This window comes from Pezoporus wallicus, unplaced genomic scaffold (genome assembly GCF_028554395.1).
Source record: "Pezoporus wallicus isolate ANWC-B61680 ecotype Strahan unplaced genomic scaffold, APGP_CSIRO_Pwel_v1 contig_8476, whole genome shotgun sequence".
Taxonomy (NCBI): Eukaryota; Metazoa; Chordata; class Aves; order Psittaciformes; family Psittacidae; genus Pezoporus; species Pezoporus wallicus.
Window position 1 is genome coordinate 568,984 of NW_026641139.1, and position 113,919 is coordinate 682,902.

A 113,919-nucleotide genomic window follows, 5' to 3' on the forward strand; every position below is an offset into this window, starting at 1 on the left:
ACAAGCAGAGATCTGCTCGCAAACGTAAGACCCAGCATTGACCAATTCATTAATCTCTTGGCCTCTGTATTTCCTCTGACTGTTGGTAGTCTAAGCTCTGAAATTCAGATGACTTTTTCTACGTTTGTTTGTTAAAGAACTAAGTACCCAGAGCTGACAATAGATGTCAGCAGCACCTCCAGCAACCAAACGCCGGCTGTGCCAGAGCCAGAGCAACAATCTGCCTTCAAGTCTATTTTTTAGGTAAGGTGGGAATATAGAAGCACATGGATGAGGGGCTGAAACTGTTGCCATGTCCTGAGGCTCAGTGTTACCTCACCAGGTGTCCCCAGGAAAACAGCATCAGCACCATCAGCTGCTGTGTCACCAGCTGAATTGCTGTGGCTTGCTCAAAGCCAGTGCCAGAGGGGCAGTGAGGGGAACCTGCTCCTCACAATGCATGAAAGGTCCAGGAGCAGCTTCTGACCCGGGCTGGGGGCACCTGTACCTTTCCTGGGGGATGCTGGATGAACCGACACGGTGTCATTCATTGCTGGTCCCAGCTCCTTCAAGCCAACCCAGGCCAGCAGAAGCAAGGCTTCTCTGCTGGGAAAAGAGCTGGTTCCCCATGGAATGTCCAAAACGCCTCTTGTCCCTCGGTGCTGCCGCTTGGACTGAGCTGCTGTCAGACAGGCAGAAATGTTGGGGTAGGAAGGGTGAAAAGGGGAAGGGATGGCTTGGGGGCAAAGCTCGCAAGGGGGACATGGGGGGGGGGGGGGAAGTGCGGGGTCTTAACTGCTGGCACAACTGGATTTGTGTTTCCACAGGCATTCTTGGGTGCTCCAAAAGCAACTGCAGAGTGAGCACAAACGGGGTGTTTAGGAGGGGAGATCATGTGTTTAGAAAATAAGAAATCCTAAGGGTATAATATAGATTCATAGAATCCCAGACTGTTTTGGGTTGAAGGGACTTTAAAGCTCATCCAGTTCCAACTGCTGCCACGGGCAGGGACACCTTCCACTAGAGCAGCTTGCTCCAAGCCCCTGTGTCCAACCTGGCTTGAACACTGCCAGGGATGGGGCAGCCACAGCTTCTCTGGGCACCCTGTGCCAGCGCCTCAGCACCCTCCCAGGGAAGAGCTTCTGCCTAAGAGCTCATCTCAGTCTCCCCTCTGGCAGGTTAAAGCCATTCCCCTTGGCCTGTCCCTACATCCCTTGTCCCAAGCCCCTCTCCAGGTTTCCTGGAGCCCCTTCAGGCACTGGAGCTGCTCTAAAGTCTCCCCTTCAGGAGCCTTCTCTTCTCCAGGCTGCCCCAGCCCAGCTCTCTCAGCCTGGCTCCAGAGCAGAGCTGCTCCAGCCCTCGCAGCATCTCCATGGCCTCCTCTGGACTTGCTCCAACAGCTCCATGTCCTTCTTGTGCTGTGACACCCAGGGCAGGGCACACTGCTCCAGGTGGAGCCTCAGGAGAGTGGAGCAGAGGAGGAGACTATGTTGAATTTTGAGTCTTAGGGGGCAGAATTATCTTTGAGCAAGAGGAAGTGATGGGACAGATCTTTTCCCACCCGCAGCGTCTGAAGCTTTTCCCTCTTCCAGTAATATGGAGTAATCACAAGCTGCTGCTGCTCCAGAGCATGTTCAAGCTTTTCCCAGCAGAGCCCTTCTCCCCTTGTGCCTGAAGCCAGGCAGACTGCACATTCCTGGGGGATCTCTCTGGGCTGGGTGGAAGGATCTCCTCCTGCTCCCGCCCCAGGGCCGTGCAGGGGGCAGATATCCCTGTGTGGGGACGCAAGACGGAGCGGTGGGAAAGGGTTGGGAGCTGCCGGGCTGCTGCCCTCTCAGCCCACAGAGGGAAATCCAGCGCGAGACCTCGGGGACCTCCTCACTGCACGTGCTGTGTCCAGTTACCATCACTGGCTCTTTCAGTTCCCACTCCTTGAAATGAAGTCTCCCTGCTTTGGATGATGCAATTTTAAGTTCAGGTACTGTGTGCTGATGTTAAGAGAGGTGCACAGGATGCCCTCTTGCACAGTTAATTTTGATGAATGCCAAGTGTGCCCATGTATATTCATGCTCTGGGGTGAATGATTAACAGGAGGTATTTCCATCAAGATCCTGACACCTTCTCATTCTATGTGGTTGCTCCTCTGCTTTCACTCTCCTACCAAAAAATGCTCTTTTAATTATGTTTTTCTCTGTGACTTTGTGGTTTTTTTTATCTCTTTGCATACTCACAGCATCACCCCAGAGGACACAAGGCCTCTTTGCGCTTGTGTCCTGCAGGATCCCTCCTGCCCATGCTGCTTGTGTCAGGGTTGTGCCGCCCTGTGCCTGATCCTGAACAGGAGCCTCATTGTCCTTCCCGATGTCCCGGACAAAGCGGTATTGTCCTTCCCACAGCTCCAGCCCGGCACCCTGCGGCATCGAGCCGGTTCATCCCAACAGGAGACGCCGCAGGGCTTTCAGGAATGATAGCAGGACATTTCCCCTCTGTTCATAACTCAGGAATCGGTCCAGCTCCCACCTGGCTTACTTGAGGATGAGGAGGTGAGCATCGGCTGGGAAAACCTCCCGTGGGACCGGCCCAACCTAACTGAAAGGTTTTTAGGTCATCTGCGTGCTCCTTTTGCTCCATACGTCTTTCAACATGGGGGCCTGTCTTGTGGTAGACTCCCAAGGGATTATCACAGGGCTAACGAGAATCTGCATGTTTAATATGACTGACCTAAAGAATGGCTTGGACTGAAATTCATAGAACCACAGAATCCCAGCCTGGTTTGTGCTAGAAAAGACCTTAAAGCTCATCCAGTCCCAACCCCTGCCACAGGCAGGGACCCCTTCCACTAGAGCAGCTTGCTCCAAGCCCCTGTGTCCAGCCTGGCCTTGAACACTGCCAGCGATGGGGCAGCCACAGCTTCTCTGGGCACCCTGTGCCAGCGCCTCAGCACCCTCACAGGGAAGAAATGTTTGATGATAAACAGTTTTTCAGGATTAAGATTTCTTGGGAGCTCCCAGATGGTTCAGAGCAGAAACTGGGAAAATTCAGGTGGCAGTGGGGTTTCTACTGAAGGACACAGCATATTTCAAACCACAAAGAGGGACATGGCTGCCCTGAGCCCTCTGCATCCTGCTTCAGAGTAACACCACAAGCTGCTTCCATGAATTTGTACCATTTTCTCCTTATGGCACTTAAAAAATGGGGGCTCTGAGTCTGAGTGTTGCAAAAGCACTTCTTCCCTCTTCCTTTTCATCCATGGTGAGGTCATGCTAATAGTGTTCTTCCTCTTTCCATGACTAAGATCCCAAAGAAACAAGAAGGGCAAAACAAGCTCATCCCAGAGGAGAGCTTGGGATCACAGAATCAGCCAGGTTGGAAAAACCCTTTAAGCTCATCCAGTCCACCTGTTCCCCAGCACTGCCAAGACCACCCCTAACCCATGGCATTGAGGCCTCATCTCCGCAGTGTGTGAACATTTGCAGGGACAGGGACTCCACCATCAGGGTGGGCTTTGAGGTGGCTGAATTAAGACAGTCTACTTTAGATATCAATAGGGAGTTCAAAGGTGCAATGTGGTACCTGAGCCGGCAGACTGCCCAGGTGTGGTAAAAGGAGAGTACACAAAAAAAAATACGGGGAAGTTTTACTAAAACTGAGCTTTTTTCCCCCACTCAATTACTGCACCAGGGGAAATTTTACAAGCCTGCCTCGGGAATTTGGGATACTGAGGAAAAGCGATCATTTGAACATGTACACTGTGGATCCAAGCAAGAGGTCCCGGTGGCTTTCCAGAAGTAACCCGTGAATCGTTTGTGGTCGGGGCAACGTGAGACACGTTTCCAGCTCCCGAGGGGGGGACACCTCAGGTGTTTGTGACCAGGGAATATCGCTCTTGTTTTCCCACCCAACACGCCCCTTTACAGACACCTCCCGCGGGTGCTGCGGGCGGAGGCGAGCGGGAGCCGCGCTTCCTCCATCGCTGGGGTTGATGTTTGTGGTTTATCGCCCCCCTCTGGGTGTTTAATCCCCTTTCACAGCCCGTTTTTCCCCTCTCACGGATGCGGCGCCTTTGCGCGGGAGGCCGAGCGCCAGCAGCGGCCCCGCTCCGCTCCCCCGGCCCCGCTCCGCTCCCCGCAGCCGCCGCGCTACTTCCGCCTAGCAACGCAACGCGGTTGCTAGGGCGAACCTGCCGCCGCGGCGCCCCGGAAGCGGTTGTGGGCGGCGCGGGCGCGCTGCTTCCATAGGGCGGTGCTCGGCGAAGGGCGGGGTAAGGGGTTGAGCGCTTCCGGGTCGGGGCCCTCCCCGTCGAGCGCGGCGGAGGGAGGAGCCGCGGCGGGGCGCGGGGAGAGCAGCGGCGGGGCCCAGCCCGGCCCGGCCCGGCCCGCCTCGCCTGCCGAGCCCAGCGCCGCCCAGCCCAGCGCCGCCGGACACAGGTACGGGCGCGGGGGGCCCCGGGGCCGCTGCTGCAGCTGGGCCTGGGTGGTGGCGGGGCGGTCGCTGCGCCCCGCGGCCGGGCCGCTTGTAGGGGCCGCGCCGCCCGCGGTGGCGGGGGAGGCTCCGCTGAGCTCGGAGCCGCGGGGCGGCCGCGGGTCTCCTGGGGCTCTCTCGGCTCCAGCCGGGCGGAGGCCGGGCACGGAGCGGCCGGGGGGCCGCAGGGGATTCCGTAGCTCTCCTGAGGAGCGCTGAGGGGGTCCGGCCGTTGGTGGAGCTGAGCTCCGGGGGTCCCTGTTCGTGTGTAAGGGAACCGGCCCGGTGAGAGGTGCAGTGACCTCACAATGGTTGCTCACGGGCGGCTTTCCCCGGGTGTTGTGGGCTGTGAGCTCGGTCACAAAGGGGGGACGTGGAAGGGGTGGCCTGGACACCCGCCCGCCGCGGGCTGTGGGTCAGTCCGCAGCTGGAGCAGGGCACTGCCAAGGAGGGGGCTGGAGGCAGCCTGGGGACTTTTCTTCTGAAGCTGATCGTGTTCTCAGGTGCGAGGGAAACAAAGCACTCCCTGGGAGTGTATTTATAGCTTCTTTGTGTGAAGAAGTTGTACATCCCCCCTGTATATGAAAAACGTGTGAGTGCTGTTTGGTGTTGTATGAAACTTTAAGGGTTGGGCTTCATCGCCTTGTCCAAGCTGCTTGTGAGGCTTCATCTTCCTTCCATGTACTGTGCTGATGCTGGCCATCCTTTTCAGCCTCTCAGCAGTGACTTTTCAGTTGGTAGGAAGCGTTGTGTACTGCGGCCGAGCTCATGGTCAATCTTCAGTCCACGCTGCCTCCTGTTCCCGGATTCATGGCAGGTTTTCCCTTCCCTGTTACGGTGTGTCGCTGTGTTCAGGTCCCACTGTCCTAGGTGTGATCTCAGACCTGGTTATTTTTTTTTTATCAGTGAGCTAATGCTTGTGTGTAACCGGCCTGTGCTGCCACTCCCCATGCACTCAGGACTTGCCTTTGCCTCCTCTCAGCTCCCTCCCCCTGGCTTGATTTACCTCAATAAACCATCTCAACCCCTAGTCTAGTGCTCTGGGGGTAACTTGGTGCCTGTCAGCCTGCCGGGAGAGGATGATGGGTGAACTGGGAAGCAGGAGCCTTGTTGCTGTTGAGAAGCTATTCCCAAATATCAGCAGCACTTTCACAGGTGTATTCCAAAAAGTACAAAGAGCACCTTTGAGCCCCGAGTCTGGGGAAGTTGCTCTCTTAATGCTGCAGGAGCCACGGAGGATTCCTCACTGCTTGCCAGTTGTTGAAGTTTTGGAAGTGTTGCCCAAGTGAAACGTTACTGATAGGAGAATTTGAAGTTTATCATGTTGCTGTTGTAGTGAGATGCATGGAGTGGTTGTCTCCATGTGAAGCCGGGCTGACACTGCAGCTCTTTGAGCCAGGGATGAGCTGGAGATGCTGCCAGTCCGTGTGTAGGGAATGTGAGCGCTGGTGGGGGGGTGACCAGATCAGAAAGTAATTTCAGTCTCATGGTGTGTAGAAAAAACAGTAATTCCTAGTGAAAGCCCCCAATGTACTTTGAGAGCATGGAGGGTGGTGGTGCAGACTGGCCAGGCAGTCTGTTCTCACACTGCAGGTCCTGCTGGCGGTGCGCTGCTTCAGCTGCAACTGCAGCCTTTGGGCAAAAATGCTGCCGACTCCAGTGAAACTGCAGACTGTCCCCTTGCTAAAACCAGGCTTTACGCTTACACTGTGCAGAAGTACGTAGGTGCAAGTCTTTCTTCAAACATCGTCTGCCCTGAAATTGTTTTTTCTGGACACAGCCAAGTGTCCTTCTGGCTCCGCCTTTGTTTCTTAAGAGCTGTTGGGCTGTGGGGAAGGCAAGGTGCAGCTCTCTGCTTTACCCTGCTGCGCTGTAGCAGCTTATTTGCACAGAATCATTAGTGTTGGAAGGGCACCCTGGAGATCATCTGGTCCAACGCCCTGCCAAGGCAGGGCCACACAGACCAGGTCACACAGGAGCATGTCCAGGTGGGTTTGGGATGTCTCCAGAGATAGAGACTGCACAGCCCCCCTGGGCAGCCTGTGCCAGGGCTCTGCCACTCCGTGACGGAAAGAAGTTCTTTCTTGTGTGGAGGTGAAACTTGTTTGTGTTTTAGTTCATGGCCATTGCTACTAGTCCTGTCACTGGGCACCCCTGGAAAGTGTCTGGCATCATCCTCCTGGCACCTGCGTTTGAGGTATTGATCTGCATTGATGAGATCCTCTCTTAGTCTGCTCTTCTCTAGACTAACCAGGCCCAGCTCTGGCAATCTGTCCTCCTGCTCTTGCTGGCATAGGCCAATTTGGGCTTCTTGTTGTCTTCTGCTATACTCCGGCCACAGTGGTGGACTGTACATACCTCTCTGTGTTTGTGTCTCTCCTTCGGTGCTTTCAGAAAGCACTCACCCTACAGCTTCTTATTTTCAGACCACACACACCAGCCTTGGCAGTTGCTCTTTTCCAAGTTCTCTGTTGATCTCTTCTGCACATGTGTTTGCTTAAAGCTAACCTGATTCCCACTGACCAAAGCAGGGAACAGAATGGCAGGGGAGGGCTTTCTGTGCTGCAGGTAATGTCTTTGTGCTGGGCTCCTTCACGTCTGAGGGAGCTTGGTGGCCCACGGGCCACAGCAACAAGCTAAAACCCAGTGTCTCACTTGGATTAAAGAGCCTTCCAGTTTGTAGTACTGTTTCTTGCGAAGTCTGAAGCCCACAACCTTGCCTCAGTCCAGTCCATCTATCTGGCTGTTCCGCAGGAGTTTTTATGCTGCTCCAGTTTTCTGTATTGACAACAGTTTGACTTCCTACAGCAAAGCTGCTGATGGAAAATGTTCTGGTGGGAGCGCTCGAGCAGGGAGGTTCACAGAACACCGTTGCGAGGGGAGCTGGGTGAGATCGAGTGCAGCCTTGTCCATGGACACTTCCTACCTTCCTTACACCCAGATTTGCTCCTTTTTGTGTTTTTTAAACTAATTTCCAGCTCTTCAGAAGCAATTGGCTGCTGTGTCTTTCAGGTTAACAGATTAAATTCTGTATAATGCCCTAAAAAGTGCTACCAGATGAGACCAGGAATCCACCTGACCCTGATCCTGCTTGCTAGGAGCTGCAGCAGATGTCTGAGTAGGGGAGTACACAAATACAGCAGATCTGATCAGGGGAAATGATGCTTTCTTCTTCTCTCTCCTATAGTTTATGCCCCCTCCTGAGCTGGGTGTTTGAATTTAGCAACCTTCACGCTTCTTTTCCATGGGTTTGTCCTCTCGCTTGGAGCCATCTTGATGTTCATTGCCTTGTAGAGAGAGACACAAAGCTGGCCACTGAGTGTGTAGGCTACATATTGCATGGCCTGCACGTGAGGGAGAGACAGAAAAGAATGGGGGTGTCCAAAAAAAGCCCAGAAAGAAATAAATGACTTCTTTGCTTTCTCCGTAACATTCACAGTTTTAGCAAACTATATTTTTCTGGTGGTCTTTTGGCTGGGATGAATTGGCCTTGTCTGTTGAGACTTCCCTTTCCAGATCTCTTTTCCTTGCTCTTTGTGTCACTGCCAGCTCTGCTCCACCTCCTCGAGATGGGTGTTAGCAGGACGGGTGGCACACATGGCTGGCGGCAGAGGTGCTGCTCAGATCAGAAGGGGATGTTTATGGTGTTGTGCCTCTTCAGAAAACACTGGGAGCTGTGGATTTGTGTTTTATTTATGTTATTGTCTCTGATTACAGACGTTCTGCCCATTCCATAGTGATCAAAGCACCATGGAGCTCATTTTTTTGTGGAATACTCTGCTGCAGCCCTGGTGTCCTGTTTCCCAGTGCTGGCTCGAGATCAGTCTGTCATATTTTTTGTCAAGTTGAAGTTAGGGTGGTTGTTCCTGATGTGCTGTGCTTTGAATTGTGTCACCCACTCATATCACGAGATTTTACTGCAATTTCTTAGAGTCATTGCTCTTACTTACTGATCATGTTGAATTATTCACAGTAACAAATGTTGGCATCTTCGTACTGCCTTCTCTTGCACAGCTTGGTGTAGCAGAGCAGAGTCCTTTGGCCAGTCCCCTCCACTACAAAATTGACCAGTGGTGCTTTTCTTCCTCTTCCTTTACCCTTTTTTAACCAGTTATTTTATATATGTGAGGGATTTTTCTTTTTATCCTAGAGTTTTGTTCTCCAAAGAGCTTTGAAGTATCTTGTCATGCAGTATATTTGTTTGGGTTTTATTTTCAGTTAACTGTCTGCTGCCTTTTCCTTATTCACACACTGTCTCCTGCAAAAGAAGGAAGGAAAAAAAATAGACAACAACCTCTAACTGACTCCTGAGACATGACTTCATTTTGTAAAATATAATTAGCCCTGCATCCATTTAGATGGTTCTTTAGGACAGTTTTGATGTGCCCGGCCTGGCTGCCTGGTTTGTGGTTGCTCAGATGGCCCTGAATGGTTCCAGTGAAAGCTGGAAGAAAGGGTCTTTCAGGTACCCTCGTGCAGCTTCAACCAAGAAACTCTGCAGAGATCTCCCCATCTTCCTCCTGTGTGATTCTGTATGGCAGGGGAAGTCGTTGCTGGCACCTTGTCTTCTGAGTGGTCCTCTGCCTCCCAAAGCCTTATTCGCTGGGCTTCCCTTCCTGGAGGCAAGGAGGGAGAGTGGAGATGGCCAAGCTCAGCACAGTGTGTGTCAAAACCAGTTTTAACTGCTGGGAGACATTGTCTTGATTATTGAACCCAGTAAGAAATCATGTGACTTTTTAATATCTCTTTTTTATTTTTTTATATATATATATATATAAAAGAGTCTTACAAAATTTTATTTCATTTCCTTCTTGGACACTCAGCCTCACTGTGTTGACTGGGTTGGATTCTTGGCTTCTATAACTTTTATGGCATGGTGAGATCGCATGGTGGGGGCTCATCTCAATACTCCATCCTCCATTCAAGATAAAGGCAAGAACTGCTGCTTCCAGTGCCTAAAGGGGCTGCAGGAAACCTGGAGAGGGGCTTTGGACAAGGGCCTGTAGGACAGGCCAAGGGGAATGGCTTTAACCTGCCAGAGGGGAGACTGAGATGAGCTCTTAGGCAGAAGCTCTTCCCTGGGAGGGTGCTGAGGCGCTGGCACAGGGTGCCCAGAGAAGCTGTGGCTGCCCCATCGCTGGCAGTGTTCAAGGCCAGGTTGGACACAGGGGCTTGGAGCAAGCTGCTCTAGTGGAAGGTGTCCCTGCCCGTGGCTGGGATTCGGAACTGTACCAGTCTGGGATTCTATGTAGAGGTGAAATGTCAGACTTACATGCTGACTTCACCACTATATTCCTTACTAAATCACCTTAGACTTTTGTGGGGTTTTTTGTGTTTTTTTTTGTTGTTGTTGTTTTTTTTGTTGTTTTTTTTTGTTGTTTTTTTTAGTACTGTGAAGAGGCATTATTTGAACTTGTAAAATACAATTTATTTCTTTTGAAATTTTGTTTTTCCTTTTTTCTCCCCCTTTTTTTTTCATCTCCTGAGGCACTGCCTGCCTTTTTAAAGACCACTTATTTCTAGAAGTTGGTAAAACCACTGGTGAAACACAATCAGTGTGGGAGTACCACCATTTTCTCATGGCTTTTCATACATTATTCCTTCTTTTAAGATCTGTTTAGAGCACCTCATCTTCCAAACGTATAGGTGCCGCTTACCAAAGCAGAAGATTCCGACAGGTTTGCTTGTCTGTGAGCAAATCTCTTCTGGGTAACAATTTAATAGCTTGAGGAGTTGACAGCAGTTCCACCCTGAAGATTAGCCTGACAGTTTCTGCTTTGTGCAAAACAATTGAATACCTTGGATTTACTCCTTCTGGCATTTAATATGGCAATTGGGGATCCTCGGTGGTGAGATGGGAAAACCGTTCTCCTGTCTGCCTCTGCTCTCCTCCATTATTTAATTTTCTTTTCTACCTTATGCTTATGTTCCAGTATTCCTTTAGGCTTGGAACAGTGTGGCTGTTTACTAAGAAGTGAGAGTTTCATTGCAGTCCTGAATCTGCTGTGGTTTCCTCTTCCCAAAGCAGTTGTGTTTCTGTAGGCTTCCAGGAGGAGCTGGCCATATTGCACATGGTGCTTTAGATGAGGCCACATCATTTATTCAGTATCCTGAGTGGTAGCTTTTCTATATACGTGTCCTAATGTCTGTTGGTACAGCATTGTGAGTTCATGCATTCCATGATGATGCTGAGAGAGCTCTGGAGTACTGGCTTCCTTTAGAGGTGTTTCCAACGTGCAAGCAACCACTGTACTTCAGTGCTGAAGTTAGTGAATTTCTAGAAGAACCCTGATTGAACTCTGAAGACAACCAGTCTGGAGTGTGTGTGTCTTCAAGGTACTTGTTTTACATTGCAAAATATGGTCGCTTCCATCTTGGCCTTTGCTCGGTAGCTCAGTTAATGATTGAGCTCCTCTAATGTAGCAGAAAATCTCGGGTGCTGGTGAGGTTGGAACCTGCATCTATGCATTTGATTTTCTTTGTTGCACCTGTAGTGAGGGCAATATCATGCTTGTAGAAATAACATGCCAAACTCAGTGTTCCTTTGCCAGCTGTAGCATGTTCATTTGTGGGGTTTAAGTCAGAGGATGGATTTGGACACATTCATTTTGCTTCCTTCACATTAATAGAGAGCACTCTACATGAAAAAACATGAAGGAAATCTGTCTGCATCTGTCTAGTATTCATATCAAAGAGGGGCATTGAAACTGAGTTACTCTTTATCTTGGATAAAGTTCTTTAGGTGGGTTTCTGAAGAGTAGCAATTTTAAGCATCTCAAACTTTCTGGGTCTTCAAGGTTTCATCACTTGTGACTCAAAATTCTGTGTAGCTCTGACTTCTTAAAAGTCTGTTAAACAAATGAGAGGAATCCTTGTAAAATACAGCTTGTAATATTGTTCCCTCAACGGTGCCAGTTCTGATTGGAGCAAGTCCAGAAGAGGCCATGGAGATGCTGCGAGGGCTGGAGCAGCTCTGCTCTGGAGCCAGGCTGAGAGAGCTGGGCTGGGGCAGCCTGGAGAAGAGAAGGCTCCTGAAGGGGAGACCCGAAAGCAGCTCCAGTGCCTAAAGGGGCTGCAGGAAAGCTGGAGAGAGGCTTGGGACAAGGGCCTGTAACGACAGGCCAAGGGGAATGGCTTTAAGCTGCCCGAAGGGAGACTGAGATGAGCTCTTAGGCAGAAGCTCTTCCCTGTGAGGGTGCTGAGGCGCTGGCACAGGGTGCCCAGAGAAGCTGTGGCTGCCCCATCGCTGGCAGTGTTCAAGGCCAGGTTGGACACAGGAGCTGGGAGCAAGCTGCTCTAGTGGAAGGGGTCCCTGCCTGTGGCAGGGGTTGGGACTGGAGGAGTTTTAAGGTCCCTTCAACCCAAAGCATGCTATGATTCTATGATTATTCACCTCTTCTCAAGTTTGGTACAAGCTGCTTAATTGGAAGTCTTGTAGAAACCCTGTTTTCTGGCTGTCCTTAGGTATCTTGTAACTGTCTTCCTCTGTAATGTCCAAGTCTGGTTTCTACAATGTGTTTTTATTTCCTAGATTTCAACAGAACAAGTCTCAACGAACAAATTAAACCTAAGAACCTGCAACATCTTATTCTAATGAAGCAGAGACCACATACTTTGTAGTTGTCTCATTTAGAGTCCAAGTTAGACTTCAAAGGTCTCACCTTTAGGAGGTTCATGAAGACTTGTTCTTGCTGTTGCTTTTTGGCAGGGCTGCAGTAGCAGGTAACAACGCTCTTGTTTGCCCTGGGAGGGAGGGCTGGGGGCAGCATGTGCTTTAAGTAGCTTCTTAGGTAGAAATAAACCCTTCCACAATACCTGCTCTGTGTGTATCCACTGAGTAGTGAGGTTCTTCCTCATCCTGAAAAACGTTCTCCCTGTGTTGGCAGTTCTGTCTTGCTTGCCATGGACTTCATCAGTTGGCGGAGCATCAGTGCCAGGTTAGGTGATTTGGAGGCCTTGGAGTTCACTCTGCAGCTGAGATCAGGCCCATAGCCACTTCACCATCTGATATTGCTTCCCAGCTGTCCTCTGTTTGGAAAGGTTTTGGCAGGTTTCTAGTTCTGAAAAAGCTCAGTGAGGTGTTGGCAGCACTCAGGCTTCAGTTTTACTGGTGATAGATGCAACACCACTGATGGTAAATCAGAGTTAGGTTGTGCTCTGCTTCTGTGAGAAGAATCTCTCCACCAAGATTGATGTTATTCAGTGGTTAAGATCCAAAATTGGTATTAGGCTCCAAACCAACACGCAGACCTTTGGTTTTGTCGGGATTTACTGGATACAGCTCTGGTACTTGTGTTTTTGTCAGTCCTAAATGTTAGTAGTCACTGTGCATGCCAGAGTTGCCTTCACTTGTCAGGATCTAGGATGGGGAGCTGGTGTTTTGGAGCCTCTTGTTCTTTCTGGTTTCTACAGAAAACAGAGTGCTTCAGCGTTAAGGAGACAACAGGATTGAAGGCAGGGGGTTGGGTGTAACTTGTTGGCTGCTGTGGGGATGCTCAGGGTTTTGGCTTGGAGGATCCAGGCTGGGGGGGCTCAAGGGTCTCGTCATCCTCCAGCTGGAGATGCTGCTGGACAGGTCTGGATGAAAGAGCAGCTGCATCTGACCATCAACTGTTCAGGCAGCCCTTTGTGTTACCATCCATTTGCAGAGGCTTGAGGGGATGGAGCATGGCTTCCATCTGTCTTGTGGGGCCATGTGCTCAATATCTAGTTTAAGAATCTTTCTGCTTCTCTGGATGTGGTGCAGTCTTCTTGGTAATCCTGGTTTTGGTGGTGTGATTGAACTACCATTCTTGTTTGGGTTTTTCGCACCAAACCAGGTTCTTCAGCGTCTCTGAGGGCAAGCAGGGCTGAGGCAGAGAGTGGAGATATTCCCCAGCAGTGTCTTGAAACCAGATTCTTTAACTTTTGTTTTTCTGTGGGTGGATTCTGTTGAACACTTGCAGCTATCCCAGATGTGAAGCCACAGTCTAGCGCTGTGGTCCTATGGGCTCATAGCTGACACTGATCCTAACACCCAACCCAGCTCAAGAACCTGAGTCATCACTGTCTTTTTAGGTTGGCAAATTATTAAACGCTTTACAAAGCTGTTCCCTGTGACATCTTTTGGTAACCCAGGGCTTGTCTTCACAAACTGTTCAATCAGCCTCTGCTAACATTTACAAGAGCTTGCAGTAATTCCCTCTGTTCTCGTTGATCCGCTCTTCTGTGGCGTGTTAGGACTGTAGTGTGAGGCGTGTTAGAGTAGGAAATATGCTTGCTAAGGAGGTGTTCTAAAATACATTTGTGCTGAAACCCCATCTGTTAAATCTTCTTGAGCTTCTCTTAATGCTGCTGACGTTGAGCGTAGTAATAGTTTATACCTCTCCAGTAGCCTTACAACGGTATCGCAGGGTCCTGGTTCTAGTGTTGGCTGGTATTCACATACATATCCTCTTTGAGGAATTGAGATCATGCTCCCCATTAATAGCTTTGAGATCATTTGCAATTAAATGGAGTCAAGTCTTCCAAGGGATTTACTCTTGGAACCAGTGCTCAGCACCAGTATCGGAGCTACCCATAACTAACACACTTGCCTGAGGCACAGGTGGCTAAATTTAGTCTTCTAGCAAGCTTGCTCTGACCTTGTGTTACAAGGACTTCTCCTTGTGCCTATAGCAAAACGTAAAGGCTGCTTTTCTGTGGTTGACAGAGCTCTGAGGCTTGGTGACGCCAGAAAGCTTTTTGTGTTGGATCATTGGCTGCCGCTTCCAGTGCCGCTGCCGGCAGTGCTTAACTCTATGCCTGAATGCAGTTCAAAAGGCCTACAAAGCCATCCTCACTGGGAGCTGTTACAGCTTCAAAGACAACAGATGTGACTTGGTGCGCAGAGCAGTTTACTTGGTAATGAACATTTCTAATTGACAGCTACACTGAAGATTAAGGATTGAAGGTGGAAGTCGAATCGAAGTGGCTTTGTTACAGATGCAGTTTCCTAACTGTGAATGGTAATGTCTGCCTTTGAGGCAGCATTAAGTTTATCTGTGCAAAATAGCACTTTATTCCAGCTTCTGGAAGAAGTTTTTGGTGTGTGTGAGGTGGTGCACAGAGGTAGATGGTTCTGGCATCTGCTTTATTGCATGTGTTTGCTTCCTTGTGTGAAGTGAGACTTGTCCTCCGTGTTCAACTGTAGCAGCTTTTTGTTAAGGCTGCTGCTAATTAAATACATAATTCACCCTATGAGTGTAATGAAGGTGCCTTCCATGTGTAATCAGACTTCTGGAGCTCTTCTGCCACCCTCAAAAAGTGCCCAACTTCTCTGAAGTTGGTAGCACGCTGCCGGCTGGGTTGGAGAAGTTGTTGCTGGGAAGTCAAACAGGATTTTCAAGGGTCTAGTGTGCTTGCTGATGTTCAGGATGCAGTGGGGGCTTGTGAAAGAAACTCTTGCAGGTGAGTGGGCAAACCCTGTATTGTTTGCCATGGAAATGGCTTGGGACTGTCGGGATTTGTCTCCCTTTGGCATTGACTTAGTTGTCATTAGCACGCTGGTTTCTTGGTTGCTACAGGTAGTAGGCGTTGTTTTATTTTTTGGAGGGCTGAAGTATGAATTTAATTAAGGACCAGGGTCACTGGGTAATATGCAGAGTGAACTTCAGTGGGGGTGTGTGTGACTGTATCTGTTGCGTTGTGTGCTTCTGGTGGTGGCATCTTCAGCACAGCAGAGTTGGAAGCATGCAGAGCAGGCAGCTGAGTTCAAAGCAGGAGAGCAGTTGCCCATGCTGGGGGGAGTAAAATGTCCGGGACTGTCAGGATTGGAAGGGTTTCTCTAAAAAGTAGGCAGCAAACTTCTGGATTATGTTGTTCTAGGAGTTTGTGGAAGCTGATGGCTTAGATGCGTTCAAAATCCTGGCTCAGCATGTCTGGAAAATGAACGCTGGTAGGACTGGGCAGTTGTGTCCATGCCAACATCTACAATCCAGTACAGCATACTGCGGCTCATGTGCTTCAAGGTGGGATGGATATCTGAAACCATGCAGGTAATAAAATTAGAAATAAGGGATAAACAAAGTAATTGAACATGAAGTTCTTGGTCCCTTTAAAAGGGAAAAATTCTTGAAATTCCACCTTTTTTGTGCAGGAAGTGGGAGGAGGTGATCATAATGCTTCCCTTCAGCTTTCCTAGTGTGGGCTCGTGACCAGCAGGCAGCCAGGCGTTCCTTGCTGGCAGTGATGGGCTGTTGACCCAGAACGGGGCAGGGACACGATGAGGGAAGCATGCATCTATTAATGTCCTACTCTGCCTTGTACTAACTACATGGAGTACATACAACGATGACTGCAGCGCTTTGCTGCTACTGTTTTGCTTGTGTTCATGTCATGGCTCACCAATTTGGATTGCTTTTTAGTTTCTTAGCTTGCTGATCTGTGCCTGCTAAAATCTAGTTTTAATCAGCAATTGGACTGTTAAACCAGTAGCCTTTTAGTATGGTTGAGGAGCTGTTCATGTAGTTTTGTACCTAGACATGAAACCTGGTGTCTCAATACCTTTCCTGGTATTGAAACCTTCTGTTGTGGAGCATTAAAAGCTTGTGAGGCTGTGGTGGTAACTGCTGTGCCCGAAAGGGGAGGTTTTGGTTCTGCCTTTCCCATACACTGCTGCTGGTGCTCGTCAAACCTGTTCCTGAGCTGCCTTAGCTCTCCAACCTGGCACAAAGCTCTCCAAGGATCACTGGGTTGGTTTTCTTGTGTTGCTATAATGAGTTAGACTTGTTCACAAATGGGTCCGATAAGCACATGCAGGGGAGAAACAAGCAGAAAATCTTGCTGGGGGTTGCTGCAGCTCTTTGGTTGCCCCATCTCATGGAGAACATGCTTGGGTTTTCCTTCAAAGATCCTGTTTCATCCTGGTACCAGTTCTAGACTGCAAATGTCTTCCCAGCTTTTGGGCCACATGTGGGTTGTTGATCTGTCCTAAATGGGGTTTGCACCTGGAAGAGGAGAGTCAGAAGGGATAACCAGGAGCTGCAAAGAACCTGAAGCCTACAAAAACTCTTGAGGAGCAGCAGAGGCCTTGATGAATGGAGGTTAGTAGACTTTTCTCTGGAAGAGTCACCTCCTCTTTGGAGGGCCAGTGGTGTCACCTGAGTGCATGAGAAGCTTCCTGAACCTGTCAGGTGAGGGTCTCAGATATCTGCATTTGGCTTCCTAGCTTGTGCTTAAGCTTGAGGAGGAGCATCAGCTGAGCAGGCTGTTCTAAAGAGCATTACATTACAAGTCTGTTAATGATTCAGTAAACCAGTGTAGTAAGTGGGGGAACGTAGAGCAAATCGTCCTTGTTGCAGCAGGTGGGAGAGGCAAGTGCTGTAGCAGATCTTGTGACTCTCTTCTTCAAAAGCATATGAAGAGCCAACAGCAGCTCATCCTCAGCTGTGAATCAAAAGGATCTGCAAGAAAACTCCTTGGACTAAATAGGATTTCTCTATTTATTTTTTTTTAAATATGGTTGTATGAAGGTGCATGTTGGGATTCACACTGGGAATGTGGACTCTGCCGTGTCGAAGAAGATAAATGCCATTTGGGACAACTTCTTTTACTCTTAGGGCTTTTTTTCCCCAGAGGGACTGGGAGTGGAAACATTTCTTGTGCAGACGCTAGAAGAATGTCAACTGTGTGACTCATGGAACCCAGAAAGGGAACCTGAGAAAAGAAGAGGCAGAAAAAATGCAAACTATGAGCCCAGTGCACTGTGATAATAGTAATCATGCAGCGTGTGAACCAGGTAGTGTGTGTGTTAGAGGAAGATGTAAAGTGAGAGAGTGTGTAGGGGCACTTAAGACAGATTGCAATCAGAGTGTTCCTTAAAGCCTCTTTCGATAAGATAGAGTTCAAAATCCCACTTTTAAATATTTATGGTACCTCAGTGTTTGATGGAGGTGGATGCTCCCTTTCCGTGGTCCTCTCTCAACTCACAGCAGCCAGGCTGGTACTTGGTGCTCTCTTGTTGGGTAACCCCCGCTCTTGTTTCAGGTGGAGCCAAATAGGAAGGAAACTCTCTTCCTTTGCTGTGAGGAAAAACTAAGAGCAAAAAGCAGATGTTTCATGTGAAGATGGGTGGTGGTTTTCCCAGAGCCACACACTACCTTTCTTCAGGCTGCTGCTTTCTTGCACCGTGTCTGCAGCTGCTGGGGGAGAAGAATGTTAAATCATCTGGAATTGCAAAGTAAAATACTCCCAGGGTGGGCTTTCCCAGTTTGAGTTTCAAGCTTTGGAGGCTGTATCCAACAGATCAGGGTTTCAGGAGTGGAGGTGAGCACTGGAAGGATGAAATATAGTTACCTTCATGAGCATCCTCAACACGGCCATGACATCTCTGTGTGCTCAGGCTGAGATGTTGTTCATGTAATAATGAATGATTCTTTGCTTCTGGAAACACGTAGTCTAGTTCCATGTTGGGATTATCACAACTGGGTATAACATAAGTAACCTTATATAATGATATATAATTTAGAGTAAGCAGGTCTCTGTTCCTGATGAGCCAAAGGATTTAAAGAATTTCACGTTGTGATACATGTGTCATGAGTAGACTCTTACCTGAACTTGCCCGCATGCGTTCCCTAAATTCTGTAGTCTCCTTGTCTTATTTGAGGCACTGTCCTGGTCCCTTTCATCACAAAAACCAGTTCTGAAGGCGTCAGTGGTCTGCTGATAACGAAAGGTGGGCTTCCTGTTCCTCATTAGAAGTGGATTTCAGCAGCTCTTTGGGAATGTGCAACACACACACACCGAGATCAGAGTCAGGCATCCCACTGGATAACTCAAGAAATATTTGCTGCCTTCTTTTTGTAAAGGCAGGACTGAGAGCTAGACCTTCTTGCAGCAGTCCCTTGCTATGTTTGAAATGTGTGAGCTACTCATGAGTCAAAGGAGCTGAGTGAGAGATATCAAATGGGTTTTTCAAGCAGCAGTATTTTTAGGTTTTGGGTTTTTTTACCTGGGTGTCAGACAATAACTACTGTTCTGAGCAGTGCCCAATACAGTGCTACAGTAAAAGCTGTCTCTCTAGTTGAGCACAATGAATGTAGAAGTCAGCTTTGGGGTGTATTCAGGGAGGAATTCACAAATTACTGAGTTCAAGGAGGAGCTTTGTTTCAAGGCTGCACTTGTGAAGGCATTTAGCTTTGTGTCCAGCTCGCTGCCAGGCATTGAGCAGACTTAGTTTTGATGAAAGGACAGCAAAATCTACCCAACAAGGTATGATTTTTCCTGGTTCGACACTGATGCTTTCCCTGTTTTGAGGGCAAGCAGCCTTAATGTGGAGTTTGGGACCTTTCTGCTTTGCTGCTGCTCTGCTGTCACTAGACATAGGTTTCAATATCTATTGGTAATTGGGAAATAGTATTAAAGAATATATATTCCAGCTAGTCAGCACATAATGATGCTTGTTTAGTCTGTTAGCCTCTTGCTCTTTCCCTTCTGACAAGAAGGCTTGTTCGGCCTGGAGAAGAGAAGGCTCCTGAAGGGGAGCCCTTAGAGCAGCTCCAGTGCCTAAAGGGGCTGCAGGAAACCTGAAGAGGGGCTTGGGACAAGGGCCTGTAGGAACAGGCCAAGGGGAATGGCTTTAACCTGCCCGAGGGGAGACTGAGCTGAGCTCTTAGGCAGAAGCTCTTCCCTGGGAGGGTGCTGAGGCGCTGACACAGGGTGCCCAGAGAAGCTGTGGCTGCCCCAACCCTGGCAGTGTTCAAGGGCAGGTTGGACACGGGCTTGGAGCAAGCTGCTCTAGTGGAAGGGGTCCCTGCCTGTGGCAGGGGTTGGAGCTGGATAAGCTTTAAAGTCCCTTCAACCCAAACCTGGCTGGGATTCGAAGAAGGGGTTATTTCTATTTAGCTGACATCAAAGGGTCAGCAGTGTGTTAGGTCAAGTCAACAAAGTCATCACTGGTAGATGTGGGAGGATGGTCCACTATTGCTGTGAGACTCAGGAGCAATCAGATGGAACTCACAGCAGGTGGGTTTAGAAGCAGGAGGATGGTGTTTTTCAGGCAGCAAATAGTAGACACGTTGAACTAGCCATGGCCTATTCTGCCTACAAAACTTTTGGGTGAATTCATAGAGGATCTAGGCATGCTCATGCAGAGGCTGCACTGATTGTTCCTGAACACCCAGAAGCCCAAACTTATGTGGGGAGGCCCAGAAATAAAAGCCTGCATGGAAACATGCATTGAGAAGTTACAAATGCTTGCTCTCTTCTTTGCTCTTTTAAGTGTTGCGGGTTTTCTTTTACTAGCTCTGGCTAAAGGTCTCTGTGAAACAAGAACAAAATACTGAGCTGTGGAGCAGAATTGATGAACCTGGTGTTTATGCTGAGATTGTTTGATGCCCTCTAAGAGGGATTGGAAGCCTTTTTCTGGACAAGGCTTTAGAAGGTTTATGTATTTGATTTGGAACAGAAATAGATTTAAAGCGTTACGCTGGAGTTGTCTGGCAGCATTGAGGTTTCCTGAACAGGCTTTCTGGCAGAGCAGAAGTGGTCTACAAAGACCTGGTTTTTTCCATATGGACATGGAATGCTTAGGTTGAAAATGTGCTCACCTGAACGTACTCTGATCCAGGACTGACAGGGTGCTCTTCAAACAAGGCACTTGCTTCTGGAGAACTTCACATTCTGTGCCCTGATGTACAGTGTTCTTGTTGGAGCTGGATGTGAGTGCTGGAGCATTGTGTTTGCTCTTGAGGTTTTTTTGTTCCATCATCTAATGCCATTGGGAGACATCTTACCTTTCTGGCCATGCTGGACAGTGTAAATACTTTGGAGTAGGGCAGTGTCCGTTAGGTTGGCATTTTAATCTTGTTCCCATGCTTTAATTTGGTAAGAGTATAAACGTGTGTAAAAGCATTACCCAAAGTTTTGTGTTGCTAACTGGTGATAAAATAACAATGAGCTGAAGTACAAAAGATCCCAAAACTGACCATGTACCAGCTTCCTGAAAGAACAAATAAGAAAGGGGGTCATAGAGTCATGCTCCCTGCTGCAGCAGAGACAATGTCCTCCAGGAGTTGAAAAGTGTTTGTGGTATACCCCAGACTTTTCAAGCACTGCACTTGGAAATCACATCTCTTGGCTTAGGCTAGCACGGATTTCCCCAGCCCTTGGAGGAGATGAAAGACCTGGTTGTGTACTCTTAAGATAGAATATCATCTCTTCCCGAGCTGCCTTCAGGGATGTTAGTTTTTACCCTGAAACTGAAACGAGTTCTCATACTTTGCTTTGAAAACTAGTGGGGGAAAACATCCAGCAATGCTTAAAGCTTCTAGTGTAGCCAGGTTCTCTCTCGCTGGCAGCTGGAAGAGGGTTTGGGGGTCTGTTGGACATACCAGCCAATGTGATGGTGTTTCTCTGAATATCGTGGCCTTTGAGGGCTGAACAGAAACGCTGCTTGTGGACTGCTGAGAAGGTTGGGCTTCGCTGCGGTTATGTCGAGCGTCGCAGAGGAGCATGTCTTGAATACAGGAGTATGGGACCCATGCCCAGCTCCACTCCCCCAGTGCTCCTTATCCTTCTGGTTTTGGCATTCTGTAAAGTAAATAACTTTTCTTCCTGAAGCGAGCTGCCCACCAGGAAGCGGAGCATCCCCTTCCAAGGATTCTGTGTGGCTGTTCAAAGCCAAGATCTATTGAGTTCAAACTGAGGTGTGTGTCTCTGAGCCTAAGGCCATCAAGGAGGTGTCACAGGAAATGGGTTCGGTGCCTGGAGGTGCTAATTAAACACCAAAAAGCTTAATTATCTGTCAAAAGTGGGAAGGGTCCCTCTTGCTGTTCCTGGTTTCAGATTGCCTCTTTCACTGTCATTCTGCTGTCTGTGGCTGTTCTTTCAGCTGCCTTCCCTTCACCAAGGGGTATGATCCCTGCATAGTGTTAGGCTTTGGGCAGCGAGGCTCTCTGGCAAAGGAAAGACTGGAGCTTGTTACCATGATAAACTTGTGCTCCAACCAGGTTTTCCACATATTCTTCATCTTAACCATTGCTTTTTGTTGTTGCAAGAGGTGGCTTTGTTTCATACCATTCTTGGTTCCTGGCTTCTCCGGTAGGTTTAATGTGTGCTGCAGTCAGGAGCTGAAGCCTGTTGTTACTTTGGGCTCCTCTGTGCTTTCCTTGAGCCCTCTTGGTACCAGGCAGGATTTCTGGTGAGCCCATTGTCATGGGGGTGTGGCAGAGGGAAGGATGGGAGCTGAGCTCTCCCTTCTGAACTGTGGGTGCTCTGAAGATGCTGGAGTTCTTTCTCTGTGAACATGGAAGGAGTCATGTTTGCTGTGCTGCAGCCAGAAGATGTGTTGGTAAATGTCTTGTGTGAGGTGGTGATGTTTTTGTCACAGGTGCTGCTGGTAGGAAGCAGCAGAGGGTGACCAGCAGAGGGGGGGTTCTCATTTTCTACTTTGCCTCCTCCATACCATGCCTGTCCTCTTGTTCTTCAAGCAGAGCCTGAGTGATATTTAACCCCTGGTTTGAGCCTGAACCTCAGGCTAGCATGGGATGATTTACCTTCTTTTATTCCTAGAATAAATCGTTGTACTGTGGAGCAGGTTATAAATTGTCTTTGGTTTAGCTTCCTTGTTTGGAGATGTCACTTTTTATTAAAGGTCAGTATTTATGTAAAGAAACTGAGGCAGTTTCTGGCCAATGAACTCGGTTTGGAATTTTTATGCACAACTTCTGGGTTTTCTTTCTAAGTTTAACTGGGATGTGTTTGAAGTAGCAAAAGAGCAAACTTCCAGGCCTAAAGAGTGTTCAGTATTTCAGTCTGTGGACTGTCATGTTAATGGGATGCTCCTGCTCTTTGCCCAAGAGTGCTTTTATGGTTGCAATGTCAAGTAACTAAACAAAGCAGCAATTCCTCTTTCCCTGTGAATATAGGCACTTATGTTTTCCCTTTCTTGTAGGGCTTCATTTAGGACAAGTTTGGCTGGTTCTTCCTTGCTGCAGCCTGTGACCCGGCCAAATAACTTGGGAGAACCTTAACATCAAATAGAACAACAGCTCACCTTAAATGCTTTGCAGTAAGCTTAATATTGGGGATATATTCAACTACCCAATGCCTTTTCATGGGTGTCACTGGTGGTGTGCTCCTCACGCCAGTGGTTGGCTTCGTTCAGGAGCTGGTGGTGGGTAATTGTAGATGAGGATTAGTTAATGACAGCTCTCGTGAGTTCATGGAGATGTTTGAAGTCTCCTACGATGCCATTGAGCAATCCTCCTGTCTTGTTGAGGATGGAACTCATAAATGACATTGAGAGAATGTGTATGTGACCTGGACTGGACTAATAACAAGCTTATGAAAGTACAGGGCAGAGGTAGAGCAAATTCCTGTGTGCTGCAGTCAAAGTGGCGTCTGTTGGCAGCGCGGTGATGGTGAGTTTGGTCTGGCCTCCACTTGATGCTGGAGAAGGCAAATATCTCTCCAGCGCAGGTTTTCCTTCTGCTGTGGCCAGGGTAAAGAAGGCCCATTTGTCTCCTGTGTGCTTGCAGAACGAGCAGTTTGAGAGGTTAGTGTGGACCTGCCCTTGCTGTAACAGTCAGGGAAATAAGGACAGAAGTGGCCCAGGTTTGGAATGCCCCTTCAGCACTGGGGAGCCTGGCTGCAAAGCCTGTGTCAGAGCGTCATCTGTAAGGGAGTCTTAACATCATGTTTCAGTGTGTGGCAAGAACCTGTCTTCTAGATGATGGTTAGAGCTTCTCAGAACCTAAAGTTGCTTCTTAAAATTGTAATTTTTGGTAGAACATCTCACATGTTTCCTACCAAAGGAAGTTAAATGCCTGTGTTTTGAATGTAGAACAGAACAGCGTATGTCTGGTCACCTTGGGCAGAGTTTTCCGGAAAGTTTCATTTTGGTTTGACCTTCACATCTCTGTTACAGCACATTCCCCCTCGGAAATGGGTGCTTGGGCCCTGTTCTGCCCTATGAGCTGCGTGCTCTGAAGGGTGTTATCTTGGGGGGGGGAAAAAGGACACAAACAAAAAACCTCTTGTGCTTCCTTCTGACCAAAGTGCTTGGAAGCATTGTGGGAAATGGAGCCAGACCAGGGATGCTGTGTCATGGGAGTTTGGGTTTGGGAGCCTGTTTCCCAACGTGACGAAATGCAGTTTACTAACAGAGCCAAAATCAGAAACATCTGTATGTTAAGAAAACACCATCTTCTGAACTAAAAGCCACCTTATTGCACAGAAAGCTTTTAGCTTGGCCTGATGTGGGTTAAGGAGAAATACTAGATCTTCCTATAAGAAGTGGTGTTTGGCTCCTATTTATCCACAGTATACTTCAAAGCTGGCATACCAAACTGGAAACTGCAAACAGTGGTTTTTCCTTCTTTTTTTTTAGCAGAATAAAGCAAGATTGGAAGTTGCTTGTATGAACTGTTGCGTGGAGACTTTCTGAAATGTCCTTTCCTCTTTTCCAGATTCACCACAGATATGCCTGGCCGGCTGCTCTGCTGCTCCTGTGCCTCAGCACTTGCTGCCCTGTGATTGCAGATAACAAGCATAAGAAGTGATTGCAGATAACAACCCTAAGAAGTGAGTTACAAAGTTGGGGTGAGTCTCATGTGGCTTTGATATTCTGGAGCATCTCAGCATGCAACTCAAAAAACCAAATCCAGGGAAGACACTGTAAAAACCTGTAACTTACAGCCAGGGTACATGAGCTATCTGTCAAACCTGTGGAAGGATGCTTAGAGACCTGAATGCAAGTTGTTAAATTCTTACTCCTTATTTCCATGTAGTTTTCTTTTCCTCTCAATTTTGTCAGCATTTTTCATCTAAGTAACTTCTCTGGAAACTTGCATCCATCAACTACTCTCCCTGGCTTTATTTTTAGAACATACATGTTGAGCTGAGAAGTAGGTAGCTGCAGTGCTGCTTGTCAGTGATGAATATCTGCACCAAGGAAATTGGGTAGGATTGAAGTCAGGGAGAGTACAGACTCTTCTGTGGTGAGCTAAAGCTTCTCTAAAAGCGCCTCAGCTCTCCGCCCAGTATCAAAGTTAATGTGCTCTGTATATATGCACAGTTTGTTCCACTGTGACAAGTAAAATGTGGGCTAAATCCTGTTCTGTTACAAGTGACCTATGAAATGAGCAGAAAACTCACAAGTGAAGATGTTGGGAAAGTTTTCCTCTCTAGAACAGTGAAATCAAAAGGAATAACATTTGCAGGTGAAAGTGACTGATTCCAGTATGGATACATACTTTGATTTCATGGAATGGGCAAGTTAAGAGCCATAGAATCCCAGGTTGGAAGGGACCTCAAGGATCATCTGGGCCAACCTTTCTAGGGCAAAGCATGACCTAGACTGGATGTCCCAGCACCCTGTCCAGCCCAGTCTTAAAAGTGTCCAATGCTGGGAATCCACCACTTCCCTGGGGAGATTATTCCAGCGGCTGGTTGTTCTCACTGTGAAAAATGGGAACCCTCTTGTGTCCAGTTGGAATCACCCCAGGAGGAACTTGTGTCCATCACCCCTTGTCTTTTCCATGGGATTCCTTGTAAAAAGGGAGTCTCCGTCTTCTTTGTAGCCGCCCTTTAAATACTGGAAAACAGTAATAAGGTCTCCCCTGAGCTTCTTTTTCTCCAGGATGAACAAGCCCAGCTCACTTGCCTTTCTTCAGGTGGCTTCCCAGGCCTTGGATCATCCTTTTGACCCAGAACACATTGATCAAGTGTTCTGATTTGATGAAAGCCATGACTTTGAGAGCTTTGTGAGTCTGCTTGGCACAAAGTTATTTTGGGGTATAAATAATGAGTACTACAGGAACAAAACTAGCACTGGGTTTCTCTCTGGACTTTTGAAAAAACATATAGTGACAAACTAGTTTTCTGCTCAAGTGGAAGCCAGTGCAGACAAAGTGATGCTGATTATGTAGTTGGGGAATTAAATTTAGGACCATAATTGTACATCTTCGGAAATACTGTTTCTATGTTTGGACAAAATGGTGTGACAAACCAAATTCTTTCTGAGTTGTAGATTCCACTTTGAATTTTGTATGTGGGAAGCTTAATGAGCTCTTGCCTTTTGGTAATTTCAGTTGAGGGGGGGACAGACAGACAAGGATCTCATGCTTTCAGTAGCTTCCAGCCTGGAGGAGAAACTCCCTTCAGTTTTGCTTGATACTGTATCTCAAATTATTTTGTAGCTTCATTTTTTTTACTTTACTTTTTTGGTGTCAGTATTACGAGTGCCATTCACTGCTTGACAAGTCTTTAGTTTGAGCAATCCAGACTGGTGCAGTACAGTGCTTTTGGTATCTTAGTATGAGTCCAGCGGAGACTCTAGTCATTTGTCTGTGCTTCATTTCATGTTCTTTTGTCCTAAAGATAAGCCCCTGAGGTCTGAAGCTTTGTGATGTTGTGGAGGGTTTCTTCTGTGACTGAAATCACCCTCTTGTTTTTCTTTATCCTTCCTGTAATATGTCTATGATCTTGGGAGCTCTTCTTTAATGTATCAAGATATTCCCATGGGGTTTAGGGTCGTAGTGTGCCTTTTCACCTGGGGGAAGCTTTTACCCAGCTCAGGATGTCTGATTTTATTTTTTTTTCCCCTCTTACTCACAGATGAGGATGTGGATTCGTAGCTCAGACTGCCAGGCAGCATGCATGATAAGTGATATAACAAGTCTACTCATTACTGTGTTAAATACAAGTGGATAATGCGTTACTGAAATCCCTTATCAGTTCTGAGACATTGGAAAGTGGTGCTGTCTCAGCCATGGATCTTGCAGCCAAGCTGCCTGTGCTGTATCCCATTCCTGCCTGCTTTAATCTTTATGTATGTTTAAATGTAATATTTAAATGGCTTTCCCATTCCATGACTTCCACTTGCCCATATTCCTGACTCATGGCATTACTCCTTCAAGGAGCATTTGTGCCTTCATCTGTGTGTTCCCTGCCATGGGATCCAAAAGCAGAGGTGCTCTGGCTGGACTTCTTCCCAGCTCCAGTGAAACCAGTGCTTCCACTCCTGCATTTGTGCTGAGGAAACAGGCATCATCCGTGTGAGTGAGGAGTTAGCTCTTGACTCTGCCAGGTTGTCCTCCAGTGTGCTTCATGGACCATTTCCAACTTGAGGAATCTGGCTTTAGGGGCACTTTGTTTTCCCTGGACAGCATAAATGAACAAGAGCAGCAGTGACCACTGGTTAAATGGTTAAATTCTTGGCTTGGAGTTACTAACATGGTACATCTCCACTGAGCTCACCAAGTGGTGTGTCGAAGCAGCTTTCTGCTTAGTAGTAGATCAAGTCCGTAGTAGTATAGGGTAGACCTGGACTGATGGTAGCTTGGGCAGAGGACATTGTGCTTCTAAGCAACTGGAGTTGACTGCAGACAGGACTTCTCTAGGTGGGGCTGAAGGAAGCTAGCAAGGACCAAAGTCTTGGAGCCTATGCCAAACACAGGGAGACAGCAGTGAAAGCTGTAGGTGCCTCTGTTCTTCTTTGGCTGCGTGTTGAAAGTGTTGAAAGGTCCTGATGATGTGTGGTAGCTAAATATCCTCCTGTACACAAAGCTTTCTAGTTGTATTAGTCATCCATCAGGCTTCTGGATTATTTAAGGGCAGAAGCTCTCCTCAAAGAGCAGCAGTATCTATTTGTAGAAAGGTACATAATGTGAAGTGCAATTCCAGTGTGTTAGAGCTATGCTGCTTGAGATGTTCTCGAGAATGCTGCCTCTCCTGCTGTAGAATCATAGAATCGTTAGGGTTGGAAAGGACCTTAGGATCATCTAGTTCCAACCCCCCCTGCCATGGGCAGGAACACCTCACACTAAACCATCTCACCCAAGGCTTCATCCACCCTGGCCTTGAACACTGCCAGGGATGGAGCATTCACAACCTCCCTGGGCAGCCCATTCCAGTGCCTCACCACCCTAACAGGAAAGGATTTCCTCCTAATATCCAATCTAATGATACTTCATGATCTGTAAGGCTGAACTATTAAAGTTCTGTAACCTTAGAAGGCATCTAGTTGGTCTAGGAACATGAATCGTGATGGTGTTGGAGCCCCTTCTCAACTTCTTCCACACCTGTTCAGTGCAGCTTACTTCAACTGTTAGGTGCTGTACTCCAAACACTGATAAGCCTCAAGGGAAAGGGGGCAGTGACCAAAAAGGTGCTCCAAGGAAAAAGATATTCTTCCACTAGGCATGGGGGAGCCCCTAACTTAAATAGTTAATGACCAAAACCATCTTCTATAGCTCTCCAACTTGTACTGACTTGCTCAGAGCTGAGCTGGTCCATTTTTAAGCTGTAATTCATCTCTCTCTGCCTGTTTATGGAAAATCTTTGGGAAGTCGCTGGCTAGAAAATTAATTGCACCACAGCATGATTTTGTTCTCATAAACTTAAAGAAAGCTCAAACCTTTGTGGCTTTTGTAGTGTGTATGGGCTCACTTCATTGTATGCTAACCCCAAAACTAAGCGAGAGGTTTCACGCTGTGATTGAGATTCCCTGGCTGGCAGAATGCTGGGTCTTGCTTTTGCAGTCTGGCTTTTATGTAACTCATTGTTTTTGCTCAACTGTTGCAGAGAGTCTGTTTCCTTTAGCAACAGCCAGCAGATGTTTAGCTGAACAAGACTTAATTCTTTAAAATTGACCTGTAAGAAATGTGTGAAGGCGAAGATGGGGGTGGAACAATTGTATGTCAGCGTGATTTCCATTTCCTTGCTGAAACCAGTGCAAGCTGTGCAGCTCCACTGGAGCCCTGATGGGTCCTTGGGTGCTGCGGTATGCTCTGCGGCCTTCTCCAGGGGCTTTACTGTTTCTGTAAATGTGCTGTTGGGGGAGTGGGACTGAGCTGTCTAATGAGAATTAGCATTACTTGGTCAGTTAGCACTGTATGGGCTAAGTCTGTCTTTGTAGCGATAGGACAAGGAGTAATGGGTTTAAACTGAAACAGGTGAAGTTCAGGTTGGATATAAAGCAGAAGCTCTTCCCTGTGAGGGTGCTGAGGCGCTGGCACAGGGTGCCCAGAGAAGCTGTGGCTGCCCCATCCCTGGCAGTGTTCAAGGCCAGGTTGGACACAGGGGCTTGGAGCAAGCTGCTCTAGTGGAAGGTGTCCCTGCCCGTGGCAAGGGTCTGGAACTGGAGGAGCTTTAAGGTCCCTTCCAGCCCAACCCAGTCTGGATTCTGTGATCTGGTGGATGTGCCACCATGCTGATCCTGCTAGGGTTTCCAGTTATCATGGGCAGAGAAGTGTGCTCTGCAAATGGCTTCAAGGTTTCAGAGTTGAAAGTATCTGCTGCTTTAGTTTAAAGATGCCTTTCTTGGAAATAATGCTTACCTAGTGCTGGAAATACTTTGGGACACTGTGTGAATGCTCCAGTCTTCACAATTAGGATTTTGGTATATGTTAGCCTTGGGTTTTGTGCTTTTTCTGAAGTTCTAGATGCCTGCCACAAAATTTTGACATTGCTTAAGCAGGAGGTAACTTGAATGTCCTTTTCTACTAGGATGTGAGACTGGTACTCAAAGTAGGACCTCAGACTCCTTTTCCTTGTGCTGCTTGCATCAGGTTTATGTTTCCAGTAGTCTTCAAAGCTAGTGTGTGGGGATACTTACAGTAAGGTCCAGCTGAAATGAGCTCACAGGCCATGTGCCTCCTGGGTTCTACTGCAGTCAGCGGCTGTTGTCATCCTTGCACAACAAGTTGAATTTGTTTCTCCTGTAAGTGTGTGCTAGATAGCTCCTTTCCAAAATGCTACCAAATTAGTTTGCCTACCAAGTATCTGCCAGTTTGGAAATTCAGCATTTCCCATCCTGTTTTCTGCTGGTGGGATGGGGAAGGAGGCTGTGCCTCGAAAACATATGAGGGTGGAAGATGTGGCTACAGCTTCAGTGAAAGCTGTTGCTACGGCAGTTAACAGAGCTGAAAGCCTGTTCTTGGCATTCTGTTATACCACAGGATATGGGAAGAGCTACTGACAATTAGCAGGAATACATGCATTTAGTTTAAGGTGTTAGAAGATCATAAATAATGTCCAGTTGTCCGCGAGTTCTTTAGCTGTTTAGTGGAACAACAATGTGTGACAACCTGCTGCTGCTGGAAAACATACCATCTGTCGGTACCTTTCTTCAGGCTATCTCTCAGGCTTTTCTTTAACCTTTCAGTAGGGATGCAGCTCAGAAGCCTGATGGAAGTGGTGCACTTCTGGTGTTGGCTTGTGGAGAGATCAGAGCCAGTGAAATGGAGAGACTTGAGGGTGTTTGACGGATAGAGGAGCAGGAAGATGCTTTTTAGGATAGCTAGATGCTATATGGGATAAGCCATCTCATTAGCATGTATGAAGCATGGCTGTTGTGGTAACCTAGAGGCTGCTCAGCTCTTCTGACCAGCTTATTTGTGTCTCCTTCAGCTGAATCACTCCCAGGGAGACACATAAAGCCTGGGTTAGAATCGAGCTTTGTCCTTCTTGTACCTAGGACATAGGGAGAGAAGGGAGGTGGGAACAGGTCAGATTGAGGAGTAGGGAGGTGATGGTATGCTCAGGCTCTGCTCTGCCTGACCCATCCCTGGGGATACAGGTTGTAAACCTCTCCCTTCCACCCAGCACCAGGCTTGGGAATCCTTGGACTCGGTGCATCCCTTTGCTTGTCTGTCGTGTGCTTGCTGGTGCCGGGGTGCTGCTGGTACTGCTTGGGAAGCTGTCTTGTACCTCACGGGCAGGGTGTTGCCCTGTAGCTAAGGATCTGTGACCCTGATCTATGGTTGCCAGCTCTGGGAGCCTCCTTTGGGCTGGAGTTGCCTAATTTCAGTTTTTAGCCTGTCTCAGCCTGGCTGCTGAACTACTGAGGCTGCTCTAGCCTAGGCTAATCATGGTCTGTTGCATCCCTGGGGATGGGGTGGAGGAGTCTGAACCACTCTGTGATGTGGAAGCAGCTTTTCGGACCTGTGGGATGCTCTAGGGGAGTGGTGAAGCCATTTGGGGATTCACCTGAATATAGCCACCAGGAAGCACATGGAAAGTGAACAGAGAATGTTACTGGCATAAAGCGATGGCTGTCTGAGAAAGCTTTGCTTGCTGTTTGCATCCCTTGGATCATGAGAAATCTGGAGGTAAATGCTTTATTGTTTCACTTCTAAGGTTTTGGAGATTTTTCTCATCACCTTGAACCCTCTTCTGTGCTTCAGCACTTGCAGTTGATAGAATATTAAACGTGTCACCGTGTATCTGAGCTACTCTAAGATCAAAACCAGAAGCATAGTACATGTGGAGCTTTGACTTGCACCTGAACTCTGGTAGTGCTGTCCTAAATAGATCTGTGAAAGCTGGTTTTGAGCTGTGCATGGAAGCTTTGTTTCACTGATTGCTTTCTTGGGGAAAAGCCCCACCACCAGGAAAAGATGTATATCTGATCACCACATAGCTCAGGTATGGGCACGTGATTTGGAAAAACTCATACAGTATCAATGACCTTTCCTTAAAACAACCAAAACCCACTGCTAATGTGTACCTGCCACAATAATCTGGGGCATAATTCCTGTAAAAAGGCTGTCAAATCTTAATCCTTTTATTTCCTCAGGATGCCAGTGTGTAAGAGAGGACAGAGGATATGTGGATGTTGTCCCCTATATTTGGTAGCATTTCAGGGGAAACCGAAAGGGTCCAAGCAGCAATTGAGTGAACTCTGATGTGGTTGAATCAGTGATGAACGGTGGCTGCTGTAACCCAGCTGTGCTCAGATAAACCACTCCTGGAAGTGGCAGTTTCGGTTTCCTTTCAGAAGTCCTTTAGTGTGAGAGGACCTACATCATGCTCTGCTACATTTGCACTTGTGCCCTGTGGAAGAGCAGACAAGCTTCAGACCGGGGCTGTCCTACTTGCTGTCCAGCAGCTGCCAGGTGACAGTAAGCCATTTCTAAAGGCAAATACCTGGTTGCTGTCAGCTTCTCTTCCTCAAGCAGCAGCAGCACCAGCACGTTTGCAGTATTGTAGTAAATCGCTTTAGAGAGTGCAGGTAATGAAGCGAGGTCCCCAGGGAGGCTGTGGCAGCTGTTGGACATCTGACTTGTACTTTGTAGACATGGTCAATCAATGATCCATCACAAAGAGGGGTTTGACTATACTTAGGTAGGCTGTCTCCATTTCCATGTGCAGCTTTACCTTGTCTGAGACACGTCCTGCAGAGGGATGATGGCCAGACCACTGTGGCTTAGTGTTTATTTTCCACTTTAATGTTGAGTCTTCAGATGCTTCAGGTGGTAGGAAGTCCAATTTTTAACATTTCCTTTAAAAGGCAGCAGATGTCAGGTTGTCTTCAGCATCCTCCTTTCCTAAACTTTCTTCTCCAGCAGAATGAGAATCAAATCTGTACAGTCTCTGTGATAAGAGCTCTTCCAGCTCTGGTTCTTTTGCATAGTGATGGAAATGTCACTTAGAAAAGACCTTTCTGATGTAGATGTCCAGGTTGGCCATGCTGAAACTGTATTGAGTTTCACTTTATCTGGGATTCTGCCTTTGGGGAAGTAGTGCTGGTCCTGTGGGCAAGGATGCTGGTTAACCTCAGATGAGCTTTGAAGGTCGCAGCTTTAACAAGATGATGAGATACCTCACTTGATGCAGTGTTCTGCGAGCCGTGGGTACCAGAACTGGATGATCTTAAGGTCCTTTCCAAGTCAAACCATTCTGTGATTCTCCCAAGGTTAGGAGGAAAGCCCTGCATTGGAAAACAAACAAACACTTCCTGGTTTAGATCATGATATTAAAACTAATAGGGTGGAATAAGGTGTTGTCTCTTTTCTTAACAAGATTAATGCTTGTGAAATAAATGCTAAAGCTCAATGTGAAGAAATCTACCAGCCATAACTGGACCAAGGCCATGTGTTACAAGGCAAAGAAGTGTTGTCAGGATGTGCCTTGCTTGGCTAAAAATTTCTGCCAGTACCTGTATTGCATCTCTATTTTAAACTAGAAACTGAACTAGGTGAGTGTGCAAGAGTAGAACAAAGAGCTTTCTGCTCCAGCTTCAGGGACCAAGGACCTCCTCTGATCATCGTTCCTTGCTTGCTGTTTATTTCTTTGCTGGGCGTTGGCTTCAGTTTCTCCCTTTGCTAATGCAGGGGAAACCATGGGGTGTCTTCTCATCTCTGCACCAAACTCAGATGAGTTGCTGTAATCTTATCACAGGGACTTGGTTTGGGTCTTGAGAAATCTTCAGGCTTCTTTCCATAGTATGTCTGATTCTGAGTCATTATAGGATGGGAAATAGAGCAATATGGAGCTGCACTGAGCTGTGTGGTGTGGTTGACACGCTGGAGGGAAGGGATGGGATCCAGAGGCACCTGGACAGGCTGGAGAAGTGGGATCATAAGAACCTCAATGAGTTCAGCAAGGCCAAGGGCAAGGTCCTGCCCTGAGTTAGGCCAATCCCCAGCACAAACACAGGCTGGGGGAGACCGGATGGAGCAGCCTGAGGAGGACTTTGGGGTGTTGGGTGAGGAGCAGCTCCCCATGACCCAGCTTCAGTGAGTGCTTGAGCCCAGACCCCCCCGTGTGCTGGGCTGCACCCCCAGAGCGTGAGCAGCAGCTCAGGGAGGGGATCCTGCCCCTCTGCTGTGCTCTGGGGAGACCCCCCCTGCAGCCCTGATCCAGCTCTGGGGCAGCAGCACAAGAGAGAGGCCAGAGGAGGCCATGGAGATGCTGCGAGGGCTGGAGCAGCTCTGCTCTGGAGCCAGGCTGAGAGAGCTGGGCTGGGGCAGCCTGGACAAGAGAAGGCTCCTGAAGGGGAGACCTGAGAGCAGCTCCAGTGCCTGAAGGGGCTGCAGGAAACCTGGAGAGGGGCTTGGGACAAGGGATGTAGGGACAGGCCAAGGGGAATGGCTTGAACCTGCCCGAGGGGAGACTGAGCTGAGCTCTTAGGCAGAAGCTCTTCCCTGTGAGGGTGCTGAGGCGCTGGCACAGGGTGCCCAGAGAAGCTGTGGCTGCCCCATCCCTGGCAGTGTTCAAGGCCAGATTGGACACAGGGGCTTGGAGCAAGCTGCTCGAGTGGAAGGTGTCCCTGCATGTGGCAGGGGTTGGGACTGGATGAGCTTTAAGGTCCCTTCAACCAAAACCATGCCATAATTGTATGGAACACAAGAATGGGTTAGACGCTAGCAAAACAGGAGGAGTACCAACACAGCTAAGCTAACACTTAAGTAATTCCTTGAGGAATGGAGCAAAATATTTCTTTTTGTTAACCACAAGACTGTACTCTGGTTCATTCTAGGTGGTATTTATAGTTTTAATGGTAGTGCCTTGCCTTTCCTTCCTAATAGATTGCTGGACTGCAAGTGGGTGGAAGATTTGTTTGTTTTGGCACAATATTCCCTTTACATAGGCATGTCTCAAGTTTACAGCAAACAGAGGAGCCAAGCCATGAACTGTGCAAAGTCCTTAAGACGAGGGAAGGGAGAGAAGTAGGACCAGTTGTCATGTAAAATTACCTCTCCAACCCTGAACTATCTCTGAGCTTATTTCCTCTTCTAGCTTGCAGTCTCTTTAAGTTGACATTGCTGCATCAAAAGCAATGTGAGTTTGAACACTTGTGTCAGTGATGCTTGTTCCTGCTGCTTGCAGTCGTTGCTTGATACTCAACGTGCTGTGGGTTGGGCATTCAGTGTCCTCATTTTGAGTGTTGGGGAGCTTTGGTGGTGATCCTCTTCTGGCACTGTGCAGTTCAAATCTAACTGGTTGTAACCAAACCAGCAAAAGTAGCCAAGGTGTTCACTTAGTGCCTGAGCACTGTTTCTTGACCTGAGAATTGAGTATCAGGTGGTGAGAAGGCACTGGGATGCAGATAAAGGATTATCAGTAATGGCAGCAGAAGTTGTCATGAAGTAAATCCACTGCCATGACCTTAGCACAGTGGTGTCACCAAGTACCTGTGGCTTTGATAATGAAAAGAAACGTGCTGTGGAAGCTGGACATGGCTTTGGAGCCGTTGTTTGTGACTGAAAAATGCGGCTGCTTGGCAAGTTGCAGGCACCAAGTGCCCTGCTGTGAGGGACAGGGTCTGGGCCCTCGGTGTAGTAGGGGGGACCCTGTTGCTGCCCATCTTCAGGCCTCCTTTTTGTGGAGGCAGAGGACACTCTGATTTTCCATGGTGTGCAGAGAGGGTTTGGATTGCCAGGTATCCTTGCTGCCTTTAACACCCTCTCGTGTGGTGGGGATGTCAGCCATCACCTGGCACAGGGTGGGATGATGCCTGGCTGCCTCTGGTTGGTTGGGTGCAGTCAAAAAAAAAAAAGCTCCAGAGCTTATCTCGAGACTGTGGCTCTGAGAAACCAGAGTATTTGTTATGCTGTTGGTGCTGCTGGTGCCTTCCAGACGTGCCTCAGTATGCTTGATGGTTTTACATGGGATGCCAGTGTGGGGAGGCTGCCTCTCCTAATGCTGCCTTACCTCACATAGTCCATGGACATCATCTCGGCAAATGGTCCAGGTGGTTTCTATGAAGAAACTGCATCCTGTAAAGCATGAGTGGAAAAATGATGCACATGGGACAGTGTGTGCTAAGAAGTGTGGAAGAAGCTAAAACACCTATCCATGTGAAGGCTTCCAGTGCATGGAGACCTTTAGGTCAACTTGCTGCCTTCAGACTTGAGGAAAAAAAACAAACCCCAAACCAACTAACAACAGAAACCTTCAAGCATTAACAATTTTTTAGCTGTGTAGCTTCTTACTGGACTCTTGATGGCTTCTGCTCGGCTGCGTGCTGTGGGCTGCTTGTACCAGCTGCTTTCTTACTGCTCAGCGGAAATAACCAGGCACAAGCATTGACTTTCTGTGAACAAACACAACTGTCTCACTGTGAACGTTGGGATTACTGTGTCTGATGGCTCTGCTGAGGAAGTGCAGGTTTTATGGAGCTGATGATGTTTGGGTGGGTATAGCCGATCTTGCCACTATGGGCACAGAACAAAGCAGTACCCAGGGCTGCACCTTGCACCGGGGAGGAGGTGGGAGGTAGCTGCCAGTGGAAGGGCTGAGCTTTGCTTTATTTAAAATTAAAAGGTTCAATAAAAATCAGAAAAGGCAAGAGCCTGGCTCCTTTCACAAGGCTCCTCAGAGCTCCTAAGCATCCTCTAGCTCTCCTGCAAGGGGGATGAACTTCAGCAGTGGATATTTTGCTTGGTCTGGATGTAATTCTTGGCATCTTCTGATTGCATAGGCCATCCATATCAATCTCATCTGACAGCTGAACTGCTTCTTAAGGGTATGCAGTTGGGAGAACCAAAACCAGGGAGTTGTAAATCTCGAAGAGGAAGGGAAAGGTTGTTCTTTCTATGCCATAAGGATGCTACCCTGTAGGATGGGTGAGGGGGGGGAGTGTTGATGTTTGTTTTGGGGCTGTAGCACTGCTGCAGTGCTCACTTGATGGAGGTCTTATAATCCCATAATAGGAAAGGAAGACAAATCACTGCAGCAGGCTTCAGGCTTGGAGTGTAACTGTGCTTTAAATATTAAACTCTGTTAGTTTTTAACATAAGTGAGCTATGCCAGTAAAAACCTTTCCTACAAAACACAGAGGGGTGGGAGAGAATGAGGCTATGGAAGGGAACTGGGGTGCTGGCTGTGCCCCTTCTTGGTAGAAGCTCTGAGACTTGTTTGCTTAAGCTGAAGCAAGGTATTTATTAAGCCCAAACAAGCAGGAGTCCTGGTTCTTATCTTTTCAGCTACCTTGTGCTCTTCAACCTCTGCGCGTGGTCACAAAGTTTGTCACCACTGTTTGCCTCCAAATAAGCAGCACATTAAAGGCTGGGAGAGATTTCTCTCTGTATATAGTTCTCAGGTACATAGTTTCCTCTTTGAGACATAGTTTAGTTGCAAGCAAAATATGTAGGTAATGTCATTTGAATTCCTGCCAAACATCTAATTACATGAGTGATGGCATGGGCTGATCTTCTGTTCCATGCCTGCCGAAAAAGGCAGTATCCTAAAGTAAGGAGAAGGTGAAGTTCAGGCACTAAAATGAAAACATATATACATTAAGTCATCAAGTATGAAGTTTTTCTGTGTTTCCTCCTAATACACTAGTTGTCTCTGCTTTTGGCATTACATTAGTATCTGTGTTTTGGTAAGAGATGCCGATGTTCCTGCTCACCATCTCTTGCATCACAGCATTTCCATTTTATTAACCAACTCTTACCAGAGTTTCTGGTGATGAGCAGTCTGGATACAGGGGCCAAGTCACGTCTGCTGGGCAATGTAGAGAGTCTGAGGGATGGATCGTGTGGACTTGGCAGGGTTGTCTGCTTCCCCGTTTTCTACGGGCCTTTGGGCTTTGCCTGCCAGTCCAGGTCTTGAAGTTTAGCTACAGAGGCTGTGCAGAGTATACTTTTGTGACTTTTACCCACCTACACTGTTGTTCTTGGTCATGTTGTCTTCTCGTAGGCTTCCTTTCTGTGTTCTCTTCATATGGGGTGGTGAAAAACAACTTCCTTGGTTTCAGTGATGCTAAATACATCCCTGCAGTAGGACGTGGGTGCACATAGTCTCTTACAGCCAAATTTGCTTAGGCCCATCGCTGGTGTTCATCCCTGGAGGACATACCTAAGCTGGGGTGAATCTTGCCTGATTTATGGCGTGTGTTGGCTCTTAGTGCCTAAACCCTTGCACCGAATTGGGTGGTTTAATGAAGCTCTTTTCTGAAGCCACCTATTTCTGATGCACCTTCAGAACTTTATTCCTGATGTGTGGAAGTGGTGTTTTCTCTAAGGCTTTGCTGCGTTGTGTAGTGGACACTGAGCACCCCTACACCTGTGCTTAGGGCTCAGTGCTATGGGAGGCTAGAGTAGTTTTCCTTTGTCTCCAGAGGTGCAAATGCTCAGCAGCATTAACTTGATGTTTTACACTGACAAGACACAGCACGTGCTCTTCCCTGTCTGGCAGTCTTTTGATCTTTGCAGCTATATAGAATAACAGAATGGTTTGGGTTGGAAAGGACCTCAAGATCATCCAGCTCCTACCCCAGCCACGGGCAGGGACACCTTCCACTAGAGCAGCTTGCTCCAAGCCCCTGTGTCCAACCTGGCCTTGAACACTGCCAAGGATGGGGCAGCCACAGCTTCTCTGGGCACCCTGTGCCAGCGCCTCAGCACCCTCACAGGGAAGAGCTTGTGCCTTATATTTAACTGGTACTTCCCCTGTGCAAGTTTAAACCCATCACCCCTTGTACTATAGATGTACTGGGCATCATTCTGTCTGTATACTGGTTAATACCAAGTGCTGGGTGTGCTGCTTAATACCAAGATCTGGGTGCACTGCTGCTCCAGACCACCAGTGAGCATCGTTTTTGGTCTCTGCTCAACCTGGCTACAGAGGCTGAAATCCTGAATCTGTTTAGTGGCATCTGAAGCTTATTTTAGGAGCTGATATAAGCCTTGGCAGAGGTTTGGTGTCCCAGTCTGTGGTGACTAATCTGCTTGTTTGTCCTGGCTTTTTGAGGTGCCTTGGGTATTGGCGGGACAGAGGAGAGGCAGCCTGTTCCCATCAGACAGCTGCAAGCCCCTTCTGGGGACCTGAAGCTCTTCTTGAGTTGGGGTACAAAGATCCTGCATCTGAATCCCACTTCATTGCTGCTTTATAATGACACTTTTTATTGATACTGGCAGGCACTTGATATGAATGTGTTCTTCCACAGGGGGGTAACATACCCTGATAGGTGCTTGTGTTCATCTCTGTGCATGGCCAGCACCTCTTTGAATTACTCATCTCCACCTGGGTTTCACTAACCCAGCTTCTACCTGCCCGTGGCTGTCAGGGGTCTTCAGTCTTCTTTGGTCCTGTCTCCTGAAGTTCACAAGGAGTTTTCTTCTAGTAAGAGGCTCTTCCCCGCCCCACACACAGACACTCTATGAAAGCTGTGTCGGCTCTGAAATTGATACTTGCATTCCTTTCTGAAAGCAGAAAAAAGCCCTTCATGGTTTGGATGCTGCAAAAGGTTTTTTTTTTGTATGTTTAACTGCCAAATCTACCAGTCTTTTCAAGCTCCCTGAGCCTGTCTGCAATTCATCCTCCAGGCTGCTTTTCCTTGCCAGGCAGTGCACAGATAAAACAGTCGCAGATTACTGAGGTGCATCTGTGTTAAATCATGCTATAAATCTTCAAAAATGATGTTGCTGCTGGTGATCCAAGCTTGCTCCAGAGCCCAAGCCACAGTGGTGGTTGTCTTGTCGAGCACTTGGCTCATCAGTGATGCCAGTAACTGCAGAATACATCCATCGACCACCACGGATACACCTGAATCTGCCTGCTGTGAGTTATTCCTTGAAGATGTACATGGCTGTCTAAAAGTCATCTCATCCCTGGTAGGCTTTGCCCCTTTCTTCTTCACATCCGTTGCCTGAAAGGAGGGGGATGGTGTAGGTATATCTGCAGCTTGTTTTCTGCTGTTAAGCAATCTAGTATTTTAAGGTGAAAAAAATGCAGGTGTATGTGATGCCTGCATATCAGAGAAGAAAACGTCTGCAGGGTTCTCATCCTGCCCCAGGGCTGTTGCAGACCCTTTGCTACTGCCAGATTTTTTCTCTGTAGCACCCTCATAAATCTCTCTTTCTGCTGGAACTTGATCTGACACAGCCTCATGCAGCCTGTTTTGCAAGCAGAGATCCTATCCTGAATGTCAGGCTTTTTGCCAGCCTTCGAGAAACCTTTAGAAGACAGGCTTTGGAAGCGGGGGTCGGTTATTGTGCTATCAGGAGGCAGATCTCACAGCCCTCGTGTGGTGGGATGGTTCCCTCCCGGGCCGCCGCGGATGCGGTGTGGGGCTGGAGCTGCGCAGGCAGCTGCGTGTGGGCTGCACACCTGCATCCTTCCGGGGGGCTTGGCCGGGGTTTGTGCCGCTGACTCCTGCAGCGAGCCTCATGAGGTCGAGAGGAGCTCATCTGGCAGGTGATCTTTTCTCTTCCCAGCCCAAAAAATAACCTAAAATATGCAGAGCTCAGGTTTCATTAGGGGATTTTTTTCATTTTATTCCTCTGTTCATTTATGTGTTCCAGCATAATCCAGCTCTTCCTAAATAGCACCAACCCTCTTTTCTGGCAGGTTATGGTCTGTAGTACTTTCCTACAGGAACAGGTTTCCCAGAGAAGCTGTGGCTGTTCCATCCCTGGCAGTGTTCAAGGCCAGGTGGGACAGAGCCTTGGGTGACATGGTCTAGTGTCAGGTGTCCCTGCCCATGGCAGGGGGTTGGAACTGGATGATCTTAAGGTCCTTTCCAAACCAAACCATTCTATGATACATAAGAATATGCATGCATGGCTGCTGGCATGTGCTGGGCTTAAACTCAAATGAGGAAGAGGAGTCAATGAATCTAGCTTTCATCACATAAACTGTTTCCCTGGAAAATGGTCTTTTCTTTGACTCTCCTCATGTGGAAGAGCTAAATTATGACCCAGATTGCTTTTCTTACCCTCCCTTGCATTCTTGGCTCTCGAGCTGAGCTTTGGTAGAGGGTATTGAGAGTAAAGTTCAGGAATGAACTTGGGTGCTTGGATCTCTCTTGAGATCAACTGAGACTCATTTGGAAAAGTAACTTGCCAACATATTTAGTTGAGGATTATACAGTTAATGTGTTTCAGCACGTTCACAAGGTCTTCGAGGAAAATACTTCATGGAAGTTCACTTCCCTAGGATGGAAATTGGTGTGAGTTCATTTGGGTTCATCCCTTTCTGTAAAAACTGTAGTTGTAGGATGTCAGCTTGACAGTCCTGTGCATTCATGAGTAGTGAATGACTGTAGTGATTTGCAGTTGGCCATCCTTCTCCCTTCCCAGCAATTTAGACTTAAATATTGTTTGTAAGCCTCAGAAGGCATTTTTTCCTGAACAAAACTAGCTGCACGAGACAGAGATTAAATTGTTGGGTCAAATGATTCAACAGAAGCCACTTGTAGTGTTTAAAAGGCTTCTGTAGCCTTCAAATTTGGAAAGAATCTCCAAGTGTGGGACATCTGACATGACGTGCTCCTGCTTGCGTAGCCTGCAGCCAGCTTTGTCAGTGCTGTTACCAGCTTTAATCTGCAACAGGGAATTTTGACCTCCCTTTTCAGTTTTTCTGTTGCTTTTCACGTGTAGGACACTGAAACCAGGTCAGCCTAGTGCTGTTTAGGAAAGCCCTGGTAAAATGCCGGTCTCCTCTGTGTGGAGGTACTGTTGGGATAGAGGGGGTAGTTGAAATACACCCCCATAATAGGAGGCTTACTGAGGGAGTAGTAGAAAACCCTCTAGGAAATCAGAAAGCTCTTGAATTGGAGAGAAAAAGGCAAAAGGAAGTATATTTCTCATGGCTGAGTGGAGGAAGCATTCAGCCTCTGCATTCCCTCTTTCTACTAGTGGGTGTAGGTAGCCAAGCACCAGAGCAGGTCCTCTTCCAGGTCAGACCAGGACAGGATATTTGGTTATCTATGTTTTTTCACCCTTGGGAGCAGGGCAGAGCTCATAACTTTTTTATGTTTGCATTAGTAGGACAGCAGCTTTGCCAGGAGTAGTGGGGTGGCTTTGGAAAGAGACAGTTTTGTTGGAGCCAGTTGGAAGGTAGCATTGGGCAGTAGCCGGATAAGAAGCAGAACGTGTTGTCCAAGACAAGGGAGGGAAGCGATAAGCAGGTGAGATGAGAAGGCATGAAGGGACCTGAAGCCCATGGAGATGTATGTTTGCACAGAAGAGAGCAAAGCTGTGAGAAATTTACTAATTGTGGTTTGATATAGGGAGAGCATTGACGTCTAGGAAGTTGTTAGTGCGTGCAGTAAAGCAGAGGCCACGAAGCCAGCTTGTTCCTCTAAACTTAAGCATGTAAGCTAATAAAATGAGTTGGCAGGTGCTGAGAACGTGAGTGAACGCATCATATCTGCCCTGGTTTCAAAATGCACCTCATTACCTGTATCCTGCCTGCTCTGCCTTTTCCAGAGGGCGAACTCTTTGTCCCCATCTGTGGCAAAGCGCAGTTTTCTACTGCTGAAGGCTCTACTTTTTACACGGCATGAGGGTGGAAGCTGGTGATCTCATATCCGTGTGTTTGTAACGTGTCAGTTGGGAGCCCTGGAGGATTCTGTAGTCTTTGAAGTCATGTGGGAAGTAGCAGATCTTGTCTGGAAAGCACGCTCCAGATCAAGAGTCTTACAAAAAGTATTAGAGGCACGTGGGGTGGATGTTGGAAAATCCAGAGAGAGGGCATGTACCTTGTCCTAAAGCAATGCTTATGGAGCTGCTTTGAGAGACTGAGTTCCTGTTTCTATAGAGAGAGGGATGAGATCACCCATCCCAACAGAAAATTGGGCTTTTTTGTAGGTCTCTTCTTAAAAGAAGGAAAAAGAAATGTAGGGCTGAACACCCTCTGCTTGTGAGGGTGTTGATCCATCCACCAAAGATTTGCAGTTTGATTTCTAGCATATATAGCATCCTTCAGGAGTCAAAACTGCACACAGGCCTGGATGAGGTCTCCTGGAATTGATATGAAGAAAGGGGCATTCATTTCCAGTTTCAGTTTGGATAGACTTTCTGAAATTGTGCCACAATCCAGGACTTTGACAGCTCTTGTGCTTACCTTGGAAAGGTCTCCAGAGTATCTCAAGTAGGTCAAAGATTTCCAGTGCAAGGGAAGCAAGCTTTTTTCTTGAAGGGTAGGAATAAGCATTGCTTTGGCTTCTTCATACCAGTCTTCTGTTTGCATTGGCCTACTGCTGCTTTCACACCTAAGGACTTCATTGAGGAGTCTGGATGGCTGTGAGCAATGTCGCTGTGCCATAACGAGTGCTTGGTAAGTGATTAAACCTCCTTCATGTTAAACTCTGCTACTGATCACAATGTGAATGGCAGCTGCCTTCAACACCACCTAGAAGCTGGTTTGTAGCTCTGGGTCTGTGATTTTATCAATGGAGGTGAGGTCGTGATTTTGATCTTGGGTCCCAAGTGTTCTGAAGTGTGTAGGATACAGTTGGTTTGGGGTTTTTACTTAGTAATTTCCTTTCAAGCCCGTATCTTTCATTAAACAACTGTTCCCTTGCCTCCAACTATATTGCAGTGAAATGAATACTGGAATTGGACTGAGTCACTGTTAGGGAAATATCTTCATGCAGCTTTGTTTAAATGGAAGTAACTTTCAGGAGCAATCTTGCTGAGTGGGTGGAAAGGTAGGAAGGAAAATCATTATGAAGAGGTTTGAATCGTGGCAGGAAATAGTCATTCCGAGTAGTCTTTAAATATTAATGCAACTGACTTCAAATTACAGTCCTGTCTTCGTTCTTTTGCCATTCCTCTGCCAAAGCCAAGCGCTTTGTTAGTCTTCAAAAGCAGTACTTGATGCCATATTTACTACAGCTTGTTTTAGGATATAGGTACAGTAGTGAAAGATCTTTGTGCTGTTTGGTGTACCGACAGCTGGGGCCTGCTCGTAGGGCTGGCCATAACAAAGGGATTCTTAAATGTTTGGTTTACTCTTTTGTTGCTGATCTGAATTTCTGTTTGTTGAAGGCTTTCAGTGGAGAGAGAGGATGGTCAGTGTTTGCACACTGTCAGGTGTAACTTTTCCATCCTTCTCCCCGGAGAGACCTTATACAGACGAGGAACAGAGGAAGGATGGAGGCTGAGTGGCTTGTAACCATTAACATCTTATTTCACTAGCCAGGAATGATGTGGAGCTCTGCGCTTCGCCTGCCTGAGAAGAATAGAGTTACTTGTCCCATCTGAGGTGCACTGAGTGTGATTGTGCAAGTGTCAAACCAAGCAGTGTATTTTGATGTCAGATCTGAAACTCAGCGCACAGGGCTTGAGCTGAGTTCAGACTTTAGTCTGGAGGAGGGGAAAGTTATATTGAGGAGGGCTTGTGCTCTCAGGAGGGTTGGAGCCCTCAGAGGAATGATGTACTTGTGCCATCAAGCCCTGCGGAGCGCCATCTGCCCTGTGAACAAGGCCAGCTCGTATCAGTGGTTTGAAACATGTTGAATGAACACTTTACCTTTTAGTGGCTTTCAGCTCCATTTCATCGTAGCTGGTAAAACACTTCTCTATAACAATGCTTGTGCCAGCAGGTAGCCAAACAACTTTGGAAAGATCCTCACCTAGGCACCATCTTCTGCTGCAAAACCACCTCGCTGTGTGGATTCATCTGCTCTGCAGGGCAAGGCTGGTAGCACTTCATGGCAGGAGGAAGGTTCAACTGCTTCTGGCGTCACCTAGGAAGGCACTGTAGCGTGTTCTTAACAGCCTGTCTATTCCCAGTCCATCTCATGTGGTTTAAAAACCTTTTCTGGGTGGTTTTAGCTTGTATTGACTCTTATGCTCTCTGCTGGCCATTGAACTGTGAGCTGAATGAGCAAGAAAAACCAAAACTTGTTTGCAGCTTTATAAAAACTGCAGCATTCCTCTTTCCTCTGCTGTAATCAGTCCCTGTCAGCAGAGTTTTGCCTCTTTTGTTTGACCCTCTCCTCTGGGGACAGGTTGGGGTCCAACCAAAGTGCTTTTTCTCATACCTCATAAAGTTATTGTCATTGCTTCTACAAGCTGGTTTCACAAAGCAAATACAACTGTGCTTGTGTCTATGCAAACAACTTTGAGAAGCAGCACTAGTTCACCCCTCCAAAACAAACGCTGCAGCTGAAAGTCTGTTGGGATGTCTATGGTGAAAAACCAGTTCATCCTGTTTGCCTGTAATGGATGCTTCCTGCTTATCCATATTCAGTTTTAAGTATTAAATCTTGAATTAAGTTGAGGGACAATTAAAGCTTGGTAATGCTAAATACTGAATTCCTTGTATGTGAAAGTCTCCAACTCTGTCTCCAGCTAGGACATCGAATGGCTTTTCACACATTGCCTAGTACCTGTTTGGAGCTTGACACTGTGGTTTCTGGGCCAGTACGGCCAAACGGGTATTATGGACATGACACACTGGTTCTCAGATGACCTGATGACTTTCAGACCTCTTGGGTTTGCTGCCATTGTGCTGTATGATATTCTCTACTGAGCCCCACCTTTGTGCAGAGCGACAACAAGAAGTCATCCGCTTTTCCTTCTGGAGAAAAGGGCTGCTGAGTCATGGGCTGGATGACATGTCCTGTGGGCTGTAACCTGTGCAACCTGAGCTGGGTTCTAAGCGTTGGTATAAACCGTTGAAGTTGGGTGGGGTTGTGGGATTACATTGCGTGAAGCATCTATTCACATGTATGGATGTTTCTTTATGTTATTATTAGTTCCTCAGGTTCTTCCTAATACACACATCATCCTTCCTGTGAAGATGGAGTCTGATAGAGTCCTGCAAACTCTCTGGCTGATGTAGAAGCCTGCAGTAATAAATGAACAAAAGCAGTGACAAATAATTGCAAAGTGGTATTAAAGTTGTGCATATGGGACTGGTTCAGCTTGGAGAAGAGAAGGCTCCTGAAGGGGAGACCTGAGAGCAGCTCTAGTGCCTAAAGAGGCTCCAGGAAGCCTGGGGAGGAGCTCTGGACAAGGGCCTGTAGGGACAGGCCAAGGGGAATGGCTTGAACCTGCCAGAGGGGAGACTGAGATGAGCTCTAAGGCAGAAGCTCTTCCCTGTGAGGGTGCTGAGGCGCTGGCACAGGGTGCCCAGAGAAGCTGTGGCTGCCCCATCCCTGGCAGTGTTCAAGGCCAGGTTGGACACAGGGGCTTGGAGCAAGCTGCTGTAGTGGAAGGGGTCCCTGCCCGTGGCAGGGGTTTGTAATTGGATGAGCTTCAGTCCAAGCCATCCTGTGATCCTTTGACCTAGGAGAGGTCTCATGGTGAGATGTCAATTTGCCCTGTGCTCCCTGGACTGCACATGCGGAGCAGGGCCAAGGAGGGCCTGTACAGTTCCTGCCTGTCTCTTTTGGGATGGTCCATGGGTACAGGGGCACCACTTGGCCTGTATGGGTTAAGAAGGATCTATTTCTTATCCTCTTTTGACAGAGTTAGCAGACTGATGCTTGTGAGATGCACCAGTCCGCTGTCTGGAGTTGCCCAGGGTTGCCTGCCATTGGTTATGGTGGTGACAAGTTTGGACATGCAGGAGGAAGGTGCACTTCAGTTTCTGTGAGACAACAGTCCGGCTTTCGTTTGTCAGTCATCAGTGCAGGCTGCTGGAGAAGATCGTGGCCCTTGAGTCCCTCACCCAATTCCATTAGAAGGTCTATTTTTCCAAAGCTTCATTTTCTTTGGGAAGTAAATCATGTTGGTGACATGAACCGTGTGTTGATACAACTGTCAGGAAATTTCTAGCTCTTTAAAAGTAATAAATCTTGACTTGCCTGTTACTTTTGGTCACTTCTGTAAGACAGTGGTTTCAGCCAGCAGCTACATCTGAGGTCAACTTTAAAAGATGGAAAATGAAGGAAAATTAAGTATTTTCTTCTGATGCCATTAATTTTTCCGCTTCTTTTTTTTTGTCTGGCTTTTGTGTAATACTTTATAAATGCATGAAGTGAGAAGAAAGGAGACTTTACACTCCACAGCTGCTTTAAAGCTGGGATGTGAGCTTGCATTTTCCACCTGGCATGCTGATGTAATTGAAATTGCCCTTGTTAGTGTGTGTGGTGTGAGTCCCAGTAACTCCAGTAGCAGGCTGTGGATGGGCAGCCTTTGTCTCTCTGAGTCACTTTGTGGATTTTTATCAGAAAATTAAGGTAATGGTGGAGTTTCCATTTAGCTGTGAATTTCCTCGAGGCCAGGGACATTCTGGGCGTTCACCTCTGTCTATGTTTCTTGCTGGGTAGTTTAAAATAATGATTTTTACTTCATATATCCTTTTTCTTTTCCCCAGGTAAGAAACCAAAAGCAACCTACCCTTATTGAGTTCTCAAGAACATAATCAACCCCTTGGTACATTATCAAGATGCATTAAGGAACTGGATACAGTGCCAAAAGAGCTCCATGCGTTTCCATGACTCTCTTGAACCCTGACTCAGATACTTTTGGATATATATTTCTGTTCTAAGGAGAAGAGTGTGTATTCCAACTCCTTTCTGCCAGCTTGCTGGCAGAGAGATTTCACTAAGATCATGGACCATCCTAGTAGGGAAAAGGATGAAAGGCAGCGGACGACGAAAGGAATGCCGGGAAGGAGTGGGCACGGTTCTCGACCAAGCTCATCGGCATCGTCTGGCGTTCTGATGGTGGGACCCAACTTCAGAGTGGGCAAGAAGATTGGGTGTGGGAACTTTGGAGAACTCAGACTAGGTAAGAAGTAACAGTTTTAGTCACCTGCGTTCTGCAGTTAGCATTTCACCACTGGAATATAAATACATCAAAACTTAACCCTGGCTTGAGAAATGCGCGTGCTTGTCTTGTTTCCCGAGTGTTGAGCTGCCTTACCTGAAGCTTCTGACTCAGAAGATGTAACTGTTAGCATTATTTTTATTTGCATAAAGCCAAAATGAATACACTGGAGAGGCCAAAGATGCAAATTTTGAACAATGCAAACTATGAAGACTGTTCTCAGCGCTGAATGTCTTGCCTAAGGTGAACAAAAATCTTCTTAACTGCCTGGATTGCTAAATCTTGCAATTAATGTCCTGTTCGTAAGCTGGGATGCTCAATCAAAGTAATGGGTGAGACTCTTTCCCAGCACTCAGCCACATCTCTATTCCACATCCTTCACTAACCTCTGTGCCCTACTTTCAGCCTCATCACCCACTCCCTGATCTGTTCCATGTGTCTGAGGTGCTGACTGGCCATCTGGCTGCTGAACCGGCCCCTCAGCCCAGTGTGGGCCATTGGTGTTCCAAACCACACGCCTTGCAGCTGGTCACCCGCAGATGGCCACGCTAATGCATCTCTTGTTTAGGATGGCTTAAGAGCAGCACAGTGTGTTGGGCTCTTCAGTTAGCCTAAACAAACAATGGCTGTGTTTGAAATGAGGTGGGGGAAGCAGCTGCTGGTAATTGCACATCCCTGAACTCCCAGTATGGGGCAGTTGCTGTGGATCAGAAGGAGCACTTTGTGGTGGTCTTGATCCTGACTTAAAATGGTTGTATTTCTCCTCTTCTGCTGAATAATTTGTATCGCTGAAGATGGGTTCACTGACACAAATACTGCTTTCGCAAAACTTGATACTTATTCAGAACTGAAATTAAAATCATTTGTGCATCAGGTACAAGGGATGATAAATAAATCAGTCAGGGAATTGCTTCTGGTAACCAAAGGGTTATAACGCTTAACTACTGATACTATCTTGGTAGATTCCTGTGAGAATCTATGTAATCTTAGATTAATACATGTAGTCTTTCATTCTAAGGTTTGATTATTGCATCTATATGAAATGCCACTTCACCACGGTGTGAAGATTAACCAGCTTGGGTGTGATCTGCCTCAGTAAAGGGCAGTTTGGTTTCAGCATTACATCAGAGATGCTTTATTGATTTGCAGGAGGAGAGATAATGCTCCAAAGGTGGAGAGGAGCCAAGGGCTGGGGCAGAACCTCCCACCTGCATGAATATGATCATGATTGGCAGCTGAAGATAAGCTTGGATCCTGACAGTGACATGACATGAATAGCTGTATTGCATTTTCAGAGCCTCCCCCAAGAGCAAACGTCACACTAGCAGGATCCCCATGGAGATGTTGAATTGCTTTTTAACCCAACCTCTGCTCTGGGGTTCAGTGGCTTGTAGTGGATCTCTCCAGTTATTATGGCTCTTGCATTTATTCAGCTGGTGCCCAAATCCCTTTTCCATCATTCTTCTTTGTCATGTTTCTCACCATTTCAGCAGTGTTCTGTCTCTGACTGAGGTTGTCTCAACACACAGGTTGTACAGGAGAGACTTGCAGAAGAAACTGTCAGTTTACAGAGAAATTCAGTTTTAACTATTGAAAAAGCAACACCTGGTAATCGAGTGGCTCTTTTTCAGTACACTGATAAATGTTTTGTTACTCCTGGTTAAATGTTTTGTTACTCCTGGTTAAGTTGCATGCTGTATGTGGGCAGTGAAGATGATCAGAGGATGTCTCATGAAGACAGGCTGAGAGAGCTGGGTTTGTTCAGCCTGGAGAAGGCTCTGGGGAGACCTGGTAACAGTTTTCCAGTGCCTAAAGAGGGGCCTACAGGGAAGATGGGGAAGGACTTTTATAAGATCAAAGAGTGACAGGACAAGGGGTAGTAAGCTCAAACAGGGGAGATTTAGGCTGAATATAAGGAAGTTCTTCCCTGTGAGGGTGCTGAGGCGCTGGCACAGGGTGCCCAGAGAAGCTGTGGCTGCCCCATCCCTGGCAGTGTTCAAGGCCAGGTTGGACACAGGGGCTTGGAGCAAGCTGCTCTAGTGGAAGGTGACCCTGCCCGTGGCAGGGGTTGGAGCTGGATGAGCTTTAAGCTCCCTTCAATCCAACTCAAACCAGTCTGGGATTCTGCAAATGAGACGTACGTAGGGGTAAGAGCAACTGGGTGTAAGGTCCTTACAGAAGCTGTGTTACTTTTTTAAACTTTTACTGTTTTATTGCCAGTCATTGCAGCTTTAAGAGCTCCTCTTTGCTCAAATACCACCTGTATCTATTGCTCAGCTGTGATGCTAATTCTCACTGGGGGGGAGCAAGCAAGTCTCTGAGAACAGTGTTGTCCTGCAAAGCTGAACACATGCCCTCTGCTTTGGGGCTTTTTGTACATCGTTTTGGGAAAGTTAAGCACTAGTGAATGGTTCAGTAACACATGAAGAGCAAAGTCTTGTTCTTGTACCACACGCCAGACAGAGGACTGATTGTTCAGGGAGGAGATGGTGTGTACCTACCGAAGCTGTTTTCTGCCAATACCAAGCTTGCTGCCAAGTGTTGTTTTCTTGCTGCACATACAGATAGCCCCGGGGATATCGCTTTTTGGAAGCACATGGGAGTAGCACAGTTGCATTCCAGCCTGCAGAGGAGCTGGAATGGAAGGATGAGCACAAAACTCAGCTTCTGGCCCAGAGTAACAAGATGATCAGGGTTAATTGAGTGCTGGTTCTTCATACAGGCTGCAGATTAGGTGGTCTGTAAGAGCTGTGATGTCCAAAGGGGCTCAACCTACTAACGGGACCCTGCTTGCTGTCCCTGAGCTGGACCCCGAGCACTGACAGGGTTTCATTGTCTTGGTGCAGCACCAAGCCCTGTCCTGCAGCTCCTGGTTATTTGCCAAGTCAGTTCTTGTGCTGCCATGGGAGCTGGAGCACACCTGAAGTTCTATAGCGTGACTTTTGTGCTGTTATGAGGTCCTGTATCTGCCTGCCAAGCTGATGGAGAACCTGCATGACGTAAACCAGCCTGGGAAACAGCTCGGTGAGCTGTGGAGCCACGTGATGCCAGGAGGTGCTCACTGCAAAGGGAAACGGGATGTACCTGTTAAATCTAGGGCTGTCATAAGCTGTGTCTGTAAACTTCAGTGTAGAAAAGAGATCACCAGCTGAGCTGTGAGCCACCTCCTTACACTGACTCACGGACTTACCCCGTGGGTATTACTTATTTACCTGAAATCCATGAGCCATGTCAGGGAGATATAAGCCTCTCCAAAAGTCTCACTTTTCCCAGTGTTTGGCACCGTTACTTAGTAAACCTATTAAGTTGTATAAAGCCAGGTTTGATGGGGCTTGGAGCAACCTGGTCTAATGGAAGGTGTCCCTGCCTGTGGCAGGGGGTTGGAAGTGGATGAGCTTTAAGGTCCCTTCAACTCAAACCAATCTGGGATTCTGTGATTTTCATAAAAGTGTGTTCAAGTATCATTTACAAATGATGATTCCAGTTTTTTTTCCCTGAGTGGATGGGAAGAATACCACATTGGGAGGGATGGATCCTGTATGTTGCTTCTATCCTCTCCCTTGATAGTGCAACAAAGGGATTTTTTGGAGAAGTCTGTGTCTTCATGTGCTGTCAAATACATTGTATAGGGTGCACAAGCCACATGTCAACATGATTCGTGTGGGGCTCTCCTGACAATCCAGCACATCTTGGCAGTGAGCAGCAAGACCCAAACTAGAAGGAAAGCTGCTTATGGCAGTGCCAGAGCAGGTCCAGCAGATCTCAAAGTTGACCCCCAAAATTGAGAACCACCCAGCTGCCTCCCAGGCTGCAGTTTGAAACCAGGAGCTCTGCTTTGAAGCAAATGAAAACAGTAGTAAATGAATCAAGATGATAATAGTATCTGATATTGGGGCTGGGCTGGTCTCTGCTTCCCAAATAATGAAATCATCTTGTGAATATTTGAGTAGAATGTTGTAGTGTAGGTTCTACGCTAGGATCTGTTATCTGGGAACTGCTCCAGAAGGGACAGCAAATCTGGCACTAGTGTGTGGGGTGAGCTCTGCTTCATCTTTGGGATGAGTATTTGGATGTTTGCTCCATTACCCAGCACTGATCTGTCATCAGAGTGTATTGTCCATGTAGCGAGGAGCTAGAAGTAAGGCTCAAAGCATTTTTTGGTTCATGTTGCTCACTATGGGCTTGTACCTGTGACTTTCAACTTTGACCTGTGGGAACAGCACACACAAGAGATCGACCCCTTTGGGCTGCTCGGCTGGGCTGCAGTCTGTCCCTATATTCAACGCATCTGACTGCCAGGGCTTGAGAAATCCACCCTGTTAGGTTTCCCACGTGAATGCCGGTGACTTAATGCAGCACTTCTCATATGTATATGTAGTTCATAATTGTCAGTGGAACTACCCAAAACTGAGGCATGAACTTAATCACTGCTCCATCAAAAGCTTTGCCTGAACTTGAAAGGCTTTTGTTAGCACAGTTATATCATCTCCGCTGGATTAGAGATCTTGTGTCTTACTAAGATAAGAGACAGCTTCTATTCATGGCTTACTGTACTCTGCAGATTCACTTTCTCCTGTGAGTAGCACTGCCTTTACTCTTCCATTTTAATATCGGTGCTGCCCTGTAGAAAGTGGAAGAAGAAACATTACACCTTGGGTGGTGTGATAGCAAAACCAAGGGGTAGATCTCGGTCTGGAGCAAGCTCAGGGAGAGATTTCAGAGATTTGCTTGGCTCTCGTAGCTGGCAAAGCAAACATCTCATGCTGCAGCTTTAGGAGGGGTTTGGAGGTCAGCAGCTGGACCCATTTGCGCCCCCCTGTGCTCAGAGGCTCCCCATAGTTTGTGCTCTGGAGAGGATGAACTGGAGGTTAGTTCATTTGCCTTTGACTGCTGGCCTGACATTTCATGCTCCTGTGTTTTCCTCATTCCAGTTTTTTTTTTTTTTTTAACTGAGGAATTTAATTACCAAAATTATCTTTTGTCTAGTCCTCAGCCTTATGAACCAGACCATAATAGACTGGTTTATGGCTCCATATATATGGAGGGTGTTGGCAGTGTCCTTCTCTGCCTTGAAATGAGCTTGGAAGAGCCCTGTTTTCCCAGTATCGTGATCCTGCATTGGCAGGAGAGCACAAGCGTTGCCAGGTCTGTGGGTCATCACTCCTTTGATGGACACTGAGCCCCAAAACTACCTTGAAATCACATGTCACCAAGGCTGTGATGGAGGTTGTGGGGTCTGCAGGGGGTGGCAGGGGTTTTTGCTGTTTAAAGCATCTGTGTCACAGATTTGAGCTGGAGCTTCCCTTAGTCTGGCTCAGTGTCCTCAAACCAAGCATCTTGGTAGCAGCTTGGTTTCCCTCGAGAGGAGGGGAATAGGAAGCTCAGTGGATGAGCTGCAGCTGGAGCTGCTGCTGTGGCTGACTGGCTAATACAAGGTACATAATCTCAGTGTGCTTAGGCTGCCTTCCCCGCGTGTCCTTGTGTGCTCTTCCCACACCAGCCATGGGGTAGCATCAGGCTGGAGCCTTTGTCTGTCTCAAGGGGTGAAGCAGTTTATCCCACCACCTGGTTTTCCACCCGTTTGACCTTTCAGGAGCTTTCCGATGTCCGAGTGTTCTTGACATGACTGCGAACCTTCCTTTCTACCGTTCCTTTCTAGCCTGGACACAGGAGCTGTTACTCAGAGATCTCAAGAAATCGATTCACACATTGCAAGGGTTAAGGCTGGAGCTCAGCTTACGCATCTGCTTGCATAAAACACTTCCTCCAAGGATATTTAACCTCGCATTTAAATGCCTGCCCTGTGTTAAACAGCACTGCCAGTTACTGTAACTGGTTGAAGCTTTCCATACACCTGACTTCCTGATGGAAGTTAAAGCACCCTGGTCCATGTGGGACCTGCCCTGTTAGGGCCTGATCTGAAGTTCAGAGGCCAGAACTGCGCTGAGCAATACAGTGGGGAAGGTGTCAAAAGAAGTTAAATGCAGAAAATATGAAGCTGTTACAAAGTAAAATGAATTTCCCCGGGCGTTTCAGGGTTTAAAGGTGGCTGTTTGTCTTCTCTCAGGTTCTAACGGCTTTAATTTTGCTGAGTCTCCCAGTGCTGTTGCATTGGATCTGTGTGGGAATGAGGATGTGATGTGCTTTTGAATAGTGGTGTGTGGAAAGTAAATGTGAGATAGAGCTGGGCAAAGCTGGTGCCGTAAATGAGCGTTAATAACTTCCAGTGTAGATTGCTGCAGTCACTCAGTGACTGCATGACTTGTGCTGTAGTGCTGCGTGCAGGAATAAGCAAAGAAGGTCAGTATTGCCCTGTATAAAACCATGGCGGTCTCTGGTGAAGGCTGCTCTCCTCAGAGGATACAGGGAACTAGAGGAGATAAAAAGGTAGCAGAGACTGTATGACTTCTTATAACACAAGCAGTAATAGGACGGGATGGGGAATGGCTTTAACCTGCCCGAGGGGAGACTGAGATGAGCTCTTAGGCAGAAGCTCTTCCCTGGGAGGGTGCTGAGGCGCTGGCACAGGGTGCCCAGAGAAGCTGTGGCTGCCCCATCCCTGGCAGTGTTCAAGGCCAGATTGGACACAGGGGCTTGGAGCAAGCTGCTCTAGTGGAAGGTGTCCCTGCCTGTGGCAGGGGTTGGAGCTGGATGAGCTTTAAGGTCCCTTCCGTCCCAAACCAGTGTGGGATTCTGTGGTGGGACAGATCAGGTGCAAGGACTGCCTGAGCATCCTTCCCTGATGATCTCTCTTCTGGATAGTTTGCTGTCAGTCATGAGCAGCATGGAGAAGGTGAGGAGGGAGCAATTGCTTAAATTTCCTATTAGAAACCTGGAGGACATTGACTGAAACAACAACTGGCAGCTTCCGAACGCACAGAGAGATGGTTCTTGACACGTGGAGCTGTGCATCTTTGCCACAAATCGCTGAGGAGGTGAAGGGGTTCAAACACCAGATGGGTTCCTGGAGGGAAAAATTCCCCTCCAGCTGCAGCGCACACAGGCACCAGCTCTGGCTCAGAGCCATGGAGCCATGATGTACCTACAGGAGCTGGTTGTGTGCGTGCCTCGTTGTACTCATCATAGGCTTTTGCCCTTCGTGCCCGCCAGAGCTGATATCGGACTAGACACTCCTCTGTATTTTAGGGTCCTGAGAACCGCTCTTGTTCTTTGAGTGTATTTTTTAACATCATTGGTACCATATTGGAACTGAGAGTTATTGGCTTTATTGGATGATGAGGATTGCCTTTGTACCGCTGGCATACAGAAGGCATTTTATGTACCCTGCCTGCCTGCTCATAGAGGAAGAAATAAAAGCTGTGTGTTTGTACAAAGGTCATTTTCTCTTCCCTCCTTGCAGAAGTTGCTTTGATATGTAGGATGATAAAGCTGGTGAAACTCCCCATACATCACAGGATGAAATTGTTCAGTGTCCAGCAGATGCAAGATATTTCTGAAAGTAATGATGCTTTGACTCTTCATTTTTTGTTCCTCAGACTTTTTTGACATGATGTGGATAATAAAACCTAATGTGTCTGGGATACCTCCTCCAACACTTGCATCTAACAGAAGTGCTACCATAAAACATGATTACCTTATGCTGAAGGAAAGATAGTGTTTGCCTGCCCTGTTGAACTGCTGCAACTCATTATTTTGAGGCTTACACTTTGCTAAAGGCATGAACTTCAGCAGGGAACTGAGAAAAAGCTCTTTGCCATCAGTGATACTCTTCTGCTTTGTGTCTCTTCCTGCAAGCATTGACTGTGGAACTAAAAGAATTTCTCTTTTTCCTTTGCAGGTAAAAATCTCTACACCAATGAATATGTAGCGATCAAGCTGGTAAGTAAATCTGCAGGTGTTCTTAAATGACTTGTACTTAATGTTAGAAATTCAAACGAAAAGCAGCTTCCTCACTTTGGGCTTAATGCTGCTCTCACCCTCAGCTAAAGTAACTGATTTAAACTGGAGCACTGTGTTGGATTCTGGTGTCCTCAGCATAAGAAGGCCATGGAGCTGTTGGAGCAAGTGCAGAGGAGGCCACAAGGATGATCAGAGGCTGGAGCATCTCCCATATGGAGATAAGCTGAGAACATTGTGGCTGTTCAGCCTGGAGAAGAGAAGCTTCTTGGAGACCTCAGAGCAGCTTCCAGTGTCTAAAGGGGGCTACAAAGATGGTGGAGAGGGACCCTTCATCAGGGACTGTAGTGATAGGACAAGGGGGTGATGGATTTAAACTGAAACAGGGGAAGTTCAAGTTAGGTATAAGGCAGAAGCTCTTCCCTGTGAGGGTGCTGAGGCGCTGGCAAAGGGTGCCCAGAGAAGCTGTGGCTGCCCCATCCCTGGCAGTGTTCAAGGCAAGGTTGGACAGAGCCTTGGGTAACATGGTCTAGTGTAAGGAGTCCCTGCCCATGGTGCAGAACCATGTGGTTCTGTGATTCTAAGATAAATTCTTGAGAATGCTAAAAGCAAGGAAAGAACCCATCCCTCCATCTGCTGAACGTTGCTGTTGTCTGTAGCTGTCTTATACCATTGAGAGCCTTGTTCCTCTTCCCAGGCTGGCTGCCAGGGCCCAGTGAATGGCACAGGTTGCGGGTTGGCCACCTCTTCCCACTCTCTGGGTTGAGCCTTTCTGTTTGAGACTCTCCTGGTTCTCTGGACCCTTCCCTCTCTCTAGTTGGACTGTTGGAACATTTGGTTAGAATTGTGTCACTGTGCACCCTGCTGCTCCATGGTTTTGAAGTTGAGCAAGTGGTCCAGGTAAGGAGTCTTCTACTGAGGACTGATTCAGGGCATGAGGGCACTGTGGTCAGTGGTTTGAAGTAGGAGTCTAGCGGATGGGGAAACTCAAACTTGTAGCTCTTCTGGATTTATGAAATTATAGCCCAGTAGTTTGTGTTTATGCCTTAACTTCTCCTATCTGTAAACCAAGACCTTCGCTGGTCTCCTGGGGTTTTCAGAACTTGATGGCTTCAGCTGATGTCCTCTTTTTGCATTCGTCTGCTCCTTAATCAGAGATCCAAACCCTAGGAGCTGAAGTTCAAGTTGTAATGCCATGTAATACTAGCAGCACACACGCCTGTTTGCTCAACCGATGTTTGGCAAAGTGACAGGATTCATTCAGGTTACAGGAGATCAGGATGGACTCAGTTCATTAATTCTGATCACCTTCCAGTGCCACAGATTTTATATCTGTAACATTGGCTTTATATGATGCATAGTAGATGAAACATAATTAGGGCTTTGCAGCAGGGACTTGTTTTCATGCTTGTTGGCAAGTGTCAGAAGATACTCCCTAAAATAAATAAATGAATGCCTACATTGGAGCTTAGGATGTCCTTGATATGGATCCACATCAGGAAGGAGGACTGCTGTCTGCTCACTTTTTAGGCAGACCTGACAATAGGAAGTGCTTTGTACACAGTTGAGGTATTTTATTGAATAAACAAGGTTTCCAATTTGCTTTCAAAGATAATGCCACAAAGTTATAGCATTAGAAGGCCTAAGGAATGAATAACACAGGAAAAATACAGCTTTATTAGTCCAAAGGATGCTTGTTTCTCTCCAAAGAGCACCTGCAGTGACACCTCCCAGTGCCCTGAAACCTTTCAGTTGCCATATGGCAGAACTGAATGACGTGACCTTATTGCTGCGTTAATCTTACCTATTTTTTCTGGTAGAATTCTTTCTCTCTCTCCACCCCCCACAAATAGCTGAATGTTAAAGCACCGGAGTGCAGCACACTCCAGTTTTCTTTGCCCTGTTATGATTCATGCTTAAAAATGTCTGGTCCTTCACATTTGAAGGACTGGAATTGCCATCCAGTGGCCATCTAGGCACCCGCATACCTGCTCTCTTTTGAGAAGATGAATGAGGGAACAGCAGGAGAAATGGGGAGCCTGGGTCCATGTTCCCCAGAAGTAAGAATTACTGAACATGCTCAGCAGCAAATATCCTTCTCTTACGTGTGTACTTAACTGTAATTTTCTTTATCATAGACTCGCAGGATGGTTTGGGTTGAAAGGGACTTTAAAGACTGTGTAGTACTATCCCTTTGCCACAGGCAGGGACACCTCCCACTAGAGCAGCTTGCTCCAAGCCCTGTCCAACCTGGCCTTGAACTCTGCCAGGGATGGGGCAGCCCCAGATTCTCTGGGCAACCTGTTCCTTGTAAATTATGCTCAAATACTTTGTGGAGTAGTGGTAGAGTAGCTGCTTTCAGTGCTCTTGAAAGCAGTGTTTTCTTTTATCTTTATTGTTGGACCAAATCAAAACTCTACTCCAGGTCCTTCAAGCTGTGTGAGTTCATCTTCTGCAACTGCAGCCCTGCTGTCTCAGCTATTTCTGCTGCCTGTCATGTTGTTAAAGCTGGAAAATGAGAGAATTGTGTGATGGATGTCAAAAAGTTGATCAGAAAGTGCTGTGAAATGCAGTGCTAATGCCTCATGGTTTCTCTTTGGGGGTGAGGATTGTGCTGGTGGTGGTGAATAGTGCTGGTGGTATGATTTGTGTGGTATCACCATATAGGTTCTCATCCTGCTCTTCATCTGAGCATTATTTGTTCATGTGCATGTAGTTCATGGAGGAGTTTGTCTTCTGAAATGCCTCATTTGCTGGTTTAATCTTTTGAGGGTTTTAATACTGAGTTGCACGTAGGAGGAATATCTTCCCAGCATGAAACCATTAACATACAGATGCAGCCTGAGTGCAGGTACCACGCGGAAACCCTTCAACAACATGATGCTGTTTGTTCAAGCTGTGGATTTTGCATGTTAGGCAGTAGCAATTCAGTTATTTTTGCTACAAACACAACATCTGCTAGCATCCTTAAGCCTTTGGCCTACAGGACAACCATCTGTTCTGGTATGATCTTCTTGGAAGCTGCCACCCCTCTGGCAAGCATCCAGAGCTCTGTCTCCAGCAGCTCCTGATGCAGAAGTGGCTTGGGCTTACTTTACCTGTTTTGTCATGAGCAAACTCACGGCATGATACATTAATCCTTCTACCTTTATCCTTCTACCTTTATCCACATAGTTTATTTGTATAAATAAACTATTCACTGAAAGGCTGAGTTCCTGTTGCCCTAAATCCTAATACAGCAGGTGTCTGTAGGCTCTCCCTCAAGTCACCATCAACAATTATCTTAATTTAAATGTGATTTATAACAAACTTGGTTTTGTGTTGCTTTGTATTTGCTTTCAATACAATCAGCTTTGGCTTCAGAACAGTTTTCACCGTTGTTTTCTAAGTAGTTGGTTACATTTGATTCTGAAGCTTGTGAACATCAGAAAGTTGAGAAGCGACGAGGAGCATTTGACTTGAGCAGGTGAAGAATGGCTTGGCTGGAAGTGGAATTGCCTAAATTCCTCTACAAAACCTGTTCTTCCAACTTAAAAAGAAGTCTTTAACATTCGCACCAAATGTGGACATTAGTCTTCCAGTACAAAGCAGAGGTGAAACAAGACAAAGTAGATAAACTAAAGCCTTTGTGTCCTCCCATGCGGAGAGAAGAGTTATTTCACAGTGTTAAAGATGTTGGCTCACACTATGTCTAAGAGCAACCTGGTCTAGTGGAAGGTGTCACTGCCCATGCTGGGGAGTTGGAACTGGATGAGCTTTAAGGTCCTTTCCAACCCAAACCATCTTGTGATTCTATGAAGGTGCTTTTCCTCCAACTCACAGGAGTGGATGTGAATCATAAAAGGACTTCTTTTCATGTTGGTCTTAGGCTCTGGTATTGGCAAGCTGCTAGGTAGTGTGTTCATCAAATAGAGGGCTGTTCGGTAGGTTTTTGAAATTCAGACTGATCTTGGTAGTACTGTATGAATTTTATGTAGTTCTGAGCATGGAGCATTATTTTTCTCAAAAGCAAGGAAATAAGGAACATCCAACAAAAACTGAGGCCAGTATTAACTTCTGTGTCAAAGATGCCGGGCAGCAGGTGAATCAGTGTTGCTGCCTGTCGCAAGTGCACAGTTTTATTGAAAGTGTGATTACTCAAACCTCTTACGTCTCTCCATGTTAACTTTGTTTTCAGAACCTTTGTAATCTTGCATTTTAACACTTTTAGGGATCATACGCATTAAGTTTTGTGCATAAAGTTCAGATGAGTAACAGCTGAGAAATGTAATGTTTGGGGTGCGTTGCAGACTTACCCATTGTTTTCAATCTCTGTATCAAACCAGAATATTCTTGAGTGCTTTGAGATGTTTGACTGGCACCTGCTACTGAGGGGGAAGACTGCCTGCGCTGCAGTGCTCACTGCGAGCAGGGTTGGATGTTTGTACAGCTATGGTCTGACTTAGAACACAGATACATGACTCAAGGTTTTACAAAAATATAGGCAAGCGACCATCAAAAATAATGGGAGCAAGCACAGTCCACAAGGTGAACCTGGGACTTGATCTTTTGCAGCCTTGGCTTTCCTCCTCCCAATGGCCAGGGTCATTCTTCAAGGACCAGGAGCTTTGTTGAATGGTTCTTGAATGAGCTTTGTATTAAATGAGGAAGTTATTTCTTCTCCAGAACATGAGTCTTGTTGCTTTTTGTTCTCTGCTTATTTAAATGATGTCTGATGATGCATTCTGTTGATGCTTGCCACCTCTGTTGTTAGGCTTCCAGTCTGGGGTGGTTTATGTTAACCATGAAGCATTATGTACAGTCACAAATCTTCAAATATAGAACTTTTTTCAGATAAACTGATTTTAACCATTTTTGTTTTTTTATCTTCTGTTTTAGGAACCGATAAAATCACGTGCACCACAGCTTCATTTAGAATACAGGTTTTATAAGCAACTTGGAAGTGCGGGTAAGTAAACCTTAAGCTTATAGAAAGTTTGCTGTTTCTTTGTTAAATCAAACATTACCATCATATTTGATGTGTAACTCTGACTCAAGCTTACTGATCTGGGCAGGTTCTTTCAGCCTCACATGAGTTTTGGAAGAGATTTGGTCAGAATAACATGAGAATGATGCTGGATGATTATGTGGACATAGAAACTCGAGTTTGAGGATTGACTGGTACGGGAAATACCCGTCAGAGTGTCCTTGTGAAACACAGGAGCTGTCAATGGGTGGAAAGCTGTTTGTGTATAGAATGACAGACCTTGAAAAGGTGCCTTAAATCTAGGAAATTGTGTAAGAAGTATAGAGCTTTTCTAAGAAAAACCTGAAGCACTGTTTTCATTGATACTTACTAAATCATAAATGTCCATAAGCCCACGGGCTCAGTGTCCTCTGTGTGACCACAGCCTACAGCAGATCTGAGAAGAGTGTAACAGGGTAAGTCCTGGCAAGCTCCCTGAAAGCTCAATATAGATCTTGAGCTTGTGTGTAATTGTGTTTGGATTTTTCTTCCCTGAATGCAGGATTGCTTTTTAAACCTTTCAGCATGTGCTATTTCCTAGCAAGGATTTCCACAGCCTTGACTACCCACTGCACAAGGAAGTCTCTGTAGCAAAGACCTTCTGTGCTCCTCTGTGCCTTGATCATATATTGACCTTGGGCTTTGGCAAGCTTCCTACATTACTGTATTTCTCTTTGCACTTTCTTCTGATTTTATTTTTCCTGTTTTCTCTGGATATGCTCACATATTACCAAATACAGGGTTGAACAGAATGAGTGATCAGTCTGCTCTGAGCTCATGATGTGCAGTGCCTGCGCAGTCCTCTTGCATTTTTCCTTTCTGCTTGTTCCAATTAATTCTTCTAATCAGGTCCATAGTTTTGTGTAGCTCATCCTCTGGAGACTGGGTGCTATTGCGCTCTACATTTTGTCACTTCTTAGCTCCTTATAGGGTGCAGAATCTGGGATGTGGGAAGCAAGTAAGTTGTCACCATTGGACACATTAAATTTTGTTGTTATTGGTTTTTAAGCAGAATTTTTCTACTGTAATAAGGTTCTTTTCTGTGTATTTTGTATTCTGGTGCTGTGTACAAAGCCCCTGATGGGTTGATGCTGCCACTTAATTCCAGTTCCCTGTGTTTTTGAGACTTAGGGCATTTCTGCTGACACCCATGTAGTAAATCAGATGTAGGCTCACAGAACAAGTGATACACTTAATTCTGCTCTTTGCTTCTTCCTGGAGTTCTGTTGGTGCTTGTCATCTCTGTGATACCCTGCGCATGTCTCGTGAATGAAAACCAGTCTTTTTCCTTACCTGTTGGCTTTTTACCCCTCTTTAAAGATGTTACCGAGGAGTTTTAAAACTGATAAATGTTGGGGCCCTGGCTTTGTTTTGGCTTCCTTCTGTTCCTAATGAATCTTAACTTTTCATTGTAGAATCCCAGACTGGATTGAGTTGAAGGGGCCTCAAAGCTCATCCAGTTCCAACCCCTTGCCACGGGCAGGGACACCTTCCACTAGAGCAGCTTGCTCCAAGCCCCTGTGTCCAACCTGGCCTTGAACACTGCCAGGGATGGGGCAGCCACAGCTTCTCTGGGCACCCTGTGCCAGCGCCTCAGCACCCTCCCAGGGAAGAGCTTCTGCCTAAGAGCTCATCTCAGTCTCCCCTCGGGCAGGTTCAAGCCATTCCCCTTGGCCTGTCCCTACATCCCTTGTCCCAAGCCCCTCTCCAGGTTTCCTGGAGCCCCTTCAGGCACTGGAGCTGCTCTAAGCTCTCCCCTTCAGGAGCCTTCTCTTGTCCAGGCTGACCCAGCTCTCTCAGCCTGCTTCCAGAGCAGAGCTGCTCCAGCTCTCTGATCATCCTACAGCATTTACCCATGCAGAGCGTTTCTGCCCTGTCTAATACTGCACATGCTAATGGAAGTATTTCTAAGTATTCTGCCATCAGACATGGACAACTTGCATTCCGAGTCTCTTTTCCCTTCATTCTGGAGGAGTTGCTGACTGTCATCTCAAGCCTTTTTGCCAGTATTTGTCAATAGATTCTTGAGAAGCCTCATGAACAACATTACTTTTATTTCTCTCTGTGTGTGGTCCCATGGCCATCACCAACCCAGCTCTGATAATCTGTTGAATGCCGTTAGAAGCTCTTGGGCTACAGCTTTGCTACAACAGCGGGCAGTAGGCCAGGAGCTCGAGTGGAGGATGTGAGCCACATCTCTTGTCTCTCCATGAAACTTGGAAGCTGAACAGAATAAATTTTAGTGGAGTCAGACTGCCAGGACCAGGGAGACTTGACTTGGTGTCTGCACACCACGTGGAGAACGAGGGGAGGGCTGTCTGGGAAAACAGATTGGTGCTAAATATGTGCTGACTTTGGGGAAATAGATGGGTCTGTTCTCAGCGACGTTGTTAATGGTTCTTGCTTAGAACTGCTTGAACAGACAGCCTTGAACTTCCAGTAAGCAAGACTGGTTCTTGAAATTATCCTAGACTCACCAAATGAAGACTAAAAGTGTCCAAAGGCCTGGTGTGTATGACTCAGAGGAGAACAACGCTAGTGTTGCCTGTGACATACTGTTCAATACATTCGCCAGTTCATCTTGCCAAATAACGTGGCTGCCTGCAAACCTCCCACTGTCAGCCTAAAAAGTAGGACTAGTAACAGCATTGCTGTAACGCCACAGGAGCAGTGTGGTCCTCTTGTTAGTGCAACTGCTGCCTTCAGCTGCACCTACAACCAGATGGTCTCAGTCAGCAGCTTTGCTGTGTCAAATTTGTCATCACCTGCAGCATTGGAAGGAAAATTAGTTTTTTTCCTGAAGAGAACAATTTTAATGGTGATTTCCTTTTTCCTGGATGTTCAGAATAAACATTTTTAAACTCTTGGATACTGATCATAGGCAGACTTAGGTTGGAAGGGACCAGCCTGCTTGGCCATGGATCAAGTCTGCTTGGCCACAGCCTCAAGCTGCACCAGGGCAGGTTTAGATGGAGCTGAGGAACAATTCCTTCCCCAGAGGGTGCTCAGGCATTGGAACAGGCTGCCCAGGGCAGGGCTGCAGTCACCGTCCCTGCAAGTGTTCACACAGCGTGGAGACGAGGCCTCAGTGCCATGGGTTAGGAGTGGCCTTGGCAGTGCTGGGAATGGTTGGACTGGATGAGCTTAAAGGGCTTTTCCAGCCTGGGTGATTCTGAGTGGGGACCTTCTTGTAGAGTAGCTGTCAAAAAAGATATTTCATCTTTAGTACGAGACTGGATGTGACCACATGAAGGTGGCACTGACATGGAGGGACACTTTTGTGGCGCTCGGCCTTCCAAGAGAGTGGGCTTGGCTGCTAAAAGCTTCAGAAGACTTCACCATTACTTGCTTGAAACATCCCAGATTCAGAAGTGCAGCCTCCAGACTCAGGATCTTAAAGATTTTGTGCATCCAGACCCCTGCAGAAGCCCCAGTGGTGTTGAGGAGGTGTGGAGCACTCCATCACACTGGTCAGCAAGTGCTGCTTTTGGAGAGAAATTTGCAACCAGCTCTGTACTGCTGCCTTTGGAGTCTAGTCCTGCAGTATATTGCACAGAAGTCTTTTGGAGGGCTTTTGCCCCCAAATTCTCGAACAATTCTCCAGTTCAGTGCCTGCAGGTTATGTGTTGGTATTGGTGACCTGCTTCACTTGTTGCCAACATCAAAACCTAGTTCAATTAGTCCTTTTTTTTTTAAGCTACTCAGTCTAGGTTTGTGTTTTCTGTGGTGTAGTTACAGTGAGTAGAAGAGTCCAATAATTCAAGGCTCTGACAGAAGTCAATTCCTGGGGTGAGGTTCCATGTGTGATGTTTCCACATGAGCAGAGGAAGCAGCACAGCTGTATGGTGGCTGCCTCTGCCTTTTGTATCTGCCCCGGGGCTTCCTGTGCCACACGCTCCATCAGCATCAATGTTTAAAGACTTTCTGACAAGGCACCCAACTTGCTTCTGTTACCTCCCATCAGCACCAGCTTCAGGCTCAGCTGAAGGTCACGAGTCAGCTTGGATTAGCTGAGGAGAAGACTGGATTTCTTGTGTCTCATACATCTTAAGACATATTTCACACTAGATTAAGATACTCTGGAGCAGTGAAAAGTTTGATGAAGGAACCTAAACTGTACAAGTGTAGCTGTTTTTGGTGCTTCTCAGATAATACTGGTGGATAAATCAGATGGATTCAGAAGTATCTAACAGAGATAGTCCTGGGTCAGAAGTAACCAACTACCAGACACCTCTGATGCTCTTCTGCAAGTAATCAATGCTATGTGTCATGTTTCAATGCCTCCCTGTAGTAAGAGAAACTAATAGTTCCTCTCTAATTTCCTACCTTGCCCCTCTAAATGGGGAATGTTTGCTTACAGAAATGGGTTTTCATGATTCTTCCTTAAACTTTTCTACCCTCCCCCCAAAAAGAGAAGAGGCACGGACCTGCTGCAGTGACCATCTGCTGGTTTCTTCTGTCTCACTGTGGAATTAAATATTTAATAACCTAAAATAGTGTGTGACTCTTTACCTTCATGTAGGCAGAGACTGAAAAAACACAAACCTCAGGCATGGAGCCGCAGACCTGATGGTCAGTCCATAGGGTGTCTCAGGAAAGGATGAGATTTCCTTTAGGTTTCAGGTAGTCTGGGATACCATCCTTTTGCTGACTAGGGTAATTGGAGCAGTTTTAACAGTCTCACTAGTTGCGCGCACTGGTTACATTGCTCATTGTCATAAAATCCGTGTGAGCACGCACAAACATCCTGACAAAAGAGATTTATCCTTGCCTGGGCTGGCCCCAGGATCTCACTTTAGCGGTGGTGGCACAGTCAGTGCCTGGATCCGAATATGAGTAGCACAGCTACCCGCATGAAGCCCAAGTGTGATGGGTATTCCCCAAAATTAGGTTCTTGCTCGATGGCCCTCTGAGGTTCCAGGCATTTCCCTCCTCCCCAAGGCTGGTTTCTGGGCTCTTGGGCTTCCCTTTGCTTTGTACAGCTACTTCAATCTGTTGCTTCCATACCTCAGGGACAAAAGGAGTTCCCACTCCTACTTGACAGGATGCTTCTGCATCTCCTAGGGCTGCCAGAAGCAGTTCAAGTCTCCAGCATGTTTCCAGTGTAGGAGTAGTCACTTGAGCATGTCATTTGTCCCCTGTACTTTAAGTTTATGGAGTAAAAGCTTAGCTTCTCATCATTCATAAAAACTCCTGAATAATCAGGTCCTACAGCTTGCAGGATGACGTGGAGCAGGAGCTCCATCCCCCCTGCTGGCTGACATTTGAGGGTCTGATTCCCTGCAAAATCTCCATCCTTGGGGTGGAGAAGCTTGTGTTGGCAGAGCAAAACTGAGTTCCTGTGATCGTGGTTGAGCAGACCCAGCTCCATCTCCTGTGATGGATCCTGGGCAGTGTACCACAAGGCAAAGCCTTAGCTTTGCTCAAACTGCCCCCTGCTCACCCAGCAGCATCCCAGGACCCTCCTACTTGATTTGGGGTGAATAAAGCCATTCCCCCAGCTTGCAGGAGTTCTGCCACACCCGTCAGGCCACCTTTAGCAGCTGGGTCCTGCTGGTGGCACACTGAGGTCTTAGCAATTGTGTTGGCTTTGTCTTGTGGGCTCTTTTGCTTATTGACCTCACTTGAGTACCTTCAGCAGGAATGGTCTGTTTGTTTTGAGGCTGATTCCCCATTCTTACCTTTCCTTGAGGTTAAATTCTCCTACAGGCTTCCCAGGGGAAACAAAAGTTTTTATTGAAAACTCCTCTTTTATCAGCAAGCAGTGTCTGTATTTCCCAATCCATGTTTCTTGCTCTTCAGCAGCCTTTGGCTTGAGCTGCTCTTTCCTGTGCATCATGTGGGCTTACAGGAATACGTGGCTGTCCGTTTATCTCTGGCCATCCCATCATTTGGATTTTTGGCTGCGATCTGCAGCAGATCCTACACATCTTTTTGCATACACTGGTATCCCAAGCAGCTGGTTTGAGTTGCACGCAGTGATACTGGCCTCTTCTGTTGACTGACTGCCCTCATCAAGATCCGGGCTGGCCATGGGGGCTGTGTGCAGTACTGCTCCAGCCTGGCGTGCCAAGGGTGGCTCCTGCTGCTCTCAGCTGTAGTAGGAAACGTTATAAATGGGTTTGAAATTTGTGAAGCCTTTTAAACTTAAGACAGTGCTGTGTTTCCTGCTGTAGGGACCTCTGTGCCGTAAGCACACCTCTTGTCTGCGAAGTCTTTAACATCCCTTTGCCAAAGGGAAGCTGCAGACGCTGTTTGTGAACACTTGTGGAGAGCTGTTGTGTTCCAGGGAAGAGCAGTGTGACAAAGCTGTCTGCACACTGGGGCACAGCAGCAGAGCCCATGGAGCCCCTCCACCTCACTTCATGTGCTGCAGGCACCTGCCTCTGCAGGCATAAAGCTGATGCTTCTCCTCATCCAGCTGCTGTCATATCCAGTGGAGCTCACATATCCATGTCTTCAGAGCCTCCCAATGGAAATGGAAGCTAAATGATGAGACTTTAAGCTTTTTCTTTTGCACTCCAGCTATGCTGGTGGTAGGGGGAAAAACAGACTTGTCCCTATAAACCTTGCTGAGAAGGTGAGGCAAATGTCTGCTGCATTGATACTTGCAAAGCTTTAGCTGTTTGTTTTCCCCATGAAAGTATGTTTCCCCCACCAAGCCCTAAGCCTTTTCTGGAGGACAGGGAGACCACTGCTGCATGACTGTTAATGCATCACTGAGCCCCGTTCCTTTCTCAGGATGTGACCATGGCTGAAAGCATCTCCACACCATCAGGAAACTGCTCTTTAATCCTGCACTTCCACACAAATAAATAATTCACCATGGTCCTGGGAAGTGTTGGCTTTGCAGCAGTGACCAGGAGATGTACAGGAATGATTTCTTTGGTTACTACATTTCAAAGCATCTCTGTCATCCCTCCCTATGTGATGCCTTCCCTTGTAAGCTTTGCCTTTGGAAGGTAAGATGGAGTACTGCTTGTTTTCAGGTTCCTTTTGGCTGCGCTGAGCTGGTGACGGAGTTTCCACATAGTGACAGCTTCTGCCTGTGCACACAGTGTGAAGAAGTCGTGCATTTTTGATTCAGTAGTAGCTTATTTTAGTCTCAGCGGGCAGATGAGTCATGCTTTCCCCCGCTCCTTCCCAGTCCCACCTTGGCACAGGGGATTCAGAGCAGCCTGGTGTCAACACGCGCTGTTTCATGCAGTAGCTCTGGAGCCAGTGCTTGTCCCCAGGGTGGGTGGGTGACACTGGTGAGTGGATGTAAACGTAATGAGCCTCTGTGGTGTCATGGTGGGAGAGCAGGAGAGGAGCCTGACACGTGGGAGAATCCCAGGAAACGAAGATGGTTTCTGTCCTCCCCAGCCCACATGAGAGCCGAGTCACAGCGTACGAGCAGAACATACTGAGTGGGGGGGATGTCGTTACATATAGAATATTGACGGATGCTGTGGTTTTGTTTGAATTCTTGCTCTGTAAACAAGTTCACCTCTAATGAAGTGTGGAGTCTGTGTGTTTACTTCGGGACCTCTTTCTGTTGCACAACTTGCTGGAGCGAAGCAGTCTGTTTACTTGTCAGGAAGTAGGACCAAGGGAAATGAAGGGGGTATAAATAACTGAGCCTTTTACATAGTCTAGTCAATATTTGCATGTATATTTTTCAGTGTAGCTGAGCTGTCTGCTACTCCATACTGCATATTGAGTTTGCTTTTGGAGATAGTCTATTCTGTGTTGCTCTTGCTTTACTCATGATTACTTTTTGTAGTGATAGGACAAGGTGTGACGGGTTTAAACTGAAACAGGGGAAGTTCAGGTTAGATATAAGGCAGAAGTTCTTCCCTGTGAGGGTGCTGAGGCACTGGCACAGGGTGCCCAGAGAAGCTGTGACTGCCCCATCCCTGGCAGTGTTCAAGGCCAGGTTGGACAGAGCCTTGGATGACATGGTCTAGTGTGAGGTGCCCTGCCCATGGCAGGGGGTTGAAACTGGATAAAGTCCTTTGAACCCAAACCAGTCTGGGATTCTATGATTCTGTGACCTGCTGCATGCTTGGTACCCCTGTCCTTTATAAAGAAATTCTTTCCATGCTGGTTGCATTAATGCTGTCAGTCACATAGCAATTAGGTGGGGGTCAGTGTGGTAAGACTTGTTCTATGGATGGATGTAAACAAGTCACCATGGTGAAGCGTGCTGCCAACACCAGCTCTTTCATGGGCAACTCGCTGTGCACAGTGCTTTTCCCCAAGGGAGCTGGAGTAACTTGAAGCCACATAAGTGAGGGTTAAGGAAAGATGTCTCCACCCCTGTTTAATTAAGGAGTAAGAACTGCGAACATACGCATTAGCCATTGCTGTGGTCACTTTAATCTTCAGAGATCCCATTCATATTTGGCACCTTGATGGAAACGCTGGTCAGGAGTTATCCCAGCAGTTCACCCCACAGCACGGTGCTGGTCTGGGGCATGAGGGAGCTGCTGGGTGGAGATTGCCCCTCTGTGCCCCAAAGTGGGTTGTGCTGGCATGGAGTGGCACACGGCCATCGCCTGAAGTGTGTTTGTGTCCTGCTTCATTGTATGGAAAGTTGTTTGTAGCTGTCACAGAATCACAGAACCATCAGGGTTGGAAGTGCCCTCTGCAGATCATCCGGTCCAACCCCCTGCCAAGGCAGGACCACCCAGAGCAGGCCACACAGGAGCATGTCCAGGTGGGTTTGGGATATCTCCAGAGAGACTGCACCGCCCCCCTGGGCAGCTTGTCCCTGTGCTCTGCCACAGGTTCTTCCTTGTGTTGAGGTGAAACTTGTTGTGTTTTAGTTTATGGCCATTGCTCCTCATCCTGTCACTGAGCACCCCTGGAAGGAGTCTGGCACCATCCTCCTGGCACCTGCATTTGATCTGCATTGATGAGTTCCCCTCTCAGCCTGCTCTTCTCTAGACTAAGCAGGCCCAGTTCCTGCAATCTCCCCTCATAAGAGAGATGCTCCAGACCCCTGAGCATCCCTGTGGCCTCCACTGGACCCTCTCCAGTAGTTCCTTGTCTCTTGTGCTGAGGAGCCCAGCAGTGGACACAGTGCTCCAGGTGTGACCTCATCAGGGTTGAGAAGAGGGGGAGGAATCACCTCCCTTGACCTGCTGCCGCACTCCTCCTGGTGCACCCCAGGACACTATTGACCTGTCATGCTAAAGCACTCTGGATGAACTCTGCAGCCTCCTTTTGAAGTATCTGGAAATATTTTAGAATGTAAGTGTTCAGTGACTGTAAGAATTTAATAAGTGACTTCCCTGTGCAACGTGATACAAAACTGACATCCATTTGCATGGAAAGCAACTGTGCCTTTGGGTCACATAAACTTCTGGTGTCCTCAACATAAGAAGGACATGGAGCTGCTGGAGCAAGTTCAGAGGAGGCCAGGAGGATGATCAGAGGCTGGAGCACCTCCCGTATGAAGATAGGCTGAGAAAATTTGGGCTGTTCAGCCTGGAGAAGAGAAGCTGCATGGAGACCTCAGAGCAGCTTCCAGTGTCTAAAGGGGGCAACAAGAATGCTGGAGAGGGACTCTTCATCAGGGACTGTAGTGATAGGACAAAGGGTGACAGGTTCAAACTGAAACAGGAAGTTCGGGTTGGAGGTAAAGAAGTTCTTCCTTGTGAGGGTGCTGAGGTGCTGGCACAGGGTGCCCAGAGAAGTGGTGAATGCTCCATCCCTGGCAGTGTTCAAGGCCAGGTTGTACACAGGGGCTTGGGTGACATGGTTTAGTGTGAGGTGTCCCTGCCCATGGCAGGTTTTGGAACTCGATGATCTCAAGGTCCTTTGCAGCTCAAACCATTTTGTTTTTCTATGATTTCCCTACTTCACATCCCTGCAGTAGACCCACACACTTGATTTAAGTCATTGGGTTAATTTTCTAACAGCAAGAAACACCTCCCTTCATTCTCAAAAAGTGCCATTGGCAATAGGTTTGAGATGCCTCAGCAAGGAGACGTGGTTTCAGTTGTCTGAAATGGCCTTGTGTCCTGGGTTCAGCAGTAGCAGTCATTTTTTTTCCCTCTTAGTAGCTGGTGCAGCGCTGTGTTTTTGACTTTCAGCCTGGGAACAGCACTGATAACACCAGTGTTTTCAGTTACTGCTCAGTAATGGTTACTCTGACCAAGGACTTTCTGAGTCTCATGCTCTGCAGGGAGGAGGGGAAGCTGGGAGGAAGCAGAGAAAGGACACCTGACCCAGACTAGCCAAAGAGGTATTCCATACCACAGCACGTCATGCCCACTATATAAACAGGGGGCAGTTACCCAGAAGGGTTAGATGGCTGCTCAGGTCGGGCTGGGTATCGGTCGGTGGGTGGTGAACAGTTGTATTCTCTTCCCTTGTTATTTCCCATATCATTATTATTATTGGTGGTAGCAGCAGTGGTTTGTGTTATACCTTAGTTACTGGGCTGTTCTTATCTCAACCCATGGGACTTACATTCTTTCGATTCTCCTCCCCGTCCCTCCGGGAGCAGGGGAAGGAAGCAGGGGGAGAGCGAGTGAGCTGCGTGGCTGACTGGGCTTAAACCAGGACACCTTGTTAAACAGGAAGTGCAACACTTGGCAGGTGTCCTCACACTTTGCTGCACCTTTAAAGAACGTGATCAGCCGCTTCATCAGAAAGTCAGGGTGGTCCAATGAGCGTTTGAACTTGAGGGTTCTCAAACTTCAGAGCTTCTGAATTGCAAAGTAAACCGTAGTGGATGAGTGTAACACACCCAGCTAACGCCTGCCCGCTTCCAGAGCTCACTTGCTGCTCATCTGGAGAGAATAATATTTTGCTATCTAAAAATAGTTGGGGTTTTTAATGTGGCAGTTCCCTTGTTAGGAAGGGCTTCCTGAGTGTGCACATTTCAGCATCTCTTTTAACAGCAGAAGTTTTGACTTCCTTGGGCTAAATTTAGGCCTTGCCAATTGGAAGCTATCAGATGCTTTTAAGGCAAGGCCATCAATATCTGAATATGAGATTAGGGCAATTTCCTTTTTATACTTCAGAAGGTCCCCATGCACCTCTTACTCTTCCGGTAGTCACTGCAGTAATCACAGATCCAAACCCAGTAACACTAGGAATAGCAAGATGCTGAGAAGCTGGAAAATGCCTTTCCTGCAGACACTTGCCTTGAAGCCTGGTGTGCCATGCAGTGGTGGTCATAGATCTGTAGCAGTCAGACTCATGGAATCATCCCAGATGCCTCTTTGGGTTCTTGGATAGACAACAGGTTGTGTGATGTGCCTCTTGCCCAGCGGCTCTAAGGATCCAGCTGGACTTGAGGAGAGGGATGGACCATTCACTCATGGTCTCTGTGCTGCTGGTGGTGCTTTGAGCAAACCTTGAGCTGGAATCACTCATGCTTGTGAGCAGCCCAGGTTGTGCTTGGGGCTTTGAGTGAGGCATTTGGGCGAGGAGATGAAAATACTCAGTGTTTGAAGATAAACTTTGGGATTTAGGAATGGAACTGAATGTAAAACCCAGTTTGGCAATTAGGGCCATGGTCATTAATAAGGATGTAGCAACCAGTTAGCCTTGCTGTTCTGCTTGTCCCACTTTCCTAGCTCTTCCTTTCAAGCTGTTGGGATGCTGCACTTAGAAACTAATTGAGTTCTCGAGCTGTAGAAGTTGCTTCTTTTCCTGGAGGATTGATGTGTCAGGTGTTGAGTGCTGCCCTGATTCAAAGCCGATTCCTTTTGGGAAGGTGGGTGCCTGATTTAGTGGGATCCATTTTACTTGTTTGTGCTTTCTAAGCACCAGAAGCATCCTGTGCAGGCTGAAGGTTTTTAAGGTGCTTGTCACCTTAAAGAGAGAAGTGTTTGAGCTGGTCCAGGGAGGTTTGACGCAAGTGAAGTTCTGGTATGAAGGGTGCCCGCCTCCCAGACCAGCTATTAAATGGGTTTGGAGTCTGCATTTCTGAGCTCTGCCCTGCCTGCTATTCAAAAACCTCTTCCCATCTCTAAAAGATAAGCCATAGACACTGCCCCGGATCTGTAAAGGCTCCGGCTTTGCCAGAAGAACTTCTCAGCAAGCATTGCCCTGCAGTTGTGGAATAATGTTTCTGTCTGAAAGCAGCAGTTTTTCCTCCGTTCTGCTCAGACATCTTAAGGTGAAATAAAGAGATGATACCTGGAGGTAGTATCTTATTTAGCAGCTCTGGACTTTGGTTTTGCAGGAGGTTCTCCTGTGATAAGAAGAACTGGGAGGTTTTCCATCAGGCTGGAAAGACCACTTTCTGAAAAAAACATTTTCCCCCTTGAACACTACAATAGTTACAGGACTGATGAATGCCAGTCCTGTGACTTGTGGAGAATTTATATGTGCCTAGCTCTCAGCATCCATCACTTACTAGTTTGATGCTAATTGCAGGAGGAAATGTCCATCTCACAGCTCTTTAATCCACTCTCCTGCTGGGTCCTGTGCTGATGCTAAAGCAGCTTTGACATCAGCACAAAGCATTCCTGCTACCCACCCACCCTCCCAGTAGGACCAGCACAAGTGTTGTGAGGACAAGCTGCACACAAGGAGGGTCTCAGCACAGCTGGGGATGGTGCATGGGGTTCTGCTGCCAGAAACACCACCCCAATTGTCCCACACTTCTGGTGTGCAGAAGCTGGGCAGCTGCCTGAGCATGGCTGATCATTACCTTGCTCATGAGCACCCAAAGCAGAGGCTACATGTCCGATATCATTGTCTGCTTTATCTGGCAAAATTGGACCAATCTGATCTGTCATCCAAGATGGAAATGTTGTTGGACCAATGATTGATACTGCCTGTATGTGCCAGTTGTCATAGAATCCCAGCCTGGTTTGGGTTGGAAGGGACCTTAAAGCTCACCCAGTTCCAACCCCTGCCACAGGCAGGGACCCCTTCCACTAGAGCAGCTTTCTCCAAGCCCCTGTGTCCAACCTGGCCTTGAGCACTGCCAGGGATGGGGCAGCCACAGCTTCTCTGGGCACCCTGTGCCAGCGCCTCAGCACCCTCACAGGGAAGAGCTTCTGCCTAAGAGCTCAGCTCAGTCTCCCCTCTGGCAGGTTCAAGCCATTCCCTTTGGCCTGTCCCTACATCCCTTGTCCCAAGCCCCTCTCCAGCTTTCCTGCAGCCCCTTCAGGCACTGGAGCTGCTCTCAGGTCTCCCCTTCAGGAGCCTTCTCTTGTCCAGGCTGACCCAGCCCAGCTCTTTCAGCCTGGCTCCAGAGCAGAGCTGCTCCAGCCCTCACAGCATCTTCATAGCCCTTCATTTTGTCTTATGTTGCTGTGCTGTCCTGGCTAGAACAACTCCTGATCACTGCACTGAGACGTGGGTTGCAGCTGAGCTGTAATTCAAGCTGTCACATTCTCTCTACATTATCAGCACAGCAGTTTCACCCTGTTTTGCAGCTGCCTTGCACACCGCAAGCTTGAAGTATCACTTAGCTTGTGCTATAGATTTCTGGTGTGCGATGGGGAGGAAGTAGGGAGCCAGAAGTGCTGTGCCTCCAGCCGACAGTCTCCAGTGGAGATGAGCTGATGAAGGGCAGGGGCCACCTGTGACTTGGCAGGATCAGATTAAAACGTTTTTCTGGACAGCAGAGGAGAGATTCAGCAGAAGTCTTCTGTTATTGCTGCTCTCTTAGCAGTTTTCATCTGCCAGGAAGCAGCCTCTTCCTTGGCAGTGCTTCTGGAGTTACCTTTGTGTGCTGCTGAGCCCTGGGAAGTTCTGCTCTTGGTTTTTCTTAAGCTCTCTGTAGATTTTACCTGTAACATAATTAACATGCATGACTTGTTCTCAGAGAAAACAAAAACGCAGCCACTGGGCATACCCTCAGTCATCTGAACTTCTCTGTTACCTAAATGGAGCAGCCAAAACCTGCTGCTTAGTTCCCTTTCAGCACGTAAAACTGACCTAGTGCAAGAATTGCACAGCCAAGAGGAAACAATTTCTCTTTGGTATTAACCAGCAGAACTTAGTTGGCCATCACAGATGTGCTCTGGCTCTGCACTGAGGTGCAAAACTCCTCTGAGGCAGTGACCTGCAGCATGGCAGAAGCAGGAGAACACGTCTTTCTTCATAGAATCCCAGACTGGTTTGGGTTGAAGGGACCTTAAAGCTCATGCAGTTCCAACCCCTGCCAGGGGCAGGGACACCTTCCACTAGACCCTCGAGCCATCCAACCTGGCCTTGAACATTGCCAGGGAGCAAGAAGGTCACTTCTTGCTAGGTCAGGTATGCAGGAGCCATGATCCCAACTGCAGTTAGTGCCTGGCAGGTTGAGCAGCATGGAGCTGATGTGTGGAGCATTATTTGCCTTCAAACCACGAAGCCGAGCTCGGAGGTGGTTCACAATGTGATTTTTGGTCAAAGCCCGTTCAATAGGCTGCCATAACAGCTCACTTAGCCCTCAAGAAGTTAAAACAACTGCAGCTTTAGAGCTTCTTGTGCCTTTCAGCAAAAAAAAATAGGCCCTAAGTACACGAAGAAATGCAGGGAGCAAAGAGGAGTACTGCCGTGAAACGAAACCTTTTGGCATTTTCTTCCACCGTTGTCCTTGTATCGCAGGTTGTGTGTGGAAAAGGAAGATAATTAAGCTAGAACTTAAGCTAGAACTTTTTGGGGTGGTTTAAAATAGCTCTTCTAAAATTATATACTGGTTTGGTCCTTCTCTTCAGGTGTGGTGTTATGTGCCAGCCGCTGTGACGCTGGAACAAGAGGTTGCTGCAGAGGGTATATTGATACAAAATCCAACAGTAATGTGGAGAATTGAGTACACTCATTTCCCTTGAGCCCTAGAAATGGGAATTCAGTTTCACGAAACTTGCCAAAAAAGCCATTTACTGTGGTGTGCTTTATTCTTTCATCTTTGTCAAGAATTGAACCAATTTCACTTGACTGTACTTTACTCACTACAGCTAAAAAACTGCCTGTGAATGGGTGTTTCTGGGTACATTTCCAAGATTCTGGAAGTCTTCCTGCAGCTTGGCCTTTCCATGAGCGCTGATTCCCCTCCCAGTACTGTTTTTTCTAGTTTTATGAATACAAATGTGAACATCGTCTTGGTGCCCTCTCTTCAACTGCTGCTTTCTTTGTGTATCTGAAGAGTAATTAATAGAGTCAAGCCAGGACTCTGTTTCTGTCAGGAAAGCAGCTTGTGCAGCTCAAGGAAAGCCAAATGCCACCCGTTCTAATAGCACAGCGCTCATGACAGTTGTTTTTTCTGCAGCTGAAGTAAAAATCAAATCATTTGGATTTTTCCCAGCAGCAAGAACAAATATGTTCTTCCTTCTGTCCCTCCTATGGCTGTTTTTCTTCTGTTCCTTTTCCCATACCTTTTTTTTTGCAGATTCAGATACTAACAAGTTACTCAAAACACAGCAGGGATTCACTGCATCCTGCATATTCTGAAAAGATGCACAAAACATGCTGGGTTTCTTGAGGGAAGCTGGAGTCTTGGAGTCTGTGTGGAAGCCACGTTTTACTTGCAGACTCATTGGAGGTGACAGTAGCTCTGTCTACTCATGGCTTGTACACAACTGTTGTACCATTGTATGCCAAGTGTCATCCCTTCCCATTAACAGCTTGCCTTGCTCTGCCATCATCAGGGGAGAAGGTATAAATCCAACTTGTGATGTTCTCCCTTGCTTTATTTCCTAGTACCTCCTGGGTTCAAAGAGTGTCTGAGCTGTGCCTTTTCCGTGTCCAGGGGCAGGGAAGCACCTTTACCTGCTTCTCCTCCATCTCAGCAGCGGCTCTGCACCCTTTTCACCTACTGACAGAAGGTCCTGCCACAGCTACTTCTGCTGGGCAGTGACACCAGAGCATTTAGCATTTGCTAGCAGGGAGATGATTCACTGCCCACCCAGAGCAGGAAGAAGATGTGAGAAGCTCGCAGTGGAGAGCCAAGTGTCTGACAGCAGTTGGAGCAAACGGAGCAGGAGGATGTTTGGGGGGAGCGTGAATAAGAGGAGCTCATGATGACTCTGTAAAAGGGCTCTGAGGAACCATCTGGAATAGGGTGAGCAGTTACGGAGGAGATAACTAGAATAAATGGGGCTGGGAGCAGAGAAAGCCAGCACAAAGGCTGGTCAGGGTTTCAGGAGGTGGCTTATTTACTGGCTGCTGTGGCAGCCCTCTGTGCTGCTTGCCTTGCAGGGCTTTGGGACTGGTTCTTGCTCAGTGATGCTCTGCTGGGAGCCCCTTCTCCCAGAGAAGCCAAAGCCAACAGTGACCCAGCTGCCACCCAGGCTGCATTGCAGGGAAGCAGGCAGGAGGTGGTCAGATGCTGCCAGATGCTCTGAGCAGGTCCGATAGCTCTTCACCCTCTTCAGGTGAGAGAGGGAAAGCTAAAGACTTTGAAACCACAGTATCACAAGTCAGGAGAGCAAGGAAATTATTGAGGAGCTTTACAGTCATAAGCCGGCTGAAAACACTCATGATTCCTAAGCAGGCTGGTTATCTCCAGTATGTCTGTCAGAGCAGTGGGAAGGGAGCTGCCACAGCCCTTGCTATCCTCCAAGAGCAGTCACCACTTTTAGTCACTACTAAAGAGGGTTAGTGCTCTAACCCTCTTTCTGTATGTGCGTGTTTTCGTGTGCATTGGGTCACCTTGCTATTTTTAGGTTGTTTTCCTAATCTGATGGCAGTTCAAGGTTTCTAAAGTCTTGGAGTGGTGGCAAGATTGTGGTGGACCCTGTGCCATCACCTCTTCCACCTTCCTGCTGCAAGTGAGTTGGTGCTGGAGTCAGAAGTTGCCTTTTCTCCTTTGCATCTCAACTGCTGGGTGTTTTCTCATAACAACCAAGAGAAAATATTCTCCATCATCTCAAGTCTCTGTCGTTCCCCAAACTCCTCCAGTTAATGTTGAAGGTGAAGGGCTGTATTGAAAAGCTTTTGCAGTCCTACTTTGAAATAAGACGTCTGAAACATATGCAAAGACCTTTAGGACAACTTTATTCCAAGTAACAAGCCTATCTTAACTTTCCTTCCCTCTTTCTACTTTTGAAGCAGATTATTCAGAAGCCTGAAAGTTCAAATGAGCCTTTTGAATCCCAGATGTAACCTGTGCACCAGCATACTCAGGTGGATTTAAACCCACTATCCTGGGGTATGTTTGAACAGGTTAAAAGATGAGACCTTGGCCCAGTCGATGCTGATAGCAAAGCTTCTCTTTGAGCCAGGATTTTATTTGGATTTGCAAATTAAGAGAAGGGTAGATCCTCATTAGTGTAATCAGCTCAAATGGGTTGACTACTCTAAAGCAATTTGTTTAATTTGTTTGGAACATGTTTAATTTTAGCTATGGATGTTCCGCACTCGCACAGTTGCTATTTGTGCTGGTGATGGTGTCATTTTGTGTGCTGTGATTTGTAAAAATAAACTTTCTGCTCTGAATGAGAATTTTGTGACAATCTACCTCCCATTCATCAGCCCTTTAAAAGCACACAGAACTTGTAGTACACTCATGCTGCTGTCATGTCTCTGCATCCATTTCTGTGAGGAATAGTTCTTGCTGCTCACAGTGTCTGATCTGCGGTTCCTCAAGTGTCTCCTCTTCGCAACAGAAGCCTGCATGAAGAGAGGTTGTGAAGTTCTTCTGTTATTCTTCCTCTTGAAATCGAAGACCTCAGCTTCTCTTTATCTGGCCACACTATATCTAAGGGCAGTGGAAACCAGTTTCTCATGGGAGCAAATAAAAACTGGTGATTCAAGAGCTACCACTGCTGTTCACTTTTCACAGGTTGTGCTGTCTCCTGGCGATTTAGTGTACAGGGACTTGGCTTTTGCACCTCCACTGATGCAGGTGCCACATGTAGCTTCCTGCTCTTGCTACCTCATCCCTCCTTGTGTGTATTTTGGGCTGCTTGCTGTTGCTTGAGGTTTATTCATAGCCTCTCCCGATGCTCATATACAGAGCATCAATACATATTCTCTGCCACAGCAGATGGTTTCCGCTTCCCGAGCCTTCCACGTGGAGCAGATGCTGCAAAATCCAATTTCCCTTGGGCATAACCTTTGATTGGCATCTCTCTGCCAGTTGCCATTTCATAACAGGTCCTGGAAAAGGCTTTGGAGTCTTTGTATGGCTTATATGTCTGATGCCTAGACTAACGTGGCTTGTTGGAGTATCCTGGATGTCTGACAAGTTATCAGAGTTGTTAAGTCGTGCTGTAAAGCCTGTGGCAGCAAGACAGCACTGCTTGCATCATCCAGAATGCTTGATCTTGCATGAAAATATGCTGAAAGGTGTAGTTCCCTGGTGTTAATAGAGCTCAAATGAAGCTTTCTTGAAGAGCAGTGCTCCTGCTGTTTGTTGCTGGGGACTTGGAGCAACCTGCTCTAGTGGAAGGTGTCCCTGCCCGTGGGAGGGGGGTGGAACTGAATGAGCTTTAAGATCCCTTTCAACCCAAACCAGTCCATGATTCTCTGATTCTTGTGTTCAAGCTCAAGCAAACCCTTTGGGTCCTTTCAATTTATTGCTCAGCCACATGAGCCCGGGGAGGCAGCAGGACGGGTGAGGGTGGAGTGGAGATGGGACAGTCCCTTTTGGTGGCAGCCCACAGGAGCAGTGAGAGCTTTAACACCTTGGGGAGCCCGAGGCTGGAGTTGTGTGTCTGTTCTGAGCATGGTGGAAGCAAAGTGGAGCTTTAGCTTTGATGTCTGCATTTGCTCTCATTCCAGCGCGATGCTTTAATCTCCAAAATGCAATGCTGGGCTTTCACTGTGCTCAGCTTGAATGTTTTCCAAGACATCACATTGCTGAAATAGCAGTATTTGCCTGTGAATTCCAGTGCAGTGATCAGCGTGTGTATTGGGGTGATAACCTTTCCATGAGAGCAGTGGTGGAGTGAGGCCTTTTACATAGACTCAAAGCCAAATCACTCAGCAGCAAGTCCAAAGCTTTTAAGCAAACTTAGAAGATTTCTGCTTCCAGCAGCTTTCACTGTAAGACACTGCTTTTTCTCCAAAGGAGAAGTTGCACGTGTCGTGCCTGGATTTTCTTCACTTAATGTGTTGTCTAATGCCATGGAGCAGTAATTTGTTTTGATGTGATTTCATACCTTAATTGCATTAAACTGGTCACGGTTTGTATTTCAAGTGTTGAGTTGTACCTTTGAATCCTCTAGATGAGACCTCTGCTCTGCCTCTGGCTTTTCATCCTGCACTCTTTGAACCCAGAACTGCTCATCTACAACAGACCGCTCCACAGCACTGTGGCTTTGTTTGACCTTTTCAGTCCTCTGCCGACACAGTTCCTCACCATTAAAAACCTCAAGTTTGAGTGCCCAGACAAAAGATACCTTTTCCTCAATCAATCTCTTTTGTTGGCAGTGTCCTTCAGAAGTATTTACAGATCTAGTGGTGATATTTGTGGAGCTCCTGCAGTTCACCATGGCAAAGCACTCAGTGGCACCAGGACACATTTCTTGTTGCTGAAATAGAGCCAAGCTACACCATGAATTATGCAGATGGGCTGTGATTAAATAAAATTTGATACAGATTTTCTTAGGCTGCCCCTTTTTACTGTTAATAAGGTCCAGAGAACCCAGCCCAAAATCCTCTAGTGGCGTCTGCCCGCTTGGATCCTGCAGGCAACAGGCACCCTTTAATATCTACATCAAGGTGACAACTTCCCTTTTGAGCTTTGCCCCTTCTTAAAATGATGGTAAATGTTGATCTGTGTTTGAGTGAGCTGAGGGTGCATTGTCTCGTGTCCCTTCATTTCAGTAACTGGTGTGGAGCTGAGGAGCCCTGGCTTGGGCTGGGAGGCTCCACAGCAATGCTCCTTTGGGTCCAGAATAGATGAGCGATGTATCCTGGGTCTGAAAATTAGATCTATGCTACAGCATTTCTCTTCTAGCAAAGCCAGTAGGTAAGTTCTTGAGTGCAGAGCTGGCAGTGTTGCTGCTGAAAACCCTCAGGGAAAAATCAAACCCTAAAAATACGCCTGAAACTAATAATGGCTTCTGTAGGCTGGCACTTCGGATGCTTTTTTTAATGTTCTTTGGTACAGCTTCACCTTGTAGGAGCTCCCACCAAGAGCAGAGCCTTGCTGATGTTTAGAGCTGAGAAGGGTGCTCCAGCCTCTTGCTTGTATGGTTTTGAGTGGGTAAAGCTGACTGAAGGAGTTGGGACCCCAGAGAGCACTGAAGAGTTGCATTGCTGTTGCTTCCTTCCCTCCATGAAATCCCCATCTTTGAGTCTTGCTGCAATTTATCTTCCTGGTTCTTAGGCCCAGTAGGAATTTAATTGTAATTGCAGTGCTGTCTCCTTACCAAGTAAGGCTGTATTAATACCTTAATTAGCACACTCCTAATCCGAGCTGTTTCCTTCCTCATCTGCACTTTTCAAGACCGTTATCCTGACGTAGTACTTGTGGTACTACTCACTGTGTGTGTATCTTAAATTAGTACTCACTGTATTTGTATCTTAAATTTGCAATGATCTCAGTTTCAAACTTTTCATAGAATATTCTGTTACCCTCTTCCATCATTCTCTATCATCCTTGAATTATTCTCTAAGAAGTAGAGATGACAACCTTGGTATTAGAGCAAATTATGTAGATAAATCCTCACCTGATTTTACTGGAAACTCAGTGGCTCACCATGAGTTACTTTGAGAGCTACTGCAATTACTTAAGTCTTCAGCACTAAGCTGAGGGCATTAAATTATCATTTATGTTGGTTTAGGTATATTTGAAAAAGGTTTTGAGCTGCCTTCATTTCACATCCCATCATTTTTTGGCTTTTGGAATTGCTTCGGTGTCATAGAATCCCAGCCTGGTTTGGGTTGAAGGGACCTTAAACTCATCCAGTTCCAGCCATGGGCAGGGACCCCTTCCACTAGAGCAGCTTGCTCCAAGCCCCTGTGTCCAACCTGGCCTTGAACACTGCCAGGGATGGGGCAGCCACAGCTTCTCTGGGCACCCTGTGCCAGCGCCTCAGCACCCTCACAGGGAAGAGCTTCTGCCTAAGAGCTCATCTCAGTCTCCCCTCTGGCAGGTTCAAGCCATTCCCCTTGGCCTGTCCCTACAGGCCCTGATGAAGACTCAAACCATCCTGTTTTCTTAGATAACTTAATTGCTGTTAATGCTTCCTAAAACACAAGGTTTTGTTAGGAACAGGAGCCTCCTAAAACCAGGATGGGTAAATGTTTCACACAGGATGTAAAGCTCTGGTTAGACTGGGAATTCCTGCAATACTCTGTAATATCTCATGAATGCATCCTGATGACTGATACCTAATATGATTCCCCAAGCCTGTGAGTTAACAAGATTAAAGCATCCTACAGTAATTTTTGTCAAGCTGCACTTTGTTCTTTTTGACTAATAGGTGGGAGCTAAGTTCTGCAATAGTTAAGCTTTAGTAAGCTCAGTGCTGCATTTATTGTGTTGTTGGTGAGTTGGTGAGCACTGTCGGGCAGATGAACGAGGCTTCCCTAAATCCGTAGTAGGACATGAAGTTATTACATTGCTGTCACCCTCCAGCCTGAAGTGTTTCCCTCTTCTGCCTCCGCCTGTGCTGGGCCAGGCTGTGAGCACACCACAGAGCCGGTACAAAGTCGAGCAGTTACACAAGCAGTTTAATCCTGGTGTCTGATAATGCGTGAAGGGGGTTGCTGTTTTTAATATTGATCTGTCATGTAAATATAGGTGTGTGCATGCACTTGTGAAAACATGCTATAAAAGTTATAATCACTGTGCTCTTGGGCCCCGTGCTGTTTAATTCACAGACTTCTGTGCAAAAAAAGGCTTTGTTCATAATAGTGCTCCCCATGCTGAGCCTTTACAGTGAATAACAGGATGTTGTATTTTGTGTATGCAAGCAAGGATGTTGTTTTGACATAGGACAAACCCAATATTTCAAGACAAAATCTTCCATTGCATTTTGGAACTGCTTATGAGATGTAGGCAGGAAATATTTGTTTTAAAAGTGTTATGCAGCTTGATAGTGATGCTGGGATATGGGGCTAGGTATTGACTAAACAAATTTGTGCTTGGCCCTGCACAGAATTCCCCTCTGTGTGGGCCAGGCTGGCTTTTCTTTTTTGCTCAAAGGGTAGTTTGAGGAGCACTGTGCAGCTCAGGGAGTGCTCAGACACCAAAGCCGGTTTGTTCCCTTTTCTTATGGTGCTTTCAGAAAGCTGATCCACACAAAAAGCCACCATCAGTTGAGTATAAATATTGCATACTCTTGCTGGGAAATCTGTTGCTGAGCTGTTAGGTGGGAAGAGGTGGTTCTGGCTCCTACCAGTTGGGTATTGAGAGTTTAGTGTGTGACTTACAGCAGAATGCTTTGCACATATGCTTTAATGACTGTGATCACTTATTTTTACATGGTGATGGGTCAAAATGTAAATCTTTGCTCTTTTTGAAAGGAAAACAACTGTTTTTTTTCCTTTCTCTTGAGTAAACTTTGCATAAGGTTGTGCTGAATAACAAGAGCTATGTATTATCCAGGTTGAAAAAGCAGCCCTTTTTGGGACATGCTTCATTTTGTGCAAGGAATATCATCTTCCTAACTGGTCAGACAAGTGCCAGCCCATGTTCGGGGTTGTGCTCTGCCTGGTGGTCAGTGCAGCGTAGGGAACTCCGTGTCTTGTTCTCTACATCCAAGAGTTTAACCTGCCAAAGGCAGATGCTTTCATGTGGTCATGTTATTGCTTTGAAATCTATTTCTCTATTCAAAGGTGCAGATGAGCAAAGCCTGCACTGATTTGGCCTTTGGTTCATCCACAGTGCGTGCTGAAACTTGTTTGCTTGCTGGGTAACATCAAACAGAAGGGACACTGGAGAGGTAAAAAGGAAAGGCTTTGCCCAATGAAACATTTACATGCAGGAGGAAGGGTTTAACATTGCCCTGTTGGCTGATTTCAATTCTTTCCTGTTCTTCCAGCTGAAGGGCTTCCCCAGGTGTATTACTTCGGACCGTGTGGAAAGTACAATGCCATGGTACTAGAGCTGCTTGGTCCTAGCTTGGAAGACCTATTTGACCTCTGTGATAGGACGTTCACTTTGAAGACGGTATTAATGATAGCCATCCAGCTGGTGAGTAACGCTGGGCAGGGCTCTGCCCACAGCCTCCACGATGCTGACTTGTGTTTATGTCAGTCTTGGGTTAGCTGAAGGATGGGGTTGGTGCAGTGCAAGTATCAGGGTGTCTGCTGGTTGGAGAGACTCTCGTTCCATTTTAGAATTGCAAAATGGGACCTTAAAGCTCATCCAGTTCCAACCCCTGCCACGGGCAGGGACACCTTCCACCAGAGCAGCTTGCTCCAAGCCCCTGTGTCCAACCTGGCCTTGAACACTGCCAGGGATGGGGCAGCCACAGCTTCTCTGGGCACCCTGTGCCAGTGCCTCACTACCCACATTGTGAAAAATTTTCTTCCTTGTGTCCAACCTAAATCTACCCTCTATGTCCATCTTAAAAAAGAAAGCTTCTCAGGTTTGAGAAGAGCTCGCTCTTATGAAGGGAAGGTCACAGTATGCTTATGAGCAAGCTTGCTCCTTGCGTAGCAGAACCAGTGAAGCTGGATTCCAATGGACTTGCATCCTGTATTCCCTACACACCCCTGCCCCAGTATCTACCCCAGCTCCCTCCCTCTGTTTGGACATCCCCAGAACATCTCATTTCTTACCCACTCCCCAGGACACAGGGAGCACAGCACCCTCCCACAGTCCTACCAGTTCTACCAGTTTGCTGCTACCAGGCTGCTCACAGACAGAAACCTCTCAGAGCAGTGGGAGCAGAGCAGTCCTTGTCCAAAATACCAGCATTTGAGATCTCTGCTTTGGTCAAATTTGGTCAAAATTGACCAACAGGTTTAAACCACTAACAGTTGGAAAGATACTGGCGGCATCACAGAGCCTCTAATTTACCTAAAAAGGGAAGGAACCAAGCTGAAAGTTGGAGCTTGCATTTGTGTTTGCATTAAAAATGGACAGGCTGAAAACTGAAGGTACTAAATGTGATGAGTGAATTTCCGTGAGTCCTTAGGGCCAACAGTTACCATTTCCATTTGGCTTGCTGGTCCCTACCTGTGGTCTGCAGGCACCCCAGAGGCACAGCAGAGGTGGGACTGTATATTCATATTACCAGCAGATAGAAGTGCTAAAGGAAAGAGAAGGTGGTGAGGGAGTGAGGAACACAATCCTTTCTAAATGAACCGAAGCTGGCCACAGCAGAAGCTCAAATGGAAAATTTGAGACTTCTTCAAATGGAAAGTTTTAGATTTCTTCTTTGCAGATGCAGAAGTTTGAGCAGCACCTGCCTGGTAGCGGGTTCATGAAGTTGTTGTCCTACGGCTGAGTTTTGTGGGGTTTGAGTGTTCCTTCGTCAGTGGAAAACCAGTTTATAGTATTGGTTTTTATTAAATCAACTGTCAACAGATGACAAAGCCTTGGATATAGCTTGTATGGCCTTTTGGTTGTAAAGGTGTAAAACATAAAGATGTATTCCCATGTGACTGCTGGAGAAATCAGGATTGTCATAGCAGTGTCCATCTGCCTTTCACTAAGCTCTGTACTTGGATGGTCTTCACTGGTACCATCTGCTGATCCTCAACCAGCCTGCCAACTCATGTAGACAGTGCTACCACTTTGAGAAACAGATACTTAGGGTGGTTCAGGGGCACACCAAAAGCAGTCACAGAGGAGCTGGTGTTCTCCAAAAGGAGCATGCAGTGCTGCTCCTCTTTCCATGAGGAGATGTTTTAGGACCTTCCCAGTCTTCTTAGGATGACATGAATTATCAGCTTGGAGCATATGCATTTAAGGAGACAGATTTAGCATCTTTAGGTGTGCCCCATCTCCTTCCCTGAAGGTTTCCTGGGAGAAGGGTTCACCTGGTCCTTGGAGACTGGTTTTCTGACAGGCTGGCACTTACTGCTCAACTGGAAAGAAAACCCTTCATCCAGCCACAAGGCTTTGGGGGAAATTGTCTTGGATTTCTCTTAGTTCCTATGCTAAATTGTTGCTGTCCCTGTGTCGCACTCCAGTGTGAGAGACACATCAGAGAAAGAAAGTTTGACTGTCAAATTCAGTGGGTTTGCCTCCATAAAATATGCTCTGCTCTTGCTTTTGACTTGCTTAAGCTGCTGTATTTCTAACCACAGGTGTGAGGAGATGTAAGACTTCACTGCCAGAATCCAGTGTGATGCACAAGCAGTGTTTCTCTTCTCTGCTCCTTGATATGCCTGTTAACAAGCCTAGTGCCCAGGGAGACCTCCAGAAGTGTGAATGGCCCGGTACCACACAGACAGCAGAGAGGAGCACCCTGCCCTGATGCAGGGAGTGAGGGACAGCTCAGCACATTGCAGAACACCGTTGCTCTGGTTCATTTCCCACCAGAATGCTATCAAATAAAGCAATACTACTTGTCTGGGAGGCTCCTCTGCAGCACGGAGCTCAGGGAGCTCCCAGGAGAGCATCCCAATGCTCGAAGTCACCTTGGTGCTGCCTCTCCTGCCTTGGGCTTGATCCTCTCCGAAGGAAACATCTGCCATGGATGTCTTTGCACTTGTTGGAGCAGCAAGGCTGGTGGGATGTTACGTGCCCACCCCTTTGTCCCCTAGATCTTTCTCAACCTCACTTGCAAATAATGATCCATGTGTCTTTAGGAGCATCCAGTCCAGCCTCTGCTGTTTGTGTGCTTCCTTGCCATTGCCTGCTGCAGGCTCAGCTTGACAGCAGCCAGCTGCTGCTTTCAGGGTCCCATTTAGCTGCCTTCTCCCCCCTCTCCTTCTTTAAGCCTGACTGAACATCTCTGACACATCTACATATGTGCTGTGTGCTGGAACTAGGCAGGAATTTTGGATGCGGTGTGGTGGCACTTGGTCTCCTGTTTTTTATGTACAGTGATCAATTTTTAACCAGGGGCATCCCTGAAAGATGTTTTTTAATACACAGACATGCTTGGCTGGTCTTACTTAGCTTGGTAGGTAGCAGCATCTCAGGACTGGGGTTGATCCTTTAACTCTACAGATGTTAGAAGAAAGGGAAGCCCTGTAGGAGAAACAAATACATTGTCATTGCTCTAAGGAAAGTTGCTTGTGAGTATGGGAGAATTTAAACATGGTTTTACGTCAAAAAGACTCTGCTGGCTGCGGGAGATAGAGACTGGACGACAGTGAGTCTTCAAAGAGAACGTGGTCTGGAATCTTTTCAGTTGAGATGACACAGTAGGAAGGTCTGCCTCAGCAGGGGGATGAGCCACACAGCCCCTCCGGTTTGGCAGTAGGCTTGCATGTACTTCTGGTGAGCTGCATTGTGTCCAGAGCTGTGGCAGCAGCTTATCAAGACAGCGTGAGTTGAATCAGAAGTACTCTTGGTCTGGTGCACCATTTCATACCTCTCAGTGAGAACCTGCATTGAAGGAGTCATCTATATTCCTTCCTGGTCAAAGTCTTCCAGTTGTGTTACTGCTGTAACTTGAGGGTCTCCAATGCTTCACGTTGCTCTGCTAAGAGCATCAAACTGGAACTGCTTCCTCCATCGTCTGAGTGCAGCCAACTAGATCAAGCAGTTGTTCCTGAACAAAGCAAAGTTTGCCAATTAAAAATGTTCACTAGCATCAGTCCCTAAAGCCCATAAACTGGAAGTCATCGGTTTTATAAGGAGTAACTGTTATTTTCACCCTTGCTTTAAGTGCTTGCTGTTAGGTCCAGTGTGCCTGGCACTGGGCAAATACTTGCGGCTGCAATCTGGACCAAGTCACAGTGAAAGGTTTTTTGACTGGTGACCATTAAATCATCTTGTGTAACAGACACCACGCCAAAGCAGGCTTTAAACAGGAGGAATTCTTTCTCGCTGCTGATCTGATCTATATTCAAGCAGGTGATGGTGTAGAAGGGTTCAAATTTATCAGAAGAGTCTAGAGATGGGGTTGCCATCAAGATCAAGAAATACCTTTTTGGGGGAAGAGAGTTCATTACACTTGCTTCCTTAGCAAGAGAAAGGAAAATAAAAGCATGGGTTGCTTTGCCATCTGGTTAAATGTCACAAACATCCTCTCATCTCCCAGCTGCAGCACAGGGGTCCTGCTGCCTGCTTGGGGGGGCTCTCCCCTCCTGCTGTTTCTCTGACATCTGACATGGAGATTTGTGGCTCTGAAGATGGACTCTGCTGGCCATGGCCATGGAAATCCTGCTTTGATTTGCAAGCAGAGTCTCCCACCCACCTCTAGTATTCTATGCCCTATGGTAAAATGCCCATGTCTGTTCTTATTAAATAAGACAGGAGATGTTAACAGTGCTTCACAGTCACTGTTTTTCCAGTGTAAAAGCAGTTACAACAGTTAGTACCAGTTCCTTGCAGTGGTTTCTCTGTCTGTAGAAGAAGTAATGCATGGACATTAGAGCCTGTAGTTCAGTCACAAAGGAGTGGACATAGTGTCTGCAGCCACACATTTCTGGAGTGGGAACTCCTCCTCTCCTTCAGCTGTGCAGTGGTTTGAGTCAGGCTGAGGGTGATGCAGTCTCCAGCACAAGAAGCCACAAACAGAGTGAATGTCTTGTCAGGGCGAGTAAAGCACAGACAGGAAACATCATTCTGACCTGGAGAGCATCTTTCAGCCATCCTTGGCAATGCGCAGCTCCAGCAGGACATCCTGAAGCATCCAGGCAGGTGCAAATAAAAGAAAAGGAATATGAAAGACTCAGCAGCATCTTTGTGCCTGTGGTGGAGGTGAAGTGGCTGTCCTGGCCAGTGCAATTTGCTATGAGTTTTTAAGGAACAAATGGTTTTTCAGGCTGTTGGCCATTTCAACAGCTGAGCTCCTCTGGTAACAGGGACAAATTCAATGAGCCAGCCAGGCTCTGTTTGAAAGCTTGTTGTGTATGGAGAGGACAGGAAATGCTTTGTTCCAGTTTTAAGGGTTGCATCTTAATTTAAATGGCCTCCCGACATACCTTTTTGTCTTCCAGCACTGCTGTGTCCTGTAGGTGATTCAAAGCTGAAGAATGACTGAAGTGCAGAGCATCTGCTGTGTTCTGCATCAGCCCAGAATTGATTAGGAATAATGGCTGTTAGCCCTGAAACCCATTTTCTCAGCACAATGAAATAAATCATTGCTTAGAGGGGAGGGGAGCGGCAACACATGCTGTTACCTTCCTTGAAGAGCCTCTCAGCAAGTCCTGGTTTTTAAGACTGGTTCGCCTGCAGTTTTCCCTGCCTGCTGCCCTCCCGGTACAGCAGGTTTCATTTTCTGAGGAGTGCTGCCCCCTCCTGCCTGTTGCCTCTTTCGGAGTGCTGGAAATGCAGCAGGTTTTCCTTAGGAACAGGCTATCCGTGTGCAGGAGGTGCCGAGCTCCTGACAGCATTGACCTGGTGCAGACCCACTCAGGAGCCAGGGACTCCCCGCAGGGAGCTCCCGCTGGTGGCTTTCACCTTAGATGCTCCAGCACGATGGTGCGGCACTGACCTCTGCAGACTGACAGTGCAAAATGGGGAGTCAGAGCTCTGCAATGGTCTCCTCACGCTGCAAACCTGCAGACAGGGAGGCTCAAACTGCCTTCCTAAGGAAGCATCTTGCTTAAAACAGCCACCATGCCCTACAGTGCGCAGGGCAGCTGCAGCCCAGGACGGCCACAAATGGGGATTCACGTGGTTTCAGTTAAACCCTAAGAAGGTAATAAATTAAATGAAATTGTGAGTTATTTCCAATTGGAATAATCTCTTAAGTTAGGAACTCAAAGGAGAACTGCTTGGCGACCTGTCCAAACTTCACCTGCAATATATTTAGTTTCAAAAGCAAGATTAGCCAGGTTGGATGAAGCCTTGGGTGACATGGTTTAGTGTGAGGTGTCCCTGCCCATGGCAGGGGGGTTGGAACTAGATGATCTTAAGGTCCTTTCCAACCCTCACTATTCTATGATTCTATGATTAATGATAAGCATCTGGATGAGGGGTGTTGTTAGAGAGGTAGTGACCCTCCATCAGCTTGGAAGTGGGATCCCCTTTTCCCTTCCCTTCTCTGTCAGACTGCCAGAACAAAGTGAGTCAAAAGCTGGAAAATATTCCAGCTATTCCTACTTGACAGCCGATGAGGTTGTGACTTTTAGTCAGCATTGAGGATCGTAAGGCTTCTACCTGCCCCATATCCCCCTCCATGAAGAATCTGGCATGTCTTAAGACAACGTATGGGTCGAGGGAGGAAGGTGGTAAGACACAGAGCAACAAGGGACAGCCGTGGGCATGGGAAGAGCTCTTGGTAACCAGTTTAGTATGTTTAAAATCAGTACAAAAATGCTGCTGCAAGTCCCCATGGCATCATTCCAAATGCTGTGTCCTGGTGGTACTGTTTCAGAAACAGCCTTTCTGTTTTCCTGCGGACATTTCTGTAGGATTCAAGTCAGGGAGCACTGTATGGTAGCCACAGAAAGGAGGGGGTGACAGATCCCTCTTCTTACTCCATCAGAGGAGCTCCATCCAGTTCCAAGCATAACTGCTGCCATGGTTCTTTCCATCTGTGGTTGTGTTTCTGAGCTGAGGGCTGGTGATGGGTATCAAAACCTCACAGCCCCGTTAGCCAGGAGAGCATGGGGGCTGCTCTGCTTGCAGGTAACTTTTGCTCCTCGCTTTGCAGATATCTCGCATGGAGTACGTGCATTCGAAGAACCTCATCTACCGAGATGTCAAGCCTGAAAACTTCCTTATCGGCCGGCAAGGCAACAAGAAAGAGCACGTCATTCACATCATAGACTTTGGATTGGCAAAGGAGTACATTGACCCGGAAACCAAAAAACACATACCTTACAGGGAACACAAGAGCTTAACTGGAACAGCCAGATACATGTCCATCAACACTCATCTTGGCAAAGGTCTGTGTGGTTGGTGGGAGCTTGCCATGACCTCCAGTGGTAGCTTGGCTTACTATGGCTCGTTCCTCCCCTTTGAGCTGTTTGTAAACCTCTGCCTTTACAGTTGTGAGGCTTTTTCTTTTCCCCTTTTGCGGGATTGAGACAGCTGAAATGTTGAAAGCCTCATAATTATAGTTTTTATTAGGAACTAAATAACTGGAAGCAACCCAGCACTGATAAAAGGCAAGTAGGCGGGTAGTAACTGCTGCACTAAATGATGACCAAATAGATTTTTATAGCACAGCTCTGTGCTGAGCTGTAGAGCATCAAAGTAACCAGGACCTTCAGTTATGGGTGTTGGAGTTGGATGTTCCTTGACCTAATAATTGGTTGGAGAAAATTACTGATTTAACTCATTTTAAACGTGGCTTTCATTTCCTCTCCTCACTGCATTCTCTCGTACCAGAAAATTACATTTCTGTGGCTGAAAGGCAAAAAACCTTATTAAATGTTTATATTCACTTAAACCCATAAGAGCAGTAAGATAATGGAATATTCTCTGAGTAGCCTCCCAGGTATGTGATGAAGGCATCGCTCACATCTTGTGGAGAGTTTGGTCCCTTTGGGTGTAAGGAGGGATAAGTCCAACTTCTAATCTTGAAAAGGCTGCTGAAGGGTCAGGAAGGGATGGAGGAATGAGCAGCTGCAGTGAGAGCAGGCTTGGATGGAAGGTAGATGTGGAAGAAGATGTGTTTGCATTTGAAGTACACCATGTGCCTTCTGTAGGACCCATTTCTCTGCAGGTGTTGCAGCTCAGGCCGTGGCTGGTGCAGGGAAGAGTCAGTCTGGAAGGCTGGCTGCTGGCTGCTGATGTGTGCTGGGCTGGGCTGGGTCTGCCCAGAGCAGCTCCATGGGGTGGCTGCTTTGCTGGTGAGACCCAAGTGGAGTCAGTCCCTTCACGTTCCAGAACAAAGGAGTCTTACTGCCATTTTCCTGAAAGATGAATGCACTCAACCATCTTCCTGAGCAGTTCATCTGCATCACTGCACTAAATTACCTAGGACATTCTCTTGGGTTTTATTCCCTTTTTACAGCTATATCAGGGTAACTTGCAGGAACTGTCATCTCAATTCCTTCTGCTGAGTTTTCTCACCCCCACCATATTCTGAGGATTAAATTTGCTGCTGGTGGAGAGCCATGCTATGCCAAGCGCTGCCACCTTGCAGATGATGCAGCATCGGGGACAGCTCACACACAGTTTGTCATGGCGTGTGGGCTGGATCTGTCCCAGCTTGTGGCCATGCAGCACGTTATTTGTTTAAAATTCAGAGGAGAGGAGGTTGCATAAAATCAGCCTGCAAGCTCAGCAGACCCCAGTCTGCATGATGCTGCCCAGCACAGCAGCAGTCCCATGCTGTTACACTCCACATTTGTTGTTCTGTCTTATATCCTCCCATGGTTTTTTTTTATACATTTTTGTTAGCTGATGCTTTTTTCCTTTGGCTCGAGGCCTCTTTTTTTCTCCCCTCATTTATAATCATAACATCTGCATGGCAACAGCAGTAAATGTTTCACGAGGAAAAACAGTGCTAAAGGAGCTATTTTTGATCTGCTCTGCTGTGATGAGCTGCAGAAGCAATTGAGAAGGGATTGCCACAACAACATGGTAGTTCCCTGCAGCTGGTTGCAAGCATCACTTGTCTGTTTCTATGTCATTCAGAGGAAATAACATCATCCAGCACCACATCACAGGTGCACCCTCAGCACTGGCAGTCTGGAGAACTGGGGAACTGCTTTATTCCTCCTTATTCTTCTCATCCAGTTCACCTAATGCTGGGCAATGTGTCTTACAGCTCCCGTGTTATTTTATGCCTTCTGTCTGATCTTTTCTTCATGTATTTTATGGGGTTTTGTAACAGCTTCTAGATGGTTTTTCACGAGATCTGAGCTATAGGTAGCAAGTGAACTTCCCTGTGATAACTGTATCTTGGAAGTAGGTGTAACTACTGATCAAGTCTCAGACCCATTCTTGCAGCTGCAGCAATAATTTGTCGTCTCTTGTGTTTTAGAGCAGAGTCGTCGAGATGACTTGGAAGCCCTTGGCCATATGTTCATGTATTTCCTCCGAGGCAGTCTGCCCTGGCAAGGATTGAAGGTAGGTTTGAGCTTTAGCTTGTGCCCTTTGAAACTTTGTCTAGTCTCTGCCCAAAGGAGAACCTGGTGGGGAAACATTTCCAAAAGTCAGTCAGAAGCACTGTCCTCTCCTCTGTGTCCTTGAAGCCCAAAAACAAGGCGTTAGCTTTACCTACAGGAAAGATTTTAAGATAGAAATATGTTACCTGTTGCTTCAAGTTGCCATTAGCTGAATGGGTACACATCTGGAGAGAGGATTGAGCAGAGGCAGATGAGTGGCTGGAACTGGGACAGCAGTGAGAGAGCTGTTGAGCTGTGGGAGCAGCTTTGCTGGAGCATGGAGCTGCCCCGAGCTGGGGTGCGACTGGGACACAGTGGTTGTTTATGAAGTCCTGGTTACAGCACACAGTCCCCCAGCTGCAGCTGTGAAATGTGGTTATAACAGGAGCAGTTTGATGGGTTTGCATGTGCAGATGGACTTCAGCTTGAAAAACGGGTTTTCAGGCAGAACTATGGAGCTTGGCTTCCCTCCAGAGGCACTGGACATTCAGTGCTTCGAAGTTTATGAAATGCCATGTACAATGTGGAGGGCTGCAAGCAATTGAATTACAGCATCTGCAGCTGACATCCGTCAGCTGAATTAGCTAGTAGTAAGTCATTTGCTGGCTCTGAAGCTGTTGGTAGCTGCACCTTCACTCCTCCATCACTTTCTTGATGATTAAGCTACTGTGTTCAACTTTGTAATTGCAGTGAGTGAAGGGATCGAACTCAATCAGGTTAGGAACAGGTTTATTAATGAAGACAGTAACTCCTGTTGGTACTGTTGGAAAAAGGAGACAAGCGTTTGGGCTCACAAGCGGCTCAGCAGAGTGCTGCTATGGTCAGTGGCAGTGGCTTGTGTGATAGACCTTGTTAAGCTGTTTTGTCACCATCTATCCAGAGTTAGTCTCAGCTTAGCCTTATTGACATGTGCCAGAAATGTTGGTGACAACTCATAAAAGCAAAGAAAGGCTTTATCAGGCATGAAAATAATTGTTGAAAGAAATCAGAACCTCTCTGACTTTACTTCACACCTCTGTAAGTATGTTATTCTATTACATAGCTTGTTTCTGGCTTGGTTGACCTCATCTGCTTTAAATTAATCCTGTAAATTATTCTTAAAGTAATTCCAGGCTTAGATAAGGTTCTACAAAATTTGCTCAGTTCAGTGCTGAACTTGTTAAGAATTAGTTGACCTCTTCTTGAAGTCCTTGCTCCAGAACAAACACAGACTCTTCAGCTTGATCTTCACTCTTCTAGGCTTCCCCAGCTTACACGTTTGGTGTATACTGTCAGTGCTGAGGTCTTGAGAGAATATCTTACAATGCTAATGATGCTGCTGCCAGGTCTGACTGGCATGCTTTAAGATAGAGGCGCCAACAGGAGCAGAGTTCTCTGCTTCAGGGGGATGTAGTTGGGAAATCTAGCTGAAGCTTGTTTCATTTTCTTGGTGACCAGATGTTTAGTCAGTGCTGCCTCGGTGATAGACAGTTTGGGGGTGAAAGGAGAGGCACTATGGGAGTAGATGGGATTTGGGAGAAGCGTGACTGATGTAAACTAGTTATCTGTGTGATTGCATTCTATTGTACACAGAAGTCCCAAATTGCTGATGCAATTTATCTACTTTTATGGTTGGTTTTGAAGGCATCTTGATTGCCGATGGCTCTAAGCCCAGGACAGAGTACTGATGTGCAACTATAATATATGCAGCTTTGTTTTCTTGTCCCATGCAAGCTTTTCTATACAGTCCTTAGGACTGGGCTGATAAGAAATTAGCCTTGTAAGACACTAACAAGTGTCCTTCCTTTCAAGTACTGAAGATGTTTCACGTGTCCTTGGATATTCTTTGCCGACAGCACGTAAAACGCATAGTGACAGTTACAACAGGGTGAGATAATATTCCTGCTAGTGTAGTCTAGGGTGCAGCTCAGTTACAAGTAACATCTTCTGATACCACCCAGAACTGGTATTAAATACCTTGTTTTTCTTCCCATACAGCATGTCGTTTATCACATGGTTGAACTCTTTCTCCACAACTGTTTTGTCTTTGTGCGCTACAGGCTGACACCTTAAAAGAGAGGTATCAGAAGATTGGGGACACAAAGAGAAACACTCCGGTTGAAGTTCTCTGTGAGAACTTTCCAGGTAAAGCCCTGATGGAAACATTTTGAGTGAAGTAGGAGCTGGACATATGTTAAATATGGTGGTTCTGAGCTTCTCTGGCAAAAACTATTTGGATGATGTGTATCCATTATGTTGTTCCTCAAGCTGGCAAACAACTGGAGCTGCTGCTATAAATGCATGCAGCCTGAGGGGCTTGTGGCTGTGGCTTAAAATGAGCATAACTCTTCTCACCATGGAGGCTGGACAAGGCTCAAGAGCCTCATGTTCCTGCTTTGCTTATTGGCTTCTTTCCAAAAGGGAGCCTCACTGTTTTCCCTCTCCCACGTGACTGTGTTGGATCTACTGAGTTGATTATATTGCAGACTGAAGGCTTTACAGGTATTAAAACTGTAGGTGGCCAGCTTAGGAGATGGGATGGCGTGTCTGTCCTTGAATTCCACCTTCGGACAACAGTCTTGAGCAGAGTGTTATCAGATGCTTTTGAGAGTGTTACTAAAGATGTTCTAGCCAAGCCCAACACCTTTTCTGCAGTTAAACAAAAGCTCAGCTCGGAGCTAGGAGAGCAGAGCACAGTTAAAGCTCTCCCCGGTACCCTGTGACCTACCCTGTGGGGTTTGGTTTTTTGGAAATCGTGAGCACCCAGGTCCCCACAATGAGTCCCCATTCCCATTTTGTCACATTGCTCTTTTCCAGCATGACAAGCAGCAAGCCTGGAAGGGGATTGTTGTTCATTTAAGTCATGCTAATTCCCCAGATGTAGTTACATCCCAAATCCACCTGGTTTTGAGCAAAACAGCTTCAGGTTGGCTCTTCTCATCTTTTTCCCCAGTACTGCTTTCTCAGAGCTCGGTCACACCTGCAGGTCTGGGCTGAAGGGAGATGAGAACTTATTTCTGTTCCTTTCTTACCTGAAACCTCTTGGTCTCCACCCTTCAGAGATATTAGAGGAAGAAGAGATTACCTTTCTCCACCTCCTTTTTTCCATGTTTTAGCTCCATGTGACATGCAGGCTGCAAGCCTCAGGCAGAGTTAAGTATTGATGAGCAATGCTGCTCTTTGTTTTGTTAGCTAAAGGCAAAATCCATGCTGGTGTATCAGCCATACTGCAGTGCACAGACTTGTGCCTTATACCGAGCTCTGCTCAAACATTCTACCTTGGCTTAGGGAGAGCTGGGAAGGGGCAGGACATGAGTTACCAGGGCTCAGTCCTCTGTGCATGCAAAGTACAACCCAGATGCAGGAAATCCATTAATTAGCTTAACACCAAACACTGTTCTGTGTGTGCCAGGCAACCGAATGTTGCAGCCTTCCATTCGAAGTCTTGTTCTGAATGGTCAAGGCTCTGACTGATGTAATGATATTGGGCAGCACAGAGCTCTGGGTAGCCAGACCTGGCTGTTGCTGGAGCTCAGAGGGGCCACAGGGTGCCCACCAACATCTCCTGCTTTCCTTCCCAGATGACATTCCTGCAGCTATTTTTAATGTCTATGTGCAACCGTACACATGAGCATCCTGTTGGCAGGTTCAGTGAGTTGGCATTTATGGTGGTTTAGTGTTTGTTTTTACCCAAATATACAGAGTAAAACTTGTGGAGCTCAGATCTGAGGTGGAGCAGCAGCTCTCTGGAGCTTAGGTGGGACTTCCATTTTTGCTTGAGAAGTGTTTGGATTGATTTTACTGTTACTAAGCCCCACTATTTTTATGGGAAACGCCAGAGGTAGCACTGACAGCCCAGACAATTCTCTCACAACGTGATGCTTGTTGCTAAAACACAGACCTTGGTTTCTAACAACTTGTTCAGAAGATTCAGAATAAAAGTAGACTATTACTAGACATTGGGCAGGGCGGGAGGGCTCTGGAAAGCTGAGTGAGATTCATTCAGCAATAGAAGACTGTTGAGTAGGTCACTGATGGTCAAGACTTATGGGATATCCTCAGCCTCTGTCAATCCGCATGGCTCAGCTGAACCTGGCAGGGCCAGGACAATTCATGTCACTGGTGATGCAGCCCTCAGCCCAGCTTTAAGCCTAGTACCATGGGAAAGCCTCGTTGGAGTTAATGAGCACATAGTTGCAGTGTGTGTGTTGGTTTTGAGAGGCTTGTGAGTGAAGGAGCTCACGTGTGAGCAGAACTGACGCTGCTGCTTCCTCCCCCTTTCCAACAGAGGAGATGGCCACGTACCTCCGCTACGTTCGGCGGTTAGACTTCTTCGAGAGACCAGACTACGATTATTTACGAACCATCTTCACAGAGCTGTTTGAAAAGAAAGGCTACACCTTTGACTACGCCTATGACTGGGTTGGCAGGCCAATTGTAAGTTGTCTGTGCAAAACGCAGGGCCTGGCCTTCCAGGTGCTGCTTCCCACCACCCGGCTCTTTGTGCCTGAAATCCAAATTAATACCAGTGAGCTTAGGATCAAGTCTTTCACTTCTGCTCTCTAGCTAACATGGGCTCAACATAGTGAGATGTCCTGGTGTGGTGTTCAGGGGGTTCTTGCAGTGCCTTGAAGTTTCCCTGAGGGGCAGAAGGCCCCTTCCGACCTCTTTGGACTTGCCCTGGTGGGAATTCAAACCTGATTTTCCTACTTGTGGCAATGAACGTGACTAGTTTTAATTTCCTCTAGTCTAGCACAGGATTTGAAACCAGTATCTAAAGATATCCATCTTGAAGCAGGAGAGTGTGCTTGCGGCCTCAGCACTGAATGATGGAAGACCTCTAAAATGGTCAAGTTCTCACCAAGCCATATGGAGATCTAGGCAGGGCGGTGACAGATGCTTGGTGAATAGTAACAGCAAATCAGTTCTAACCACAAAAGATCTCAGGGCTTACCCTACTCTGGAGGCTTGAGCCAGCTCTTTATAGTGCATTAATAGGAAACGTGGGAGTAATCAAGCTCCATTTAGCAGTTCCCTGACACCAGATCATGACCGTAATCATGATCTCCTTGCGTCAATTCTATTCTCAAAAGCCATTTACACTCAAAAAAACCTTGGCCAAAAGATGTGTCATGGGGAGATCTGATTGAAGAGTCCAAAGCTCTTCTGCTGGCTGCTTGTCGCTTGTGTTCTGTGTCATTCTGCTGGTGGCCTTCTCGCTAATGGCCAGTTACCACACACTGGCAAAGGCACCCATCAATGAATTGCCACTGGTGCCAGATCATGTGCCTTCAGTCCTAAACTGGGCACCATTACTGGTGATTTACCATCCCAGCTATATTTAACATTACCCATGTTTACTGCATCGACAACAGTTCATTTTCCTAAGACATCATTCCCTTTGTGAATCATGATTTTTCGCCTCATTTTTGTTTAATTACAAAGGCAATTGATAAAAAGCACCTTGTAAACCAAGCATGATGGTGCTGACAACTGCAGTGGTTGCCATGGAGATTCTGGTGTTGTGAGCAGGGATTATGACTTTGGGGAGAACAGAGCAGATGAAGCTTTTATTTTAACACGTCCTGTTTCTATGCAGGCGTGATTTTTAGAAGTAGCAAGACGATGAGATGAGGAAAACAAGTCCGTGTTTTCAGTTGTAATAATCTACGTGAGACACACAGTATCTGACACCAATACAGGGGCTGAACTGTATCTTTTTTATTCATTTTTACACAAGAAATTTGGTGCTGGTGTCCAACGTCAAATCACGTGTGCACCAAATCGCAGGGATTTTAGAGCCCTGGCTTTAAATATCCTTGTTTTGATGTTTTTCTGCTTCTGCCTGGTGGGAGCCAGCCTTACAAGTTAGATTTGCACATGGGAGCAAACCTGGTGGGAGAGAGTGAGGAGCATTTTCAACATGGGCTTCACCCTAACAAACACCTTCTTTTCCAGCCTACTCCAGTGGGATCTGTTCATGTAGATTCGGGGACGTCTGCAATAACAAGAGACAGCCACATCCATAGGGATCGGCCATCACAGCAGGCCCTTCGCAATCAGGTGCGTTGCTCACAGCTGCTCAGCCCTACCTTGTTTGGCACCTCTGACTTCCTCTTGGACCAGAGCAGTAGGAGCCATGTGCCATTAGAGGTGGATGGGGCTGACTCACCTTGGTCATGGCACGCACAATTTCTGCTTCTGGAGACTGTGATTTGAGCAGAATTTTGTTAAAGCAACAGGTTGCCAAATTACTGTGTTGGCCAGTGGAATTTCTCAGGATCCTGAACTAAGTGGAGTACAATTTGGAATGGGTCCTTTTTCTGTAGTGTGTGGGTAAGCTGTTTAAGTCAGCTGTCCAGCCTGGTCAGATTACCTCAGCTACCTGGCCACAACATTCTTTTGGGAGCTTTTACTCACAGCATGTAGACAGTTGTGGTGATGGCAGCCTGCCCCCAGGTGCCCTCTTCCCATGGACCATGCCTTAAGGATGTGCGTGTCCCCTGTACTCCCAGTGTATCCTTCTCAGGGTGTTCAGCTGACAGTGTGTTGCAGAGCATACACGACTGGCAGAGTAGGTCCCCTTGGGGAGGTTGGGCATCGCAGTCTGGATCAACTGCCAGGTTTTGAATATGAATTTCCCCATTTTTCCTTTCTAGTTGTAATATCTTGTTGGTGTTGAGAGTTTGGATTTTCTGTATTAACAGAACTGAGCAGAAGTTCAGTAGATCTCCAACTGCCGGCTCCTAGCTAGAGCTGTTGGTGCTCTTACTTCCCAGTGAGTGGTTCTGGGCTCGCTCTGCTCCTCTAACCGCTGTGTGCTGTTCTAGCTCCTTGTCTGCCACCTCTGCTCCCACTCAGCTCACAGAGGCTGGGGTTTGTGAGTGCAGATCCAAGTGTAAGACATAATAACCTGTCTGGGCTCAGCTTCCCTTGTTCCATGTAGCTGGGCTGTGATGGTAGAGCAGCTAACATAGACTAGACTTGATCTCAGGCCATCAGCTACAATCAGGATGAACACCCCTCTTTAGAAGTGTTGCTTGTAGGAAGCTGGGTTGTTTGAAGCCCATGTGCTGTACTGTATTTATGCATGCTGATCAGTGTGGACTGGTTTGGGAGTACTGGTAAAATAATCTGCTTTAATATATTGCCTGATTAATACATTAACACCACCACCCCTTTTTTGGGTGGCAGTCTCTAGTTGCTTTGACCACAGACCTTCATATGAGGCATCTTGTTTCCTTTAATGGACAATGATGCCTGGCTTCATTTTCAAGCAGGTTAGTTCACAAATGTAGTATGTCACCCAAAGAAGTCTGTCCTAGTCCCAAAATATTATGCAGGCAGCTTCAGTCCATGTTCTTCCGAGCCTCACAAATAGCCTTGATGCTGTAGTGCAGCTCTTGTCACTTTTCTTACCTAAACATGATTTAGGATGCTGATGCTGAATTATTTAATAGCCAAACAGGCAAGGGAAATCAGTTTCTTCTCACCAAAACACGAACAACTCTCTTCCAAAGGATGTTTCTTTCAAGCACTGAGCAAATAGTTTCTCTAAAGGAACAAGCAGAAAAACTAAACATCTCAAGCAGTGAGTTGAGGACATGGGTTTGGGTCAAGTGACTGTTTGATCTCCAGATTTAATGGCTTTAGTTTTGTTCCCAGGTGTAATAACTGCCAATTCTCTTTTATAATATTTGGTTCCCAGTAAAGATGCTAATAAAAAGTGTTCTTCTTTTTGTAGTCTTCCTTTAGGAAGTGAAGATACTTAACTGTAAAAGACAGATGCCAGAGACAGACTGTTCATCAGGGACTGTAGAGATAGGACATGGAGTGATGGGTTAAAACTTAAACAGGGGAAATTCAGGTTAGATATAAGAAAGAAGTTCTTCCCTGTGAGGGTGCTGAGGCACTGGCACAGGGTGCCCAAAGAAGCTGTGGCTGCCCCATCCCTGGCAGTGTTCAAGGCCAGGTTGGATGAGCCTTGGGCGACGTGGTCTAGTGTGAGGTGTCCCTGCCCATAGCAGGGGATTGGAACACTTCCCTTTTCCTTTCATTTCTTTCTTTCCTTTCTGTTACACAGTGGCACTGCTCACCCGTGGTGGCAGGGAGTAACACAGCCCAGGGCTGGGCAAGGGCAGGGCCTGTGCACCTCTCCTCGGTTAACTACTCAGCTTCACTGCTGATAACCTGGGGTTTATTCACTTGAGCTCTTGTTTCCTGGCCAGGACTATGGTGTCCCCCAGGCCCATGTGCTCTGGGGACTCCGCTGCTTTGCCCTCTCTTGTTCAAACTGATGCTTCAGCTTTGAAACATTTGCTCACATTTTTCTACAGCATCCAGGGAGACACCTTTTAAATGTGTCCCATCGGTCACTTCAGGCTTCACTAGGTCCTCTGCTGTTGGTGTGAGGCTCACACACATCTTCCCACTCTTGGGAGTTGTTCCTCCAGCTGGTTGGTGGGGTTCGGTTGGGCTGAGATCCTCCTGGTCTTAGGTGGACTCTGGATGTGTTGTCATCAAAGCCGGGTGACCTGTAAGGAGCTTCACTTGCAAGTGCAAAGTGGTTCCTTTAATAAAACAGATACTATTCTAATAATTTAGTTGCCTAAATCTTGCCTCTGTTGGGGGTAAAGAAGAAACTGTTGGCAAAAGTTTCTTATCTACTTTTCTGCAGAAAACCAAAAAGCCCCCAACCTTCCCTCCAGTCACGCAGGTGTGGTGGATGTTTCCTTCTGCACTGGACAGGTGAAGCAGTGTGTGAACCTGGCTTTTGGTGAAATAAAACGTCCCTTTGTTTTGTGTTGTAAATTTGAGTTTAAAAATGCATATTTAGGGAGCTGGAGCCTGTGTATCCGATCTTGCTGCTGTGCCAAGTGCTCTGGGGTGTGTGACCTGACAGATATAGTTAAACATATTGTCAGTGGGTTTATTTCTATGCTGAAACCCATGGAAATGAAGCCATGTAAAGAAATAACTTCCTGACTAGATCTGACCTTACTCTTCATTTAGCAGCTAGGGGAGAAGAAATCCACTCTGCAGTAGATTACCACAGGCACTGCTCAAGTCAAGTATGAGATGTACTTGGTAAAGAGAAGTTTTAGCCCAGCTAAAAGTTAAAATGCCTTGCTTTTTGCAAAGAAACTAACTTACTAACACACACCCTTTGGTTTCTTCCCCTTGTTCACCTTTTGCTCTCTGTTGTGTCTCTCTCGCGCTTCTGAACCTGTGAGCAGGCGTCATCAGATCGCCGAGGGGAGTGGGAGATCCAGCCAAGCCGGCAGACCAATACCTCGTACCTGACATCTCATTTGGCTGCAGACCGGCATGGAGGATCAGTACAGGTACCTCTGCCTCTTGATAAAGGAATTGTGTTAAATCCCCTGAATTTGCCTCAAATTGCAGTAACATCGTGGTCAGAAGAGGGATTTCCCAAGCTGGTTTGGTCCTGTCTGGTACACAGCGCTCAAGCCAAGTTCTGTGGGACACAAGCTGTGATGTCCAACATTGTTGCTGTTACCGTTTCAGCAAAGCTTTTCCTCTGAGAGCTAGTTTGAACTCAGATTTGCCAAACTGAGCACAGAAAGGAGTGAATGTTGGCAGGTCTGGTCTAGAGCACTTCCCATACAAGACAAGCTGAGATCATTGGGGCTTTTCAGCTTGGAGAAGTGAAGCTGCTTGGAGACCTCAGAGCAGCTTCCAGTGACTGAAGAGGGCTACATGGACGCTGGGGAGGGGCTCTTCATCAGGGACTGTCGTGATAGGACAAGGGGTGATGGGTTCAAACTGAAACAGGGGAAGTTCAGGTTGGACATACGGCAGAAGCTCTTCCCTGTGAGGGTGCTGAGGCGCTGGCACAGGGTGCCCAGAGAAGCTGTGGCTGCCCCATCCCTGGCAGTGTTCAAGGCCAGGTTGGACACAGGGGCTTGGAGCAAGCTGCTCTAGTGGAAGGTGTCCCTGCCCATGGCAGGGGTTGGAACTGGATGAGCTTATGGTCCTTTCCAGTCCAAGCCATTCTGTGATTCTATGATATTATTCTGTATGGCACACCTCTATCTCCATCTTAGGGATGCTCTTAGGTAGTAAGAAGCAGCTGAAATGGAGTTTGTTGCATATAAACCCCTTTAATGTTAGGTAAATAGTTGAGCGGTTCCATTTCAGGCTTGATAGGTGAGGTTCTAGTTGAATTCCTAATGCTTCATGGCAATGTAGGGTGTCCAGCTGGAGAAATGCACTGGGGTTGGAGGGGAGACGGGCTGCACTGCTGCTGCACTCGCAGGTGTGGTGACCCTGCTCTCTTGCTCCCCAGCGTGTTCTCATTTTAGTTTTGGATCCAGTGGCAGAGCAGCAGCAGTGTAAAGTCACGGTGGCTGCAAGTTGGATCTCTGGATAAGTGCTGGGGAAGGTGGATGAGCAGAGGATGCACGATAGTGCCAGACAGCATTAAAGATTGGCACTAGGGCTAAGACTGCTTCTGTTTATGAAACCATGCCTGCCTCTGATTGTCACACAGGCTTACCAAGCGAGTTTCTTGCACTACTGCCAGAGTAAGATGCTGGACTTGCTAGGGGAAGATGCAGGGGTCATTCAAGCAAACAGGAACTAGCTGATATTGCTGGCAAGGTGAGCTCTTTGGCAGAGGTTTGCTTGGAGAGCAGGCTCTAGTGTCAGACACAACACTGAAAACTGGCTCTGGTGAAATGGGAATTAGTGCCTGGAGTGGGACAGAGCTGAGTGCCCCTAAGTGAAATGTAGATTGGGTTGAAATTTTTTACTTATTCCTGATGTTTGGTTGCATTCAATGATTTTTTTGGCTTGATTAGCCACATTCCTTTTTCATTTAAAGATATTTTACTGAGTAGCAGAGAAACAGAAAGATAAAGAGGAACTAATGCATGTGTAGCTCTGATCTCAGATGTGAGCAGACAGTAAACTGGAGAAGTGTTCAAGGCCAGGTTGGACAGGGCTTGGAGCATCCTGGTGTAGTAGAAGGTGTCCCTGTCCATGGCAGGGGGTTGGAACTGGATGAGTTTTAAAGTCCTTTCCAACCCAAACCATTCTGTGACTCTCTGAATAGAGCACTAAGTACAGAATAGGTGGGTTAATTCATATTTTTTTATGTAAGGGAAATAATTTCCTTGTGCAAAGTCAGCATGAGCTCTGCCTCCCCAGGAACAGTACTCTGCCAGGGTAGCTACACAAAGCCTGACTTCGGGAGGGTTGCCTACCTGAGCAGTTTACAGACCTGTATGTGCCACTCTAAGCATTAAAATTGTGCTTATCTGCAGCTAAGATCTTCTGCTGTGCACGGCTGCTGGGCTGCAGCTGCTTAAATTGTTTCTCAACAGAGGCCCCAGACCTTGCTGAACCCTTGGGAGGTCAGCAGTCCTGAGTGGCCATCAAGGCAAGGGTTGAATTTGCCATGTGCAAGTGAAGTGGCAGCACGTTAAAAAAAAGGAGGAAAATCAAAGCCTTTTGTAAAATGGAATTTAACAAGTAGCTGCAGAAGGTGTGGGAAGATCCCTGGGAATAGCACAATTAAGTGGTAGCATTTCATCAAGCTGTGTGGGAGGTGTGGGGGTCTGGAGAGCCTGGCTGGGCCCACAGTGTGATGAGTCTGGGAAGGGGGCTGTGAAGGGCTTGTCACTCGAGGAGAGCTTTGAAAACCACATGAGCTGAGTCCTGACCTCTCTTGGCAGAGACTGGCCACGGGACCTGTTCTGCAGAAACAGCAGCTGCTCTTAGAACTTAAGCTTCCAAAACAAGCAGATAGACTTAATAGTGAGGGGACATGTGCTTCAGTGGCTTCCTTTCCTTCATCTCTGATGGTCAGGTCACCCGGAGCCACCGGGAGTACCAGGTAGCATCTTGACCCCCCATATCAACACTGGGTCTTGGTCAACGTGGTCTGGTGGGAGGTGTCCCTGCCCATAGCAGGGGCTTGGAACTGGATGGTCTTAAGGTCCTTTCCCACACAAACCATTCTCTGATTCTGTAATAGCTTGTGTGTGTATATAGGGGTGTCAGTTAATCTTCACCCTAGTGGCTAGCCCTCCCAAAGTGGCGTAGCCTCCCAAAGAGAAGAAGACCTGTGCTGGGCACAGGAGTGTTGAATTAGTCCCCTGCCTGCTGTTCTGCTTGGGAAGAACCAGGTTGGTCTCTCCAAACCAGACATGTGATCCAAAGGCATCCAAGGATTCTGACAGCCTTCTAAGAGCGTTCAAAGAGACAGGAGCAAACCGTAGTTATTCTGCAGATTTCCCATTCCCACAGCATCCCTTGTCCAGGAGGGTGGAGGTACATCTTGTCCAAGGGATACGTGTCGTAACGGCGTGTTGGCTTGTGTTTCAGGTGGTCAGTTCAACCAACGGGGAGCTGAACGTGGACGACCCAACGGGGGCACACTCCAACGCACCGATAACGGCGCAGGCGGAGGTGGAGGTGGTGGAAGAAGCTAAGTACGTTTGCTTTCCAAATAGGCTTTCCACTGGTGTGGTCGTTAATCCTCCTCCTGGGAAACGAGTGGGGATGTTTACCCGTGGTGAAGTACTCGATGCTCGTGTCCCATGCCTTTTTCCTTGCATACTGCTGCTTTTGTGCATGGTGCCTTCAGTGCTGCTGCTGCTGCTTCTTTTTGACACTTGTCATGGCTGGAGAACGTAACTCTTACTCAGAGCATGTATTGAAAGATAGCAGTGTAGCACAAGTACCAAAATAATGTGAACTGATTTCAGGAATCCCGGTGAGCAGCCCCTGTTCCAAAAGGAGAACATGCTGCACTCGTGCTGAGAGTGTAGGAGTAGTTTGAGCACAGCTCAGTGAAGAGATTGTTGGTCTGAAAGTTCACACTTTATTTCTGGCTGCAAGAAATGGATGCCAGGTATCCAGAATGGTCCTGAAGTAACCTTTGCAGGGACAGGTAGTTTTCTCTGTGAATTCTCTTCGTCCAACCCAATGGAAGCTGAGTGAGAGAAACCAGAAGCAACTCCTGCTTGTGGGGGGGAGCCGTGCTTCCCCTGAGCTGACCTCTCCTCTGTAGCTTGCGGTCAAGACTGAGAACTGATGTTCGAAGTTGTTGCTTTGACCATTTTGGCCTCCTTTGCACACATGCTGCATCTGGCACCATCACGTCACTTTCGCATGATCCTCTACATGGGACCTTCTTGCTGCCTCTGAACTAGACCAGGACCCCAGCAGGTCATGGTGCAATCCTGAGACTCCCCGGGTGAGGGATAAATAGGCTCGGGGCTGTCTTTGAACTGGTTGGTGCTGTGACTTTGCCCAACTGCCAGTTTGACTGACGACACTGGTGTTGCTTGTCCCATGTTGTTTGTCTCAGCATTTGTGGGAACTTGAGTTAGGAAAGACTGTGGGAGGGTGAAGAGGAAAACTGGCAGGCATGGGAAAGCGTGTGTTGGTGGAAATGGTCCCCAGGTATGCATTAGTCTGAAGCCAGCTCTGGTTATCCCAAAGGTCTTCTGCTGTCTGTTACCTGTCCTTCAGGAAGCACTGGTGTGTGATCCTGCCGGCTGGTAGCTGACCTGGGCATGATGCTGGCAGCAACATGCCCGAGCAACAGACACACTTTCTGCTGCCAGCCAAAGGAGCGAGCCTTGATTTTGGTGCAAGCTTCTCATCAAGTACAGTGGTGGGTGGTGGGAGATCTTGAGGTGCAACTTGTGGACTGAGCAGTATTCCTCTTAGATATGGGTGCTGTGGCCTGCAGAGACCACCAGCTTGGCACCACAGGCTCTGTCTTGATCATACTAAAGTGGGGCCCCCCATGCATGTGGCTTAGGATTGCTCCTAGGATGGGGAACGTTGCCACCCTTAACAGTTCTCAATACAAAACCCAGTGCAAGGAGGAGCCAGCTTTTAAGATCTGGCCACCTTCAGCCTGTGTTTCTGCAGCACCTTGTTGAGCGAGGCCTGGGTCCGAACCCCACATCTGCATACAGGGGAGATGTCAAGGCACATGAAAAGACTCAAGCCTTGTCTTGCAACACAGGGACCTCTTCTGTCTCTCTCCTGCCCTTCTTTGTGTGGTCCCAAGTAGGTTTTGGAGGTGCTGGAGAGCAGAGCATAAGGTGCTTTGCACTGACAGGTTTGGGGTCTCTTGTAACACCCAGGTGTAGTCCGCTTTGTTCTTCTTGCCACAGGGAGAGCTGGCTTCATCTTTCCTTGCATCTGTGATCATAAATCAGTTATATGAGGAGAGCAAAGGAGTTTTGGATTCTGCTGTGCAGTAAAGTGGGCCAGAAGGGGCTAGAAGGAGTGGGTTTGAGTGTTGAGATGTCGTAGCAGAAAGGTCTTTCCCTGGCACTCCCGGCAGGCAGAGGAGCTGTGCAAGTGCTTCTGCTTTGGGGTGTGCTGGAGATAAGCTCCTGATCCCAGCGTGCGTTTCACATGATTGCCACTGGATCTGCAGAGGACAAGAGCAGATTCCTCTCCTGGTGGCCCAGAGCCCCTTTCTCATCCCAACCCCAGATAAGAACTCCCTGGGGCCGGTGTCCCCATGGAAGAGAGGGGCTGTGTTTGTCAGAGGCCTGGAGCCCTGGGAAGCGTGGCAGCTCTCAGCGCACCGTGGCGAGGGTAGAGGTGGTGTGAGGGCTGGGGGGGCGGCGGGCAGGCATGTGTGTGTCTGCCAGTCTGCACTGCATGTTTGCATGGCTGCAGTGACACGCTTTCATCCCACCTCTGTGAACTAATTGCTCTTTCTTCCTTTCTGTGTTTTTTCTCTACACTCTCTGTAGCTGCCTGAAAATGCTCAACTTGTGGTGAGTCCCTCTCTCCAGTCCACATGCAAGGGGGAGCGGACCAGACTAGACTGGGGTTGGCAAAACCAAACTGACCAAACCCTAAAAAGGCACAAAGTCAAAGCCAACCCAGAGCTGTTTTTGACCGTGCTGAGGACCACATGCAATACTGGGGAGGGTGGGGGCTATATCTGAGCAGCCGCATTAGGCTGAGCAATTCGGCTGATCTCGGAACTGATGGATGCAAAACATGGGTTTTAATCCTTTACTATTTGGCTTACCATCTCTCCCAAACTGTTAGGTCCATGAGCAGATGGTGTCTAATGGAGTTGGGCAGAGTCGGGGCCAGGCTTGCCGAGCATCTTGCGGGAATTCCTCACGCAGACGGTTACGAAGGGAAAAGCCTGAGCTGGGTATTGAGGGGAACGGACAGTCACTTCTCAGAGAGTTTCCTCTGAAGAAGCAGGGGCCTGTACTGTTAGAGAGGATGGAAAACAGGTCCATGGAGACCTTGTTGGTGACAGACCCCCTGCTTGGCGAGGGAGGATGGGAGATGGCTCCTTTCCAGTGTGCCTGCAGCTGCCAGCTAAGGGTGCAGGGGAACAGGCTTCTCCAGGAGGGAAAGGGCAGAAGGGTTGGGATTAGCCTCGCTCCAAGCCCAGCTCAGGCACGTGTACGGTTTTCTGAGGGTTTTGAAGTTTAATGTTCCCATCTCAAGTAGTCCCAAGGAGCTGTTCCCTCCCTCCTTGCCCCTTGGGGACACCACGTTCCCAGTAAGCTGAGGACCAAGTGGACGCTCAGATGAGGAGTTTGTAGGTCCCAGGGAGGGCTGATGGGTTAGAATCAGCACAGAGCAAGGTGACAAAGCCGTGTGCGGCGAGGAATGGCCTTGTTGGATGGGAGACTGACTGCCTCTGCCCTGCTTTCCATAGGCATTGCCTCCAATACCTCTGGCATCTCTGGCTTCTCTGTATGTCGTAGTCTGGGGCTGTTCTCTTGGGCATTGTCTGCATGCAGAGAGATCACGTTCTGTAATTGTCAGCCTGCCTTATTCTTTTATTTTGGTGTTTTGCCTCTGCCTGTCTGAACTGCCAGGGCTTCCTTTCCTGAACCCTTCCCTGGACCTCTTGAGTAAGAGCATTAAAAGACAGTCACAAGGGAAAACAGCCAGAAGTCAGTCAGCTCCCTTTGTTCAGTGCCCGAGGAAACAAGTGCTGCTCAGCCCTCTTCTTCCCTTACCCGCTGCATGCAAAACCATAACTCCTGCATTTTCCATCCTCTCTCCTCATAACATCCCCCCCTTTACTCACCATTGCCCAAGTCACGAAGGAAGGTGGCTGCTGTGGGAGAGAAATACTGCAATAGGTTATAGCAGCAGTGGGAGATGGCCTTGGACAAGAAAAGACCAGTCCTGGGGTAAGGGGGGTAAAAGCTCACAAGGAGCCTTGGGTGGATGGTGCTTCAGACTGTGCTGCAAAGGTCAGGCTGGGTGGGGAGTGATGGAGTTGTCACAGGCTGCACTGAGCCCGTGTTCCTGCAAGGACAAGTGCTGTCTTTCCTTGTCTCACCTCCAGACTGGGGCTGTGCAGGAACCTACAGACAAACTGTGGATGTCAAACTTCCCTTGGCCCTTAGTCCATGCAGGTCAGAGGACCACGTGGTGGGGGCAGCCCTCGTCTCGCAGTAGCTGTTTGAGCTCTCCAGGTTTAGGGGGTTCTGGTCTCCCCAGCAGACAGCCCGTGCTGGTGGGCTTGGCTCACGGGGGTGTGGTGGTCACCCATCGCTTTTACACCCTGTAGTAAGGCTCTTGCATCTGGGGGCAAGCACTTTCTGTGGTGGGAATGAGAACAGATCTGTTCCTCCAGCTCTGAGAGGATGGAGGTGTGATGCGGACATTTCAGAGCACGAAGGACCCCACAGAAAACAATTTGGAGCAGTTGTTACAGTGGTTTTGAACACTTTTGGTCTGGCTGTTGGTGAAAGATGCTTTGTAGGGAAAAATGGTGTTTGCATGCTCACATCTGCTCTGGTGGCTTAGCCAGGCATCCCTTCCACCAGCACGCAGGCTTCCCTGGGCACGGCTGTAATGGCAGCAGAAAAACATGTAGTGCAGGAGCAGAGCACGCAGATCACCTTTCTTCTGTGCAGAGGATTCTGACAGAGGGCTGAGGATAGAAAGGTGGATACACCTTAAACGCCAGGGAGTTCTGTAGGAAACAGCAGGACTACAAAACCCGGGCAACTGCTGTCAGCATATCCCACAGTGAACCCACCACTCCACAGTTCCGCTGTGACCGGTGGTGTTCTCCCCATCCCAGCCTCCACTATCCATCCTTCTTGCTTCCCCTAATCCTGGGCGCTGTGCACCTCCCTCGCATCGGATGGGGGAAGAAGCAGGGGTTCTGCTACCAGCACTGAATGATTTATGTGAGGTGGAAGCTTCAGTTGTCATGAAAGGTTCAGTAAAGAAAGCTGGTCCCTGATGCGAGTTCTCTTTGGAACTTGTCTTCTTAGTGAATGGTGGTGGAAACTGTATGTAGCTGGGAAGAGCAGCCAGGGATCACTGTCCCAGCCCACTTCCTCCGGGGTTCTGACAGAGGGAGCGGAGCATCTGGATCCTTGTTTTACTGCTTTCCCACATGGCTCCTTGTTGTTCCTGCCCCAGTCGAGCTGTGAGGGAGACAGCCCCATGCTCAGGGGTGCTGTGCCACGCTGTTACCCGCAGCCTTTGGGCCCCAGCGTGCAGCTGACGTCCCTTTGCTGGTCTATGAGCCCATGCTGGTGGTGTCAGCCTTCACCACCATCTGCGCCCTGGCCAGCGACGGCGGGGCTGCCTGGGCCGGGCGCGCAGAGGGGCTGTTGCATGTGGTGGGAGCCGGGGTGCGCTGCGGGGTGCGAGGTCGGGTCCCTGCGGGATGCCGCGTTAACCTGCCGTGTCCTTTGTGCCCCAGGTGCTGCTGCTTCTTTAAGAGGAAACGGAAGAAGACGGCTCAGCGTCACAAGTGACCGGTGCCTCCTGGGCCGTGCAGGAACCACCTCGCCTGCAGCTCCTGCCCTGTCTCACTGGAAGGGGCTTCTCTTTAGGGGGAAGGAGGAGGAGGCTGAGAAGGAAGAGAGAAAAACGCAAAAAAAAAAAAAAAAAAAAAAAAAAAAAGAAAAAAGTGACTTTTTAAACCAAAAAGAGAAGAAAACGTTCCAAAACAAACCACTCTTGGGTGGATCTGCTGAATGGTCTCCCTCGTTCGCTCCAAGCCTGAAGCTCCTTTTGGGACCAGGACTGTGGCTGGCTCAGGTCTTGGTCGCCCTGGGAGGGGGGCTGGCTGGCTGACCCTCCTTCCCGTTGTTTACGGCGAAGGCATCGTTCACGCAAACCTGAGGACTGTGCTTAGTTCCTGCTCACTTTCCTCCCTCCCTCCCCTGCACCCTCTGCTCCTCTGTCCCCCTCCCTCCTTAATCCAGTGAAGAAATACCGTAGGCTGTTGAGAGGGCAGGAGGATGCAGAGGGAGAAGGGCCTGACTGCTGCAGCAGTGAGAGACAGGTTCCCTTTTGGCCTCCTTGGGAACAGTTACACTGTAATGTGCAAGCTGTGAGAAATTTGCAATCTACTGTTCCAGTTAGGGTTTTTGTTTGCGGCTCCCTTGACACCTCCCTCCTCTGACGGTAACAGAGCAACGTGGATTGTTTTAAAGAAGCTGACGTCATTGCACTTTTTATTATGTTTAGCATTTACAGATGCACATTGTATCTGTGGATCCCTGCGCGGCGCCGGCGCAGACAGACATTCAGCGGGGAAGACGGAGGGGTGCAAAGGAAGCCCTCGAGTGGGGATGTCGATGACATCCGCATGACCCTCGTGCCAGTCTGGGGTTCCCGACGCCTGCCTTGGGGCCTGGAAAGCATACTTGAATTTTCAGTCACCCTTCCTCACTGCCGGTGAATGTCCCTACCATGGTTTCCTACACCCAACTGCCTGGGAGACGCAAGGCTATAGCCTAGCGTTGGCAGAAGGGAGCAGCATTGGCTTTGCTGAGCTGGAGGAGTTTGCTCTTGCTTAAGAGGTAGAGCTGGATTAAGGTGACTGGGAGGGAGCCGCTTCCCAAAGCATAGATGTTTCCCAGTGTGAGTAACTGGGCAGCCTCCTCGGACCCCTCTGGCAGGGGGGTTGTGAACACATACCTTCCGTGGGAAAACATTAGCAGGAGCAAAGCTTCCCCGGCAGGGAAAGGACACTTCATGCCTTAACACTGATTTCATCTCCAGATGGTCAGATAGGTTTGACTGGAAACGCCTTCATGTCCTCCCTGCACGCGTAGGTCTGGGGCCTGTGGGAGGCCATCCAACCCCATAGAAGCCATGGTTCTCATGCACCACTTTGGAGCCAAACCAGTAGCTAGCAAAGGGCTCAGGGCTTCGTACACGTTTCATCTTGCATCCTGCTGCAGCTGAGGCTGCCTGGGGGGGGTGGTGTGTTACCACAGACATAGCGGGGCTGTGAGAGAACTTGAGCAGCTCTTGGGAAGGTTGTGAATAGGTTCTTTGTACTTTGTCTTTCCACGTGTGGCACCTGACCGGGCTGCAGCTGCTCACTGGAGGGACTCCGTCTTAAACTTGGCCCTGGCTCATCCCCAAAGTCCTAGAGAGCTTGAAGGGATGAAAGGGAGAGACTAGATCTCATTATCTTTTACTGGTTTTAATGATGATCTGCGTATCTTGGAGTTCATGGAGCAGCACTCCCAGGAGGTTTGGTTCCCATGGGTGGGCAGAAGCAGGCTTAGAGGGCAGGAGGTTATCCTGGGCTTGCTCTTCGTGCATCCCTGAAGCAGGTAGACACTGGTATGGTGCTGGGGCAGAAAAGCCTCCTTGGCAGGATCCCCTTAGGGCATCTCTTCACCATTCCCTACTGAGTCCTCTCCATGCCTTATCCCAACGAGTGCAGCTCAGACGCACGGAGCCCTTTGCCCATGCACCCACCAGGAGACACATGAACGTTCCCACTCTGCAAAGCGCTTTCCTCAGGCCACAGCCAGGGCAGGAAGGGCACTGCTCACCTCCCGCAGGCACTTCGCGCCCCGTCCCCTCCTGCCAGCGAGAGTACAGGACCGTCGCCACGTTCCACCCTTCTCTTTCCAAACTCCTCCGCTGCCAGCAGCTTCCAGAAGCCTCATGTGTGGCACAGGCGCTGCCCTCTGCTGTAGGAAACCATGGTTTGGTGACTTGGGAGGGGGGGAAACGGGCACAGGCGTCCTCCAGGGAGATGGAGCCAGGCCCTGAGACACTTCTGTTGCTGCCCTCCCAAGCCCCACTAAGTGCCTGTCACCAGAACTCGATTCCTTCTGCATCTCCTGCCGTGTTTGGTCATTCCTTGCTGCCTCTGGTCAAGGAGCAGCTTGTAGTTGCAGCATATGTAAGTGTTTGCAGGGTGAGGGAGGGCTGGGGGGGAAGGGGCCATCTCAACAGGTTTTGTTCTAAAATGTTTTTTTTGTTTGTTTTGTTTTGTTCTTTTTTTTTGTTGTTTCGGGGTTTTTTTAAGTGAATGTATTTGATTGTTTAGAACTTTCCTGACCTTGTTTTTAAGTGGGTCCGTTTGGAAGCTGTTCCGCAGTGACCCACTCCCACTGCTCTCTGGAGATACGATGTTCTTTTAATCCTACGATGATGTGTTTGTAGGGGAGGACTGTCCCCCCGCGGCATGCTGGTAATGCTCACTTGTACCAAGCCCTCTTGCACTAGAATCGTACGTTGGACTCTTCAAAAGGGCAGAGATGTGGGGTGGCTTCATTAACAAAAGGAAACTAAAGTGGGTTAACAGCAAGTGCTTGAGGAAGCCGCTGGCCCCAGGGAGCTCGGGGTGACCAGAAGACACAAGCCAAACTGAGCCAGCTGTGCTGTGGTGGGAGCAGGGCATTCAGCCTGCCTGGGCCACTTCTCTCCTCACCAGAGGTCATCAGCACTGGGGCCCCCAGGGGTGCGAGGAGCGGGCCCCGCGCCTGGCCCTCCAACGCTGCGATGCAGTCTTCTGAGGTATCAAGTGAGATGGTTATTATTATTTTTTTCAATAAAACATTGCACTGCTGCATTGTTCTCCATGAACAGACGTATTCTGTTACCTCGCCTGACGGCATCGCTTCTGTGTTGAGCTCCCACGTTACAAGTGACAGGACAAGAGGAAACGGCCTCAAGCTGCCCCAGGGCAGGTTTAGATGGAGCTGAGGAACAATTCCTGCCCCAGAGGGTGCTCAGGCATTGGAACAGGCTGCCCAGGGCAGGGCTGCAGTCACCATCCCTGCAAGTGCTCACACAGCGTGGAGACGAGGCCTCAGTGCCATGGGTTAGGGGTGGCCTTGGCAGGGCTGGGAACGGCTGGACTGGATGGGCTTAAAGGGCTTTTCCAGCCTGGTTGATTCAGCGATTCTGTTCTCTTTCCCTTTGTTTCTGGTGGGCACTATTGGCAGCTCTCCACTCCTGTGAGAAGCTCTGAGCTCTCTTGAGGGGACAGTGCGTGGTGTGGGATCTTATGCAGCTGTCTTAACACTTTATGCTTTACAGCCATGGATGGCTCAGCCCCACAGAGCTTGGCCAAGGCATCATGACACTGATTTCTCTTTCCCCTGTGCCTGCACGTTCACATTTCAAGCACCCTGGGTAGCAGAATGGCTAAACCATTGATTACGTGGAACAGAGATGTGGAACACCCCAAAACGTGCTGTCGCATGGCCCCTGTCTCTGCAGTAACATCTACAGCTGCTGCTGCTGCAGGCGTCAAAGGGTCCTTCCCATGCGTTAGGGCATTGTGTGCTCCTGTATGCTGCCTGAGGGGCTACAGCTCCCACCGGGTACCAGCCGAGCCCCCCAGCACACGCTGTGCTGGCAGCATGTGGCAACGACACAGGCCCAGCCTGCTGCCTCCAGTGCCACCGTCCTCTGCACCCCTGCCTGCTCACTGGGATCATGCAGAAGGGACAAGCACTGTGCTGCTTCCATGGGCTCAGCCGCCGGGATTGTGGAGGTTTCCGGTGTGCAAATCACTGCTGCTGCTTTATTCTCACTGCAGAGGAAGGCACTGAAGGAAGTGCCCCCTGCCACCAAATACAGCATCTTTTAAAAGCAGTAGCTAGACAGGGAGAGCACCTGCAGAACGACTGGTGGGAGCTCCTGATCCCACTTAGACACTGCTTCACACTGGGATCTTTGTCGGGACACGCTTTTTCCTTCTGTTTCCCAGCCTTAAACACAATAGAGACATAATAATGTAAAAGTAATAATGCTCGAGCAACTCTGCTCTGGAGCCAGGCTGAGAGAGCTGGGCTGGGGCAGCCTGGACAAGAGAAGGCTCCTGAAGGGGAGACCTGAGAGCAGCTCCAGTGCCTGAAGGGGTTGCAGGAAACCTGGAGAGGGGCTTGGGACAAGGGATGTAGGGACAGGCCAAGGGGAATGGCTTGAACCTGCCTGAGGGGAGACTGAGATGAGCTCTTAGGCAGAAGCTCTTCCCTGGGAGGGTGCTGAGGCACTGGCACAGGGTGCCCAGAGAAGCTGTGGCTGCCCCATCCCTGGCAGTGCTCAAGGCCAGGTTGGACACAGGGGCTTGGAGCAAGCTGCTCTAGTGGAAGGGGTCCCTGCCCGTGGCAGGGGCTGGAGCCGGGTGAGCTCTAAGCTCCCTCAGCCCCGCGCTGTGGCGGCCCCGCCCCTCCCCCTCCCAGGCCAATC

General features: G+C 47.7%; 1 protein-coding gene across 3 annotated transcripts; it reads left to right on the top strand.

The window, feature by feature from the left end:
* The first annotated feature begins 4,365 nt into the window (after positions 1-4,365).
* On the top strand, positions 4,366-109,353 carry CSNK1G1 (casein kinase 1 gamma 1). 3 transcript variants are annotated; one of them, XM_057422137.1, is made up of 15 exons: positions 4,366-4,406; positions 23,868-24,000; positions 46,189-46,604; positions 54,442-54,482; positions 59,379-59,448; positions 82,386-82,537; positions 89,073-89,307; positions 91,356-91,441; positions 93,519-93,603; positions 95,747-95,895; positions 97,417-97,521; positions 100,695-100,802; positions 103,810-103,916; positions 106,212-106,235; positions 109,166-109,353. In XM_057422137.1, exons 3-15 carry the CDS (start codon positions 46,427-46,429, stop codon positions 109,218-109,220), a joined length of 1,395 nt encoding a protein of 464 aa, XP_057278120.1. In that variant the 5' UTR covers positions 4,366-4,406; positions 23,868-24,000; positions 46,189-46,426; the 3' UTR covers positions 109,221-109,353. The 3 variants fall into 3 exon arrangements, with proteins under 3 accessions (XP_057278120.1, XP_057278122.1, XP_057278121.1); XM_057422139.1 differs by lacking the exon at positions 106,212-106,235 and having other exon boundaries at positions 4,369-4,406; XM_057422138.1 differs by lacking the exon at positions 4,366-4,406 and having other exon boundaries at positions 23,868-23,956.
* Positions 109,354-113,919: the final 4,566 nt, after the last annotated feature.

Bases quoted from the DNA above. Each gene is read 5' to 3' on its own strand.
- CSNK1G1 (XM_057422137.1), top strand. From the start codon at position 46,427: ATGGACCATCCTAGTAGGGAAAAGGATGAAAGGCAGCGGACGACGAAA. The intron at 59,449-82,385 runs GTAAGTAAACCT...CTGTTCTTCCAG, and splicing joins TAAGCAACTTGGAAGTGCGG to CTGAAGGGCTTCCCCAGGTG. The intron at 97,522-100,694 runs GTGCGTTGCTCA...ACCTGTGAGCAG, and splicing joins AGCAGGCCCTTCGCAATCAG to GCGTCATCAGATCGCCGAGG.